Raw genomic sequence first — 128,378 nt, 5'->3', positions numbered from 1 at the left:
GCCGCTCCAGCCGCGGCAGCCGCTCCAGCCGCTCCAACCGCGGCAGCCGCTCCAGCCGCTACCGAGTGGAGCGGCTGCCACGGCTGGAGGGCTACCGCGGCTGGAGCGGCTGCCGCGGCTGGAGCAGTGCAGTGAGTCCAGGGAGTGCAAAGGCACCAGTGGGGATGGAGTGCAGTGAGTCCAAAGACTTCACTGTCACCACTGGGAATGCAGTGCAGTGAGTCCAGGGAGTGCACTTGCACCACTGGGGATGCAGTGCAGTGACTCCAGTGAGTGCACTGACACCACTGGGGATGCACTTCAGTCAGTCCAGTGAGTGTACTGGCACCACTGGGGATGCACTGCAGTGAGTCAAGAGAGTGCACTGGCAGGACTGGGGATGCAGTGCAGTGAGTCCAGAGAGTGCACTGGCACCACTGGGGATGCACTGCAGTGAGTCCAGAGAGTGCACTGGCACCACTGAGAATGCATTTCAGTGAGTCCAGAGAGTGCCGTTCCAGCCTCGGCATCCGCTCCAGCCGAGTCAACCCCGCGGTAGCCCCTCCAGCCGCGGCAGACGCTCCAGCCGCGGCAGCCGCTCCAGCCGCTCCAGCCGCGGCAGCCGCTCCAGCCCCTCCAGCCGCGCCAGCCTCTCCAGCCGCGGCAGCCGCTCCAGCCGCGGTAGCCCTCCAGCCGTGGCAGCCGCTCCACTCGGTAGCGGCTGGAGCGGCTGCCGCGGCTGGAGCGGCTGGAGCGGCTGCCGCGACTGGAGCGGCTGCCGCGGTTGGAGCGGCTGCCGCGGCTGGAGCGGCTGGAGCGGATGCCGCGGCTGGAGCGGCTGGAGCGGCTGCCGCGGCTGGAGCGGCTGGCGCGGCTGGAGGAGCTACCGCGGCTGGAGCGGTTAACGCGGCTGGAGCGGATGCCGAGGCTGGAGCGGATGCCGCGGCTGGTGCGCCTGGAGAGGCTGCAGCGGCTGGAGCAGTGCAGTGAGTCCAGAGAGTGCACTGGCACCATTGGGGATGCAGTGCAGTGAGTCCAGAGAGTGCACTGGCAGGACGGGGGATGCAGTGCAGTGAGTCCAGAGAGTGCACTGGCACCACTGAGGATGCAATGCAGTGAGTCCAGAGAGTGCACTGGCACCACTGGGCATGCAGTGCTGTGAGTCCAGAGAGTGCACTGGCACCACTGGGGATGCACTTCAGTCAGTCCAGTGAGTGTACTGGCACCACTGGGGATGCACTGCAGTGAGTCAAGAGAGTGCACTGGCAGGACTGGGGATGCAGTGCAGTGAGTCCAGAGAGTGCACTGGCACCACTGGGGATGCCCTGCAGTGAGTCCTGAGAGCGCACTGGCACCACTGGGGATGCAGTGCAGTGAGTCCAGAGAGCGCACTGGCACCAGTGGGAATGCGGTGCAGTGAGTCCAGAGAGTGCAATGGCACCACTGGGGATGCACTGCAGTGAGTCCAGAGAGTGCACTAGCACCACTGGGGATGCAGAGCAGTGAGTCCAGAGAGTGCACTGGCACCACTGAGAATGCATTTCAGTGAGTCCAGAGAGTGCCGTTCCAGCCTCGGCATCCGCTCCAGCCGAGTCAACCCCGCGGTAGCCCCTCCAGCCGCGGCAGACGCTCCAGCCGCGGCAGCCGCTCCAGCCGCTCCAGCCGCGGCAGCCGCTCCAGCCGCTACCGAGTGGAGCGGCTGCCACGGCTGGAGGGCTACCGCGGCTGGAGCGGCTGCCGCGGCTGGAGCAGTGCAGTGAGTCCAGGGAGTGCAAAGGCACCAGTGGGGATGGAGTGCAGTGAGTCCAAAGACTTCAATGTCACCACTGGGAATGCACTTCAGTCAGTCCAGTGAGTGTACTGGCACCACTGGGGATGCACAGCAGTGAGTCCAGAGAGTGCATTGGCACCACTGGGGATGCAGTGCAGTGAGTCCAGAGAGTGCACTGGCACCATTGGAGATGCAGTGCAGTGAGTCCAGAGAGTGCACTGGCACCACTGGGGATGCAGTGCAGTGAGTCCAGAGAGTGCACTGGCACCAGTGGGGATGCAGTGCAGAGTGTCCAGAGAGTGCACTGGCACCACAGGTGATGCACTGCAGTGAGTCCAGAGAGTGCTCTGGCACCACTGGAGATGCACTTCAGTGAGTGCAGAGACTGCACTGGCACCACTGGGGATGCAGTGCAGTGAGTCCAGTGAGTGTACTGGCACCACTGGGGATGCACTGCAGTGAGTCCAGAGAGTGCATTGGCACCACTTGGGATGCACTGCAGTGAGTCCAGAGAGTGCACTGGCACCACTGGGGATGCAGTGCAGTGAGTCCAGAGAGTGCACTGGCTCCACTGAGAATGCACTTCAGTGAGTCCAGAGAGTGCACTGGCACCACTGTGGATGCAGTGCCGTGAGTCCAGCGAATGCACTGGCACCACTGGGGATACGGTGCCGGGAGTCCAGAGAGTGCACTGACACCACTGGGGATGCAGTGCAGTGAGTCCACAGAGTGCACTGACACCAGTGGGAATGCGGTGCAGTGAGTCCAGAGAGTGCACTGGCACCACTGGGGATGCACTGCAGTGAGTCCAGAGTGCACTAGCACCACTGGGGATGCAGAGCAGTGAGTCCAGAGAGTGCACTGGCACCACTGAGAATGCATTTCAGTGAGTCCAGAGAGTGCCGTTCCAGCCTCGGTATCCGCTCCAGCCGAGTCAACCCCGCGGTAGGCCCTCCAGCCGCGGCAGACGCTCCAGCCGCGGCAGCCGCTCCAGCCGCTCCAGCCGCGGCAGCCGCTCCAGCCCCTCCAGCCTCGCCAGCCGCTCCAACCGCGGCAGCCGCTCCAGCCGCTACCGAGTGGAGCGGCTGCCACGGCTGGAGGGCTACCGCGGCTGGAGCGGCTGCCGCGGCTGGAGCAGTGCAGTGAGTCCAGGGAGTGCAAAGGCACCAGTGGGGATGGAGTGCAGTGAGTCCAAAGACTTCACTGTCACCACTGGGAATGCAGTGCAGTGAGTCCAGGGAGTGCACTTGCACCACTGGGGATGCAGTGCAGTGACTCCAGTGAGTGCACTGACACCACTGGGGATGCACTTCAGTCAGTCCAGTGAGTGTACTGGCACCACTGGGGATGCACTGCAGTGAGTCAAGAGAGTGCACTGGCAGGACTGGGGATGCAGTGCAGTGAGTCCAGAGAGTGCACTGGCACCACTGGGGATGCCCTGCAGTGAGTCCTGAGAGTGCACTGGCACCACTGAGAATGCATTTCAGTGAGTCCAGAGAGTGCCGTTCCAGCCTCGGCATCCGCTCCAGCCGAGTCAACCCCGCGGTAGCCCCTCCAGCCGCGGCAGACGCTCCAGCCGCGGCAGCCGCTCCAGCCGCTCCAGCCGCGGCAGCCGCTCCAGCCCCTCCAGCCGCGCCAGCCTCTCCAGCCGCGGCAGCCGCTCCAGCCGCGGTAGCCCTCCAGCCGTGGCAGCCGCTCCACTCGGTAGCGGCTGGAGCGGCTGCCGCGGCTGGAGCGGCTGGAGCGGCTGCCGCGACTGGAGCGGCTGCCGCGGTTGGAGCGGCTGCCGCGGCTGGAGCGGCTGGAGCGGATGCCGCGGCTGGAGCGGCTGGAGCGGCTGCCGCGGCTGGAGCGGCTGGCGCGGCTGGAGGAGCTACCGCGGCTGGAGCGGTTAACGCGGCTGGAGCGGATGCCGAGGCTGGAGCGGATGCCGCGGCTGGTGCGCCTGGAGAGGCTGCCGCGGCTGGAGCAGTGCAGTGAGTCCAGAGAGTGCACTGGCACCATTGGGGATGCAGTGCAGTGAGTCCAGAGAGTGCACTGGCAGGACTGGGGATGCAGTGCAGTGAGTCCAGAGAGTGCACTGGCACCACTGAGGATGCAATGCAGTGAGTCCAGAGAGTGCACTGGCACCACTGGGCATGCAGTGCTGTGAGTCCAGAGAGTGCACTGGCACCACTGGGGATGCACTTCAGTCAGTCCAGTGAGTGTACTGGCACCACTGGGGATGCACTGCAGTGAGTCAAGAGAGTGCACTGGCAGGACTGGGGATGCAGTGCAGTGAGTCCAGAGAGTGCACTGGCACCACTGGGGATGCCCTGCAGTGAGTCCTGAGAGCGCACTGGCACCACTGGGGATGCAGTGCAGTGAGTCCAGAGAGCGCACTGGCACCAGTGGGAATGCGGTGCAGTGAGTCCAGAGAGTGCAATGGCACCACTGGGGATGCAGAGCAGTGAGTCCAGAGAGTGCACTGGCACCACTGAGAATGCATTTCAGTGAGTCCAGAGAGTGCCGTTCCAGCCTCGGCATCCGCTCCAGCCGAGTCAACCCCGCGGTAGCCCCTCCAGCCGCGGCAGACGCTCCAGCCGCGGCAGCCGCTCCAGCCGCTCCAGCCGCGGCAGCCGCTCCAGCCCCTCCAGCCGCGCCAGCCTCTCCATCCGCGGCAGCCGCTCCAGCCGCGGCAGCCGCTCCAGCCGCGGCAGCCGCTCCAGCCGCTACCGAGTGGAGCGGCTGCCACGGCTGGAGGGCTACCGCGGCTGGAGCGGCTGCCGCGGCTGGAGCAGTGCAGTGAGTCCAGGGAGTGCAAAGGCACCAGTGGGGATGGAGTGCAGTGAGTCCAAAGACTTCAATGTCACCACTGGGAATGCACTTCAGTCAGTCCAGTGAGTGTACTGGCACCACTGGGGATGCACAGCAGTGAGTCCAGAGAGTGCATTGGCACCACTGGGGATGCAGTGCAGTGAGTCCAGAGAGTGCACTGGCACCATTGGAGATGCAGTGCAGTGAGTCCAGAGAGTGCACTGGCACCACTGGGGATGCAGTGCAGTGAGTCCAGAGAGTGCACTGGCACCAGTGGGGATGCAGTGCAGAGTGTCCAGAGAGTGCACTGGCACCACAGGTGATGCACTGCAGTGAGTCCAGAGAGTGCTCTGGCACCACTGGAGATGCACTTCAGTGAGTGCAGAGACTGCACTGGCACCACTGGGGATGCAGTGCAGTGAGTCCAGTGAGTGTACTGGCACCACTGGGGATGCACTGCAGTGAGTCCAGAGAGTGCATTGGCACCACTTGGGATGCACTGCAGTGAGTCCAGAGAGTGCACTGGCACCACTGGGGATGCAGTGCAGTGAGTCCAGAGAGTGCACTGGCTCCACTGAGAATGCACTTCAGTGAGTCCAGAGAGTGCACTGGCACCACTGTGGATGCAGTGCCGTGAGTCCAGCGAATGCACTGGCACCACTGGGGATACGGTGCCGGGAGTCCAGAGAGTGCACTGACACCACTGGGGATGCAGTGCAGTGAGTCCACAGAGTGCACTGACACCAGTGGGAATGCGGTGCAGTGAGTCCAGAGAGTGCACTGGCACCACTGGGGATGCACTGCAGTGAGTCCAGAGTGCACTAGCACCACTGGGGATGCAGAGCAGTGAGTCCAGAGAGTGCACTGGCACCACTGAGAATGCATTTCAGTGAGTCCAGAGAGTGCCGTTCCAGCCTCGGTATCCGCTCCAGCCGAGTCAACCCCGCGGTAGGCCCTCCAGCCGCGGCAGACGCTCCAGCCGCGGCAGCCGCTCCAGCCGCTCCAGCCGCGGCAGCCGCTCCAGCCCCTCCAGCCTCGCCAGCCTCTCCATCCGCGGCAGCCGCTCCAGCCGCGGCAGCCGCTCCAGCCGCTCCAACCGCGGCAGCCGCTCCAGCCGCTACCGAGTGGAGCGGCTGCCACGGCTGGAGGGCTACCGCGGCTGGAGCGGCTGCCGCGGCTGGAGCAGTGCAGTGAGTCCAGGGAGTGCAAAGGCACCAGTGGGGATGGAGTGCAGTGAGTCCAAAGACTTCACTGTCACCACTGGGAATGCAGTGCAGTGAGTCCAGGGAGTGCACTTGCACCACTGGGGATGCAGTGCAGTGACTCCAGTGAGTGCACTGACACCACTGGGGATGCACTTCAGTCAGTCCAGTGAGTGTACTGGCACCACTGGGGATGCACTGCAGTGAGTCAAGAGAGTGCACTGGCAGGACTGGGGATGCAGTGCAGTGAGTCCAGAGAGTGCACTGGCACCACTGGGGATGCCCTGCAGTGAGTCCTGAGAGTGCACTGGCACCACTGAGAATGCATTTCAGTGAGTCCAGAGAGTGCCGTTCCAGCCTCGGCATCCGCTCCAGCCGAGTCAACCCCGCGGTAGCCCCTCCAGCCGCGGCAGACGCTCCAGCCGCGGCAGCCGCTCCAGCCGCTCCAGCCGCGGCAGCCGCTCCAGCCCCTCCAGCCGCGCCAGCCTCTCCAGCCGCGGCAGCCGCTCCAGCCGCGGTAGCCCTCCAGCCGTGGCAGCCGCTCCACTCGGTAGCGGCTGGAGCGGCTGCCGCGGCTGGAGCGGCTGGAGCGGCTGCCGCGACTGGAGCGGCTGCCGCGGTTGGAGCGGCTGCCGCGGCTGGAGCGGCTGGAGCGGATGCCGCGGCTGGAGCGGCTGGAGCGGCTGCCGCGGCTGGAGCGGCTGGCGCGGCTGGAGGAGCTACCGCGGCTGGAGCGGTTAACGCGGCTGGAGCGGATGCCGAGGCTGGAGCGGATGCCGCGGCTGGTGCGCCTGGAGAGGCTGCCGCGGCTGGAGCAGTGCAGTGAGTCCAGAGAGTGCACTGGCACCATTGGGGATGCAGTGCAGTGAGTCCAGAGAGTGCACTGGCAGGACTGGGGATGCAGTGCAGTGAGTCCAGAGAGTGCACTGGCACCACTGAGGATGCAATGCAGTGAGTCCAGAGAGTGCACTGGCACCACTGGGCATGCAGTGCTGTGAGTCCAGAGAGTGCACTGGCACCACTGGGGATGCACTTCAGTGAGTCAAGAGAGTGCACTGGCAGGACTGGGGATGCAGTGCAGTGAGTCCAGAGAGTGCACTGGCACCAGTGGGAATGCGGTGCAGTGAGTCCAGAGAGTGCAATGGCACCACTGGGGATGCACTGCAGTGAGTCCAGAGAGTGCACTAGCACCACTGGGGATGCAGAGCAGTGAGTCCAGAGAGTGCACTGGCACCACTGAGAATGCATTTCAGTGAGTCCAGAGAGTGCCGTTCCAGCCTCGGCATCCGCTCCAGCCGAGTCAACCCCGCGGTAGCCCCTCCAGCCGCGGCAGACGCTCCAGCCGCGGCAGCCGCTCCAGCCGCTCCAGCCGCGGCAGCCGCTCCAGCCCCTCCAGCCGCGCCAGCCTCTCCATCCGCGGCAGCCGCTCCAGCCGCGGCAGCCGCTCCAGCCGCGGCAGCCGCTCCAGCCGCTACCGAGTGGAGCGGCTGCCACGGCTGGAGGGCTACCGCGGCTGGAGCGGCTGCCGCGGCTGGAGCAGTGCAGTGAGTCCAGGGAGTGCAAAGGCACCAGTGGGGATGGAGTGCAGTGAGTCCAAAGACTTCAATGTCACCACTGGGAATGCACTTCAGTCAGTCCAGTGAGTGTACTGGCACCACTGGGGATGCACAGCAGTGAGTCCAGAGAGTGCATTGGCACCACTGGGGATGCAGTGCAGTGAGTCCAGAGAGTGCACTGGCACCATTGGAGATGCAGTGCAGTGAGTCCAGAGAGTGCACTGGCACCACTGGGGATGCAGTGCAGTGAGTCCAGAGAGTGCACTGGCACCAGTGGGGATGCAGTGCAGAGTGTCCAGAGAGTGCACTGGCACCACAGGTGATGCACTGCAGTGAGTCCAGAGAGTGCTCTGGCACCACTGGAGATGCACTTCAGTGAGTGCAGAGACTGCACTGGCACCACTGGGGATGCAGTGCAGTGAGTCCAGTGAGTGTACTGGCACCACTGGGGATGCACTGCAGTGAGTCCAGAGAGTGCATTGGCACCACTTGGGATGCACTGCAGTGAGTCCAGAGAGTGCACTGGCACCACTGGGGATGCAGTGCAGTGAGTCCAGAGAGTGCACTGGCTCCACTGAGAATGCACTTCAGTGAGTCCAGAGAGTGCACTGGCACCACTGTGGATGCAGTGCCGTGAGTCCAGCGAATGCACTGGCACCACTGGGGATCCGGTGCCGGGAGTCCAGAGAGTGCACTGACACCACTGGGGATGCAGTGCAGTGAGTCCACAGAGTGCACTGACACCAGTGGGAATGCGGTGCAGTGAGTCCAGAGAGTGCACTGGCACCACTGGGGATGCACTGCAGTGAGTCCAGAGTGCACTAGCACCACTGGGGATGCAGAGCAGTGAGTCCAGAGAGTGCACTGGCACCACTGAGAATGCATTTCAGTGAGTCCAGAGAGTGCCGTTCCAGCCTCGGTATCCGCTCCAGCCGAGTCAACCCCGCGGTAGGCCCTCCAGCCGCGGCAGACGCTCCAGCCGCGGCAGCCGCTCCAGCCGCTCCAGCCGCGGCAGCCGCTCCAGCCCCTCCAGCCTCGCCAGCCTCTCCATCCGCGGCAGCCGCTCCAGCCGCGGCAGCCGCTCCAGCCGCTCCAAACGCGGCAGCCGCTCCAGCCGCTACCGAGTGGAGCGGCTGCCACGGCTGGAGGGCTACCGCGGCTGGAGCGGCTGCCGCGGCTGGAGCAGTGCAGTGAGTCCAGGGAGTGCAAAGGCGCCAGTGGGGATGGAGTGCAGTGAGTCCAAAGACTTCACTGTCACCACTGGGAATGTAGTGCAGTGAGTCCAGGGAGTGCACTTGCACCACTGGGGATGCAGTGCAGTGACTCCAGTGAGTGCACTGACACCACTGGGGATGCACTTCAGTCAGTCCAGTGAGTGTACTGGCACCACTGGGGATGCACTGCAGTGAGTCAAGAGAGTGCACTGGCAGGACTGGGGATGCAGTGCAGTGAGTCCAGAGAGTGCACTGGCACCACTGGGGATGCCCTGCAGTGAGTCCTGAGAGCGCACTGGCACCACTGGGGATGCAGTGCAGTGAGTCCAGAGAGCGCACTGGCACCAGTGGGAATGCGGTGCAGTGAGTCCAGAGAGTGCAATGGCACCACTGGGGATGCACTGCAGTGAGTCCAGAGAGTGCACTAGCACCACTGGGGATGCAGAGCAGTGAGTCCAGAGAGTGCACTGGCACCACTGAGAATGCATTTCAGTGAGTCCAGAGAGTGCCGTTCCAGCCTCGGCATCCGCTCCAGCCGAGTCAACCCCGCGGTAGCCCCTCCAGCCGCGGCAGACGCTCCAGCCGCGGCAGCCGCTCCAGCCGCTCCAGCCGCGGCAGCCGCTCCAGCCCCTCCAGCCGCGCCAGCCTCTCCATCCGCGGCAGCCGCTCCAGCCGCGGCAGCCGCTCCAGCCGCTCCAGCCGCGGCAGCCGCTCCAGCCGCTACCGAGTGGAGCGGCTGCCACGGCTGGAGGGCTACCGCGGCTGGAGCGGCTGCCGCGGCTGGAGCAGTGCAGTGAGTCCAGGGAGTGCAAAGGCACCAGTGGGGATGGAGTGCAGTGAGTCCAAAGACTTCAATGTCACCACTGGGAATGCACTTCAGTCAGTCCAGTGAGTGTACTGGCACCACTGGGGATGCACAGCAGTGAGTCCAGAGAGTGCATTGGCACCACTGGGGATGCAGTGCAGTGAGTCCAGAGAGTGCACTGGCACCATTGGAGATGCAGTGCAGTGAGTCCAGAGAGTGCACTGGCACCACTGGGGATGCAGTGCAGTGAGTCCAGAGAGTGCACTGGCACCAGTGGGGATGCAGTGCAGAGTGTCCAGAGAGTGCACTGGCACCACTGGGATGCACTGCAGTGAGTCCAGAGAGTGCTCTGGCACCACTGGAGATGCACTTCAGTGAGTGCAGAGACTGCACTGGCACCACTGGGGATGCAGTGCAGTGAGTCCAGTGAGTGTACTGGCACCACTGGGGATGCACTGCAGTGAGTCCAGAGAGTGCATTGGCACCACTTGGGATGCACTGCAGTGAGTCCAGAGAGTGCACTGGCACCACTGGGGATGCAGTGCAGTGAGTCCAGAGAGTGCACTGGCTCCACTGAGAATGCACTTCAGTGAGTCCAGAGAGCGAACTGGCACCACTGTGGATGCAGTGCCGTGAGTCCAGCGAATGCACTGGCACCACTGGGGATACGGTGCCGGGAGTCCAGAGAGTGCACTGACACCACTGGGGATGCAGTGCAGTGAGTCCACAGAGTGCACTGACACCAGTGGGAATGCGGTGCAGTGAGTCCAGAGAGTGCACTGGCACCACTGGGGATGCACTGCAGTGAGTCCAGAGTGCACTAGCACCACTGGGGATGCAGAGCAGTGAGTCCAGAGAGTGCACTGGCACCACTGAGAATGCATTTCAGTGAGTCCAGAGAGTGCCGTTCCAGCCTCGGTATCCGCTCCAGCCGAGTCAACCCCGCGGTAGGCCCTCCAGCCGCGGCAGACGCTCCAGCCGCGGCAGCCGCTCCAGCCGCTCCAGCCGCGGCAGCCGCTCCAGCCCCTCCAGCCTCGCCAGCCTCTCCATCCGCGGCAGCCGCTCCAGCCGCGGCAGCCGCTCCAGCCGCTCCAACCGCGGCAGCCGCTCCAGCCGCTACCGAGTGGAGCGGCTGCCACGGCTGGAGGGCTACCGCGGCTGGAGCGGCTGCCGCGGCTGGAGCAGTGCAGTGAGTCCAGGGAGTGCAAAGGCACCAGTGGGGATGGAGTGCAGTGAGTCCAAAGACTTCACTGTCACCACTGGGAATGCAGTGCAGTGAGTCCAGGGAGTGCACTTGCACCACTGGGGATGCAGTGCAGTGACTCCAGTGAGTGCACTGACACCACTGGGGATGCACTTCAGTCAGTCCAGTGAGTGTACTGGCACCACTGGGGATGCACTGCAGTGAGTCAAGAGAGTGCACTGGCAGGACTGGGGATGCAGTGCAGTGAGTCCAGAGAGTGCACTGGCACCACTGGGGATGCCCTGCAGTGAGTCCTGAGAGCGCACTGGCACCACTGGGGATGCAGTGCAGTGAGTCCAGAGAGCGCACTGGCACCAGTGGGAATGCGGTGCAGTGAGTCCAGAGAGTGCAATGGCACCACTGGGGATGCACTGCAGTGAGTCCAGAGAGTGCACTAGCACCACTGGGGATGCAGAGCAGTGAGTCCAGAGAGTGCACTGGCACCACTGAGAATGCATTTCAGTGAGTCCAGAGAGTGCCGTTCCAGCCTCGGCATCCGCTCCAGCCGAGTCAACCCCGCGGTAGCCCCTCCAGCCGCGGCAGACGCTCCAGCCGCGGCAGCCGCTCCAGCCGCTCCAGCCGCGGCAGCCGCTCCAGCCCCTCCAGCCGCGCCAGCCTCTCCATCCGCGGCAGCCGCTCCAGCCGCGGCAGCCGCTCCAGCCGCGGCAGCCGCTCCAGCCGCTACCGAGTGGAGCGGCTGCCACGGCTGGAGGGCTACCGCGGCTGGAGCGGCTGCCGCGGCTGGAGCAGTGCAGTGAGTCCAGGGAGTGCAAAGGCACCAGTGGGGATGGAGTGCAGTGAGTCCAAAGACTTCAATGTCACCACTGGGAATGCACTTCAGTCAGTCCAGTGAGTGTACTGGCACCACTGGGGATGCACAGCAGTGAGTCCAGAGAGTGCATTGGCACCACTGGGGATGCAGTGCAGTGAGTCCAGAGAGTGCACTGGCACCATTGGAGATGCAGTGCAGTGAGTCCAGAGAGTGCACTGGCACCACTGGGGATGCAGTGCAGTGAGTCCAGAGAGTGCACTGGCACCAGTGGGGATGCAGTGCAGAGTGTCCAGAGAGTGCACTGGCACCACAGGTGATGCACTGCAGTGAGTCCAGAGAGTGCTCTGGCACCACTGGAGATGCACTTCAGTGAGTGCAGAGACTGCACTGGCACCACTGGGGATGCAGTGCAGTGAGTCCAGTGAGTGTACTGGCACCACTGGGGATGCACTGCAGTGAGTCCAGAGAGTGCATTGGCACCACTTGGGATGCACTGCAGTGAGTCCAGAGAGTGCACTGGCACCACTGGGGATGCAGTGCAGTGAGTCCAGAGAGTGCACTGGCTCCACTGAGAATGCACTTCAGTGAGTCCAGAGAGTGCACTGGCACCACTGTGGATGCAGTGCCGTGAGTCCAGCGAATGCACTGGCACCACTGGGGATACGGTGCCGGGAGTCCAGAGAGTGCACTGACACCACTGGGGATGCAGTGCAGTGAGTCCACAGAGTGCACTGACACCAGTGGGAATGCGGTGCAGTGAGTCCAGAGAGTGCACTGGCACCACTGGGGATGCACTGCAGTGAGTCCAGAGTGCACTAGCACCACTGGGGATGCAGAGCAGTGAGTCCAGAGAGTGCACTGGCACCACTGAGAATGCATTTCAGTGAGTCCAGAGAGTGCCGTTCCAGCCTCGGTATCCGCTCCAGCCGAGTCAACCCCGCGGTAGGCCCTCCAGCCGCGGCAGACGCTCCAGCCGCGGCAGCCGCTCCAGCCGCTCCAGCCGCGGCAGCCGCTCCAGCCCCTCCAGCCTCGCCAGCCTCTCCATCCGCGGCAGCCGCTCCAGCCGCGGCAGCCGCTCCAGCCGCTCCAACCGCGGCAGCCGCTCCAGCCGCTACCGAGTGGAGCGGCTGCCACGGCTGGAGGGCTACCGCGGCTGGAGCGGCTGCCGCGGCTGGAGCAGTGCAGTGAGTCCAGGGAGTGCAAAGGCACCAGTGGGGATGGAGTGCAGTGAGTCCAAAGACTTCACTGTCACCACTGGGAATGCAGTGCAGTGAGTCCAGGGAGTGCACTTGCACCACTGGGGATGCAGTGCAGTGACTCCAGTGAGTGCACTGACACCACTGGGGATGCACTTCAGTCAGTCCAGTGAGTGTACTGGCACCACTGGGGATGCACTGCAGTGAGTCAAGAGAGTGCACTGGCAGGACTGGGGATGCAGTGCAGTGAGTCCAGAGAGTGCACTGGCACCACTGGGGATGCCCTGCAGTGAGTCCTGAGAGCGCACTGGCACCACTGGGGATGCAGTGCAGTGAGTCCAGAGAGCGCACTGGCACCAGTGGGAATGCGGTGCAGTGAGTCCAGAGAGTGCAATGGCACCACTGGGGATGCACTGCAGTGAGTCCAGAGAGTGCACTAGCACCACTGGGGATGCAGAGCAGTGAGTCCAGAGAGTGCACTGGCACCACTGAGAATGCATTTCAGTGAGTCCAGAGAGTGCCGTTCCAGCCTCGGTATCCGCTCCAGCCGAGTCAACCCCGCGGTAGCCCCTCCAGCCGCGGCAGACGCTCCAGCCGCGGCAGCCGCTCCAGCCGCTCCAGCCGCGGCAGCCGCTCCAGCCCCTCCAGCCGCGCCAGCCTCTCCATCCGCGGCAGCCGCTCCAGCCGCGGCAGCCGCTCCAGCCGCTCCAGCCGCGGCAGCCGCTCCAGCCGCTACCGAGTGGAGCGGCTGCCACGGCTGGAGGGCTACCGCGGCTGGAGCGGCTGCCGCGGCTGGAGCAGTGCAGTGAGTCCAGGGAGTGCAAAGGCACCAGTGGGGATGGAGTGCAGTGAGTCCAAAGACTTCAATGTCACCACTGGGAATGCACTTCAGTCAGTCCAGTGAGTGTACTGGCACCACTGGGGATGCACAGCAGTGAGTCCAGAGAGTGCATTGGCACCACTGGGGATGCAGTGCAGTGAGTCCAGAGAGTGCACTGGCACCATTGGAGATGCAGTGCAGTGAGTCCAGAGAGTGCACTGGCACCACTGGGGATGCAGTGCAGTGAGTCCAGAGAGTGCACTGGCACCAGTGGGGATGCAGTGCAGAGTGTCCAGAGAGTGCACTGGCACCACTGGGATGCACTGCAGTGAGTCCAGAGAGTGCTCTGGCACCACTGGAGATGCACTTCAGTGAGTGCAGAGACTGCACTGGCACCACTGGGGATGCAGTGCAGTGAGTCCAGTGAGTGTACTGGCACCACTGGGGATGCAGTGCAGTGAGTCCAGAGAGTGCACTGGCTCCACTGAGAATGCACTTCAGTGAGTCCAGAGAGTGCACTGGCACCACTGTGGATGCAGTGCCGTGAGTCCAGCGAATGCACTGGCACCACTGGGGATACGGTGCCGGGAGTCCAGAGAGTGCACTGACACCACTGGGGATGCAGTGCAGTGAGTCCACAGAGTGCACTGACACCAGTGGGAATGCGGTGCAGTGAGTCCAGAGAGTGCACTGGCACCACTGGGGATGCACTGCAGTGAGTCCAGAGTGCACTAGCACCACTGGGGATGCAGAGCAGTGAGTCCAGAGAGTGCACTGGCACCACTGAGAATGCATTTCAGTGAGTCCAGAGAGTGCACTGGCAGGACTGGGGATGCAGTGCAGTGAGTCCAGAGAGTGCACTGGCACCACTGAGGATGCAATGCAGTGAGTCCAGAGAGTGCACTGGCACCACTGGGCATGCAGTGCTGTGAGTCCAGAGAGTGCACTGGCACCACTGGGGATGCACTTCAGTCAGTCCAGTGAGTGTACTGGCACCACTGGGGATGCAGTGCAGTGAGTCCAGAGAGTGCACTGGCACCACTGGGGATGCCCTGCAGTGAGTCCTGAGAGCGCACTGGCACCACTGGGGATGCAGTGCAGTGAGTCCAGAGAGCGCACTGGCACCAGTGGGAATGCGGTGCAGTGAGTCCAGAGAGTGCAATGGCACCACTGGGGATGCACTGCAGTGAGTCCAGAGAGTGCACTAGCACCACTGGGGATGCAGAGCAGTGAGTCCAGAGAGTGCACTGGCACCACTGAGAATGCATTTCAGTGAGTCCAGAGAGTGCCGTTCCAGCCTCGGCATCCGCTCCAGCCGAGTCAACCCCGCGGTAGCCCCTCCAGCCGCGGCAGACGCTCCAGCCGCGGCAGCCGCTCCAGCCGCTCCAGCCGCGGCAGCCGCTCCAGCCCCTCCAGCCGCGCCAGCCTCTCCATCCGCGGCAGCCGCTCCAGCCGCGGCAGCCGCTCCAGCCGCGGCAGCCGCTCCAGCCGCTACCGAGTGGAGCGGCTGCCACGGCTGGAGGGCTACCGCGGCTGGAGCGGCTGCCGCGGCTGGAGCAGTGCAGTGAGTCCAGGGAGTGCAAAGGCACCAGTGGGGATGGAGTGCAGTGAGTCCAAAGACTTCAATGTCACCACTGGGAATGCACTTCAGTCAGTCCAGTGAGTGTACTGGCACCACTGGGGATGCACAGCAGTGAGTCCAGAGAGTGCATTGGCACCACTGGGGATGCAGTGCAGTGAGTCCAGAGAGTGCACTGGCACCATTGGAGATGCAGTGCAGTGAGTCCAGAGAGTGCACTGGCACCACTGGGGATGCAGTGCAGTGAGTCCAGAGAGTGCACTGGCACCAGTGGGGATGCAGTGCAGAGTGTCCAGAGAGTGCACTGGCACCACAGGTGATGCACTGCAGTGAGTCCAGAGAGTGCTCTGGCACCACTGGAGATGCACTTCAGTGAGTGCAGAGACTGCACTGGCACCACTGGGGATGCAGTGCAGTGAGTCCAGTGAGTGTACTGGCACCACTGGGGATGCACTGCAGTGAGTCCAGAGAGTGCATTGGCACCACTTGGGATGCACTGCAGTGAGTCCAGAGAGTGCACTGGCACCACTGGGGATGCAGTGCAGTGAGTCCAGAGAGTGCACTGGCTCCACTGAGAATGCACTTCAGTGAGTCCAGAGAGTGCACTGGCACCACTGTGGATGCAGTGCCGTGAGTCCAGCGAATGCACTGGCACCACTGGGGATACGGTGCCGGGAGTCCAGAGAGTGCACTGACACCACTGGGGATGCAGTGCAGTGAGTCCACAGAGTGCACTGACACCAGTGGGAATGCGGTGCAGTGAGTCCAGAGAGTGCACTGGCACCACTGGGGATGCACTGCAGTGAGTCCAGAGTGCACTAGCACCACTGGGGATGCAGAGCAGTGAGTCCAGAGAGTGCACTGGCACCACTGAGAATGCATTTCAGTGAGTCCAGAGAGTGCCGTTCCAGCCTCGGTATCCGCTCCAGCCGAGTCAACCCCGCGGTAGGCCCTCCAGCCGCGGCAGACGCTCCAGCCGCGGCAGCCGCTCCAGCCGCTCCAGCCGCGGCAGCCGCTCCAGCCCCTCCAGCCTCGCCAGCCTCTCCATCCGCGGCAGCCGCTCCAGCCGCGGCAGCCGCTCCAGCCGCTCCAACCGCGGCAGCCGCTCCAGCCGCTACCGAGTGGAGCGGCTGCCACGGCTGGAGGGCTACCGCGGCTGGAGCGGCTGCCGCGGCTGGAGCAGTGCAGTGAGTCCAGGGAGTGCAAAGGCACCAGTGGGGATGGAGTGCAGTGAGTCCAAAGACTTCACTGTCACCACTGGGAATGCAGTGCAGTGAGTCCAGGGAGTGCACTTGCACCACTGGGGATGCAGTGCAGTGACTCCAGTGAGTGCACTGACACCACTGGGGATGCACTTCAGTCAGTCCAGTGAGTGTACTGGCACCACTGGGGATGCACTGCAGTGAGTCAAGAGAGTGCACTGGCAGGACTGGGGATGCAGTGCAGTGAGTCCAGAGAGTGCACTGGCACCACTGGGGATGCCCTGCAGTGAGTCCTGAGAGCGCACTGGCACCACTGGGGATGCAGTGCAGTGAGTCCAGAGAGCGCACTGGCACCAGTGGGAATGCGGTGCAGTGAGTCCAGAGAGTGCAATGGCACCACTGGGGATGCACTGCAGTGAGTCCAGAGAGTGCACTAGCACCACTGGGGATGCAGAGCAGTGAGTCCAGAGAGTGCACTGGCACCACTGAGAATGCATTTCAGTGAGTCCAGAGAGTGCCGTTCCAGCCTCGGCATCCGCTCCAGCCGAGTCAACCCCGCGGTAGCCCCTCCAGCCGCGGCAGACGCTCCAGCCGCGGCAGCCGCTCCAGCCGCTCCAGCCGCGGCAGCCGCTCCAGCCCCTCCAGCCGCGCCAGCCTCTCCATCCGCGGCAGCCGCTCCAGCCGCGGCAGCCGCTCCAGCCGCTCCAGCCGCGGCAGCCGCTCCAGCCGCTACCGAGTGGAGCGGCTGCCACGGCTGGAGGGCTACCGCGGCTGGAGCGGCTGCCGCGGCTGGAGCAGTGCAGTGAGTCCAGGGAGTGCAAAGGCACCAGTGGGGATGGAGTGCAGTGAGTCCAAAGACTTCAATGTCACCACTGGGAATGCACTTCAGTCAGTCCAGTGAGTGTACTGGCACCACTGGGGATGCACAGCAGTGAGTCCAGAGAGTGCATTGGCACCACTGGGGATGCAGTGCAGTGAGTCCAGAGAGTGCACTGGCACCATTGGAGATGCAGTGCAGTGAGTCCAGAGAGTGCACTGGCACCACTGGGGATGCAGTGCAGTGAGTCCAGAGAGTGCACTGGCACCAGTGGGGATGCAGTGCAGAGTGTCCAGAGAGTGCACTGGCACCACTGGGATGCACTGCAGTGAGTCCAGAGAGTGCTCTGGCACCACTGGAGATGCACTTCAGTGAGTGCAGAGACTGCACTGGCACCACTGGGGATGCAGTGCAGTGAGTCCAGTGAGTGTACTGGCACCACTGGGGATGCAGTGCAGTGAGTCCAGAGAGTGCACTGGCTCCACTGAGAATGCACTTCAGTGAGTCCAGAGAGTGCACTGGCACCACTGTGGATGCAGTGCCGTGAGTCCAGCGAATGCACTGGCACCACTGGGGATACGGTGCCGGGAGTCCAGAGAGTGCACTGACACCACTGGGGATGCAGTGCAGTGAGTCCACAGAGTGCACTGACACCAGTGGGAATGCGGTGCAGTGAGTCCAGAGAGTGCACTGGCACCACTGGGGATGCACTGCAGTGAGTCCAGAGTGCACTAGCACCACTGGGGATGCAGAGCAGTGAGTCCAGAGAGTGCACTGGCACCACTGAGAATGCATTTCAGTGAGTCCAGAGAGTGCCGTTCCAGCCTCGGTATCCGCTCCAGCCGAGTCAACCCCGCGGTAGGCCCTCCAGCCGCGGCAGACGCTCCAGCCGCGGCAGCCGCTCCAGCCGCTCCAGCCGCGGCAGCCGCTCCAGCCCCTCCAGCCTCGCCAGCCTCTCCATCCGCGGCAGCCGCTCCAGCCGCGGCAGCCGCTCCAGCCGCTCCAACCGCGGCAGCCGCTCCAGCCGCTACCGAGTGGAGCGGCTGCCACGGCTGGAGGGCTACCGCGGCTGGAGCGGCTGCCGCGGCTGGAGCAGTGCAGTGAGTCCAGGGAGTGCAAAGGCACCAGTGGGGATGGAGTGCAGTGAGTCCAAAGACTTCACTGTCACCACTGGGAATGCAGTGCAGTGAGTCCAGGGAGTGCACTTGCACCACTGGGGATGCAGTGCAGTGACTCCAGTGAGTGCACTGACACCACTGGGGATGCACTTCAGTCAGTCCAGTGAGTGTACTGGCACCACTGGGGATGCACTGCAGTGAGTCAAGAGAGTGCACTGGCAGGACTGGGGATGCAGTGCAGTGAGTCCAGAGAGTGCACTGGCACCACTGGGGATGCCCTGCAGTGAGTCCTGAGAGCGCACTGGCACCACTGGGGATGCAGTGCAGTGAGTCCAGAGAGCGCACTGGCACCAGTGGGAATGCGGTGCAGTGAGTCCAGAGAGTGCAATGGCACCACTGGGGATGCACTGCAGTGAGTCCAGAGAGTGCACTAGCACCACTGGGGATGCAGAGCAGTGAGTCCAGAGAGTGCACTGGCACCACTGAGAATGCATTTCAGTGAGTCCAGAGAGTGCCGTTCCAGCCTCGGCATCCGCTCCAGCCGAGTCAACCCCGCGGTAGCCCCTCCAGCCGCGGCAGACGCTCCAGCCGCGGCAGCCGCTCCAGCCGCTCCAGCCGCGGCAGCCGCTCCAGCCCCTCCAGCCGCGCCAGCCTCTCCATCCGCGGCAGCCGCTCCAGCCGCGGCAGCCGCTCCAGCCGCTCCAGCCGCGGCAGCCGCTCCAGCCGCTACCGAGTGGAGCGGCTGCCACGGCTGGAGGGCTACCGCGGCTGGAGCGGCTGCCGCGGCTGGAGCAGTGCAGTGAGTCCAGGGAGTGCAAAGGCACCAGTGGGGATGGAGTGCAGTGAGTCCAAAGACTTCAATGTCACCACTGGGAATGCACTTCAGTCAGTCCAGTGAGTGTACTGGCACCACTGGGGATGCACAGCAGTGAGTCCAGAGAGTGCATTGGCACCACTGGGGATGCAGTGCAGTGAGTCCAGAGAGTGCACTGGCACCATTGGAGATGCAGTGCAGTGAGTCCAGAGAGTGCACTGGCACCACTGGGGATGCAGTGCAGTGAGTCCAGAGAGTGCACTGGCACCAGTGGGGATGCAGTGCAGAGTGTCCAGAGAGTGCACTGGCACCACTGGGATGCACTGCAGTGAGTCCAGAGAGTGCTCTGGCACCACTGGAGATGCACTTCAGTGAGTGCAGAGACTGCACTGGCACCACTGGGGATGCAGTGCAGTGAGTCCAGTGAGTGTACTGGCACCACTGGGGATGCAGTGCAGTGAGTCCAGAGAGTGCACTGGCTCCACTGAGAATGCACTTCAGTGAGTCCAGAGAGTGCACTGGCACCACTGTGGATGCAGTGCCGTGAGTCCAGCGAATGCACTGGCACCACTGGGGATACGGTGCCGGGAGTCCAGAGAGTGCACTGACACCACTGGGGATGCAGTGCAGTGAGTCCACAGAGTGCACTGACACCAGTGGGAATGCGGTGCAGTGAGTCCAGAGAGTGCACTGGCACCACTGGGGATGCACTGCAGTGAGTCCAGAGTGCACTAGCACCACTGGGGATGCAGAGCAGTGAGTCCAGAGAGTGCACTGGCACCACTGAGAATGCATTTCAGTGAGTCCAGAGAGTGCCGTTCCAGCCTCGGTATCCGCTCCAGCCGAGTCAACCCCGCGGTAGGCCCTCCAGCCGCGGCAGACGCTCCAGCCGCGGCAGCCGCTCCAGCCGCTCCAGCCGCGGCAGCCGCTCCAGCCCCTCCAGCCTCGCCAGCCTCTCCATCCGCGGCAGCCGCTCCAGCCGCGGCAGCCGCTCCAGCCGCTCCAACCGCGGCAGCCGCTCCAGCCGCTACCGAGTGGAGCGGCTGCCACGGCTGGAGGGCTACCGCGGCTGGAGCGGCTGCCGCGGCTGGAGCAGTGCAGTGAGTCCAGGGAGTGCAAAGGCACCAGTGGGGATGGAGTGCAGTGAGTCCAAAGACTTCACTGTCACCACTGGGAATGCAGTGCAGTGAGTCCAGGGAGTGCACTTGCACCACTGGGGATGCAGTGCAGTGACTCCAGTGAGTGCACTGACACCACTGGGGATGCACTTCAGTCAGTCCAGTGAGTGTACTGGCACCACTGGGGATGCACTGCAGTGAGTCAAGAGAGTGCACTGGCAGGACTGGGGATGCAGTGCAGTGAGTCCAGAGAGTGCACTGGCACCACTGGGGATGCCCTGCAGTGAGTCCTGAGAGCGCACTGGCACCACTGGGGATGCAGTGCAGTGAGTCCAGAGAGCGCACTGGCACCAGTGGGAATGCGGTGCAGTGAGTCCAGAGAGTGCAATGGCACCACTGGGGATGCACTGCAGTGAGTCCAGAGAGTGCACTAGCACCACTGGGGATGCAGAGCAGTGAGTCCAGAGAGTGCACTGGCACCACTGAGAATGCATTTCAGTGAGTCCAGAGAGTGCCGTTCCAGCCTCGGCATCCGCTCCAGCCGAGTCAACCCCGCGGTAGGCCCTCCAGCCGCGGCAGACGCTCCAGCCGCGGCAGCCGCTCCAGCCGCTCCAGCCGCGGCAGCCGCTCCAGCCCCTCCAGCCGCGCCAGCCTCTCCATCCGCGGCAGCCGCTCCAGCCGCGGCAGCCGCTCCAGCCGCGGCAGCCGCTCCAGCCGCTACCGAGTGGAGCGGCTGCCACGGCTGGAGGGCTACCGCGGCTGGAGCGGCTGCCGCGGCTGGAGCAGTGCAGTGAGTCCAGGGAGTGCAAAGGCACCAGTGGGGATGGAGTGCAGTGAGTCCAAAGACTTCAATGTCACCACTGGGAATGCACTTCAGTCAGTCCAGTGAGTGTACTGGCACCACTGGGGATGCACAGCAGTGAGTCCAGAGAGTGCATTGGCACCACTGGGGATGCAGTGCAGTGAGTCCAGAGAGTGCACTGGCACCATTGGAGATGCAGTGCAGTGAGTCCAGAGAGTGCACTGGCACCACTGGGGATGCAGTGCAGTGAGTCCAGAGAGTGCACTGGCACCAGTGGGGATGCAGTGCAGAGTGTCCAGAGAGTGCACTGGCACCACAGGTGATGCACTGCAGTGAGTCCAGAGAGTGCTCTGGCACCACTGGAGATGCACTTCAGTGAGTGCAGAGACTGCACTGGCACCACTGGGGATGCAGTGCAGTGAGTCCAGTGAGTGTACTGGCACCACTGGGGATGCACTGCAGTGAGTCCAGAGAGTGCATTGGCACCACTTGGGATGCACTGCAGTGAGTCCAGAGAGTGCACTGGCACCACTGGGGATGCAGTGCAGTGAGTCCAGAGAGTGCACTGGCTCCACTGAGAATGCACTTCAGTGAGTCCAGAGAGTGCACTGGCACCACTGTGGATGCAGTGCCGTGAGTCCAGCGAATGCACTGGCACCACTGGGGATACGGTGCCGGGAGTCCAGAGAGTGCACTGACACCACTGGGGATGCAGTGCAGTGAGTCCACAGAGTGCACTGACACCAGTGGGAATGCGGTGCAGTGAGTCCAGAGAGTGCACTGGCACCACTGGGGATGCACTGCAGTGAGTCCAGAGTGCACTAGCACCACTGGGGATGCAGAGCAGTGAGTCCAGAGAGTGCACTGGCACCACTGAGAATGCATTTCAGTGAGTCCAGAGAGTGCCGTTCCAGCCTCGGTATCCGCTCCAGCCGAGTCAACCCCGCGGTAGGCCCTCCAGCCGCGGCAGACGCTCCAGCCGCGGCAGCCGCTCCAGCCGCTCCAGCCGCGGCAGCCGCTCCAGCCCCTCCAGCCTCGCCAGCCTCTCCATCCGCGGCAGCCGCTCCAGCCGCGGCAGCCGCTCCAGCCGCTCCAACCGCGGCAGCCGCTCCAGCCGCTACCGAGTGGAGCGGCTGCCACGGCTGGAGGGCTACCGCGGCTGGAGCGGCTGCCGCGGCTGGAGCAGTGCAGTGAGTCCAGGGAGTGCAAAGGCACCAGTGGGGATGGAGTGCAGTGAGTCCAAAGACTTCACTGTCACCACTGGGAATGCAGTGCAGTGAGTCCAGGGAGTGCACTTGCACCACTGGGGATGCAGTGCAGTGACTCCAGTGAGTGCACTGACACCACTGGGGATGCACTTCAGTCAGTCCAGTGAGTGTACTGGCACCACTGGGGATGCACTGCAGTGAGTCAAGAGAGTGCACTGGCAGGACTGGGGATGCAGTGCAGTGAGTCCAGAGAGTGCACTGGCACCACTGGGGATGCCCTGCAGTGAGTCCTGAGAGCGCACTGGCACCACTGGGGATGCAGTGCAGTGAGTCCAGAGAGCGCACTGGCACCAGTGGGAATGCGGTGCAGTGAGTCCAGAGAGTGCAATGGCACCACTGGGGATGCACTGCAGTGAGTCCAGAGAGTGCACTAGCACCACTGGGGATGCAGAGCAGTGAGTCCAGAGAGTGCACTGGCACCACTGAGAATGCATTTCAGTGAGTCCAGAGAGTGCCGTTCCAGCCTCGGCATCCGCTCCAGCCGAGTCAACCCCGCGGTAGCCCCTCCAGCCGCGGCAGACGCTCCAGCCGCGGCAGCCGCTCCAGCCGCTCCAGCCGCGGCAGCCGCTCCAGCCCCTCCAGCCGCGCCAGCCTCTCCATCCGCGGCAGCCGCTCCAGCCGCGGCAGCCGCTCCAGCCGCTCCAGCCGCGGCAGCCGCTCCAGCCGCTACCGAGTGGAGCGGCTGCCACGGCTGGAGGGCTACCGCGGCTGGAGCGGCTGCCGCGGCTGGAGCAGTGCAGTGAGTCCAGGGAGTGCAAAGGCACCAGTGGGGATGGAGTGCAGTGAGTCCAAAGACTTCAATGTCACCACTGGGAATGCACTTCAGTCAGTCCAGTGAGTGTACTGGCACCACTGGGGATGCACAGCAGTGAGTCCAGAGAGTGCATTGGCACCACTGGGGATGCAGTGCAGTGAGTCCAGAGAGTGCACTGGCACCATTGGAGATGCAGTGCAGTGAGTCCAGAGAGTGCACTGGCACCACTGGGGATGCAGTGCAGTGAGTCCAGAGAGTGCACTGGCACCAGTGGGGATGCAGTGCAGAGTGTCCAGAGAGTGCACTGGCACCACTGGGATGCACTGCAGTGAGTCCAGAGAGTGCTCTGGCACCACTGGAGATGCACTTCAGTGAGTGCAGAGACTGCACTGGCACCACTGGGGATGCAGTGCAGTGAGTCCAGTGAGTGTACTGGCACCACTGGGGATGCACTGCAGTGAGTCCAGAGAGTGCATTGGCACCACTTGGGATGCACTGCAGTGAGTCCAGAGAGTGCACTGGCACCACTGGGGATGCAGTGCCGTGAGTCCAGCGAATGCACTGGCACCACTGGGGATACGGTGCCGGGAGTCCAGAGAGTGCACTGACACCACTGGGGATGCAGTGCAGTGAGTCCACAGAGTGCACTGACACCAGTGGGAATGCGGTGCAGTGAGTCCAGAGAGTGCACTGGCACCACTGGGGATGCACTGCAGTGAGTCCAGAGTGCACTAGCACCACTGGGGATGCAGAGCAGTGAGTCCAGAGAGTGCACTGGCACCACTGAGAATGCATTTCAGTGAGTCCAGAGAGTGCCGTTCCAGCCTCGGTATCCGCTCCAGCCGAGTCAACCCCGCGGTAGGCCCTCCAGCCGCGGCAGACGCTCCAGCCGCGGCAGCCGCTCCAGCCGCTCCAGCCGCGGCAGCCGCTCCAGCCCCTCCAGCCTCGCCAGCCTCTCCATCCGCGGCAGCCGCTCCAGCCGCGGCAGCCGCTCCAGCCGCTCCAACCGCGGCAGCCGCTCCAGCCGCTACCGAGTGGAGCGGCTGCCACGGCTGGAGGGCTACCGCGGCTGGAGCGGCTGCCGCGGCTGGAGCAGTGCAGTGAGTCCAGGGAGTGCAAAGGCACCAGTGGGGATGGAGTGCAGTGAGTCCAAAGACTTCACTGTCACCACTGGGAATGCAGTGCAGTGAGTCCAGGGAGTGCACTTGCACCACTGGGGATGCAGTGCAGTGACTCCAGTGAGTGCACTGACACCACTGGGGATGCACTTCAGTCAGTCCAGTGAGTGTACTGGCACCACTGGGGATGCACTGCAGTGAGTCAAGAGAGTGCACTGGCAGGACTGGGGATGCAGTGCAGTGAGTCCAGAGAGTGCACTGGCACCACTGGGGATGCCCTGCAGTGAGTCCTGAGAGCGCACTGGCACCACTGGGGATGCAGTGCAGTGAGTCCAGAGAGCGCACTGGCACCAGTGGGAATGCGGTGCAGTGAGTCCAGAGAGTGCAATGGCACCACTGGGGATGCACTGCAGTGAGTCCAGAGAGTGCACTAGCACCACTGGGGATGCAGAGCAGTGAGTCCAGAGAGTGCACTGGCACCACTGAGAATGCATTTCAGTGAGTCCAGAGAGTGCCGTTCCAGCCTCGGCATCCGCTCCAGCCGAGTCAACCCCGCGGTAGCCCCTCCAGCCGCGGCAGACGCTCCAGCCGCGGCAGCCGCTCCAGCCGCTCCAGCCGCGGCAGCCGCTCCAGCCCCTCCAGCCGCGCCAGCCTCTCCATCCGCGGCAGCCGCTCCAGCCGCGGCAGCCGCTCCAGCCGCTCCAGCCGCGGCAGCCGCTCCAGCCGCTACCGAGTGGAGCGGCTGCCACGGCTGGAGGGCTACCGCGGCTGGAGCGGCTGCCGCGGCTGGAGCAGTGCAGTGAGTCCAGGGAGTGCAAAGGCACCAGTGGGGATGGAGTGCAGTGAGTCCAAAGACTTCAATGTCACCACTGGGAATGCACTTCAGTCAGTCCAGTGAGTGTACTGGCACCACTGGGGATGCACAGCAGTGAGTCCAGAGAGTGCATTGGCACCACTGGGGATGCAGTGCAGTGAGTCCAGAGAGTGCACTGGCACCATTGGAGATGCAGTGCAGTGAGTCCAGAGAGTGCACTGGCACCACTGGGGATGCAGTGCAGTGAGTCCAGAGAGTGCACTGGCACCAGTGGGGATGCAGTGCAGAGTGTCCAGAGAGTGCACTGGCACCACTGGGATGCACTGCAGTGAGTCCAGAGAGTGCTCTGGCACCACTGGAGATGCACTTCAGTGAGTGCAGAGACTGCACTGGCACCACTGGGGATGCAGTGCAGTGAGTCCAGTGAGTGTACTGGCACCACTGGGGATGCACTGCAGTGAGTCCAGAGAGTGCATTGGCACCACTTGGGATGCACTGCAGTGAGTCCAGAGAGTGCACTGGCACCACTGGGGATGCAGTGCAGTGAGTCCAGAGAGTGCACTGGCTCCACTGAGAATGCACTTCAGTGAGTCCAGAGAGTGCACTGGCACCACTGTGGATGCAGTGCCGTGAGTCCAGCGAATGCACTGGCACCACTGGGGATACGGTGCCGGGAGTCCAGAGAGTGCACTGACACCACTGGGGATGCAGTGCAGTGAGTCCACAGAGTGCACTGACACCAGTGGGAATGCGGTGCAGTGAGTCCAGAGAGTGCACTGGCACCACTGGGGATGCACTGCAGTGAGTCCAGAGTGCACTAGCACCACTGGGGATGCAGAGCAGTGAGTCCAGAGAGTGCACTGGCACCACTGAGAATGCATTTCAGTGAGTCCAGAGAGTGCCGTTCCAGCCTCGGTATCCGCTCCAGCCGAGTCAACCCCGCGGTAGGCCCTCCAGCCGCGGCAGACGCTCCAGCCGCGGCAGCCGCTCCAGCCGCTCCAGCCGCGGCAGCCGCTCCAGCCCCTCCAGCCTCGCCAGCCTCTCCATCCGCGGCAGCCGCTCCAGCCGCGGCAGCCGCTCCAGCCGCTCCAACCGCGGCAGCCGCTCCAGCCGCTACCGAGTGGAGCGGCTGCCACGGCTGGAGGGCTACCGCGGCTGGAGCGGCTGCCGCGGCTGGAGCAGTGCAGTGAGTCCAGGGAGTGCAAAGGCACCAGTGGGGATGGAGTGCAGTGAGTCCAAAGACTTCACTGTCACCACTGGGAATGCAGTGCAGTGAGTCCAGGGAGTGCACTTGCACCACTGGGGATGCAGTGCAGTGACTCCAGTGAGTGCACTGACACCACTGGGGATGCACTTCAGTCAGTCCAGTGAGTGTACTGGCACCACTGGGGATGCACTGCAGTGAGTCAAGAGAGTGCACTGGCAGGACTGGGGATGCAGTGCAGTGAGTCCAGAGAGTGCACTGGCACCACTGGGGATGCCCTGCAGTGAGTCCTGAGAGCGCACTGGCACCACTGGGGATGCAGTGCAGTGAGTCCAGAGAGCGCACTGGCACCAGTGGGAATGCGGTGCAGTGAGTCCAGAGAGTGCAATGGCACCACTGGGGATGCACTGCAGTGAGTCCAGAGAGTGCACTAGCACCACTGGGGATGCAGAGCAGTGAGTCCAGAGAGTGCACTGGCACCACTGAGAATGCATTTCAGTGAGTCCAGAGAGTGCCGTTCCAGCCTCGGCATCCGCTCCAGCCGAGTCAACCCCGCGGTAGCCCCTCCAGCCGCGGCAGACGCTCCAGCCGCGGCAGCCGCTCCAGCCGCTCCAGCCGCGGCAGCCGCTCCAGCCCCTCCAGCCGCGCCAGCCTCTCCAGCCGCGGCAGCCGCTCCAGCCGCGGTAGCCCTCCAGCCGTGGCAGCCGCTCCACTCGGTAGCGGCTGGAGCGGCTGCCGCGGCTGCCGCGGCTGGAGCGGCTGCCGCGACTGGAGCGGCTGCCGCGGTTGGAGCGGCTGCCGCGGCTGGAGCGGCTGGAGCGGATGCCGCGGCTGGAGCGGCTGGAGCGGCTGCCGCGGCTGGAGCGGCTGGCGCGGCTGGAGGAGCTACCGCGGCTGGAGCGGTTAACGCGGCTGGAGCGGATGCCGAGGCTGGAGCGGATGCCGCGGCTGGTGCGCCTGGAGAGGCTGCCGCGGCTGGAGCAGTGCAGTGAGTCCAGAGAGTGCACTGGCACCATTGGGGATGCAGTGCAGTGAGTCCAGAGAGTGCACTGGCAGGACTGGGGATGCAGTGCAGTGAGTCCAGAGAGTGCACTGGCACCACTGAGGATGCAATGCAGTGAGTCCAGAGAGTGCACTGGCACCACTGGGCATGCAGTGCTGTGAGTCCAGAGAGTGCACTGGCACCACTGGGGATGCACTTCAGTCAGTCCAGTGAGTGTACTGGCACCACTGGGGATGCACTGCAGTGAGTCAAGAGAGTGCACTGGCAGGACTGGGGATGCAGTGCAGTGAGTCCAGAGAGTGCACTGGCACCACTGGGGATGCCCTGCAGTGAGTCCTGAGAGCGCACTGGCACCACTGGGGATGCAGTGCAGTGAGTCCAGAGAGAGCACTGGCACTAGTGGGAATGCGGTGCAGTGAGTCCAGAGAGTGCAATGGCACCACTGGGGATGCACTGCAGTGAGTCCAGAGAGTGCACTAGCACCACTGGGGATGCAGAGCAGTGAGTCCAGAGAGTGCACTGGCACCACTGAGAATGCATTTCAGTGAGTCCAGAGAGTGCCGTTCCAGCCTCGGCATCCGCTCCAGCCGAGTCAACCCCGCGGTAGCCCCTCCAGCCGCGGCAGACGCTCCAGCCGCGGCAGCCGCTCCAGCCGCTCCAGCCGCGGCAGCCGCTCCAGCCCCTCCAGCCGCGCCAGCCTCTCCATCCGCGGCAGCCGCTCCAGCCGCGGCAGCCGCTCCAGCCGCGGCAGCCGCTCCAGCCGCTACCGAGTGGAGCGGCTGCCACGGCTGGAGGGCTACCGCGGCTGGAGCGGCTGCCGCGGCTGGAGCAGTGCAGTGAGTCCAGGGAGTGCAAAGGCACCAGTGGGGATGGAGTGCAGTGAGTCCAAAGACTTCAATGTCACCACTGGGAATGCACTTCAGTCAGTCCAGTGAGTGTACTGGCACCACTGGGGATGCACAGCAGTGAGTCCAGAGAGTGCATTGGCACCACTGGGGATGCAGTGCAGTGAGTCCAGAGAGTGCACTGGCACCATTGGAGATGCAGTGCAGTGAGTCCAGAGAGTGCACTGGCACCACTGGGGATGCAGTGCAGTGAGTCCAGAGAGTGCACTGGCACCAGTGGGGATGCAGTGCAGAGTGTCCAGAGAGTGCACTGGCACCACAGGTGATGCACTGCAGTGAGACCAGAGAGTGCTCTGGCACCACTGGAGATGCACTTCAGTGAGTGCAGAGACTGCACTGGCACCACTGGGGATGCAGTGCAGTGAGTCCAGTGAGTGTACTGGCACCACTGGGGATGCACTGCAGTGAGTCCAGAGAGTGCATTGGCACCACTTGGGATGCACTGCAGTGAGTCCAGAGAGTGCACTGGCACCACTGGGGATGCAGTGCAGTGAGTCCAGAGAGTGCACTGGCTCCACTGAGAATGCACTTCAGTGAGTCCAGAGAGTGCACTGGCACCACTGTGGATGCAGTGCCGTGAGTCCAGCGAATGCACTGGCACCACTGGGGATACGGTGCCGGGAGTCCAGAGAGTGCACTGACACCACTGGGGATGCAGTGCAGTGAGTCCACAGAGTGCACTGACACCAGTGGGAATGCGGTGCAGTGAGTCCAGAGAGTGCACTGGCACCACTGGGGATGCACTGCAGTGAGTCCAGAGTGCACTAGCACCACTGGGGATGCAGAGCAGTGAGTCCAGAGAGTGCACTGGCACCACTGAGAATGCATTTCAGTGAGTCCAGAGAGTGCCGTTCCAGCCTCGGTATCCGCTCCAGCCGAGTCAACCCCGCGGTAGGCCCTCCAGCCGCGGCAGACGCTCCAGCCGCGGCAGCCGCTCCAGCCGCTCCAGCCGCGGCAGCCGCTCCAGCCCCTCCAGCCTCGCCAGCCTCTCCATCCGCGGCAGCCGCTCCAGCCGCGGCAGCCGCTCCAGCCGCTCCAACCGCGGCAGCCGCTCCAGCCGCTACCGAGTGGAGCGGCTGCCACGGCTGGAGGGCTACCGCGGCTGGAGCGGCTGCCGCGGCTGGAGCAGTGCAGTGAGTCCAGGGAGTGCAAAGGCACCAGTGGGGATGGAGTGCAGTGAGTCCAAAGACTTCACTGTCACCACTGGGAATGCAGTGCAGTGAGTCCAGGGAGTGCACTTGCACCACTGGGGATGCAGTGCAGTGACTCCAGTGAGTGCACTGACACCACTGGGGATGCACTTCAGTCAGTCCAGTGAGTGTACTGGCACCACTGGGGATGCACTGCAGTGAGTCAAGAGAGTGCACTGGCAGGACTGGGGATGCAGTGCAGTGAGTCCAGAGAGTGCACTGGCACCACTGGGGATGCCCTGCAGTGAGTCCTGAGAGCGCACTGGCACCACTGGGGATGCAGTGCAGTGAGTCCAGAGAGCGCACTGGCACCAGTGGGAATGCGGTGCAGTGAGTCCAGAGAGTGCAATGGCACCACTGGGGATGCACTGCAGTGAGTCCAGAGAGTGCACTAGCACCACTGGGGATGCAGAGCAGTGAGTCCAGAGAGTGCACTGGCACCACTGAGAATGCATTTCAGTGAGTCCAGAGAGTGCCGTTCCAGCCTCGGCATCCGCTCCAGCCGAGTCAACCCCGCGGTAGCCCCTCCAGCCGCGGCAGACGCTCCAGCCGCGGCAGCCGCTCCAGCCGCTCCAGCCGCGGCAGCCGCTCCAGCCCCTCCAGCCGCGCCAGCCTCTCCATCCGCGGCAGCCGCTCCAGCCGCGGCAGCCGCTCCAGCCGCTCCAGCCGCGGCAGCCGCTCCAGCCGCTACCGAGTGGAGCGGCTGCCACGGCTGGAGGGCTACCGCGGCTGGAGCGGCTGCCGCGGCTGGAGCAGTGCAGTGAGTCCAGGGAGTGCAAAGGCACCAGTGGGGATGGAGTGCAGTGAGTCCAAAGACTTCAATGTCACCACTGGGAATGCACTTCAGTCAGTCCAGTGAGTGTACTGGCACCACTGGGGATGCACAGCAGTGAGTCCAGAGAGTGCATTGGCACCACTGGGGATGCAGTGCAGTGAGTCCAGAGAGTGCACTGGCACCATTGGAGATGCAGTGCAGTGAGTCCAGAGAGTGCACTGGCACCACTGGGGATGCAGTGCAGTGAGTCCAGAGAGTGCACTGGCACCAGTGGGGATGCAGTGCAGAGTGTCCAGAGAGTGCACTGGCACCACTGGGATGCACTGCAGTGAGTCCAGAGAGTGCTCTGGCACCACTGGAGATGCACTTCAGTGAGTGCAGAGACTGCACTGGCACCACTGGGGATGCAGTGCAGTGAGTCCAGTGAGTGTACTGGCACCACTGGGGATGCACTGCAGTGAGTCCAGAGAGTGCATTGGCACCACTTGGGATGCACTGCAGTGAGTCCAGAGAGTGCACTGGCACCACTGGGGATGCAGTGCAGTGAGTCCAGAGAGTGCACTGGCTCCACTGAGAATGCACTTCAGTGAGTCCAGAGAGTGCACTGGCACCACTGTGGATGCAGTGCCGTGAGTCCAGCGAATGCACTGGCACCACTGGGGATACGGTGCCGGGAGTCCAGAGAGTGCACTGACACCACTGGGGATGCAGTGCAGTGAGTCCACAGAGTGCACTGACACCAGTGGGAATGCGGTGCAGTGAGTCCAGAGAGTGCACTGGCACCACTGGGGATGCACTGCAGTGAGTCCAGAGTGCACTAGCACCACTGGGGATGCAGAGCAGTGAGTCCAGAGAGTGCACTGGCACCACTGAGAATGCATTTCAGTGAGTCCAGAGAGTGCCGTTCCAGCCTCGGTATCCGCTCCAGCCGAGTCAACCCCGCGGTAGGCCCTCCAGCCGCGGCAGACGCTCCAGCCGCGGCAGCCGCTCCAGCCGCTCCAGCCGCGGCAGCCGCTCCAGCCCCTCCAGCCTCGCCAGCCTCTCCATCCGCGGCAGCCGCTCCAGCCGCGGCAGCCGCTCCAGCCGCTCCAACCGCGGCAGCCGCTCCAGCCGCTACCGAGTGGAGCGGCTGCCACGGCTGGAGGGCTACCGCGGCTGGAGCGGCTGCCGCGGCTGGAGCAGTGCAGTGAGTCCAGGGAGTGCAAAGGCACCAGTGGGGATGGAGTGCAGTGAGTCCAAAGACTTCACTGTCACCACTGGGAATGCAGTGCAGTGAGTCCAGGGAGTGCACTTGCACCACTGGGGATGCAGTGCAGTGACTCCAGTGAGTGCACTGACACCACTGGGGATGCACTTCAGTCAGTCCAGTGAGTGTACTGGCACCACTGGGGATGCACTGCAGTGAGTCAAGAGAGTGCACTGGCAGGACTGGGGATGCAGTGCAGTGAGTCCAGAGAGTGCACTGGCACCACTGGGGATGCCCTGCAGTGAGTCCTGAGAGCGCACTGGCACCACTGGGGATGCAGTGCAGTGAGTCCAGAGAGCGCACTGGCACCAGTGGGAATGCGGTGCAGTGAGTCCAGAGAGTGCAATGGCACCACTGGGGATGCACTGCAGTGAGTCCAGAGAGTGCACTAGCACCACTGGGGATGCAGAGCAGTGAGTCCAGAGAGTGCACTGGCACCACTGAGAATGCATTTCAGTGAGTCCAGAGAGTGCCGTTCCAGCCTCGGCATCCGCTCCAGCCGAGTCAACCCCGCGGTAGCCCCTCCAGCCGCGGCAGACGCTCCAGCCGCGGCAGCCGCTCCAGCCGCTCCAGCCGCGGCAGCCGCTCCAGCCGCTCCAGCCGCGGCAGCCGCTCCAGCCGCTACCGAGTGGAGCGGCTGCCACGGCTGGAGGGCTACCGCGGCTGGAGCGGCTGCCGCGGCTGGAGCAGTGCAGTGAGTCCAGGGAGTGCAAAGGCACCAGTGGGGATGGAGTGCAGTGAGTCCAAAGACTTCAATGTCACCACTGGGAATGCACTTCAGTCAGTCCAGTGAGTGTACTGGCACCACTGGGGATGCACAGCAGTGAGTCCAGAGAGTGCATTGGCACCACTGGGGATGCAGTGCAGTGAGTCCAGAGAGTGCACTGGCACCATTGGAGATGCAGTGCAGTGAGTCCAGAGAGTGCACTGGCACCACTGGGGATGCAGTGCAGTGAGTCCAGAGAGTGCACTGGCACCAGTGGGGATGCAGTGCAGTGAGTCCAGAGAGTGCACTGGCACCAGTGGGGATTCAGTGCAGTGAGTCCAGAGAGTGCTCTGGCACCACTGGAGATGCACTTCAGTGAGTGCAGAGACTGCACTGGCACCACTGGGGATGCAGTGCAGTGAGTCCAGTGAGTGTACTGGCACCACTGGGGATGCACTGCAGTGAGTCCAGAGAGTGCTTTGGCACCACTTGGGATGCACTGCAGTGAGTCCAGAGAGTGCACTGGCACCAGTGGGGATGCAGTGCAGTGAGTCCAGAGAGTGCACTGGCACCATTGGAGATGCAGTGCAGTGAGTCCAGAGAGTGCACTGGCACCACTGGGGATGCAGTGCAGTGAGTCCAGAGAGTGCACTGGCACCATTGGAGATGCAGTGCAGTGAGTCCAGAGAGTGCACTGGCACCACTGGGGATGCAGTGCAGTGAGTCCAGAGAGTGCACTGGCACCACTGGGGATGCAGTGCAGTGAGTCCAGAGAGTGCACTGACACCAGTGGGAATGCGGTGCAGTGAGTCCAGAGAGTGCACTGGCACCACTGGGGATGCACTGCAGTGAGTCCAGAGAGTGCACTGGCTCCACTGAGAATGCACTTCAGTGAGTCCAGAGAGTGCACTGGCTCCACTGAGAATGCACTTCAGTGAGTCCAGAGAGTGCACTGGCACCACTGTGGATGCAGTGCAGTGAGTCCAGCGAATGCACTGGCACCACTGGGGATACGGTGCCGGGAGTCCAGAGAGTGCACTGACACCACTGGGGATGCAGTGCAGTGAGTCCACAGAGTGCACTGACACCAGTGGGAATGCGGTGCAGTGAGTCCAGAGAGTGCACTGGCACCACTGGGGATGCACTGCAGTGAGTCCAGAGTGCACTAGCACCACTGGGGATGCAGAGCAGTGAGTCCAGAGAGTGCACTGGCACCACTGAGAATGCATTTCAGTGAGTCCAGAGAGTGCCGTTCCAGCCTCGGTATCCGCTCCAGCCGAGTCAACCCCGCGGTAGGCCCTCCAGCCGCGGCAGACGCTCCAGCCGCGGCAGCCGCTCCAGCCGCTCCAGCCGCGGCAGCCGCTCCAGCCCCTCCAGCCGCGCCAGCCTCTCCATCCGCGGCAGCCGCTCCAGCCGCGGCAGCCGCTCCAGCCGCTCCAGCCGCGGCAGCCGCTCCAGCCGCTACCGAGTGGAGCGGCTGCCACGGCTGGAGGGCTACCGCGGCTGGAGCGGCTGCCGCGGCTGGAGCAGTGCAGTGAGTCCAGGGAGTGCAAAGGCACCAGTGGGGATGGAGTGCAGTGAGTCCAAAGACTTCACTGTCACCACTGGGAATGCAGTGCAGTGAGTCCAGGGAGTGCACTTGCACCACTGGGGATGCAGTGCAGTGACTCCAGTGAGTGCACTGACACCACTGGGGATGCACTTCAGTCAGTCCAGTGAGTGTACTGGCACCACTGGGGATGCACTGCAGTGAGTCAAGAGAGTGCACTGGCAGGACTGGGGATGCAGTGCAGTGAGTCCAGAGAGTGCACTGGCACCACTGGGGATGCACTGCAGTGAGTCCAGAGAGTGCACTGGCACCACTGAGAATGCATTTCAGTGAGTCCAGAGAGTGCCGTTCCAGCCTCGGCATCCGCTCCAGCCGAGTCAACCCCGCGGTAGCCCCTCCAGCCGCGGCAGACGCTCCAGCCGCGGCAGCCGCTCCAGCCGCTCCAGCCGCGGCAGCCGCTCCAGCCCCTCCAGCCGCGCCAGCCTCTCCAGCCGCGGCAGCCGCTCCAGCCGCGGTAGCCCTCCAGCCGTGGCAGCCGCTCCACTCGGTAGCGGCTGGAGCGGCTGCCGCGGCTGGAGCGGCTGGAGCGGCTGCCGCGACTGGAGCGGCTGCCGCGGTTGGAGCGGCTGCCGCGGCTGGAGCGGCTGGAGCGGATGCCGCGGCTGGAGCGGCTGGAGCGGCTGCCGCGGCTGGAGCGGCTGGCGCGGCTGGAGGAGCTACCGCGGCTGGAGCGGTTAACGCGGCTGGAGCGGATGCCGAGGCTGGAGCGGATGCCGCGGCTGGTGCGCCTGGAGAGGCTGCAGCGGCTGGAGCAGTGCAGTGAGTCCAGAGAGTGCACTGGCACCATTGGGGATGCAGTGCAGTGAGTCCAGAGAGTGCACTGGCAGGACTGGGGATGCAGTGCAGTGAGTCCAGAGAGTGCACTGGCACCACTGAGGATGCAATGCAGTGAGTCCAGAGAGTGCACTGGCACCACTGGGCATGCAGTGCTGTGAGTCCAGAGAGTGCACTGGCACCACTGGGGATGCACTTCAGTCAGTCCAGTGAGTGTACTGGCACCACTGGGGATGCACTGCAGTGAGTCAAGAGAGTGCACTGGCAGGACTGGGGATGCAGTGCAGTGAGTCCAGAGAGTGCACTGGCACCACTGGGGATGCCCTGCAGTGAGTCCTGAGAGCGCACTGGCACCACTGGGGATGCAGTGCAGTGAGTCCAGAGAGCGCACTGGCACCAGTGGGAATGCGGTGCAGTGAGTCCAGAGAGTGCAATGGCACCACTGGGGATGCACTGCAGTGAGTCCAGAGAGTGCACTAGCACCACTGGGGATGCAGAGCAGTGAGTCCAGAGAGTGCACTGGCACCACTGAGAATGCATTTCAGTGAGTCCAGAGAGTGCCGTTCCAGCCTCGGCATCCGCTCCAGCCGAGTCAACCCCGCGGTAGCCCCTCCAGCCGCGGCAGACGCTCCAGCCGCGGCAGCCGCTCCAGCCGCTCCAGCCGCGGCAGCCGCTCCAGCCGCTACCGAGTGGAGCGGCTGCCACGGCTGGAGGGCTACCGCGGCTGGAGCGGCTGCCGCGGCTGGAGCAGTGCAGTGAGTCCAGGGAGTGCAAAGGCACCAGTGGGGATGGAGTGCAGTGAGTCCAAAGACTTCAATGTCACCACTGGGAATGCACTTCAGTCAGTCCAGTGAGTGTACTGGCACCACTGGGGATGCACAGCAGTGAGTCCAGAGAGTGCATTGGCACCACTGGGGATGCAGTGCAGTGAGTCCAGAGAGTGCACTGGCACCATTGGAGATGCAGTGCAGTGAGTCCAGAGAGTGCACTGGCACCACTGGGGATGCAGTGCAGTGAGTCCAGAGAGTGCACTGGCACCAGTGGGGATGCAGTGCAGAGTGTCCAGAGAGTGCACTGGCACCACAGGTGATGCACTGCAGTGAGTCCAGAGAGTGCTCTGGCACCACTGGAGATGCACTTCAGTGAGTGCAGAGACTGCACTGGCACCACTGGGGATGCAGTGCAGTGAGTCCAGTGAGTGTACTGGCACCACTGGGGATGCACTGCAGTGAGTCCAGAGAGTGCATTGGCACCACTTGGGATGCACTGCAGTGAGTCCAGAGAGTGCACTGGCACCACTGGGGATGCAGTGCAGTGAGTCCAGAGAGTGCACTGGCTCCACTGAGAATGCACTTCAGTGAGTCCAGAGAGTGCACTGGCACCACTGTGGATGCAGTGCCGTGAGTCCAGCGAATGCACTGGCACCACTGGGGATACGCTGCCGGGAGTCCAGAGAGTGCACTGACACCACTGGGGATGCAGTGCAGTGAGTCCACAGAGTGCACTGACACCAGTGGGAATGCGGTGCAGTGAGTCCAGAGAGTGCACTGGCACCACTGGGGATGCACTGCAGTGAGTCCAGAGTGCACTAGCACCACTGGGGATGCAGAGCAGTGAGTCCAGAGAGTGCACTGGCACCACTGAGAATGCATTTCAGTGAGTCCAGAGAGTGCCGTTCCAGCCTCGGTATCCGCTCCAGCCGAGTCAACCCCGCGGTAGGCCCTCCAGCCGCGGCAGACGCTCCAGCCGCGGCAGCCGCTCCAGCCGCTCCAGCCGCGGCAGCCGCTCCAGCCCCTCCAGCCTCGCCAGCCTCTCCATCCGCGGCAGCCGCTCCAGCCGCGGCAGCCGCTCCAGCCGCTCCAACCGCGGCAGCCGCTCCAGCCGCTACCGAGTGGAGCGGCTGCCACGGCTGGAGGGCTACCGCGGCTGGAGCGGCTGCCGCGGCTGGAGCAGTGCAGTGAGTCCAGGGAGTGCAAAGGCACCAGTGGGGATGGAGTGCAGTGAGTCCAAAGACTTCACTGTCACCACTGGGAATGCAGTGCAGTGAGTCCAGGGAGTGCACTTGCACCACTGGGGATGCAGTGCAGTGACTCCAGTGAGTGCACTGACACCACTGGGGATGCACTTCAGTCAGTCCAGTGAGTGTACTGGCACCACTGGGGATGCACTGCAGTGAGTCAAGAGAGTGCACTGGCAGGACTGGGGATGCAGTGCAGTGAGTCCAGAGAGTGCACTGGCACCACTGGGGATGCCCTGCAGTGAGTCCTGAGAGTGCACTGGCACCACTGAGAATGCATTTCAGTGAGTCCAGAGAGTGCCGTTCCAGCCTCGGCATCCGCTCCAGCCGAGTCAACCCCGCGGTAGCCCCTCCAGCCGCGGCAGACGCTCCAGCCGCGGCAGCCGCTCCAGCCGCTCCAGCCGCGGCAGCCGCTCCAGCCCCTCCAGCCGCGCCAGCCTCTCCAGCCGCGGCAGCCGCTCCAGCCGCGGTAGCCCTCCAGCCGTGGCAGCCGCTCCACTCGGTAGCGGCTGGAGCGGCTGCCGCGGCTGGAGCGGCTGGAGCGGCTGCCGCGACTGGAGCGGCTGCCGCGGTTGGAGCGGCTGCCGCGGCTGGAGCGGCTGGAGCGGATGCCGCGGCTGGAGCGGCTGGAGCGGCTGCCGCGGCTGGAGCGGCTGGCGCGGCTGGAGGAGCTACCGCGGCTGGAGCGGTTAACGCGGCTGGAGCGGATGCCGAGGCTGGAGCGGATGCCGCGGCTGGTGCGCCTGGAGAGGCTGCCGCGGCTGGAGCAGTGCAGTGAGTCCAGAGAGTGCACTGGCACCATTGGGGATGCAGTGCAGTGAGTCCAGAGAGTGCACTGGCAGGACTGGGGATGCAGTGCAGTGAGTCCAGAGAGTGCACTGGCACCACTGAGGATGCAATGCAGTGAGTCCAGAGAGTGCACTGGCACCACTGGGCATGCAGTGCTGTGAGTCCAGAGAGTGCACTGGCACCACTGGGGATGCACTTCAGTCAGTCCAGTGAGTGTACTGGCACCACTGGGGATGCACTGCAGTGAGTCAAGAGAGTGCACTGGCAGGACTGGGGATGCAGTGCAGTGAGTCCAGAGAGTGCACTGGCACCACTGGGGATGCCCTGCAGTGAGTCCTGAGAGCGCACTGGCACCACTGGGGATGCAGTGCAGTGAGTCCAGAGAGCGCACTGGCACCAGTGGGAATGCGGTGCAGTGAGTCCAGAGAGTGCAATGGCACCACTGGGGATGCACTGCAGTGAGTCCAGAGAGTGCACTAGCACCACTGGGGATGCAGAGCAGTGAGTCCAGAGAGTGCACTGGCACCACTGAGAATGCATTTCAGTGAGTCCAGAGAGTGCCGTTCCAGCCTCGGCATCCGCTCCAGCCGAGTCAACCCCGCGGTAGCCCCTCCAGCCGCGGCAGACGCTCCAGCCGCGGCAGCCGCTCCAGCCGCTCCATCCGCGGCAGCCGCTCCAGCCCCTCCAGCCGCGCCAGCCTCTCCATCCGCGGCAGCCGCTCCAGCCGCGGCAGCCGCTCCAGCCGCGGCAGCCGCTCCAGCCGCTACCGAGTGGAGCGGCTGCCACGGCTGGAGGGCTACCGCGGCTGGAGCGGCTGCCGCGGCTGGAGCAGTGCAGTGAGTCCAGGGAGTGCAAAGGCACCAGTGGGGATGGAGTGCAGTGAGTCCAAAGACTTCAATGTCACCACTGGGAATGCACTTCAGTCAGTCCAGTGAGTGTACTGGCACCACTGGGGATGCACAGCAGTGAGTCCAGAGAGTGCATTGGCACCACTGGGGATGCAGTGCAGTGAGTCCAGAGAGTGCACTGGCACCATTGGAGATGCAGTGCAGTGAGTCCAGAGAGTGCACTGGCACCACTGGGGATGCAGTGCAGTGAGTCCAGAGAGTGCACTGGCACCAGTGGGGATGCAGTGCAGAGTGTCCAGAGAGTGCACTGGCACCACAGGTGATGCACTGCAGTGAGTCCAGAGAGTGCTCTGGCACCACTGGAGATGCACTTCAGTGAGTGCAGAGACTGCACTGGCACCACTGGGGATGCAGTGCAGTGAGTCCAGTGAGTGTACTGGCACCACTGGGGATGCACTGCAGTGAGTCCAGAGAGTGCATTGGCACCACTTGGGATGCACTGCAGTGAGTCCAGAGAGTGCACTGGCACCACTGGGGATGCAGTGCAGTGAGTCCAGAGAGTGCACTGGCTCCACTGAGAATGCACTTCAGTGAGTCCAGAGAGTGCACTGGCACCACTGTGGATGCAGTGCCGTGAGTCCAGCGAATGCACTGGCACCACTGGGGATACGGTGCCGGGAGTCCAGAGAGTGCACTGACACCACTGGGGATGCAGTGCAGTGAGTCCACAGAGTGCACTGACACCAGTGGGAATGCGGTGCAGTGAGTCCAGAGAGTGCACTGGCACCACTGGGGATGCACTGCAGTGAGTCCAGAGTGCACTAGCACCACTGGGGATGCAGAGCAGTGAGTCCAGAGAGTGCACTGGCACCACTGAGAATGCATTTCAGTGAGTCCAGAGAGTGCCGTTCCAGCCTCGGTATCCGCTCCAGCCGAGTCAACCCCGCGGTAGCCGCTCCAGCCCCTCCAGCCTCGCCAGCCTCTCCATCCGCGGCAGCCGCTCCAGCCGCGGCAGCCGCTCCAGCCGCTCCAACCGCGGCAGCCGCTCCAGCCGCTACCGAGTGGAGCGGCTGCCACGGCTGGAGGGCTACCGCGGCTGGAGCGGCTGCCGCGGCTGGAGCAGTGCAGTGAGTCCAGGGAGTGCAAAGGCACCAGTGGGGATGGAGTGCAGTGAGTCCAAAGACTTCACTGTCACCACTGGGAATGCAGTGCAGTGAGTCCAGGGAGTGCACTTGCACCACTGGGGATGCAGTGCAGTGACTCCAGTGAGTGCACTGACACCACTGGGGATGCACTTCAGTCAGTCCAGTGAGTGTACTGGCACCACTGGGGATGCACTGCAGTGAGTCAAGAGAGTGCACTGGCAGGACTGGGGATGCAGTGCAGTGAGTCCAGAGAGTGCACTGGCACCACTGGGGATGCCCTGCAGTGAGTCCTGAGAGCGCACTGGCACCACTGGGGATGCAGTGCAGTGAGTCCAGAGAGCGCACTGGCACCAGTGGGAATGCGGTGCAGTGAGTCCAGAGAGTGCAATGGCACCACTGGGGATGCACTGCAGTGAGTCCAGAGAGTGCACTAGCACCACTGGGGATGCAGAGCAGTGAGTCCAGAGAGTGCACTGGCACCACTGAGAATGCATTTCAGTGAGTCCAGAGAGTGCCGTTCCAGCCTCGGCATCCGCTCCAGCCGAGTCAACCCCGCGGTAGCCCCTCCAGCCGCGGCAGACGCTCCAGCCGCGGCAGCCGCTCCAGCCGCTCCAGCCGCGGCAGCCGCTCCAGCCCCTCCAGCCGCGCCAGCCTCTCCATCCGCGGCAGCCGCTCCAGCCGCGGCAGCCGCTCCAGCCGCTCCAGCCGCGGCAGCCGCTCCAGCCGCTACCGAGTGGAGCGGCTGCCACGGCTGGAGGGCTACCGCGGCTGGAGCGGCTGCCGCGGCTGGAGCAGTGCAGTGAGTCCAGGGAGTGCAAAGGCACCAGTGGGGATGGAGTGCAGTGAGTCCAAAGACTTCAATGTCACCACTGGGAATGCACTTCAGTCAGTCCAGTGAGTGTACTGGCACCACTGGGGATGCACAGCAGTGAGTCCAGAGAGTGCATTGGCACCACTGGGGATGCAGTGCAGTGAGTCCAGAGAGTGCACTGGCACCATTGGAGATGCAGTGCAGTGAGTCCAGAGAGTGCACTGGCACCACTGGGGATGCAGTGCAGTGAGTCCAGAGAGTGCACTGGCACCAGTGGGGATGCAGTGCAGAGTGTCCAGAGAGTCCAGTGCACTGGGACAACTTGTGTAGCCACATGTCAGCTGTAAAACCAAAACTGGGACTGGGAAACTTAATGCTGAGTTTTCAGCCTGTACTTTTGGACTGTATTCATCATGAGATCTCCATGCACCAGATGGATGTTTTGCTTACAGACCATACACGAGAGCCCATACATTCCTTGGTCCAACGATCTGGTTTCTCACCCTTCTCCAGGACAGACCCAACAGCTACTGCGCTCCTAGGAAATGCTTTTCTAACATATCCTTATACAAAAGTGATGTATGAAAATGTTGTCTTGCAACTTATTTTTTACAAAAAGTCCATTTACATGCTTCGTAAAACCTATAACTCTGCAAACATCACCCAGAACAGTGATGTACAGCCAGGCCTTCAGACATCACCACATCTGCTCAGAGAAGAATTAACAAGACCTCACCAAAGTGAAGATGATTTTCAGTGCATAAGACAGTCTCCCAGGAAATACATCATGTTTATGTGCAAGTTACCGAGACACTTCAGGGGAGCTTATTACAATAGAAAAGGAAGCTCCCACCCCTCCAACTGCACATAGCTCTCTCACTCACACAGTCCTGTACTGGAGTCCATGATCGAAAATAATGGTCTGAGGCAGCTGTATATGGCTGTGAACAGTTACAGCCTACGCCAAGAGAATATTATGCTACAAAATTATTTCCTGTTCTCCCCTTTTTCTAGGAGCAAATTTTCTGTATACCAAGAAATAGAAAATGGAACCAAGTTTGATAATGCAGTAAACATAGAAATACATAAAAGCCATCAATATCTCTCCCCACAATTACTGTGATCCATGTATGCAAAGCAGATCAAAACCCAAGGAACCTACATATGCCATTGCCAAAAGTGATGCGTGTTATCTTGCATACAAGATGCTCTCCCATAAGCCCTTAGGCTGAGGTCATACAACCAGCACCTACCAGAATGAACTCATACAAACAATCTATAAAGTCAAGGTAAAAACAGTTACTACTGAGAGAACAGTTTTTCACAGAATGACTACTTCATCCTTGACCTTTCTGTCCCAGTCTTCAGAAGAGACTGAAACCTTCACAAAGAGAATGTAGGAACTAAAATTTCATAACTCTACTGGTGATTGAAAATCACAGACGCAGTGGAGACACTGCATTTTCAGCTTGTTCCTATTGACCCTTTCCTGTAATACAAATGCCAATGACACTTTTCTGTCTCTGCTCTGCAGAGGCTAATAGCCTGTGACATTTTTCCCAGTGAACCTCTTTCTCCCTCTGGAGGGGTTGCCTACCCTTCTGTCTCAGCACTTTCAAAACTTTTTCCTGCTAAAGACACCTATAGCAGGTGATTATGTTTCCTAAACTCTTCCCATTTCCCACCTGTATCTGAATGCACACCCCCACCTCACCTTCTTGAACTCTGTCCATCCTCCAAGGGTTTCCCACTGCATCCCCTGCAGTGCCCACAGCACTTTGCAGGACCAGACCTATGCAATAGCTCTCTGCAGGTACCTGCATCAGCTTCCCTCCCACCCTTTGTTACAAATTAAGCACTAAATCCCTGCCACAGACTGCTCAATTTTTCTTTCCAGATGTGCACAATCCTGCCCTAGCAGCAATGCTTTCTGTTCATTGCATTACCTGCTTCCCTGGGGAGCAGCTGTTGGTGCTGGGCTTAGTCCATGTGTGCCTCCACTGACACCCATCGTGCTGTTGAAGCCTTTTGAAAAACGGTGTAGTGGGTTTACATGGCAAGGTTTTGGTAGCGGGAGGCCAAAGGGTTGGCTTCTGCAAGAAGAATCCAGAAGCTGCCCCATGTTGGATAAGGGCCTCGCTACTGGCCAGTGCCGAGCCAGTAAGTGATGTTGTTTGTGCCTCTGTGAAAGGAAAAGAAACTGCTGTGCAATAGCAGCTGGGAGAGGGAGGAGTGAGAACCAGCCCTGCAGACACCAAGGTCAGTGCAGCAGGAGGGCAGGAGGTGCTCCAGGCACACAGCAGCAGTTCCCCTGCGGCCTGTGGAGAGGCCCCTGGTGGAGCAGGCTGTCCCCCTGCAGCCCACGGGTCCCACACGGAGCAGATCTCCACGCTGCAGCCCGTGGAGGAGCCCCCGGTGGAGCAGGTGGATGTGGCCTGGAGGAGGCTGCGGCCCACGGAGAGCCCCCGCAGGAGCAGGCCCCGGGCCGGAGCTGCAGCCTGTGGAGAGGAGCCCACGCAGGAGCAGGGGGTCTGGGGGGAGCTGCCGCCCGTGGGGGACCCGTGCTGGAGCAGTTTGCTCCTGGGGGATGGACCCCGTGGTACGGAGCCATGCGGGAGCAGTTCTCGAAGAGCTGCCGCCTGTGGGCAGCCCCCGTAGGATCTGTTCGGGAAGGACGGCATCGCATGGGAGGGACCCCACGTGGAGCAGGGGCAGGGCGTGACCGTGAAGATGTGGCGGAGATGAAGTGCTATAGACTGACCGCAGCCCCCATTCCCCTGTTCTCCTGTGCCATTTGGGGGGGGTATGTAGAAGAGGGTGGGTGGAGGGAAAGTGTTTTTGGTTTCTTTCCTTTGTTTCTCACTACTCTAGCTTGTTAGTAATAGGCAATACATTTTACTAATGTCCCTACTCTGAGTCTGTTTTGCCCGTCATGATAATTGCTGAGTGATCTCCCCATCCTTGTCTCAAACCTTAAGCTCTTTGCATCGTATTTTCTCCCCCTTTCTCTTTGAGGAGGGGGAGTGAGAGAGCAGTTGTGGTGGAGTTCAGCTGCCCACCTGAGTAAAACCACCACAATCAGAAAACCCTTTTAAATGCTTTTTTTTTTTTAATTATTCTTTGCACCCTGTTTTTCTCTGTGACCATGTTACTCCCTCCCTCCTCCTCACTACATTAAAAGCTTTATTCTCAGGAAACACGAAGCCATGTCCTTATACACTTATACCCAAGAACCACTTGGTGAACTTGCAAAAGCATTTATGTTATAAATGACTGAGTCCCAAATAGGATTACAATCAGAGTTTACAATTTATTAAACGAATAGAGGCAAGCAAACAGCGCTGGGTGCGCCGGGAGTCTCTGCTCCACCGGGACGCACACCCGTTACGTAAGGCATCTAATTTTTTATACTCCTAGGCTAATACATATTTATTACTACTTCTAAAAGAGGCAAGGTTATTATAATTGGTTTCCCGAATCCGACGTCCTTCCAGGTGCACCTGCTTATCAGTCTCTGTTACTTTCTCGGGGGCCGCTCGGACAGGGAGACAGGGAGGCTCATATTCTTCCTCCTTATCTAGTGGTCTCTTGGCCGGCTGTCAGAAGTTACTGCACATTCGTGCAAAGTCAGCAGTTTTTCTCCGAAGAAATCCCTTTGTTCTCTTCTCGCCTAAACCCAGGCCTCAATGTTAACCCTTCAAAACCCCTTAGTGGCACGAATTGCTGGACCATTTCTTACAATTCCTCCCTTTTTTTTTTTTTTTAATCATCAATTCGTGTCTCTCCTTCAACCTTTGTCAGTAACAATTGGATTTCATCAGTCAGTTCTCGGGGTGTCCACTTCTTAAGCATCATTATCGACACGTCACCTTTTCTCTCCACTGAAGTCATCACAAATTGGGTGCTATTTATTACTCGCCGTATCAACAACGTAAAGCAAGGTATCATACAAGGTATAAACAATAATGTCACTATACCACATAAAAATAAAAACAGCATCCTTTTAACCCATGGTTCACCAGGCAACCATGAAAAGAAATCCCAATCCATACCCTTCCAAGTTTGTACTGGGACGTGGGCTAGCTTTCTAATTTCCTTTGTTATCTGCTTGACCACTTTTCCATTATCATCAATCTGTAGACAACAATTAGAATCGTTCAGTTTTCCACATACTCCCCCTTCTTCTGCTAGTAAATAGTCTAAGACCATTCTATGTTGGAATATAGCATTTCTCATTTGAGTGGATTGGTCAGCCAAAAGATCCAAGGCTGTCGCTGTTTGATTTGTTACAATTTCGAGGATAGCTTGCAACCTAATTATTCGGTTCAAATTATAAATAGGTTCTCGGGCTCCTGATATCAACTCATTCGGGTTCCAGGTGGCTGGCCCATAATGCTGTATGATTCTTTCAGGAGGCCATTCATCCTTTCCCCATTCTTGGGCACTACCCCCGGTTAAGGAAGTATCTATAGATCGTTTCACTCTGTTCAGGTCATCATATAATCTTATTCCTAAATGATCTCCTTGTGTTTGTGACAATAAAAAGAATAAGGGTCTTATGTACCCCACATAGCATATTCCCGACCAATTTTCAGGTAGCCTCTTGTAAGCATGTTTGCCACACACCCAATAATGTCCCTTTAGGGCCCATGTCCCATTTGGAAAAGGACCATTCCATCCCTTTTTAGCCCTTGGGGCGTGATAATACAGAGTGTCCTTGTTACCGAGTGGTCCTGTTACAATGTCTGCCCCGTTCGTACTCGTATATGCGCACTTCCAAGCTCCCGCATCGGGTTTCCACTTACAGTCACAATTCAGTTCTCCTTGGTGGCCAGTTATATTATAAGCTGACCAGAAATGCTTAAAGAACACTCGCCTCCCATTCTCATTCTGCCATCTCCAGCGATAGACCCGCACCACATGCTGTTCCTTAGTGGTGTTATCGCGCTGACAGCTCAAGATTTGACCATCAAATTGTCCCCCCGCTTGTGCTCTTGCCACAGTTTTACATCCGGATCCAAAAAATTCTCTGTATGAGCATTTCAGCCAAGTCCCATTTCTCAGCTGAACATGTGTGGTGTTCCATTTCCCACTACGTGCTGTACAGTTTATAGGACTACATCCAGGATCGGTACAATCATATCCAGGAGACAGAGTCCAATTGCAAATGCTTTTTCCCACCGCCACTGTTCCTGTTCTGTTCAAGCAGTATACACCCCGAGCTGATGAGTGTAACTGCCATGGGCCTCCTTCCTCTTTCCAAAATTGCGTCCCATTATGAACTTCGCTCAGATTACTGACCCACCACTTGGGTTCAACTGGGCCTGCTACCCAGGGCCAACTTTCAGTTCCCCCCGGTCCTCCACAAATCCAGCAGTTACTAAGGTTAAAGGCCCTAGCCACTTCCTCCCCCAAAGTGAAAAAGTTATTCCTCCATTCTTGCCCATGGCCCAATTGCCCCTGTAAAAACAATACCAGAAAGTATAGCATTTCTTATCCTTTTTCGTCGTCCAATCTTGAGAGTGTGGGAAACGCCTTCAATCATGAGGTTGGGCCCGCTTTCAGAGCTTGTGTTACCATTCAGCCCTTCGGGGTGATCCAGCTCCTGGAAAAACTAATCACAATTTCATTATGGGTTTAAGAGGTTCTCATGTTACTTTTCTCAGGACAACCTGATCTTAGCGCGGGAGAAGTCCGGTCGAGGCCCTCTCACTCGGCAGTCAATACCCATAGGGGTTGCCTCCCTCGGTAGACCATACACACCGCAGTGGAGGGTCCTACCCCGGTCTTGCCTTCTCCCTTTCCTCCCTTCAGCCTTGTCCTCTTTATCCAGTGCCCTTACTTCATGCAGAACCTCATTGCTGGGATATCAGTTCCTCTTTAATCTCAGTTTCAGTTCCCCAGGAGTGGACTCAACCCTCCAGGCTTCGGTAGTTATTGGTCCTTTTATTCTGGATGCGTGGGTCCAACCCCTTTCTGCTGTTCTCACAGCTGTTTCAGTAGTAAGTAAAACAAGGTACGGTCCCTCCCATCGGGGGTTCAATGATTCTTCTCTCCAGGTTTTTATTAAGACCTTGTCTCCTGGTTGTATCTTATGAATAGCAAATCCTAAAGGTGGTGTCTGAGTCATCATCCCAATTTCTCTTAGCTCCTGTAATCTCCTTCCAATGGTAATTATGTATTTCTGGATACTATGATCCTCAATTACATTGTTCCCTAGGGGCATCCCTTGAGAATAAGGCATACCATATAACATTTCATATGATGATAATCCAGTCTCACTGTGTGGTTTAGTTCTTATGTTTAAAAGTGCCAATGGTAAGCATTTCGTCCAGGGCAGCTGTGTCTCGATCATTAACTTAGTCAATTGTTGTTTTATTGTTTGATTCATCCTTTCTACTTTCCCTGAGCTCTGTGGGTGCCAGGGAGTGTGGTATTCCCACTGAATACCTAATGATTGACACAACAATTTTATTATTTTAGAAGTAAAGTGTGTGCCCTGATCAGAATCAATGTACTGGATTATCCCATACCTTGGTATTAAATGTTCCAATAAAATTTTTACCACTGTCTGTGCAGTAGCTCGTGCTACAGGATAAGCTTCTACCCATTGTGTTAAATGATCTACGATTACCAATAGATATTTCATTCTCCCTACCTTGGGCAATTCAGTGAAATCAACTTGTACTTTCTCGAAAGGCCTATAAGCTGTTTTTCTCCCTCCCATAGCTGCTTGTCGAAACACTTTCTTATTTATTTTCTGACAAGTTAAACAACCTTGTGTAATTTGTTTCGCTATTTCAAAAATTCCAATGCAACCAAATTGTTTAAGGAAATGATCGCTTAATGCCTTCATACCCCAATGTGTTTGTGCATGTAAACGTTCCAGTATTTGCCTCGCATAGGCTTTTGGCAATATCTCTCGCCCGTCAGGCAGTGTCCATTCTCCTTGTTCTAACTTAGCCCCTATTTTCTCCAATTTTGCTTGTTCTTCAGGGGTAAATTTCTTTTCTTCTCTTTCTCGCCTTTCTTCCTCTCGTATCACATTGATTTTAACAACCTGAGTCCTCAGGGCTGCTTCCTGGGCCTCCTTATCTGCTAGATTATTTCCTCTGATTCGATAATCCAATCCCTTTTGGTGTCCTCTTACATGTACCACTGCTATCTCCTTTGGTTCTCTTAATGCCCTTAAAATTTTTATTATTAACTCTTGATGTATAAGATTCCTCCCTTGAGTATTAATTAGACCTCTTTCTTCCCAAATTTTTCCAAAAGTATGGACCACCCCATATGCATATTTAGAGTCTGTATATATCGTCCCACTTTTCCCTTTTAATAGTTCCAGGGCCCTACATAGGGCATACAGCTCACAAGCCTGAGCTGACCATGATGGGCTCAAAGGTCCGGATTCCACAGGTTCTAAGTTCTTATTAATTATTGCATATCCTGATTTTCTTTTTCCTTCCACTACTCGGGAGGAGCCATCTACAAACATTGCCTCTCCTTTCTCCAACTCAGCATCCTTTAAATCCGGCCTCACTGTTGTCTGAGTCTCAATTACCTCTAAACAGTTATGTTGTACTCCCTCCTGTGGTTCTCCGAACAAAAATTGTGCTGGGCTCTGAGCAGAGGTTACCCTCAGTTCTAAGTCAGGTGAGTCAATTAGTATTGCTTCATACTTTAGGATCCGACTATCCGTTAACCATTTTTCTGCTTTTTGCTGTAAGACACTTCTAACATTGTGTGGAGTATACACCTTTAAAGGAGCACTAAAGGTAATCTTCCTAACTTCTTCTATTAGTAATGCTGTAGCGACCAGAGCTTGAAGACAAGCAGGCCACCCTCTACTTACTGGATCAAGCAACCTAGAGCAATACCCTACAGGTTTCTTAATCCCTGCCCAATCTTGAGTGAGAACTCCATATGCTGTTTGGTTCGATGTATTTACAAAGAGATAGAAAGGTTTTTCCAGATCTGGAAGGCTCAGTACAGGTGCCTGTATTAAAGCCCTTTTTATTTCCTCAAATTTCTGATCATCCTCTGTGAACCACTTAAGCTGGTTATTAGTTAATTTCTCATATAAGAATTTGACCTTTTCACTGTAGCCTTCAAGCCATGGTCTACAATATCCTAATAATCCCAATACTTGCCGAATTTCCTTTTTAGTTTGTGGGGGTCTTAAAGATAGAATCCCTAATACCCTGTCAGGATCTAATTTCTTTTTCCCCTTACTCAGCCAGTGCCCCAAGTATTTTACTTCCTGTTCCACAAACTGTAATTTCGATCGAGACACCTTTAATCTCCTTTCCCCTAAAAAGTTTAGCAATTTAATAGTAGCTTCTCGGGTTCCCTCTTCAGTTTCTCCTGCTATTAATAGATCATCCACATATTGCAATAATTTGACCCCCCTAGGTAACGTGAAATCTTGTAAAATTTTTTCTAAAGTTTGTCCAAATAGATTTGGTGACTCTGTAAACCCCTGTGGTAGCACAGTCCATCTTAATTGTTGTTTTCGTCCCGTTTCGGGGTCCTCCCACTCGAAGGCAAAATAATCTCTGGATCTCTCATCCAGAGGGCAGGCCCAAAATGCATCTTTCAGATCTATTACACTATACCAGGTATGTTTGGGAGATATGCGACTCAATAAAGTATAAGGATTTGCCACCACAGGGAATTTAGCGAGTGTTCGCTGATTTACAGCTCTCAGGTCTTGCACCATCCTGTATGACCCATCCGATTTTTTTACGGGGAGGATGGGTGTATTATGAGGCGACATGCACGGTTCTAAAGTTCCTTTTTCCAGAAGTCTGTCAACCACAGGTTTTAACCCCTTTCGACCCTCCATTGGTATAGGGTATTGTTTGACTCGGATTGGACGATGGGGATCCATTATTTGAATATTTATGGGGTCCATTTCTATCCTGCCAGTCTCCCCCTCCTTATACCATACTAAAGGGTTAATGACTTCTTCATCTTTTTGTGTCAAAGTGTATAATTTAATCTGCAATTCGTCCCCTTGACTCTGAATGCTCAAATTCAATCTTAAAATCAAATCTCTCCCCAGTAAATTGTACTCCGCTTCAGGGAGCAAAAGAAAATCATTAACATAAGTTTTCTTCCCAGTTTCTACTTTTACATTTTTCAAGACAGGCACTCTAAAAGGCTCTCCTTTTGCCCCTATCACTGACATATAATTGTTCCCTTCCTCTACTCCTTTTCGAAGTTTTTGAATAGTAGATTTTTCAGCTCCTGTGTCCACTAAAAACAAAACTTCCTCTTTATGGGGACCAATTAGTAGTTTTATCAAGGGCTCCGTTGATGTTGACGTCCCCAGAAGATATAGCCCCTGACACCCCTATTCTTCTTTGAATGTTTTCTCATCTTGCTCCCGCTTACGACAGTTCCTCTGAATGTGTCCCTTCTTGTTGCAATAGTAACAAGCGGGAATGGTGGATTTCTCTCGACAAGACTGCCCCCTAGGGGCTTTCTCTATTCCCTTCTCCCTCCTTTCTCCGGACAGAGTCTTATTTCTCTGACTTTCTCTTACTGCTGCTACAAAAATCTTAGCTTTTGCTTTTTGTTTTTCCTCATCTCTCCTAACATATACTTTCTGTGCTTCCCTAAGTAACTCTTCTAATCCCCTCTCTTGCCAATCTTCCAGCTTCTCTAATTTCCTCCTTATGTCCCCCCAGGATTTAGCTACAAATTGCGTTCTAAGGAGTGCAGTTCCAGCCACTGTATTCGGGTCAATTCCAGAATACATTTGTAAACTTCTCCTTAATCTCTCCAACCATTCTGTTGGAGATTCGTCTTTCCCTTGTTGTTCATTAAATGCTTTATTAATGTTTTGCCCTCGGGGAACGGCTTCCCTTATTCCCTGTATGATTAATGTTCTCAAATCCCTCATATTCTGTCTTCCTTGGGGTTGTTGATGATCCCAGTGGGGATCCACGTTTGGCCATTTTTGGTCTCCTGGGGGTCCTGCCTGATTCTGTCTCTCCCACATTCTCATTCCAGCTTGCCTAATCATTCCTTTTTCCTCGACAGTAAATAAGATCCCTAAAATGGACTGTATTTCTTCCCAGGTATAAGTATTGGGACCTAGGAATTGGTCCAGTCTTTCAGCTACTCCGAGGGGGTCATCTAATAAGGCCCCCATTTCTTTCTTGAAATTCCTTACATCTGTGGTATTTAAGGGGACTGCCACAAACCCAATGCCTCCCTGATTGCCTCCCAGGGGTACCTCTCTTAAGGGATATAGAGAAGCTCCCTCATATGTGGCAGTCCTACTTCTCGTACATGCAGCCGGGGGTCGGTCTGATTCCGGTGCTGTCGGCGGTGGAGATACCACAGCTGCCGGAGGTGGGGCCACTGCCAGAGGTGGATTGTTAGAATATAGAGGTGGTAAATTATCTAATGGCTCCCATTTATCCTCTTTTTCTTTTTCCCGTTTTTCTTCTCCTTCTTCAAACTCCTCCTCTGTTTTTAGTGTAAATACTGAGGCTGGAAAAGGACGTGAAGTCCTGATCCATAATCTTGCATAATCACTTTCCTCCTGACTAAAAGGTTCCTTTGAGTTAACATGTAGATTTAAAGCCTGGCAAACCCAGTCTTCAAAAGATCCGAAAATAGGCCAAAAGACATGTGGTCTTAAAGGCTCCTTTGGCCATTCTATCATACAATACTGAATCATTTTTACTTTGCTTTTTCCTTTTCTGGGGCCCCTATCGTTCCAATTTCTAATCATTATCCCTAATGGACTTTCTGGTGGTATGTCTGGTAATTTGCTCCCTTTTCTCTGGTCCCGGGTCTTCGATTTAATCTGACCCATCTAGGAATTTTACTGTGGCAATTCCTACAGCCCTTGGTTGCCTTAGTGAGAGTGTCTTGCAGGGGGTTTAGGACCTATCACCCGCCCACGAATCCTATAGGAATCGCTTCGGTCCTTCACCGGCCAAGTCCCTCGCGGGAGATTGGAACCGCGGTTAGAAGACCTCCACAATCGCTTCGGAACTACGTTCCGTCTCAATCACACTCTCACACACACACAGGCAACCGAATCCCACCCAACCGAACGGTATACACATTAAATACTTACGACTCCGTCGTCTTCGTTCGGATCTTCGCGCGCAGAATTACGGGCAAAATATAGTGCTGCAGCCGGCAAAAGGGAGCTCATAAAAATCTAAATCTTTGCTTGCCCTTATTCAGGTTCGAGATGGCATTAGTCCCGACCTGACTCGAACAGGAGCCACCAAATTGTGGGGGCGCCCCTCCTAGATCAAGTCAGAATTCAGGAACCAAGACCATCCCGGACGAGCCCCCAATTGTTATAAATGACTGAGTCCCAAATAGGATTACAATCAGAGTTTACAATTTATTAAACGAATAGAGGCAAGCAAACAGCGCTGGGTGCGCCGGGAGTCTCTGCTCCACCGGGACGCACACCCGTTACGTAAGGCATCTAATTTTTTATACTCCTAGGCTAATACATATTTATTACTACTTCTAAAAGAGGCAAGGTTATTATAATTGGTTTCCCGAATCCGACGTCCTTCCAGGTGCACCTGCTTATCAGTCTCTGTTACTTTCTCGGGGGCCGCTCGGACAGGGAGACAGGGAGGCTCATATTCTTCCTCCTTATCTAGTGGTCTCTTGGCCGGCTGTCAGAAGTTACTGCACATTCGTGCAAAGTCAGCAGTTTTTCTCCGAAGAAATCCCTTTGTTCTCTTCTCGCCTAAACCCAGGCCTCAATGTTAACCCTTCAAAACCCCTTAGTGGCACGAATTGCTGGACCATTTCTTACAATTTATATTAAAGCTAACGTGGATTTTTTGGGGGAGGGGGGATAGTGGACGGGGCAATGACTGGTTGTGTTTATTTTCTCTGGAAATAATCTATTTCACCAAATGCTTTGTCAGTGTCATTTGTCAGGCCAACCATGAAATTTTTTCCTGAACTGAGAGAAAAGAAGGTTGAATTTCAGCTAGCCACTGTTCAGGGTCCTCAGTGGGCCTCTGGGAACACCAGCTCAATTTTTCACAGTTCCTATCGTAGAGGTAGGATTTTTCGCTGCATTTCTTCCACTCCAGGTACGTGTGCTGCAAACCACTCGCTCAGCCAGTTGCTCTGGTCTGGGTAATGATATTTATTCCAGCTGAGCAATTCCAGGAGGAGAAAATGATGGACTTAAATTGAGGTCATATTTTGCAGATCCCTGTGTCCTAAATTTTCCAGAGTGACAGAAAACCATTTCAGCCAGCACACCATGTTGTTTATCATCATTAACAAAACTTAGTGATAGAAGGGCTAAATTAGTCCAGAGGAAAATGCCCAGAGATAACAGCCAAGATCTCTGTCAAAATCATGTGTGGCAAGGTGTGTGGGAGGTGAGTGACACTGGCAGTGAATAACTGGAGTTAGTGCATTAAAGGTAAAGTCAGACTGGTGTGCAATATAGTGCAAGTGGGATGCTTTGTGCAGTGGGCAGCGTCCCCAGCGCTGTCTGTCCTTGGGTTATACACTATGCTCCTCTTGGCAGAAAAGCAGGGATCAGGCTTGGTAAGAAGGTTTCTGTTTGTCTGGCAGAAGGACAGACTGTCAGGAATGCACAGCTGTGCATGAGGACTCACATCTGGCAGCAATGAGCTTTCTGTAGTTCTGGGGGGACTGAGCAGGATTTGTTACTACTCATGGAGTCACTGAGTTGCCTAAAAATATGGATAGACACAGATAAAATGGGCAAGTCTGGGTAGTATCACACTTCTCCATTAAGCCCTTTTGCTGTCCTAAATATGACAGCACAGCAAGGAGGAGGCATAACTATGTGCTGGAGCAAGGAGGGAGAGGGAGGTGCACTAAGTCTTGCTAAACCATCTTCCTCTCCATGGGCTGTATTTTGAAACAAGTGTATCACCATCCTGGAGGGGTGTATTCTCAGGTGAGTACTGTGTTCTGCATTGGGATGGCTGGTACACTTTGTGTATGAGTCATGTATGTGAGCGCTCATGGGTCATGGGAGGTTGCTCCTTGGCTTGCTACAGGACTATCTGGCAGTTTGATTTAGGTAGCATTTTTACCTACTGACTTTCTAGGGGCTGAAATAGTCATAGCCTCTTTGTCACCTTTTATCCTCCGGTACCTTAGAGATTGTGATACCTGCTCTGGATACCCAGAATGGGAGCCCTGGCCCTCACCTTGAATAACTTCCCAAAGCCCCAGATTGTGTTTTCAGGAAGGCAGCAACCTGAACTGGTGCCCAGCAGAGCATCTCAGCAGCTCAGTCCAGTGGCTCTCGATGTCCTGGACTTTGCAAGCACCCCAGCACGTGCCCAGCAGCTGAGCTGGAGCAGAGGAGTTGTGCTTTTGCTAACAAAGTCTCCTTCCCTCTTGAACAGAGTGGTTGCATGCTGAAAACCTTTTGGGAATGGTCCCTGGACCAGTTCTACTCCCAAACCATGCCCAAACTGGTTTGGGCCAGTGTCATTTGGCCCATATCAAAGCCTGTGAAAGCTCTGTGAGCTCTGTCTCATCTTTTCTAAAGAGGAGAATATGTAAAGGACAAAAGCAGTCACGCACGGGCACGCGTGCGTGCGCACACAGACACACACACACACACACACACACACACAAAAGCCCTAACCCCTAAAAAGCCCTTCACGCCTAACCCCTGGTTTAATTTTCCCAAGTTTCTTCTTGCAGGGGTTTATAATTTACCCTTAATAAGTGGTGCTATTCCTTATGGCTACCAGACACTTTCCAGCATAATAGTCACAAGGTCTTATCTGCTCCAGTGAAGTTCTAGTGCAGCAAGCAGAGATGATGTTCCACTCAAGCCCTTTTTAAATGAGAATTTTCATCCTGAGCTGTCCCTACAGCTGGGTGGGGACAATGTGAAGATATGCATCAAATGAGAGACAACTCCAAGCAGCTTCTCTCTCAAATATGCCCTGGACTTCTGTATTCTTAAATAGAGCAGATTACCAATAGAAAAAAGGATTAATTTGGGCAACGATAGAAATTAACCTCCTTTGGACAAGAAGAGCCAGTTCCATGTCATACTATGACATTAGGTCATGTTCAAATTATCATGATTGCATTTCAAAACATTCAGGCATGACAAGCATTTGCATAAATACAAGATGTTAATATCTAAGTAAATTAGGGTAAGAAACCCAGAGACAGCTTTTCAACCCACTTCAGCACAAAAGTGCAGGCTTAATCTGTGTGCACAGTTTTCCCAATTCCATGTCCAATGTATCTAATTAGCCATTTACAAGGACAATTACTCAATTTGCATGCATGGCCGTGATTATTACGCATGCACTGTGCAGTCATATTTACACATCTGGGGCTAGATTTCTGAAGAGTTTAGACCTCAGCTACCAATTTGTGTTGCCTACATAAGTTGACTGATTTCTTGGAGAAAATGGATCGGTTTTGTAAAACTGGTTCCTCTGGTGTTCTGGATCTTGTCCCTAAATTTTTCCACTCTGCACTGCAGAGAAGAAGCTGTCTCTGGTCTAAGGTTATGGCAGGTGTCACCAGATGGCACTCTTACATCTATTCTTCCTTATTCTTTTTCTGTTTGTTTTGATTTTGTGTATGAGCAAATGTTCAGTGTTGAACAGATATGCCCTGTAGTAGGAATTGTTTTGTAGAGAGAAGGTTTTGTTTAGAGGCAATTAGTATGTGGAGACTATATTGGGTGGTGGAAGAGTTTGCTCTCTGCCCAGGAATTACAATGTGGAAAATTCAGAAGACTGAGTTGTTCTTGAGGAGCTAGCCATGGTTGTTGTGTAATTCCTGGAAGAAGTGGTCAGATCCCATGTTAAAAACAAACAACAAAGACACTGAAAGCTATTTTATATCCTTGTACATGAGAATACTAAAACTGGGACACAAAACAGAAGGCTTTCTCCCCAGCATGTCAATGAATTAAATATTACCCCCAGATTATCATGGTGCTATTTCACCCAAGAAAAGTATGGGTATTTTTTGTCCTTAAAGGGTTAGTTAGACAAAGATGTGATTCAGCTCAGGAATCTTCCAGAAGGACCTCTAAAGCATCAGAAGAAGGTTGTTCTGAAATAAAATATGCCTTAGAGAAGGCGAAACAATAGATCAAAAAATATTACTCATAACATTCAACAGAATGTATCCAACATGCTGCTAGGAGTTAAAAATGAATCCCCACAAGAGAAGGTAAATCCCCCTGTTTGTTTTCTTTTGATTGCTTCTAGGCTCTTATTGCTTGAAGCCAGCAAAATCCATACTCCCCACTCTGGGATATTGATTTAATAAAATATGGGACATCCTTGCCATAGAGAAACATGTAAGATTGAAAGATAACAAAAATAGGTAGTTGTCTCTTACGTAGTCATCATTTGTGATTATAAAATTCTAATATGGCTTCTGTGGGAACAGTAGCCTGGTGGCCTCTCAGGCATACCGTAGGCAAGAAGTTGTCTTGTCATTAAGAACTTAATTTTACACTTTCAGACTTCATGTCACTTTTGCTTATTCCTTACTGTAAGGCTGCCTGCTGGAACCACATCCATCCGAGCATCAAACACTAATATGCGCATATTCATGAAAAAGACAATATTCTCCAATGGACATTCTCATTTTGTTTTACTTTGTTCCTGTTGACATCTGTAAGCTGAAGATACGCAATTATTCCAGTTATGTAGATCATTAGTGTTACTACTATTAACCTAGTATATTCCTGTTGCAACATGAGTGTCACCACAGCTCCAGAGCATCTCCCCTTCCACAAGGGAGAGAAGGGGTCTTATGAGGCACCTCAGTTCCAGCCTTGACCTTCTGAATGTCTGTAAAAAGATGGGGAAGGTTGTAGGAAACAGTGATTTGAAGACTAAAGAAAATGCCTTACACAGAGTGATTTCAGAGCTCAATCTGTTTGGCTCATTAGGAGGAGGACAAGGAGGTGATGTGATTATAGAAGACAGATGACCTTGGGTTGCATTTTTTTTCCATCTAGTAAGGAAAGACATCACCAACAGAGCTAGTTCAAGCATCAACAGTGGGGAGTTTGCTGGCAGAGAATTTAGCATGGGCTATAAAAGCCTAGCATGAGGCATATGCTGTGTTGAAAACTACAAACTCTGGAGTACAGCTGCAGGCACTTTGTGAACATCATTCAGACATGATCACAAGGTCAGTGGTGGTGCAAACATTGGTGAACTGAGGGAATGATTCCAGGTCCGAGAGGTAGGTTCTTTTGCAATGAATAGACCAGGGATCCAGATGGTCATTCCAGGTTGTTCAGTATCCTGGAGCCTCTGGCGGTTTGGATTCAGCTTCTCAGGAACAGAATCCCCCATGCCAATCCCGAACTGGTGAGTTTTTCCAGTTCACAGGTTCAGATGTGTGACATCCCAGTTTCGTAACAGGGTGAGAGCTCTGGAGTACACCATCCCTCCTCCTCTTACCTGCCTGCCTTCAGACAGCAAAAAGTCTGGTGCACTCCAGTGGGGCTCCCAGTTTGGAGGTTCAGACTACCAAAGCATTACACCTGCAGGATGCATTCTGGCTATTCAGTGGTTACGGTCTCAAGATCTGATGTGTAGACCAGATTGTTCTTTTCCTGCTATGTCCACATTTCTCTAAATTTCACTGGATGTCCATTTTCATTCCCTTTTTGTCTGCACAGCATGATTTGCTGCCATTTCGCTACTAATGCATGCACGCACACACCAAACAGTCAGCTATTGTTCTGCTGTCAGGCTGGATGTGTGCGTGGAAGTTAAGCCTTTCAGGCTTGTTATAGATTCAGACATCTCTTCATCTGGATGTTGCCTGCGGTCTTGGAAATAATCATGTCTTTCAGTAAGGACATAATTCTTAGGTGAATAAAAATCATTCAGCACTTTAATGAGACCATTACATTTAGTTTCAACTGTCTTCCCTTCTTCCACAAGGTCTTTCAGTAGGAGAAAGAGCTTTGATCCACCTCCTAATAGAAACATGTTGTGTGCCTTGAGTTATGGATTCATTGTACTGTTATGGATTGAATCCAGTTATGGATTCATCCTACCAAGCTCTGCAGCCTCACTAGTGCTCTGGCCCCTGTTCTCCTGAGCGAGGCTGGTGCCTCCTCATTTCCTGTGCCCATCCCCACTCCCAGGACACCCCTGCTGATGAAGCCTGCGATCCCTGGAGACTGTGGAGGAAGAGGCCCATTGGAACAGCATCCTCTCTCCACTGGAACAGTTATGTTCCTAGGAAAGGGACTAGTTTAAATAGCACTGGCAAAGAGGGAGCCTCTTGAGCATCTCTGCCCAAGGGATGTGCTGTAGGAGGCCTGTAACAACCTGCTGGAAGTGCTCCAGTCCTAAAGCCACTGAAGCAGGAGTATGCCTGGAGGGAAGGTGCTGCAGACTTGTTAGTATCACTTAACCCTTTGCAGATGCAACTTCTTTCTCACAGTTACAAATGATTCTTGATAATCAGATTATTTTTCCATGCATAAATTTAATCCTATTACTTCTAATTATGCCCCAGCGTGCAGTGCTAAACAAATCCCATCTTTTTGTCACGTTCACCCTCCAAGAAACTTATTATGTTCCCTCTCGAGTCATTATGCATAAGCATCTCTTTTAATCATTCCTTGCATCCAGCCCCTCCAGACCTCAATTATTTCTGCTCCCTCTTAATGTGTTGCTATGATTCTGTTACTGCATGGACTACAAATACTTCACTGGGTGTCATAGACCCTAAATGGATAACCAAAGGTCATTAAATGTAAGTAACCATTTTACAGACAATATTTCTATTTTTTTAATGTGGTCAAATTGAAATGCACCTGACAGGTCCCTTTCTCTGCAATGTGGAAGATTTTCATCATAACACATCAAGCCTCAATGTGATAATTATTTGCAAAATTATATTTGTCATCAGCACTTTGTCACTGAAAACAGTCAATTTCCATAACTGCTGATTCTTTATTAGAAAAGTTAAAATTTTCTTCTGATGACTTTGCCAATAGCAGATCATTTTAAGGTCCCTTGCAGAACAAAGATCCTTGGAAGAATAAACAGGCAAGTGAGTGAGTTTCAAGCCATTTTTACCTGTAAAGGATAGTGGAGAAGATTCTGTTGCATAAGGCATTTGTACCCATCCTTTAGCAGATGATTTCAGCTTTGCTCCTACAGTGATGACAAAGTTCTGCTGAGCTAAGATGCATCAAATGCTGCCTGTTCTCAGAGACCTGTGATGCAATTCTCTGCTGCTATTCATCTGCATTTAAAGTGCCAATTATGAAGCGTGAAGGTAATAGCAATGCTCACAAAGATAGGGAGACCCTAAAACTGGAAGGGAGAAGGGGAGAGAGGAGGATAGTAGTAAGGGCTCAAGCAAGCTGTGTGTGCACAGAGCACAAGACAGTTTGGACAACAAACGTCTTTGGTGAGAAATCCCAAACCTTACTGGGTTTCACATTTCATAATAAATCACCTTTTCTCTTACTACAAAGGGTCTCAAGAGCATTCAGAGACTCCATGTCTCTGCCCATGAGCTTGTCTCAGCTCTTAAAGAAACATGCTGCCAAGTGCTGGCATGGCCAGGCATACCTCCCAAAGCTGCCATCTCCTGCATATGCTGTCACCACCACCTATGACACAATGGGATGCCACCAGCGTCGTGTTTGAATCATGGAGCAACCAGAAGCTATTTCTGATGCCATTCCCAGTGACATAACATGCTGTGATTGACACATGCCCAATAAATGAGCAGGTGAGGACCATGGCACAGCCTGGGTGGCCAAGCAAAACTTTTGTGTGTGCTCAGCAGGCAAAGCATACCGTGGAGGAATAGCTGTGGAAGTCTCTGGTCTCCTACCTCAACCTACGTTCTTTACACAGAATTAATTGCAGTGTCAGCAGTTTGCCCCAGCAACAGAAGAAGAGGCATAAAGTAGCTCCTAGTTAGCTTCTGTGTTTGGGAATCTGCATTTTCTGGGGGTATTTGTGTCTGTCAGAGGTGACAGGCTGAGCAGAAGACCAGCTCATGTTCCTTGTCACCTCTGCAGCACTCCAGGATTCTCCTGAGCAAGCTGCTACTCTCTCACTTGTGGGAAGCCTTTGAAATCACATCCACAGCCCAAACAAGTGGGATATTTGTGGTTGGCATTTACAAAGCATTTATCTGCAGAGAGTCGTGGCAGATTGCACCCTGCAGTTACATTTGGTGCTCAGTAAAAGTTCTTGGATGACATAATGTAATTATCCTGGGAAACATTGCTGCTCCATGGCTTACACTGGTGTATAGCTTTAGAAATAGCCTTTCTCTAACCATTTGAGAGCCAAGCTTCCACCTGGACTGGCTTTCTGGTGTTTCTCCAACAATTAGGGCCCACAGGTCTTCATGCATGAAGAATTCTGAGAGTGCCTCCGCATGACATTTCTCCCTTACCTTATGCTGAGCTCTCTCAGCTTGTCTCTGCCAGTGGCTTGTCAGGTGTTGCAGAAGCATGGAAAGGCTTGTTGGGAAAAAACATTGGGGATCTCTAGCCCAGCTTCTCGCTCTAACTGGGAGTATTGCCAAAGATCAGAGGTAATTAGAGATGTTCAAGGACTGAGACTCTTCTGCCCCTTCGAAGCACTCTCCCAGTGCTGCACCACAGTCCTGTTAAAGAAGCTTTTCCTAACGTCCAAACTGAAGCTCCCAGGCTGTGGCTGTTTCACATCTTTTTTTTTTTTTTAAATGATCTGCCACTCCTGGGAATAGGTCTGCTGCATCATATTTGTAACTGTTTTTCAAGTATTTGCAAGCTGCAGTAATAACAATGCAACCCTGGTCTGGATCATGTAAAGCGGAGGTATTTTGAATTTCTCATCAGAATGACCTCTCCCCAGGTTAGCTGAGGACTCAACATATGGCTCACTCAGCTGGAACTGGGAATCAGAGACACAAATTCCTGGTCTATCTCACTTGAAGGCCTTCTTGGAAAAAAAAGGTGATTATTCCTAGATCAAAAGAATGACAGTTGCTTTGGATATTTCCACAACGTCAATCAGCAGAGAGTGAAGCATTAGATTGTCCCATCCCCAGGGCCTTGTCCTCTGAGCACGGTGCAATCTGTTGCCCAAATTATCTCCTCACCTGGGGATTCCTTTGTGTTCAAAGATTCTCTTGATACTATATTTCTTCAGAAAAAAAGGCTTTAAAGTCCCATTTTGATTCCTTTTAATCTAAATTAAATTCATTTCATTTTGAGATGGGCTCAGTGGAAGGGTCTATTAAAACATTAGGAGCAAAAGAAAACATCTGAATTGCAACTGCTGCATGAAAGCGTGAAGGCTCTTGTCAAAACCTTGATATAAAGGACAATGCTGTGCTTCATTGTCAAAGGGAGATAATTGAAACTAGCATTGAGTCATGTCATCACAGAACTCCAGAACTGAGAGAAAGTTCAGAAGGGGTTGATTTTTGTAGCAAATTATTTTCATTGTTGGAAAAGCTGCTTGAACAGAAATTTGATCTTCCTTTAGAAATACTAAAAGCTTTAGAATACCACACAAACCTACTCCACAAATTGATATTTCAGAGGCTTCCTTTCTCTGTAGTCTTTTTTACATTTCTCTCTGAGTAGAACAGACAGAATTTGGTCTTATTAGGAAAAATTCTTGCATTTAGGGAAAAAAAAGCCGCATATATTTTTTGATACTTCTACAGCAACAATGTCGCTGTTGAAATGTTTCCCTTTGAATAAATCTGCCATCATCTTATATGCCGCTTTCTTATTCATCCTCATGAGAAAGAATTACAACAATGCCAGATCATATTTAGTTATAAGACTAACAAAACTTGTGTGTGAGAGTCACTCCTAGATGGTGGAAAAGATCTAAGCATCCCTACCCTGCCAGCTCCCAGAGAGGCAGTGGAGCCTGTGATGGTTAACGGCTGGGAAGCATCTACGAGCACCTCTTGCTCCTTTTTCTTGTAATGCCCCAGGGGATGGGAGAAGATAGGATGTTTTAAGCAGAACATCAGCAGCCTACTAGAAGAGATTTGAGATTTATGCATAAGGAGACATGGTGAAAGCAATCTCCTCCGGCCCACCACTTCACACAGCTGGACATCCACTTCTGAGCTGTCCTCTTGTGCAACCAAAGGAAGGAGCAGGCACATCCAGAGAGCAGCTCAGCTCCTTGGGTCTGCCTGTCAGTCTCAGGTGCCTACAAAGGGAGCCCCAAATGCAGATGCTAAGAGGGGTGAAAGGGTGAGACACCTTGGCCTCCACCTCAGGTTCAGTTGCTTCACCCTGAAATACAGTCCTTGTTGCAGGAGCAGTCTCTTTGCCTATGTACGTGTGAGGAGCCCAGCTGGTAGCTGAGGTAAAACCAGTGTTTTCCATCCTCTTTCCAAGTTACGAGCTCAAATGGTTGTGCTCAGAGAAGCACTGGGAGAAAGGATTCAAGCTCTCTTTCCTCTCCAGCATGAAAAGTTTCCCAGAAAAACACTTAAAAAAAAAACTATATAGTTTCCAGAGAAATAATGAAAGGAATTAAAATTGCACCCTTTCCTGTATGAAAAAAAAAATATATTGCTTTGATAATACAAAGTGGGAGGGAAAAAATATTATTTTCATATCTACAAAATATATTTTTCCTACTTTAAAGTAGCACCACCTTTCCAGTTCAAAATTTTCTCCAGTTCAGAACCAATTATGAGGCAACATCTGTTATGTACTTGTTCTCATTCATCCCCACTTTTTTATAATCTCTAGATGAAAAAAAAACACTAAAAATAATATTTTCTCTCTCTCTCTCTCTTTTTTTTTCTATTTTCCAAAGTATAAGCCCAGTTTCTAGGACCTTGATTTCTGGAAGTAAAGGGAAATCAAGAACCCAACTGAAATCAGAATTTGCTTTTGCTCTTAGTCTTGAGATTCTACTTGAAGAAAATCACAGAAAATGACATATTCTTTGCTATCCACCCTGGTTCTTCCTCCTGACAGCAAGCAGACACCTGGAGTGACTAGTTAACTGTACGCCCTACATTGATCCACTTGGCACTTGAGGGCCTGCTCAAAGCATTGCTCACTCAGGTTTCATATTGATTTCTTTGAGGTGTGTGCAGTCCTCAGCTTGTGATGAATGCAGCAAGGACAACCAACTAGAGCACTCCAGCAACAAAGCCCCTGGAAAACATTTTTAGCAACCTCATTTTTTTTTTTCAGCTGTATTGGCCTACACTATTGACATGTGTTTTACATGGCCACATTAAGCTCTGAATAACTAAATTAGAAATAGGCCTTAGCATGCAACTCATGGCTGGAGTTCCCCAGTTTCTGAGCTTTGACAGATGGATTACATGCTTTGTACGTATGCACAATCTTCTGAGTGAGAATTTGCCAACTCCATACTTCACTCACTCCTGGCCCCTCACAGTCCTGTCCTTACAGCACACCACTTACCAGGAATGGCACTTACTTACTTACTCATCTGAACTCAGAGCATCTGGGAAGAGAAGAGGTTTCTCTCAGAACAGTGCTCATAGAGCAGAACAAGCCTTCCCGAGAACAGAAATGTCCTGTACATGTGGGAGGATCTTGCCATGCACTATCCAAGCTGTCCTTAGATAGCATTTTCCACAAAGCCCCAAGCCCTTTCTGTGCGGTAGAAATTTCCTAATTCAAAGCTCAGGGTACTTCTGAGTCTCCTGACAGTGGCTTGTGCATGGCCCCAAAGACAGCTCTTCACAGAGCTGGGACCCCGTTGTCAACCTGACCCACATTTGAAGTCTCCTCTGGAAAAGCTCTGACTGAGGAACGCACACTCTTTGCAGCGTTGTTTTGGAAATGCTCAGCATAAACACTGAGGGTAAGCGCATCACAGTGGGAGCAGCACAGCCCTGGGTGCCTGATGCCTCCCTTCCAGCCTTCCCTGCTCTGCTCGGCAGACTTGCTTCGTACTGCTCCCAAGACCAGCTGCTAGCAGGGTTGCTCATTTAACTTCTCCCTTTTTCCTAATCAAACTAGAATTTACAGAAAATTGGTCAGCTCTAAAATGATGTTTGTAAGTAGGTTTTTTATATAAGTTTTCTTAGCTTCATTTTAGCAGAAGCATCAGATGTGCATCAGGCACAGAAATACAAATTTCCCTGTCATACATCAGATGCCTGGTGGGAACCTAGGACCCAGCTCACATGCAAATTGTGTTTGTAGTGCCTGTTAGGGCATGCAAAGCCCTTACAGGAGGTGGTAAACTGCTTTTCAATAAAAGTTTAAGAGCATAAACAGTAATAGTAGGCTAAGTAAAGTGAACATTTTTAGAGCAAAACCCTAGCTTGTAGAGAGGCTTGAAATGAACTGACACATGATCACAGGTTTGGTAAAGGCTCATCTATAAAAATACTGTCTTTATAAGTGCCAATCAAAAGTGCTGGAAGTGGATGGTTTCCTCTGCCCTAAATATCAAGGCTTAACTGATAATGAGCAGCTGGCAATGCAGGAGGTTTCCTGGCATGGCGGGAAGTCAGTGACATGTTCCAAGTCCCAGCCTCTTCCACCCTTCTGGCAGACCCAAGATGATTGAAGATGGTTGAAGTTTCTGGGTGTCTGCCTCCACCTCATCTTCTACTGGGGTAATGCTGTTTATATACTTTACAAACCTTGTTCTTCTTTGCTCCTGTGCAGAACAGGCTGTTCCAGGATCCAGTAGTTCAGCAGCATTTAATCCTTTTATCCACAGAAGTTCCCCTACATGGGAACATAGGACATCAGTGATCACAGAAATCCCTTGTTCCGTATAAAAATACAGATTCTTTCAGAAAAAAAAAAAATGAAAAAAATGAAAAAGAAAAAAAGAAAGAAAATAAACAAACCAAAAATACCCCTAAACCCCAGACCCACAACCCTACAAAATAAAATAAATTATTCAGTATCACCAGAAAGACCAAGTGACTCCAGGGAGTTTTGAATCACAGCCCATTGTTAGTGTTGTCACTCAGCACCATACTGTGGAAATGTGGATCAGCCAGACTAAATACAAAGGAAAGCATCAAGAATCATTAAAGGTCTGGGCAACACAGCCTACCAGGGAGGACTGAAGAGCTGGGGCCATCGAATCCTAAAAGGAAACCTGAGACTGGACACTGTGGCGGTCTTCACACACATCAGTGTTAGGAGAGGCAGGAGTCCGTTCCAGGAGTGACTGCTGTGGCTGGACTTTCTAGCAAAAAGGTAAAACTGTTTGCAGAAAGGATGCCCCATAGCTTAATCACTGAACACCACACCAGCCTGATGACCCCAACGGAAGCATATATATTATGTTTGCAGAAGTCTTTACAGCAGTCAGGATTGTAAAGAGGCCTGGAGATGACATATGGTAGTGACTTGGAGGGCTGCCCTACCAGCAGAAATACAGTGAAATGTGGCAGCGTTCTGTAACACAGGCAGATAATGAATGAACTTTTAGTGAGTGATTAGACTAATACTCAATCTGGAAAATTATCATGCATCCTTAAGGCTGACTGTTGGGAAGCACAACTGAATTGTCAAGCAACTCTGAATCATGAACACATTTGTAAAACTCATGGAGCTCTTAGAGAGATGATTTGAAAAGAGCTAGAGGGGCAAATTAATTGAATAAACAACACATGGGTAAGCATTAAACCTGAATCAACCCCCAGTTGGTCTGATCTCTGTTGATCCATATGGATACTGTCTAGGCACAGCACTTATCTGGGAGGACAGGATGTGCTCCAGGAGACTCAGAGCCAGAGGCCTACTTTCAGGAGCAGGGAAGCATTGAGGAGACCCTAGGCCAAGCAAACAATTTTGGGAAGAAGTTTTGTGTTCTACTATAATAATTAAGTAGTTGGTACCCGCTGCTGGTACAGACAGCAGCTCCACTGGAGCAGCCAAAAGAAAAGAAAAGAAAAAAAAAAAAAAGGAACAGGATTTGGAGTGCCAGAGTAGAAGAAAAAGATCTGTGGAATAGGAAACTGCCACGAATTCTTGTGGATCTTTCAAATCAGTAGATTTGCAGCTAAATGCATTGCCCCAAACAGTCTGTGACCTCAGGCGTTTCTACAGCAGATGTTTATCAGAATGCCACACTTTGTCTAAGTTGGTTTTCAGCATGTGATTTCCTTATAATGAGAGCAAAGGAAGAGAGGTAACCCCTAAGGCCTGGAGCATGACTGGAGGAAAGAGGCTACTTTGGCAGGCTTGTATTCATGCAGTCATGACAATAAAGATGATTCTGCTTTTAGTCATTTTAAAACCTACATTTTTTTCTAAGAGGTGCTGCAATACATGCTTTGCCTACCCAGTTCTGATCATGTCCCAGCCCAGGGTGGTGACTCAGTGCTGTCCCCATTTATGCAGAGACAAAGCTCAGTACCCAGCTGTTTCACAGTCCATCCATGTGGCTCACAGAATAATAGAATCACAGATTTTGTGTTTGAGTTGGAAGGGACCTCAAAGCCCACCTAGTTCCAACCCCCCTGCCATGGGCAGAGATGCCACCCACTAGATCAGGTTGCCCAGGGCCTCATCTAGCCTGGTCTTGAACACCTCCAGGGATGGGGCATCCACAGCTTCTCTGGGCAACCTCTTCCAGTACCTCACCACCCTCATCATGAAGAATTTCTTCCAAATATCTAATCTAAATCTACCGTCTTTTAGCTTAAAGCCATTATGCCTTGTTCTATCACTGCACTCCCTCATAGAAGAGTCCCTCTTCTGCTTTCTTGTAGCCCCCTTTAGGTATTGGAAGGCCTCTATCAGGTCTCCCTGGAGCCTCCTCTTCTGCAGGCTGAACATCTCCCCCTCACCCAGGGGATGTCTCCAATCTGCTTCTCTGGCGGCCTGCGGTCAGTGCAGTGGGGACTGAGAAACCTCTCCCACAGGGAAATTTTAAACTTGAAAGAAATGCGTTAACAGGCGTAAATTCTCTGTTCTGCTGGAGGTGTTTACATTGAGGAAAAGACGGTGGTCCTCCCAAATGACAATCTGGTCATGTTGAACGGCAGAGCTACTGTTCTAATATACTTTAGTACAGCCTGCAAGTTATTTTTTGGGGCTCCAGGAGTGTTTTCTATCACAATATCATTCTCCAGAAGACCCTGGGTCCCAGAGTTGAATGCTGATGCGTATCTCTGTAGAGTATGGAAACACACAATGCAACTGTCAGGCCTCTGCTACCTTTGCAAAAATACTGCTTCAGTATGTGAAAACGCTGAGCTCCATGAGGTCCACCTGAGGGGAAGTTCTGCCCCTACCACCACTGCTAGCAAGACCCGCTCAGAAGCTGAGTTTCTGCAAAGACATCATTCTTTACCAGAACTTATCTTTGTACTGAAAGGAGCAGGAAACATGATGTCTACAGGAGGGGTGCCAATTGATTTGAATTTTGGCTCGGTGCAAGAGCTCATCCACACAGCCAGTTGTTTCCGAGGTGCTGTCACTGCAGGAGGTGTAGGTGGACTTTGCACCCAGCAGGGACGTGGCCAGTGCCCTGACTTTGGCCGGAGGCCAGGCACGGCAGCACAGCACTCAAGGGGGATGCAATCCTCCGTGTGCAAGCAGCCCCAGATTTCAGTCTTCAGACAATTTACTAAAAATAATCTATGCTCGATAAGTGACACACTTTGAGGCGTTGTGAGTGTACGCATTCAGGTAGCAGAGAACCGCTGAGCTGGCACAAAGTTTTAATTCAATTCTCCAAGATCCCCTCACAACTAGGGGATATTGGCACTGAGAGCTGTTCCAGCAGTGTGTTGGTGCTTCCAAGGGGCATGGCCAGCTCCTGCGGCAACGTGATGCAAATGCACAAACTTGCATTAATGATACAGTCAGATATGTTCATCTTAGCATGACAATTGAGGTGATCGCATTACCTAACCAGGGGGAGAATATAGCTTTAAAATCTAATCCAAAGAAAATTGATATTACAGCCTTTATATACACTTTTATTCACTGAAGCCTTATGTAGGTATTGCATTTCCCAGACACATATTTCTGTAACTAACTGTCTCACCAATGACACTAACATCACACAGAGATGCTATCCTTCATGCTTTATGAACGTGTCTTTGCAGTGGAATAGCTCCTTGCACCAAGCATAGCAGTTTACTCATTTATCACTTTACCCTGCTTTGCACCGTTCCTAAATGTTGATTATAGCTACTGTTCCAACACTGTCCCATGGAATTATTATTCCTATGGGGTCTTCCTGAAGGGGACTTTCCACTAAATTAACTAATCACCGTATGCAGAAGCCAAGCTTTCAGCACGCTGGTGCTCTCACAGCTGTATTATTAGGCACGGGAATTACAAAACCTGGATCAACCTAGTCCGAATTCAGTGTTCCCCCTGCTTAAAGCACCAGGTTGTGAGACCTCATGAGCTCCCCTCCAACCTGGATGGCTCCTGGTTTTGTGTGACTCTTGCTCCAGACTGCGTGATATGAGCTATCTCAGAGAATAATGCTCTACCTGCAGTGCTCATGCAAAGCACTGAGCCAGGCACAATTCCCACTTTCCATTGGCATTGCTCTAAATCAGATCCGTAATAATGGTGTGACTTAATGCTGGCTGTAACTGCCTTACCATTTTGTGTCTGTGGTTGTGCCCATTTTAGCCTGCAATGTGAGCTGTGAGTAAATGCCTGGCGAGGCGCTGTGTAAACTTTTAGCTCTGTGAGCTGGTCTGAAATTATTTCTCTTGCTGTGCTTCCCAACCTGGGGGTAACCTGGCAGCATCCTTGAGGCAGGACAGTGTTGTTTCCACAAAAGCACCTGCTTTTTCCTCAACATGAGTTAAATTTTGTAGTGTTCAGCTGCTGCCTTCGTTAGAGACACAAACCTTTAAAACCACTGCACTCCCTTAATGGCAGGAACACTGGCTAAGATTTGCCTTTCCAAAGACATGCACAGAGCCTGCAGCTCCAAGGCCTTCCCTGCACATTGAATGCTTTTAAACCTCGAGAAGCCCCTTCTTGGAAATGTTGGTATAAATGTGGGGTATTGCTTTCAAACACTGGGTTGTGAGGACAGATGTTGCTGGTCAGATGCTGATGGACCGCCCCTGGCCAAGCGCAGGGATATTTTTGGCAGAGCGGGGCAGAGGAGCCCATCTGCAGCACTGTCCGTGGTGGGGTGATGGCGATACCTGCACCATGGCTCTGGGGACGGAGGGCATTTCTCTCAGCGTGGTCTGGAAATGCCAGACAACAATCACTGTCTGAAGAGGGATTGTACTCTATCCCAGCAGTAGTTAAAGGTGTTGTTTAACAGCGACTGCCAAATGCAGTTATTTTTAAAATCAGCATTTCCAGATAATTGCATCAAAGGCTTTAACAAGATTGGGCCAAGGAATTTGCTGGAGTTTTCCAGTAAACTGAAAGCAAGGGGGAAGCTCCTGAGAGCTGGGGGAAAGCCTAAATGAATGACACAGCCAACTCCACCCATGGGGAAAACCACAACAAGCAACAGGGGAGCTGAGTAATGCAGAGTTAAGGAGGACTAATCATAACCGATGATGGGCTCTGGTTTATAGAAATTTGGTTGGGATTAATATTTTTTCTTTTGATGGAACAAATAGCACTGTGCTGATACGAGACCCTTCTGGACAGTACTTGACTTGGTGTTTTGTAATACTGTCCTGCAAGAGTAACAGCACCCACCGTTTGCATCCTGGGGTGAGGGACAGCAATTCCACATGCTTGAAGGGGGAGCAAGCAAAGGTGGCCTCTGTCCTCGTCCCACTGATTAAAGCTCATAGACAGGATAATTACCACTGTTTAATAGAAAACAGTGAAATAGTTCAGTAAAGAGGCTGACAGTGAGGTGATGGCACACAGGTTTTCCACTGTCATCCTTGCGGGATGCACAACAGGGTTGGGGATCAGTGCAGAGGAGACTCACACCTGTGGAAGAGAAAAAGCTGATGTAAGCATCACCACAGTACCTTATCAAAGGCTGGTTTGGGCTCACCAGCACTTGAAGAGGAACAAGAACAGATAATACCCTGGAATAACATTTATAGATGATCATGGTGGGCCTCCTGGTCATTTTATCTGTGGGGTTTCTTTTGCTTCATGTGTTATGTGCTAACTTTGACACAGTGAGTGAGGACTGAAGGCAGTCCCTCTAGTAATTATTTGGAAGTTCAATTATGAAGCAGAAATTTGAGAAAACCTAGAGGAAGTCAAAGAGTGAAATCCTAATTTGCAAATGTTATCCTGAGTGGTTGATGGGTACATTGAAAAGCTTTATCTTACAAGTGTTATTTTGTGGCTTGAAAAGAAAGAGAATACTTTTTTTTTTTTTTTTTCGGTGAATGACTTGCCTGAGACAACTGATCAGAGGAATTACACTGAGAATTTCTTCTCAGAAAGAGTGGTCAAGAATTGAAATGGGTTGCCCAGGGAGGTGGTGGAGTCACCGTCCCTGGGGATGTTCAACGAAAGGTTGGATGTGGTGTTTAGGGACATGGCTTAGTGGGTGATATTGGTGGTAGGGGGATGGCTGGACAAGGGGTGCTAGAACATCAGCTTTACCATTTCCTAAGAGTTTCAAGTGGTTGCAAGCATTTTAAAATCAGATTAAGCTTGCCACAACCGCTGGAAAGAGTGTTTTTCTTTGACAGTTTGCTAAGACCTCACTAAAGTATGGGAATAGTCTTACCAATTGTTTTCAGAGAAAATAAGAAGAGCAGCAGCTCAGGCTCAGGGGCCATGGGCATGTTCAAAGCCATCAAGAGCAGACAACGTTGTAGTCACAGGAAAGGCAAGTCTTCTTCGCTGCAGTAAAGTAACTGGGATGATGGGGGCACAGGTGGAGGGATGGTGGGAGTTTCAGAAGGTCTTGTTTGGATACATCTCAAGGATGGGCCTGCAGTATTAAATGGAAAAGCAGTACAGAAATGCCTTCTGTGAGGACAGACGGGACTTAACTGTGCAGCCACGCTCCAACTAGGACACCTAGTACATTGCTCTTGAGCACACCCAGGTGCAGCAATGTATTGGCTTATTAAGTGTGAGATAAATATAATCTACCTTCAGTCCAGCTACCAGATTCTTCATAATCCCAGCAGAATTATGCCATGTATTTTGAATTTCATTATCAAATATTCCTGTTCATTTTTCTTTTATCTTGGCTTGAACTGGGGCTCATTTTAAGGGAAATGGCTCATATCAAGGAGCCCTAAAATCAGAGGACCAGGAGACCACACCACTGCCCAGTTCCCCACCTTAGTGGCCCAGAGGTAGCAAGGTTTTCCTCTGCCCAAGTGGTGCAAGTGCCTCTGAAAGCTGCCATGGCACATGAAGCAATGGGACGGGGGTCCCTATGGCTCCCTGCAGCCCGAGGGGCTTTGCTAACCAGCACATAACGTGCCAGGCAGTGCTGTCTCCTCTAGACCGCTCCTTCAGCCCCTCCTGGGTCACAGGGATGGACACGCTGGAATGGTCTTTGCCGACTGCTTTAAAAATCCTGACAGCTAATGTATTGCGCTTCCAGGCCCAACACAACTTTTTCCAGAGTAATTACTTTCGATTTCCTCACAATAAATACACTGCTATCTTTTCCTTCCCGATAATTGAGTGTATTTATTCTTAACTAAGATTAACTGTCTTTTGGAGCCTAAAATGAATGGGGTTGCCTTGGGAGATCAATATGAATGCTCATAGCCATCATCTATTCGTGAAGCCTGTGCTAGTCCTGAAGACCCTCCAGATGACCTCGGGTGACCAATTCTCTTTTTTTGTTGACCTATACACCGTGGTCCACGAAGCCATGTAGGAAATCCCCATTTAGGGTGGACCTTATTGTCACTGGTGTCACCCCTGGGAAGAAGCAGAGGTTGAAATTCTTCTGTCATTTACTCACTCCATTCTTTCTCCTACTTGTTGTCCTCATCTTTCCTCCCTTCTTCAAAGAGCAGAAAGATTTGCAGCAGTGTGGATTCCCCAGTGCCACCAGAAAGGAAAGGATTTGCCCTGTGGTTCTACATCAGGGAATCTCTTCAGCCTGAGGACAGCATCTGAAAATAGGCAGCGATGGGATGGCAGCAGAGACATGGGCTTCTGCAAAGAGGGTGGAGGACTTGGCTCTGGTGACGTGCCTGAGGCAACAAGCCAGATGGAGGTTTGTCCCAAATCTTTACAGTCTTTGATTTCTCTGGGAGAAAGGAGAGAATGTGGCTAAACCAGGCACATTTCTCAAAGGCATGCACAAGTCAGAAATACCTCCCATTTCTTTGGGCCTAGTTCCCATGGGGACCTCAGCTGTGACCATCTGGTAGGACTTCATCGTGTTAGGCTGCAGGGGAGTTACTTGGCAATCTAGAAAAAAAAACAAAACAAAACAAAAACAAAAAAATCTGCCTGATACAGATGCTGGGCACTTCCGCAGCGGTCAGACTGGCCATCTCCTCACCTACCTGGAAGGAATGCTAAAACATGGAGGTGAAAATCCTGGGGAAAACCAGCACTGGCACAGGTCTGAAGTGTTAGAGTGAACCTGAACAAAATCAATGGGAAAAGGGCTGCACTGTGAGTGCTGCTGGACTCTCTGCTGTTAAAGAGACAGGCAAAAATGACTCTGCTGTAGCCTCTCCCAGGGCTCAGGGAAAGCTTTAGTGACACACTTACGTTGATAAGACAGGAAAGGCTAATGAAGGTAGCATGACTGTGAGACATTGCCTTACAAGAAAAATTATAGCTCTATAACAGCAACAGGGCCTCATTTTTCTTTCAAGGTGGGTAAATGTGCTCTTTTCTTCTTGCTACAAGGCAGCTGGAGACCCTCTGCAGTGTGTCTGGCCTTTCAGCAGCAACTGTTGAAGCCTTGAAGTTCATGGCACAGTGGCTGCTTTCCGTCTCCTTCTGCACAGGGTGGAGATCCAACCCAAGACCATGAAGGATTGAACTGGGCCAGCTGGATGCAGCCTTTTCCTCTCCACCTGCCACACATAGAGAATATCCAGAGTGGAAAGGAAAACTCATGTTTTACAACACCGATGGTACAAATACCATGTTTTTAATGTTATTTGAACTGTGCCATGTGTATTTTCTAACATGGGCAAATGAGGTAAAGAAAAAGCCCTTGCATGCTAAGACTGACTGCAGCAAGAGGATGACACGGACACCTGAGCTGTCTGTTAGAAATACTGTCCCTAAGGGGATATCTGCAGTTTTTTAGAAAACAAATAATAGCTTCTTGGGCTTTCCTCTCACAGCCTTTTGGAGGCTCTGTAATCTAGCTTTCATGGGGCTTGCACCATGATGCTGCATCACTGTGCCCATTCAGGTATTTTTAGAAATGTTATTAAATATTAAGTTTAAAATGATCATATGAGGAGTCCTTTCATTTTAGGCACGCTTAACTACCCAGCTTTGAGCCTTAAAAAGTTGCCTGGCTTCTAGGTCTTCAGCAGAAGTCCACTTAAAGAGACAGTCTAATTTTCACCAGATGCCTCAGGTTCAGTGGTTTATAGCAGTATAGGAAGGGCGAGAAAATGGCAGTGAAATGTTGATTTAAAGCCAGTTAGTACTGCCTTGTTCCTCATGAAGAACCATTCCAGGTGAGCCGTGGTTCTGCTGCCTTCGCCCAGAGGAGATGTCCAAGGGGGACCCTGATGGGAGCAGGAGGCAAAGTGCACGAGCCTCTGAAAAGCTTCTGTGGTTCCTCTGCCTTTGGGGCAATCTGTTTGTAACTCTTTGCTAAAGAAATAAGACTAGTGCATTTCTTGTTTCCTTAAAATCTCCAGAAAAATCCACCCCATGCCAAACACCCCAAACTGAGTGGTCTTGCCATCTGGATGAATTTCAAACATGCCTATAGCACTGCCTGAAAGATTTCCTCTGCATTTCACTAGCCCGCTTCCAAAGCCAGCTGAGTCCTCCTGTGAAACAGAACTAAATAAAAGCAATTTGCAAAAGCCCCGAAGATATGGAGTGCACTGAGAGAGCATCTTCCTAATGGCCAAGTAGCAAGGTCTTTACTCCCTTGTGTCTCAGATATCTCGTCCCTCGATGCGCACTCCCCACTGCTGTCTGCAGCACCAAGGTCAGGAGCGGTTTGGAGCAAAGAACACCCATCTGGAGTCAGTTCCATGGTTTCCAAAAACTTTGTCAGTTGTATCACTTTCCCATCTCCCAGAGGGAAAGCTCAATGATTGTATTCCACCTATTAGCAGGCATTTAATAAGTATTAGTAATAACTGGATAGTATAAATTTTAATAATAAATATTATAATTCTTAGCGCAGCCATTAATCAATTTGTTATCATTGAGGTAATAATTACTTAAAGATTTATAACTCCAGTTAATGCTTTTTAATTAATTTAATTTGGTGAGGTGAGGAATTGAAATAAAAACACACAGCATTGTTGGCATTTCTCAGTTTAGGAATCTTCAACTTTTGTCTTAAGGTTAAGGTTGCGTTAATCACTCAATTCCTGTGTTTGTCCCTGCATTGCTGACACCTCCCAGACTTGTGAATGTTTGCAGCCCCATAGCCCTCTGGCATGGCAGGGCACTGCTGCGGTCCCTAGTTTGGTCTGGGATGCAGCAGCACCAGCCGTACACTTGTAAGAGGACATGCTTAAATCTGCAATGTTATATACAGCTTAGTATCAGTTTTTAGCTCAAGGGTGAGGAATTGGTACCCTGGTGCTGCAAGGGAGACTGGTATCTCTAACTGGGGGTGGGAGAGAGGGTGTCCTGGGTAGGAACAGCCCATCCCAGGGAAACCCTGGGATGAGGGTTTGTCCTGAACATCCCCCATGGTTTAGGTACAATGCTCAGATCAGCAAGAGGAGTGGGATTCGTGGACTGAAATCCTCGTTGCACCAACCAAGGAGCTTCCATCAAGCAGTGAAGTGGGATCATGTCTTTCTGATAAAGTGGTATTAATGTCTGAGGAGCACTGCTGAGAATGGGAAGAGTATTTAATCCCAGGATGGGAAAGATTTCAGTTCTGTTTCCTGCTCTGCCATGGGAGATTCTTTCCCAGTGACAAAAAGGGATACTCCAAAATCCTGGCTGTTTCGGTTGGGATGTTCCTTTCAGCGGAAACTGAGCTGCATTTCATGAAGGAAAATGAGACCCAGGAAGAGGGAAAACACAGGGCTGAAACTGCTGGGCATCCATCCAAGTGGCAGCAGGCGGACACCCGCAGCAGGTAGCTGGTGAGAGCAGCCAGGACAGAAGTCACTGATAGCATTCAGGTATTTAAACATTTGGATGTGACCCCTGCAATCCTGTCAATGTTAAAGGAGACATCCCTTACATCCCCCGTGCTGTATTCACCCAGCCACAAACAGCTCAAAGCCTTCTGCCCAAGTCTGACGCATGCCTTCGGGAGCCACGTTGCCCAACTCCCAGCATCCAAGTTAGGACAGACAAATTGCACACATAATACCATCCGTCTCCAGGAAGGAGAATAAAGCACCAGAAACGTTGTCTTGAGGGTGAAGGGTGAAGAGGAGCAGTGCTCAGGGAATGCATTTAGTGCAAGTTGGAAAGAGCCTCTTGACATCAGGGGTAGCAGAGGCGAAGGAGCTGAGGCTCAGCACACCAGGGTTTGTTACAAGGCATCGGTCAAAGGGGCTTTTCCAATGGTGGAGTGGGGACCACAGGGATGTCCAGGAGGATATCTTGCCAAAGGTCTTGGAAATGGCAGGTGTGGTGGGTTGACCCCAGCCAGCAGATAAGGCTCCATTGCTGACCAACCCTCTTCTGTGAAATTTCCCTTACTTAGGCCAAGTAAATTTTCATATGGCATCTATACTCTTCCTCCCAAACACACTTAATCTTTAGAGATTACTTCAAAGAGTCTCTCTATTGTTTCTCTGATGAATGGCGTCTTTCTGAGTAGGCCCCCAGGCTGGGAATCATTTCAATTAATTTTCGTTCTCTCCTTTATGCATAACCCTCCTAGTCCCCTCAAGAAGCATTGCTATTCCCTCCTGCATAAAATGTAATGTGTGTCAGTATTTTATTTTCAAATTGACATTTACCTGGGATTTCAAAATGAGTTAAAATCTGATGTGAGTTTCATTTTGTTAGGGGCATTAGTTTTACTGGATTTGCAAGTTATAAAAGGCAGTCCTCCCTCCGAGAGACATCACCCCTGGCAGGGGGCTTCCAGATGGTTATTTTGAGAAGGAATCCCAACAAATTTCTCGTTTAGCTGTATCAGATGAACTTATTTAATATAATAACAGAGGAGCATAAAATGTCTGCATACAAACCATACAAAAAATGTGCATTTCTGCGATTACAAATTTCAGTGTGTGTGGGCTGTTCTGGAGTTATTGTGTCATTTTCTGTAAAAGGCACTGTTTTTCCATCTGCTTTTGGCTGGGAGTCTGATGACAACAGGTATGGCACAAGAGAAGAGCTTTCTTCTTCCTGTATGGCCTGAAAGATGCTTCCCAGCTTCATCTCACTCCAGTTGATGCTGCCACTAGAAGAACTCATAGAATCATAGAATCATAGAATATCCTGAGTTGGAAGGGACCCTTAAGGATCATCAAGTCCAACTCTTGATACCGCACAGGTCTACCCAAAAGTTCAGACCATGTGACTAAGTGCACAGTCCAATCTCTTCTTAAATTCAGACAGGCTCGGTGCAGTGACCACTTCCCTGGGGAGCCTGTTCCAGTGTGCAACCACCCTCTCTGTGAAGAACCCCCTCCTGATGTCGAGCCTAAATTTCCCCTGCCTCATCTTAACCCCGTTCCCGCGGGTCCTGTCACTGGTGTTAATGGAGAAAAGGTCTCCTGCCTCTCGACACCCCCTTACGAGGAAGTTGTAGACTGTGATGAGGTCTCCCCTCAGCCTCCTCTTCTCCAGGCTGAACAGGCCCAGTGACCTCAGCCGTTCCTCGTACGTCTTCCCCTCCAGGCCTTTCACCATCTTCGTAGCCCTCCTCTGTACACTCTCCAACAGTTTCATGTCCTTTTTATACTGTGGTGCCCAGAACTGCACACAGTACTCGAGGTGAGGCCGCACCAGCGCAGAGTAGAGCGGGACAATCACCTCCCTTGACCTACTAGCGATGCCGTGCTTGATGCACCCCAGGACACGGTTGGCCCTCCTGGCCGCCAGGGCACACTGCTGGCTCATATTCAACTTGCTGTCTACCACGACCCCCAGATCCCTCTCTTCTAGGCTGCTCTCTAGCGTCTCATTGCCCAGTCTGTATGTGCAGCCAGGGTTTCCCCGTCCCAGGTGCAGGACCCGGCACTTGCTCTTATTGAACTTCATGCGGTTGGTGATCGCCCAGCTCTCCAACCTATCCAGATCCCTCTGCAAGGCCTTTCCACCCTCATTCGAGTCCACAACTCCTCCAAGTTTGGTGTCATCAGCAAACTTGCTCAAAATACCTTCTATTCCTACATCCAGATCGTTTATAAAAATATTGAAAAGTACCGGCCCTAATATGGAGCCTTGAGGGACCCCACTGGTGACCGCCCGCCAGCCTGACGCAGCCCCATTTACCATAACCCTTTGGGCCCTGCCCGTTAGCCAATTGCTCACCCATCGTATGATGTTTTTATTTAGCTGTATGGTGGACATTTTGTCCAGTAGGATCCTATGGGAAACCATGTCAAAAGCCTTGCTGAAGTCCAAAAAAATCACATCAGCTGGTTTCCCTTGGTCCATCATACGGGTGATCTTATCATAAAAGGAAATCAGGTTAGTTAGGCAGGACCTGCCCTTCACAAACCCATGCTGGCTGGGACCAATGACTGCTTTGTCCCCCAGGTGAGCCTCAATAAGTTCGAGAACCATCTTCTCCATGATTTTACCAGGCACTGACGTGAGACTGACAGGCCTGTAATTGCTAGGGTCTTCTTTCTGACCCTTCTTGTAAATCGGCACAACATTTGCCAGCTTCCAGTCTACCGGGACCTCTCCAAATTCCCAGGATCGTTGAAAAATAATTGAGAGAGGTTCCGCGATGACGTCCGCCAGCTCTTTCAGCACCCGGGGATGAATCCCATCCGGACCCATGGACTTGTAGGGATCCAGGTGGAGTAGCAAATCCCGCACACGTTCAGGGTCGGTTGGGAGTTTGTCATCCCCACCATCCCGGTCCTCTAGCTCAGGGCACCCTGGGTCCCGAAGCCCATCATCGGCATTGAAGACAGAGGCAAAGAAGGCGTTAAGCGTCTCTGCTTTGCCTATGTCATTGTCTGTGAGGAGACCTTCCCTATCAAGGAGCGGCCCTATGTATTCTTTAGTTCTCCTTTTTCCATTCACATATCTGAAAAAGCCCTTTTTATTTTCTCTCACAGACACAGCCAGCTTCAACTCTAGGTGTGCTTTGGCCACACGAATTTTCTGCCTACAAACACGAACGGCATCCCTGTATTCTTTCCATGACACCTGGCCCTCCTTCCAGTAGCGAAACACTCTCTGTTTCCGCCTAATCTCCATTAGAATGTTCCTGGTCAGCCACGCCGGCCTCCTGCCCCGCCTGCCTGACTTGCGATATTTAGGAATTGCTTGATCTTGTGCTTCTAGGAGGCATCGTTTAAAGAATGACCAGCACTGGTGGACATCGAGGCCTTCAAGAGCAGTTTCCCAGGGGACCTTGCTGACTAGTTCCCTGAGCAGCCTGAAGTCCGCTTTCCCCATATCTAGGGATGAGGTTTTGGTGGCACTTTTCCTTCTGTCACCGTAAATTTTGAACTCAACCACTTCATGGTCGCTTTGACCAAGGCGGCCACCAATCACCACATCTCCCACCAGACCCTCTCTGTTTTCTAGCAACAGGTCTAGGAGGGCACCTTTCCTAGTTGGCTCCGTTAGCACCTGCACCAAGAAGTTATCATCTAGGTGCTTCATGAACCTCCTGGACTTGCTCGTGTCAGCCGTGTGGCACTCCCAGTTAACGTCTGGCAAGTTGAAGTCCCCCATAAGGACAAGGGGAGTTAATCTCGAGGCCTCTCTTAGTTCTGTAAAGAATAATTTATCGGCGCTATCGTCCTGGCCAGGCGGTCTGTAATAGACTCCCACAACGACATCCCCTTTATTCGTTCGTCCCTTGATCCTTACCCAGAGGCTCTCAACTTTGCCATCGCCGACCTGAAGTTCCACACAGTCCAGCCCCTGCTTCACATATATCGCCACCCCACCACCTCGCCTACCCTGCCTGTCCCTCCTGAAGAGCCTGTAACCATCTATCGCAACACCCCAGTCACAGGACTCATCCCACCAGGTTTCGCTTATGCCGATGATATCGTAGTTGCAGGACTGGGCCAGGACTTCTAGCTCATCCATTTTATTCCTCATACTGCGTGCGTTCGTGTAGAAGCACTTCAGGTGCGTCTCCTTACACTCAGCACCTTGTGGATCTGCCCGAAGGACCTCACTGGCACCCAGCCCCTCTGATTCTAGCGTACCTTCCCTTAGGTCTTCACCGGCGTGCCTGGTTTTAGCCCCTTCCCCCTTCGACTCTAGTTTAAAGCCCTATCTATCAGCCCTGCCAACTCCTGCCAACTCACGTAAACAAAAATCAGGGATGTCCTTGTGTATTCCTTATTGCATCTGAGAAAATACTCCTAAGTTACAAGCTGCAACGTGAGGAACAAATCTCCAGTGAAGATGCTGGGACTCCTCAAGAATGGAGCCAGCGAATAGATGGGTTGTACCAGTATGTTAACCATGGTGCAGAGTTGCATCTTCTCTCGGGACTCCTAGGACAGTCTGAAGAAGCTCTCTTTCTTGGTGAACAGGTGTAGGAGAAGGACAAAACCACCAGTAATTGAGCCCCAGGGCATCCGAAACATGGCATGCACATTGCTGTTAGGAACAGAGAGGCCAGTTCTCTACTCTTTGGAATTTTTATTACCCTTTTGTACTTGTCTCACTTGTCTCACGCGAGACAGTGAGCAGAGGATGACGCTTAGACTCTTTTGCAAGGATTTACCTTCGTGTTAGATTTGTATCCCAATATAACATGCATACATATAAAGGGTTAATCCTCTCTCCAGGAACCTCAGGGCTTTGTTGAAATACCTTCTGTAGCTATCAGGGAGCATTTTTTGTCATAGATATGTGGGGCAGGCACACATCTTTCTTTGTAGCATAGGGAGACTACTTCCAGCCTGGCCAGTATGCATTTACTGTGCTCTGCACCACTTCATGGCTTCTTGTTGTCTTTTCTACTTCCTCTGACTGCAAAGCTCATGATTGTTTCCAGCGACATTTACCAGGCTGTAGTGCCACTTCAGGAAGCTGCTCTGCCGCTCTAGGCCTGTCCCACTTGAGTTGTAGTCTGACATCTTAGATCTTCTTTTGTCTTTGTAATTTTGGGTCATGTAACCCTTCTGGGACTCTCAAGATATTTAAATAGGCTCTGTGCTGAGGAGAACAACCATTATTTCCTTGCTTTTTTGAACTAACTTCCTCATTTAGTGTTTGCATGGTGCAGTTCTGGGGCTGGGTTTCAAAGAGAAAAATCTTTTGAGCGTTTTGCTGCTCACTTCAGTTGTGCTTACCCTATTCCATCACAATTGCACAGAGACTGACTTTTAATTAGCTTCAGAGCTGTGTGATATCTTTAGGAGCAGTCAATACAGCCATTGGGCTTCCTTTATTTGTGAAAAAGACATGAAAAATATGCAGAATAAACTGTATAGTTCTCCATAAGGGAGGAGGGAAAAAAAAGTCCAATTTTATGTGGTAGCCAGTTTTCTGCAACTTTGTTTTTGCAAGAAAAAGGAAGAAGAAAGGAAACAAAAAACAAAGACTAGGAAAAAAGAAGCATTTATTACACTATAATGAGGTAAAACCAAGCTCACATACCAATAGGGGAGCTGACAATAATATATGGCTTTAATTAGCAATCAGGATTTGAGGAACAGCTTATTATGCTAATAGTTTCAAAGCTTCCCAGTAAAAAAGTGCCTATGGAGAGATTTGCTAATGACAAGGAAATCTCCATTTTGTAATATAATCATGTAATTCTCTAGACAATAATTACACATTTCTTTGCATGTTTGTTATGAAACTCTGGACTTCAGATTCTGTGCTGTGTACTCCCAGTGGACTGAAAAAAAAATATAATGACCCAAAACTTCTGTTCCAAAAGTGAGTTATTTCAGCAGAATTCTGCTCTTCTGTAGGAAATCTGCCACACCATGGATTTGGACAGAAAAAGCACCGAAGTTTGATCCTGAGCTCAATGAACTGGAAAGGAAGCAGGACCTGACAGCTGAAGGCAGTGGGATCTGTCTCATCAAAACTGCAATAGGTTCATGGTCAGACCTGCAGTTGTGGGGTTGAGCAGGGCTTGGTGGGGAGGACATCCCTAATTAACCTCACAGCGGCAGGGTTGGGGTCCCAGTGACAGTCACTGTGTGCTCTGTGAAAGGCATTTGGTGATTATGAATGAATTCTAGGGGCACCGTGCCTTGTCCTGGGGTTGGGTGTGCCCTGTGGTGACAGGAGCACAGGAGGCACGAGCCATCTGGGGACACGTGCCCTTGCCGGCAGAGGTGCTGGGGTTGGTGGGCAGTGTTTGGAGGCAGAAACAGTTACAAAGCTCAGTCTTGTCCCCATCGCCAGCTCAGTGAGTTTTTTTTTTTTTTTCTTTTTCTGTCACTGAGGCTGTGTGACCTTTGTGGCCATCAGGTCTGGCTGCACCAGGAGGTCCCATCCAGGCACCCCTCGGCTCACTCTGCGTTTTCTGTTTGAAACACGCAGGCTATTTGCAAAGGCACACAATTGCAGGTTTGTGTATTTAAAGCCTGCCACTTCCCTAACTGAGGCATTCCTGTGTTCTGTATCAGGATTGTCACAAAAGGGACCTGGGAAAAAAAAAAAAAAAAAGGAAATTGCTAAAAAGCCCTTGACTCCTGCATAAGTTCGCCTGGGGCAGCAACCTGAAAGCAGGTTCTGTGGCCTCACAGTGACACTGGCTAACAGAAGTACTGTAAGCTCATCAACTGCCCTGCAATTTCTCTTAAGACCTGGAGACCCCAGGCAGTAACAGTGAGCTCAATTATGGCAACTTCCTTTAAAATGGCTTGGGAGTTCTCAACAGAGCTGCTTCCCCAGGACCGTCTGAAGGAGCAGTGCAAAGGGTTGGGATGGATGCGTGCAGTGTGGGAGACCTTGGCTGGGCCCTGTGCCTTGCTCTCCCCAGCCACCGCTGTTGCAACTTCCCTTGGGCTGCCAACATACAGGATCACGGTGCATTTGAATGGGGACATTTTGCAGGACTGGGTCTTTCTGGTGCTTTTTTGTGCATTAACTTGTTCTCTCCAGGTTCTCTCTCATCCCTGCAGCTGATTTGAGCTGGCACATGGAGAGATCTTTGGGCTTTTGGCCTTTCCACCCTGGTCTGTTGTGTTGTTCTAATGCAACCTCTTGGCCTCAAACTACTGAGACCCAGCTCTGCTCTCTGTAAAATGAAAATAACTTGATGTGCAAGTTACACCTTACTGTGCCAGGTCACTCAGAATCACCGTACTTGTGCCTGCGGCTCCCACTTCAGCTCAGCCACAGGTGGGCTCTGGGCAGCTCCCACCACCCAGCCGATGTGTACTGATCTTCACAGGGTAGCCAGAAAGTGGAGTCTCCTGGGCATGCTCATTTGAGGCCATGCTGTCTGCTTTCACCTTTCCCTCCTAAAGAGGGAAAAACTGTTTCCTGGCTTCCAGCTAGTTAAGGGAACCTTCCAGGAACAGCAGAAATAATAGTTGAATGAACTGTTTCAAATGCAGGTAGAGACACACATGAAACAGGGAGGAAAACCACTATCAAACCTTCCTCCCAGAGCAACAAAAACATGAGGCTGGAGGCAGAATTCCCACTTTTCAGGATTAGTATGTGCAGAGAAACAAAATAAAATGGAGGCTGGCAAAAAAGACTCCTAAACCCCAAAACCAAGTCCCCCCCCAAGTCTATTCCCCTGGTACAACAGGACTCACAGAGGAATACTCCGCGTCTCAAAACACATCCAGCCCCCCAGCTGCTGAATTGGTGAACCAGTCTCTGGCACCCACAAATGCTTTCACAAGAGTAAAAGAAATAATTTGGGGCTTGAACCAGAGATGGTGCAGATCAGCAGTTCCCTGTCTTACATCTAGTTGGGTTTGTGCTGTTGCCCCTGAATTTATTCTTTACCAATTCCTACTTGAATCCTTCCCTAGATGAAACCTGACACATACATTTATTTGTGCTTTTTTTTTTTTTTCTTTTCGTGAAAGATGATTTTTTTCCATCTTGCTTAGTTAAGGTACCAGCAAATGGTGAAGTCTGGAATGTTTTCAGGTTTTATCAATAAGGGTGGTTTAATTTTCCTCTACTCCCAGATAAACTGGAGAAAGTACCCGCAAATTACAAAATATACATTTTATTATATTTATTTAAATTATAAATATCATTATATTTATTATTATATGCAACTTGGTAGACCCCAGGAGCGCACTGTTTCAGAATATAAAAACAAACCTCTCAAACCAAAGATAATGTCCCTACAACCAAAGACCACTACAGACAAAGAGGACAAGAAGTGGGAGAGTACAAAGGTGACAAGAATGATCTTTCAAGAATGCAGCACAAAAATATGAAATGAAAGCCAAAAGTTGAAGCAAAATAACTTTTCACTCAGAAAATTAGACATTAAAATTCTTTACAGTTTTCTTGTCTGCGCATTTCTTGCCATCAAACATCTGCAGGGTATTTTGTGTCTATGGGATGGAGTAAGAAAATGTATTAAACACTCAATGCATTTTACTTTGAAGCAAAGCCTCCTAGGTGGACTACAGATAGAGCATAGCTGGTAGGTGAGAGCTGAGGTGACAAGGACCCTCCAGAGCACATGTGCTCACTGAACACAGCTTTGCTGTGCCCTGGAAATATTCAGGATGACACACTGCAGCAAACATTCAGGCTTGCCCACGTGGTTCATTCAGCAACCTACCAATTTTTTCAGTATTGCTGAGAAAGTCACAATGCTGAAATATTGCTGCTGAAAACTGGTCTGGCAGTTACTTGCGGTAGAATCATATTTTGTTCTTGAGATGAAAGAAGCATCCCTCCCAGCATCTCAAGCGCTGTTTATATGGACCCCAAATCCTGGTCAAAGGGGTTATACGAGTGTGAGCTTTGAAGTTCTGGCTCATTTCTCATTAATGAAATCACTTAATCAGTGGAGCGTACAAAGGAGAGTGACAAGTCCTTTAAAAGGCAACTGAGAAAGGGGGGCTGGTGCCTGAGTCCTTCTGAGTGGGAAAGAGGCTGAGTGCTCTGAAATTCCTTAGGTACCAGGCAGATAGTGAAGATAAAGTCTTAGATGAGGTAGTTTGCATGGCTTACAGCCAATACTAGGATAGGATGGGATAGGATAGGATAGGATAGGATGGAATGGAATGGAATGGAATGGAATGGAATGGAATGGAATGGAATGGAATGGAATGGAATGGAATGGAATGGAATAGAATAGAATAGAATAGAATAGAATAGAATAGAATAGAATAGAATAGAATAGAATAGAATAGAATAGAATAGAATAGAATAGAATAGAATAGAATAGAATAGAATAGAATAGAATAGAATAGAATAGAATAGAATAGAATAGAATAGAATAGAATAGAATAGAATAGAATAGAATAGAATAGAATAGAATAGAATAGAATAGAATAGAATAGAATAGAATAGAATAGAATAGAATAGAATAGAATAGAATAGAATAGGTGAAAGTGTTTTTACTGGGACCTTTAGCTCAACAAATTTAACACAAGGGATTTTCAGTCCTACATTTCCCTTAAAAGCATCTTTCAGATCAGTCACATTTGATAACTCATAACCGATCAATATGCATACTAACTTGAGAAGTATCACATGATTTGATAAAGTAAGTTAGAGTTACATATGTTACTGATGTATTTTAGCTGAGCAAGGAGCCATTCAGCTTTCTGTAGTAAAAAGTATAAAATAAGATACAAATAGTGAAGTGTGTCTTTTCGTTCACCTTCACTGATTGCATTCTAGTGGGGAAGAGGCTGACCCTAGGGACTCCTCCAAACTGAAGGTGGCTGTGTGAGTTCAGGTTCCCCACGCCCTGGGCCTGTACCTGCTGGAGAAGAGCTCCCTTTCCTGTCTTGGCCTTACAGATTTCTCCACGCTCTTTCCATAGCACCCTTCTCTCAGCACCCAGGAGATGGCAGCAGCACATAACAACCTTCTCTGATCTTTTTTTTATCGGAGCTTTTTTATGTTTTCTCCATGTTTGGGGTTGCATTGCTGTATTAATCTATCCTATTCATTAGTTAAGCAATTCATTTTAATATTCCGGGTTATTTTACAGCACATTTAAGTATGCTCAGTGTTCTTTTCCTCATTATGTTAGGAAACTCCTTTCATTCCTGAATGTTACAAAAATTTAGAGAAAACAGTAAAATCCTATAGTTTATCTAAATGGAGTAGATCTCATACATACATTCTTTTTTATATCTAACATTTGTCTGCTAACATTCTTAAAGTTGTACAACAGAACAAAAGTCACAGCAATTAAAGAACATGAAAGAACCCACATATACAAAAATAAATATCTAAATCATAAGATGGATAAATACAGTTTTTGGTGGTTGGAGTCTTGAAGTTAATTAGGAAATCCTTTGTGTTCTGCAGAGCTATTTATTTCTTGGTTTATTTTGCCTAAGATGAGTAATTTCCTTCAACCACATCTTTGGTCCTTAGTTCAGTTGCAAGGTGTAATCCAATCTGCTCAGCCAAAAGGGATGTTATTCTGTTTGTCAGTCTCTGACATTTCCGACTCAGCAGGGAGAAATGACAGCTGATTGCAAGGAGCTGCAGAAGAATCTCATGATTCTTAGTGACTAAGGCAGAGAATGTCAGATGAAATGCAATGTCAATAATTGCAAAGTGAGGCACAATCATTGACAAAGGTGTACTCTGAGCTGGCTACTACTGCTCAGGAAAGAGATTCTGGAGCAGCTCTGGAGAGTCTTCTGCAAATGCTAGCTCGGTGTTCATTGACATCTCAGAGACTTAGATGTCATTACGATGAAGTTACAATGAGGACACAAACCGAGCTTGTGCAGCTCTGTAATACACTGCTTGCCCACACATGTGCAGATCTGATCTCAACGCTAGAAAGGCAGGCACAGACTTGAAATGATTCAGAGGAAGGCAACAGAATGGCCCAGACCTGCAATGTTAGGCAAAGTAGACTGTACCCGTTCAACCTGGGAAAGAGATACACAAGCATCTATTAAGGATATAGAATTGCACAAATGGTGGGGGAAGAGGAACTGCAATGACTGTGTACTCTCTCTCACAAGCTGAAAATGAGCAGCTAGCAAACAGAATCACGTGGCAGTGAATATAAGGCAGACTAAATATTGTTTTTTTTTCTTTTTTTTTTTCATATTTCATTCACACTATGACTACAATACATAACTCTATGCCACAATGACTTTGGTGTATGGAAGTATTAGGTAAGTCCTAAGCGGTCATAGGTGGGACGTAGACTAGGTAAAGGAATGCACTTATTTTTTCCTTCGTTAGGCTCTGTTCTCAAGTGATTTTACTGGACATATTCAGAGACAGGTAGCTGGACCTTTGGGATGATGCAGAATGTCAATTCTGTACTTAAGCCCCATGTCATGACACTGAGAGTGGTGTAAGTTAGCTGGGATCCTAGGTGGAGGAGATGACTTGGGTGTGTTGGCTCTGGCTGGGGTGTGCCACCACCTGCTTTTTGGTGGGCTCTTCCACTGCTTCATTAGAGCAGAACATTTCAGTTGGCCAGAGCTCCCTCCACCATGCCATGCCTGTCCCCAGTCCTCACACAGCTTCTGCCTGCTGGAGATACTGAGAAAGTCTCTGAGACATCCCTGTGCTGCTTCTTGCTCTCACAGGCCTCCAGTCCTTCAGGGCAGCATTGTATCCGATTCCTGCAGGATACTGCAATGGAAAGTTTTCACTTTTCATTTTGCAACTGCTGTCTTTTAGACTGCAAAGAACATAACACAGTTTATAATACAATATGTTGTAATTGATTATACAATTTAAGAAACAAAATCACACTGCATTGTGCCAAAATTAAATGCTCTCATTGGCTGCTTGTAATTTTCCCCTCTAGAATTATCTATGAAGGAAATACAAATGTTTGGCTTCTCATTCCTATCGGGACTATATTTCAAAATCTCTGAAAATCTTGTTGGAAAAAACATTTCCTCTCTTCTACGCTGTGTTAAACCCACACAGAGCAGAGCTTTGTCCTTGGGAGGGAAAAGGATCAGATATTGCCTGAAGCTCACCAGGGATTTAATTCTTGTTATTAATTTTATACAGAAGCTGTCTGGATACTACAAAGAAAGGGCAGGAACATGAACTCCTCAAATAGATCATCAGCAAAAATTTATTAGCAGTAACATATGTTGGGTCTGATTTGTCTGGCTTTTGATTCCACCTGGCATTTCTTTTAGTCTTTGACACAGTAAAAGAAGAGACAGCTAACTGAGATGTGGATCATCCATGCCTTGCTGCATGCTGTGACATTAACAAGGCATTATCATGATTTTAAAAGTATGAGTTTCTCCCTCTCTTTCTCTCTCTCTTTTATTTTTTTTTATTATTTATTTATTTTTTTTTTTTGGCAACAGCCAGGTTTGTAGCCTGCAAGAGTGAGACATGCCAGCTTCAGCGACTGTGGTCATGTGTGATTCATTTGCTGGGGCTTCTCACCCACTGGGGACCTTGATGCCCAAGAGAGTGCATACAAGCAGCAGACATCCTGAATTAAAAGCAAGTAAGCCAAATGCCTGTGGGACCAAACCTTGCTCTGAAAGCAATCTTCCTTTGTATTTTTTGTGCAGATTTATCTCTGGAAAAGTTTGGCAACATCTGGGGCACTCAGGGATATTTTTGCATTGAAGATGTAATGTACGGTGGAAGATTTTCCCATGGAGAAGCAGTGGTCAGGCCTTGGAAAGCTGTACTGTAACAAGATGTCTGTGCAGAGCACTTTGTGCTCAGATCCTACGCTGAGCACAAAGACTCGGCATGAGCATCTATAGCCTCTGAACACTGCCTTCATGGCCAGTGCCAGTGCAAAGGCACCTGGCGCTTTAGCCCAAAGGTGCCAATACACAGGTATCAGAGGCTGAGCCTGCTGTTGGGAGGAAACAAGTTGCAGATGAACACGATTTTCCATGAGCAACAGCTGTGTCCCTCGTGGCCAAATCTCCCTCCCTGTCCATCTGCACTCCTGGGCCCCTCATGTTGGTGTCCATCGGATGGCGTAAGCAGGTTGCAGTAGCAACAGCTAATAGTAAGTTTACCCAAATCATTCTTGGTTTTCAATGTAATTAAACTATACATGGAATCTTACAGGAGTATTGTGAAACAAATTAAACCATGATTAAACCATGATTGCTTCTCTGATTCACACCTAACGATTCATTAGTTATTATTAGAACAAATGCAGTGACTATGGGGTTGCACTCCTAAAGCATATGGATTCTGAAGGTTTTAATTTGGTGGTGATGTTTTGTTTTGTTTTGTTTTGTTTTGTTTTGTTTTGTTTTTGCATACACATAGAAGTTGCTCAACAGAGGGAATTGCAAGTAGGTGTTGTGGTGATGTGCCCATGGGTGCCCCAAATCTTGTACCTTTTCTGGTACCTGTGCAAAGTGGATGAAAAATGATACTGACCTTGGGTGGTTTTGCATCATACAGAAATGACATAGTTTTGTGGGAAAAGAGAGATTTGAGTCTGTGGATCCACACTGCAAGATGAATTGTTCAAATATATAGGGACTGGAATAAGCATGTACTTTGGGAATGAGAGCTTTTTGCCAGGCCTGGATTTACAGAGAAGACTGTTTTGCTGCGTGCTCGAGGGGATAGGGTGATGGTAGCTGGATGCATGCAGATCAGGGTTGTGTCCAGAACTGCTTTGCTCCTTTCATTGAGACATTTCTTGCTCTGACAGCTTCTTAGTGAGCTCATCAGTGGTGGTGAAGGACTCGCCGTCCAAGCCTTGAGCGGCTCCAAGTTTCCATGACAGATGGCCTTCAGAGACCATCTGTCGTGGAAACACAAACATTTCTGACAGCCTTCCCTCTCCCAAGGGTTGACTCTTCCCGTATTTAAAAGCAGAAGCCTTTTCCCAATACCACCCTTGGCTTTAGCTCCATGACTCGAAGTCCAACATCAGCTGTCCTGTGCCATGGTCCAGCTGCCTGCACTGTACACTACAGTGCCTGCATGCACATGTAATGATGCAACAGCAAGAGCTGCAAAAATTCCATGTGTGTATACACATGGCCTTTTTTTTTCATTTGGTTAGGAAGCAGCTGCAGTTGCATGGAGGCTGTTCCTTAAAAGTGAAGAATTTGAACACAATTAATAATCCCTTGCCAGGGTGATGCCCTTGGACAAACAAAAACTAATCCAGACTGTGTTTCTGCCTTCTTGCAACTTTTAATCTTCCATGTAAGCTAGTGGGAACGTTTCTATGGTTACCTCCTAGAATATCAGTCTGCCAACATCAGGTCATTTCCATCGTGGAACTTAAATTCAAGCTGGTCTTTTAGCTGTGCTGAGCTTTAGTACTGATTTTAGACTCCTGAAGAGCTGGAGGTGTACAACTTAGAGGTGAGTTCACCACTGGTTTTGTAGTGTCTGTCACAATGTTGATAGTGATACATGATGGAAAATCAGCAAGGGAAAGGCAAAATACCAAGAGTTTCATGTCCAGAAATTGTGAAGTCATGGGGCATAATGGCTATGGCAAAAAAGACTAATGATCATTTCATTAGGTTATCTCTTGTTTCAGGCTCTGGAAATCTCTGGAATTGCTGTCAGGAAGGTAAGCACAAAGACAACTTTTTTAGCATTGAATGCATTAATGTCATTCAGCAAAGTAGGTAAGATTTGTTATTCTCATCAAGGAACTGCGCGTGTTCATACAAGGGGTAAGCCATTTGCAAATGTGACAATGGATCAGATATATCCCTTCTCATAATAAGGAGAAGTGGGAATTTCGATGCTGTCTGGGCTACTGTATTTCTGCACTCAGCAGCTAATCACAATAACACATTCTCTAAGCCAAAATTCTTCCTGACCTGAGTTTGAATGCATGTGCTGCAGTGAAATATATCCCTCTAAGTGCAGTTTCTATTATCAAGTTGGATTAGAAATACGCTGTGAATATGAGAAAGAATTTTGAACCTTGTTGTCAGCTCTAAGCAGAACAATCACTTCTTTTTCTTTTCAAACCAGGGAGGTCATGTTGCTGATAGTCACAAAAATAAGCTTTTTCAAGTCAGCAGCTTTGCCTGATCTGTCGAAAATGTCACTACTTGCTGGTAAATATTCCAAAAGCCAGAAGTCTTTGTTTCAAAACCCAATTATGGTGGCTGACTGACAACAATGCACTTACTTATCACAGCATCCAAAACACCTGGCCACTTAAAAGCAACAATGCAAATAGTTAGGGCATCATAATTCTTGCAGTGCCCGAATAGCGAACAAAATTATTCCTATTAAGCATGAATTTTATGATAGTACAAGGACCTTAATTCTGACCCAAATGGAATGCTATTGTTCCACTGGTAAATTCAAAATGCAAACACAACACAAAGACTTTTTACAACAAGGGTATAAAAATTATATATATGTAGTTTCATGACATATCTTGCATAGCAGTGACATTATTCCTGGTTTCAGTGCCAAACAAAGTCAAAAACAAATCTGAGGCACAGAACAGATCTCTGAATATGGTTAGAGAAAATTCTTTAAGCCATGGCAACTAACTCAGAAACTCAGAGGCTTGTAAAATACCTTCAGTAAAAGGTAAATAGAGTATAAAGATTTAATGCATGCCTAGAGGTCTGTCTGGGTGTCAGGCCAACTAATCATGCTGCTGAAGGCATGAATTCTTGCTTTATGTAGGGATTTACAAGTGACCTGGGACTCCATTAGGAAACCCAAAGGATTAAAAAGGGGGAGCTGTAGGGAAGATCCCAGACGGTTTGCTTGGAAATTGTACCTGTACTTAGCAAACACTGCAGGGCTACGTCTATAACACGGGATCCAGAAGGCAGGAATCAACATCCTGAAGAAGGGGTTAGCAGGTCTGGTGGCTACGTCTAAAACATGGGATCCAGAAGGCAGGAATCAACATCCTGAAGAAGGGGTTAGCAGGTCTGGAGTCATAAAAAAAAGATGTCAAGCAATGGGCTGAAGTTTTTAATGCATTGAAGAGGAGAGGTGGTTGGTGGAAGCATCTCCCCCTCTCCAGGCTTGCTAAAAGCTCTGCATGCAGGTGTACTGCCTACTGTTTTCTTGCTGCAGTTGTGGCGTGAACTGAGGATGGGGCTGAAGGAAGCATCTGAAAGACCTTTGGCTGCTGGCAAAAGGGAGAAAAGCCAAAAAATTAGCCTGCTGGTAAGGTGTTTGATTGGAGGGCAGAGAGTCAAAATCAGTGAGCGGTTTGGGTGCTTTGCTCTGGAAAGGAGGAGTGCGACCCTTCAGGATGGTGGAGTTGGGAGCAGAGAAAGAGGAGGTCCTTCCTCCCTCCTCACCTGCCAAGGAGGAGGGAGGGCAGTGGGCATCCCCGGGGGGCTGGTGCAGGGACGTGAGCTCTGTCTGTGGATGTCTGTGGCTGGCTGTGAGTGGCATGGGGAAGTGGTGAATGCCCCAAGGGCCTTGCGGGAGGGACACAGCACGTGGGAAACCTGACTGTGCTGAGCTGCAGGTAGCGGGGCTGGATCTGGGGATTCACCCTCCATGGGGACACCACCCAGGTCCTGTGGGGTTGCTCCTGGGGAGGGAGTCCCACGTAAAAGGCTCCTGGCCAGCCCCTGCTCTTGATGCCCATGCAGAGGCTCTGTGTGGCTCAGTCTCTGCTTCTTTTCTCTCCTTGGAGAGCACAAACAATGTCAACAGCTCCAGCATCATCAGGCACAGAAGGACAGACCCAGAGGAACCGCTCAGAGCTGCCATGCCCCACACATCACACACATCCATCTGTTCTCCTCGTGCCCCAGAGCAAATCACTCAGCATGGCAGGTAAAGCCTCTCTGCAACCTGCACCTGGAGTTTGCGCCTGTGCCATGGGAGCCTCTGCGCATGAACCAGGATTCCTCCTTCCCTTCATTAACTACACAGGTATTTACGGGAAACTTGCTCTGATGGAAGTACCAATGCAGCTGCTCTGTCCAGTCTCCCACCCTGGAGCAAAACAAGGCTTTGCTGCTGCCCTTGGACTAGATGCCAAGGGATGCTCCACGTTTCCCTGGTCCAGACCCCTCTTTCTTCATGAGCCCTCTGCACCTTGCTGTAATGCATTAAACCACAGTGCTCCTCACAGCGATGGCCTGCTTGGAAGAAGAAAACTGGGGTCTTCGTAGGCTACTGAGTCTCCACCACGGACTTGCTGTCTCCATGCTCTCATTCCCACAAGAATGTTTTTTTTTTTTTTTTTTTTCCTAAGGTGAAGACTTCCCATTCAACCTTACTTACAACCAACAATCCAAACTTCTTCCCAGCCATGTTTGTGCAGCTATGCGCCTCTGTCACGTGGACCAGCTTCATGAACATGTTTCCTAATTAAACCTGAATGGTACATAAGAAAATGTCTTCTATAACTAATTATTTCATGCACAATCTGAAAACTAGTTAAGATCGTGTTTATGGTGTTATTAGATGTGTGTTCCTTTTCCAGCGTAGCTGAGAAAGGAAGCATTTGTCTGAACTAAAGTCAGATAGGGCTGTCCGCAGCCATCAGACACACTGTGGCTTTGTCTCTGGCGTCAAAGGAGATTTAAGGCAATTCTCTGTCTTTGACGCTGCCTGGCAACATTGGGAAGGCTTTTTTTCCTAATCTGTGAAACAGTAAGAAAGCCATTAAATGGTGCAGAGAAGGAAGGAGGGCACAGACATGACGTCCGTCTGTGCTGGCAGGGAGACTCTGCCTTGACGCTGGGAGGGAGACCACCAAGATGCATCCTTGTCACAGGGGAGGCACAGCCAAAGGTTCAACCCACATGTTTGTACCGAGCAGTGCTTTTGACATTTGCTTCCCACAAGATTTTCCTTCTCATTAGTGCTTGGTTCATCATTTTGTGTTACTATCATACATCTTCAATGTGAAACTAAAAAAAAAAATAAAAATCTTCTGCAGATCTATTTAATGAGACACGAGCACAAATGGCATTACAAGATAATTCTTAAATATGTGAGCATTAAATCTGATGGAGAATTTATGCAATCGAATCACTTATTTATTTAGATGTTCAAAGCACCTATCCATAACAGTGAGTAAATTAAAAACATGCAAGCAGGGATAATCCCACAGGATAAAGCCAGTACTAATCTCTCAGTCTTTTGCCGGAGACAGGCTGTCTAATAGATTTTTCCATTCTCAAGTATTCGGGCTCAGTTTGATCCCCTTTTTGCGTGAGGGAAATGCTCTGCATTTCTAAGTCCCTGTCATTAAATCCCAATCAGGCTGCTGTGAAACGCAGCCCTAGGAACCGCACAATGAGGTCGGGTGCCTCCCCTGGCATGGTGTGTCAGGGATGTCTCTGGACAATTAAATGTGATTTTTTGTACTTTTCTGTTATTCCTGCACTGATGACGTTTTATTATCTCAGCTAGGCAGGGCTGCAGCCCATTCCAGAGAATGAGAAATGGAAAGACCCAAAGAAGAGGTTTGAAAAGCTACCAGTAGGCAAACTGAAAAATTCCCCTCGAAGTGCTAATTTTTTCTTTATTGCACTAACGACAGCATACATTGCTGTTCTTGGCCAATACTGGTATGTTTGTTTAAAAAACAAACATATGAAACCCCCAAAGTGCTTCTGGTAAAAAATAAAATAAAAATAAAATAAAAAAATATTAGTTCTGAAACAAAATATTTCCTTGGTGTTGCAGAGCCTGTAACCCAGGTGTTGCTACTTGCTGCTGCAGGGCTCACTGCTCCTGTGCACTCTGCAGTGGACGGCTCTTAATGCAGAACTCCTTTGAGAAGGAATGAAGTCTGGAGCGACTTGCTGCTAGCTGGGAGTCGCTGAGTACCACCCGCCAGATACTTCATGTGTTCTCAGAATCAACAGGCAGCTGCCATGGCTGGAAGAGTCAAGGTCATACTCAGGAATAATGAGATAGCCAAACTCAGGTTGGTGGGGACATCAGGAGGTCTCTACACCAACCTTCTGCTCAGAGCAGGATCAGCTTGAGGTCAGATCAGGTTGCTCAGGGTTTTATTCAGTCTGGTCTTGCAAACTTCAAGGAGGGAGACTGCACAACCTCAGATACAGACATCTGCCCCACATGGGGACACGGAAGTGTTGATGTCTTAATGCTGAGCTGAAACCTGCTTTAAGAGACAGCTGGGGCTTCTCCCTCTGTCTCTACCTGGCATGGTACAGTGGAGAAATGACAGTTCTTACACTAACTCTGCTTCCCAAAACATCATCCCTATGGTTGTTATCACACCCGGGAGCTGCTGCAGTGGAGTATGGCTCTGCTGGGCCAGGCACTGTGCAAAGAGCATGAAAAGAGACCTGCTGCCCTAAGGAGCTGGATAGATATCCCTGGGTATGGTCAGGTCCTGCCTGAAAGCACTGAAGCTTTGCTCTCCTAAAGGCTGCACAGAGTCCCGAAATAACTGGGCTCTGTATAAATGGCTCTTTTAATTCAATTACTTAGTAAAATTGATATGATTAAGAGCACAGCCTAGATGGGATTATTGCAGGGCTGCAGAGAGGGCTTGCTATGCTCTTAGAAGTAAGAGGAAGGACTCACACCACTGAAAATTCAGACATCAGCAGCATCAGCACTGCCTTTTGAGCATTTTCCCCTGCTCATAGTGTCGTTGAGGAGGCTGCAGGGTGAAGACGTGGCACAGTGGGCCTTGCTGTGGTCTCCTGCTGCTGTGGGCACTGCAGACTGACTTTGGAGCACCCAGCAGTGCCAGCACAATGGTGTGCATGGTTTGGAGCCCGTGAGGCTGCCTCATGGGGTGCCCTCCACAGGGGTGGGTGCAATTATCAGGGTAGATGTGCAGATGATGCTAGCACAGGTTTTTGTGGAGACAGTGTTACTTGGCTCTTGGTTGTCTGAAGGGATGCCTCAGAGGCACATTAGGTGCTGGAGGTCTCAATGAGCTTTGTGGGCAGCATCTCTTGGTCAGGAGAGCGGTGCCTGAGGTGTAGCTGCACAGGACGTGCAGCTGACAGTCATCCAGTGCCTTCCACAAGCTTCTGGTACCGTCATGGAGCACGACTCACCCTGTGCCTGTGGCAACATTTGTGGCAACATTGCAGCTTTGGCCACAGCATCTTAGAGGAGCCACCGTTTGTGGTAAGCCGGTCCTCCCTCCTGTATGGGGAATAGTTTCCCTTGTGGCCCTCACCATCAGATAATGCTGGCCTGGGACATGAATCCCTTCTCTGCCACCCTCCTTGGTGCCAAGCACATGGAGAGCTCAGGAGCCTTGCCAGGGCTGGGGCTGGCCTCTGGAGTGCCCATGACTGCACGCAGCTTGATGACAGTTTCCGCCTGTGTTTGGGGTGGGAGGGAGCCTGAAAATAGTTCCCACTGTAGGAACAAGCCAGGTCTTCACACGCTACCTTCTTCATTCTCTGGCCTCTGCCACGAACCAAGGCTGACAGGCTGGATCCCTGCAGCCTCAGAGCTGGAGCCCATCTTCTAGCTCTCCTGGCCAGCAGGATGTCTTCCTGCACATGCAGGCATCTTGGCTCCTAATACATTTTCCCCAATGAAAACAAAGTGGCTTAGAGCTCGAGGTATCACAACCTATAAACATTTCAGCCCCTGCCACCCCCAGCCATCTCCTGCAGTCCCCTGGATAGAGCTATTATAAAACCCAGCTCCTGATAACTCATCCTGGCAACACAGGGGAGATTTTGGTTTAATTGCAGTTGTTAATTCATTTTATCACTGCAAACTCTGCAACCTGATGGGAGAAGTGAAATTGCGTTAATGGATGGCTCCAATCTCTCAGCGCTTGGTGGACAGTTTAGCAGTGAGCCCTTCACTCTCCTGTCCTTGGCCAGAACTGCCTGCCACGCTCCCCAGTTCTCCTCCTGAGAGCCCCTCCAGCTGGGCAAGCTCAGGCTGCCAAATGGCCCTCCTTGCTCTAGGTCTCTGTGATGGCAGCAGAAGACAGGCCATTACCAAACCTGTGGGTAAAGGTGTCTGGCAAACAGCTCTGCAGCAGCATCAAGGCTGCAAAGCTCTTGTGAGGACCCCTTTGGAGGGCTTGCTGCAGGGAAAAGAGCTCAAGTTCTGCTGCTCTGTAGGTAATAAGCTGAGCAGCTGCCGCTGCTTGGTGGGAAGCTGCATGCCCAGCATGAGTTTGCAATGGATATCCAAGGGTACCAACCTTCCTAGGAGAGCAGAAGGAAGCCTCGGTTCCTGCATTACCTGGCAGCAGCAAGTCCCCTGCATGCAGATACTGGCATGGGGGACATGGAACCTCTGTGGGAATGGCCAAAACCATCACAGCTGCCTTCTGCCGTGCCAGTGTGAGACCAATGTGTGGTGAAGCCAACTCTCGTGCAGTCATACTGGTTGTCCCCTGCAGTCCTGGTGGCTTCCTGTTCTCTTTGCTAACCAAGGCAACAGGGTCCCACCAGTCCGGTCCTTGCTTTTCCTCCCCGCTGCTGTGGTGCTAGGTTTGACAGCCACACTTCTTTTTCCTCATACCATCTCATTAGCTCTCTTAGTCTCTGCTCTTCCTTCTGGCTCCAATAAACCCCTCCTTGCAACGTTCTCTGTTTCCCATTAATCATTGTTTACTAGATATGTACATATTTATTGCTTTTTATCTTGTTTAATCTATCTGGTCTTACAGTCCCTATTCATTGTTGCTGCTTCCTTCCTAACTCCCACCCATTTATCTTTGTCTGCTGTTGCATCTGCTTGAGTACGATTTGATTATCGCCTGCCAGTTCTCATGCCAGCCCCATGCTCTGTGGTGTGACTTGATTCTGCAGAACAGCAGGTCTCCTAAAATCATCATTACCTGAGTTACAGTGGAGATGGGAAGAGATCCCTCCCCCACCCTCCTCCAGATCTGGTGTCCTCTCTGCCTTGCTTAGGAGGGAAGTGGATTTAACATGCAATGGGTCATCTGTCTTTGGGGGCCTAAAAGATTCCCAGGTATTTCATTCCACAGCTAGATGCACCCAGCAGAAGAGCTCCCTGTTTCAGCCAGAGGTCCATCTAAACCTTGTACCTCCGACAGTAATGTCCAGAAAACTATGAGCTCTTCTTTCCTCATGGTCTCATTCACCACAAAAGGAGCAATCGAGAGCATGGCTTTTCTGGAAAAAAAAAAAAAAAAAAGCATCATGAGGCACCTGGGAGACTCAGGAAAAATCACGGGCTTCTTTCTAAGTCACAAATGGCCATACATGGTAAGATGGCTCAGAAATGTATCTGCTTTGAAACTGTGCCACTCTGATGCCAGCAGCTCAGCTGTGGTCCCTTTTGCATCTCTCTCCATGGCGTGGAGCAAGAACATCATCCAGTGTGGCAGCTGAACATACCTATGTGACCAATGCTATGGCAAATGGCACGCAGTGAGCCAGAAGCCAGTCCCACCTTTCTGCAAGCATTCGCCTTTCCACGTGGTTTGCTCAGGGTCTTTGGTGACTTTCCGAACTCCAGCTAGGCCGGGGTGTAATATTCCAAAAAGACACAAATCAATTCAGTCATTTAATTAGCTGCCTTATTAGATGGAAGCTCTGTGCAAGGCAGATTGATAACGGGCAAGAGCTCTGGGGGCAAAAGCAACGCAAACTAGAACGTCTCCTCAGAGAAGGTACAGCCGCCTACCGACCTCAGGGGTGGGATGGAGAAAAGCTGCTGGCTTTAGGCCAGCATAACAGTATTTGTAACAGCTAACAGCCTTGAAGTTAGAGGTTTCCTAGATACTGGTGGGAACAATAAACTCCCAGTTAAACCGGAGCTAGTGTGGGATATGCTGCTGCACCTGAATGCATAGAGGTCCATGGGGGCTAATGAGAGTCACCCGAGAGCACTCAGGCAGCTGGCTGATGTCTTCAAGGGACCTCTCTCAATTAATTTTCAATGGCATTGGGAATCCAGAGAGGTCCCGGTTGACTGGAAGCTGGCAAATGTGGTCCCAATTTTCAAGAAGGGCAAGAAAGAAGAACCTGGCAATTCCAAGTGTGTCAGCCACAGTTCTGTGCCTGGTATTTTATTTTTTTTATTTTTTGGGTGGTCCTTTGTGGACTCAAGAGTTGGACTCGATGATACTCGTGAGTCCCTTCCAACTCAGATAGTCTGTGATTGTCCAAATGGCCTGCTGCAGCAAGGCCACCCCGAGCAGGGGGCCCAAGTCCAGGCAGCTTTTGAAGATCTCCCAGGAGGGAGCAAGCAGTGCAGGGCTCTGGCACCACTGCAGAGAGCCTGGCTCTGTCCCCTCTGCAGCCTCCCTGCAGGTGCTTACAGACATTGCCAGCCTCCTCCTGAGCCTCCTCTTCTCCAGCTCCCTCAGCCTCTCCTCACAGCAGAGCTGCTCCAGTCCCTCCCGCATCTTGGTGGCCTTCCACTGGACTCACTCCAGTGTACCCAGGTCTGTCTCGGACTGGGGAGCCCAGAATCGGTGCCAGCACTCCAGCTGTGGCCTCCCCAGAGCTGAGCAGAGCAGAGGATCACCTCTCTGGAGCTGCCGGCAACACCGTGCCCAATGCAGCCCAGGACAGCGTTTGCCTGCTGTGCGGCCAGGCCTCGTTGCAGGCTCACGGTCAAGTTGGTGTGCGGCAGGACTCCTGGGTCCTTTCCAGGCGCGTGCCCGCAGCCTGTCCCGGTGCTGGGCTTGTTCCTCCTCAGGTGCAGCACTCTGCTCTGCTCCTCGGTGAACCCCACGAGGTTCCTACCAGCCCATTTCTCCAGCCTGGCCGGGTCCCTCTGGGTGATGTCCCTCTGGTGACTCAGCCACTCCCCTGGTTTTGTGTCATCCCCAGATTTATTGAGGGTGCACTCTCCCCATCATACAGACCGTTAACGAAGCTGTTAAACGGAACTGGAGCCAGCACTGACCCTGGAGCATTCTGCTCGTTGATGGCCTCCTACTGGACTCCATGTCGCTGACCTCCAGCCCCCGAGCCCGGCTGATCAGCCCGGTTCTAACCCTGCACCCTGCCTGCCCATGGGGATGGGATGGGATGGGATGGGATGGGATGGGATGGGATGGGATGGGATGGGATGGGATGGGATGAGATGGGATGGGATGGGATGGGATGGGATGGGATGGGATGGAGGTGGCACCAGGACAGGGAGAGGCACTGGTACCCGCAGTGGGGCAGGGACTGGGATGGGGCAGGACAGGGTTCTTTCCGGGCGCGTGCCCCCAGCCTGTCCTGGTGCTGGGCTTGTTCCTCCCCAGATGCAGCAATTTGCCCTTCCCATTGCTGAGCAACTTGGGGTTTGCGCCTAGGCAGGGCACAGCCCCAGATGCCCACGAGAGCAGCAGCACCAGGCCGTGACTGCGCAGGAGGCATCTGGGTGCCGCCGTGGCCGGGCCACAGCAGCAGTGCAGGCTGGCAGGAGAGCAGAGCCCCAGCTGCGGGGTCAGAGGCTGTGGTGAGGAGGAGGCCAGGCTGGGGTGATGAGACCGGAGCATGGGCTGGGCTGGAGACCCCAGGCTGGAAACACCTTCCTGGGAGCGGCTGCGGAGACGCAGGCTGGAGCAGGGCAGCGGGTGCTGTCAGGGCAGCAACGCAACAGGGCAAAGAGTGGGCACGGCATTGGGAAAGGGAGGAGAAAGCAGCAGGGGGTGGGGATGGCAATGAGCACTCTGCTGTTTGCAACACTGACTCGTTTTCCATGATTTTATTTGTTCTCTGTGTGCTGGAATAGGACCCTGATGACCTTTGGGTCCTTTGGGGCCGGTGTGTCCCCCAGCTGCTCTCCGGCGCTGGTCTCGGAGAGTCTTCTATTGTCGCCGGCAGGGTGGCCTCTTCTTGGGTGGTGCAGAGGCCTGGGAGGAGTTGGTCTTCCTCTTGGGGGCTTGCCGGGGCCCCCTGGGTGGGCAGCCCCTGCCCCGCCTGGCGGTGGAGGGACCTGCTGCAGCCTCCTGTGTCTCCTCTTGAGGTGCTGCCTGCTCCATGGGGACTGCAGCAGGGGGGGAGTGAGGGCGGCTGCCATTCCCTCGAAGGGCATCTCTTGATGTACCGGGCACCTCATCCCTGCTGGAGCTGGCAGGCTGGAGAGAGGGGACTGGGCCAGGTGCAGGAGCCACTCCTTCAGGGCCAGATGGGCCGGGTTCTGGCACGGGGCTGGCCTCCCGATGCTCGGCTGCAGGGGGAACGTTGAGGCCCAGCAGGCGGTGGGCCTCCCTGCCGCACTGTCGCACGGCGACGTCCAGGAGGTGACGCACAAATGTCGCCGCGTTCTCGCTGAGGTCTTCCTCCAGCAGCTGGACCAGCATCTCTTCCCCCAGTCCGAAGAGGCGCAGGGTCTCCCTGATGGCGTTCTCCAAGATGAGCGCCTGCGAACGCCGTGTTTGGAAAATGCGCCCCAGCTCCTGGCGCACCCAGGAGAGCAGGGGCTGGAGCAGAGCAGGGTGCTCCCGGAAGAGTTGTCCCCAGGTGTCCGCGGGGAGGCCGCCCACCAGAGGGCTGGGTGCCAGCCATGCAGCCCATGGCCAAGCTGCCTGGGCGTCAGGGCGGCTGTCGGCATCGATGGATGCTGCTGCCGACGGGCTGATGACCAGCTCCTCAAACTTGTCATCAGACTGCACCGAGTGCTTGATTGATGTCAGCCTCCGCCTGCAGAGTGGGCACTTGGGCTTGCTGTCAGCCCACTGCTGGATGCACGGGAAGCAAAATTGGTGGTGGCATGGCATGGTGAAAGCGGGGCTGCCCCAGGTGTCCAGGCATATGGGGCAGCGGGTGTCCAATGCCGCGTCCATGCTTGCCACCAGCTGCAGTGGGCTGGGGGGAGCAGCAGGTGACGATGCGCTCCCTGGTACAGACGCTGCAGCAGCGGGTGTCGCTCTGGAAGAGGAAGAGAGGGGCCACTGTCATTCTCTGGCCTGGGGAGGGTCCCTCAAGGAGGAACTCTCCGCTGGCAGATAGAGGTGTCCCTGCGCTGCCTACCTCTGCTGCTGCAGGTGCTCCTCCTGGATGTCCCAGCTGCCTGGTCGGAGCAGGGCTGGGAGAAAAGCAGAGGTGGATCTGGGGATGTGAGCCTCTGAGAGCTACACGAAGCAGCTCTGAGACCACGAACCAGCACCAAGGCACAACTAATGCCTCACTCCAGTCCTCACACAACCGCTCGGCTGGAGGGGAGGCACAAGTCGCTGGGCTGAGTTGCCGTGCCCAGATTTAAGCAGTGAGGGCCACGCAGTCACAAATCGTCACCTGGAGACATCCCAGAGCATCAGCGGGATGTCACAGACAGTTGCCAGGCACATCGCCACCCACCAGTAGGGGACATCGCCCCTGGGATGCCACAGCCCATCACTGCGACATCACAATGGGCCATCCTCACCTGCAACACGTTCTCTCCAGCAGTTCTCCAGCCCCAGCACATGTTTCTGGGGTTACCTCAGTTCCACTGCCTACTCCATCCACCACGTCTTGTGGGCTTGGCGTTGGTGTTTCATATCAACCCCTGAGGCCCTGAGGCCTTGGCTGTGTCTTCCCAGGGCCCCTTTGGGCCCTTCTGCCTATGGCACACAGCCACAGGCATGCACAGCAAGAGGGTTTCTTCCAAAAAACCTCATGCTTCCCTCTGAGGCTGCAGGACAAAGTCGCACAGGCTCTCCCCATCTCCGGCACTGCTGGCCAGCCCTCTGGGATGTCCAGGTCCTTCCAAGTGAGGTCAAAAGGAGTCCCTGGCTGGCTCTCGGAGATCTTCTCCTCCTTGTAGGGCAGTAAGAATGATATAAAGGTGTTAGAGAGCATCCAAAGGAGTGCAACAAAGATGCTAAAGGGTCCAGAGGAGAAGACATATGAGGAGTGGCTGAAGTCACTCGGATTGTTCAGCCTGGAAGAGGCTGAGGGGAGACCTCACTGCAGTCTACAGCTTCCTCATGAGGGAGAGCGGAGAGGCAGGCGCTGGTCTCTCTCTTCCCTCTGGTGACTTGTGATTCAGTGATAGGACCTGAGTGAATGGCCTGTAGCTCGCCCGGCACCACTAGCAGGGCTTACATAGGCTACAATTAAAAGAAGAATAAAAGCCGTGACAGTTCCACAGACAATGTCTTGGTCTGACTCAGAAGCGAGTTCACAGCAGTGCCTGTGGGTGCTGCTAGCAACGGCGTTTATGGGGGACTCTCGCCTTGAGTCCTGGGATACTCTGACTCGCCAGGACACTCTCTAACAGTTTGTGACTCTCTAGGACACACTGTGAGACTCTGTGATGATTTCTTTCCATTTACAAATGTTTCAAACACAAATCACAAAATCACTCTTCTGTGCCAATGGTTACATAAGAAGCCCCCAATCCCTTTTTTTGCATCTTCTCAAGACTTAGCAGAACACTGAAGGACGTGCTCATGGGAGAACCTTTCCTTCTGCTGCCTTACTTTCGTGTGCTGCAACAGAAGATCCATGATCCAGTATGCTTCCTGATTTCCAAGCTGATGACCCAAATCAGGTTTCAACGACAACAACGTAACACAGAGTACATCAACTGGGCATTACAAGGACATGACCTTCTCTGAAAAATCCCTGTTGCTCTGTTCCTTGTTACAGACGTTTTAAAAGCCTTGATTCAGCAGGTGGTTTGTTCAAACAACCGCTCAGCATCAAATCATAGAAACATGGCATGGTTTGGGTTGGAAGCGACCTTAAAGATCGTCTAATTCCAACTCCTGCCAGGGGCAGGGACACCTCCCACTAGACCAGGTTGCTTGAAGCCCCATCCAACCTGGCCTTACGCACTTCCAGGGATGGGGCATCCACAGCTTCTCTGGACAACCTGTTCCAGTGCCTCACCACCCTCATCATGAAGAAGTTCTTGCAAATATCTAAATCTACCCTCTTTGCACTTAAAGCCATTATGCCCTGTCCTATCACTGCACTCCCTGATAAAAGAGTCCCTCTTATGCTTTCTTGTAGCCCCCTTTAGCTACTGGAAGGCCTCTATAAGGTCTCCCCGGAGCCACGTCTTCTGCAGGCTGAACAATACCACCGTCCACAGCCTGTCTTCATAGGAGAGCTGCTCCAGCCCTCATGATAATCCTCATGACCTCCTCTGGACTCTCTCCAACAGATCCATGTCCTTCTTTTGCTGGGGGCCCTGAGCTGAACGCAGGGCTCCAGGTGGGGTGTCACAAGAGCAGGGCAGAAGGGGAGAATCATCTCCCTCGCTCTGCTGGCCACGATGCTTTTGGTCCAGCCCAGGATATGGTTGGCTTTGTGGGCTACAAGCGCACATAGCTGGCTCATGTGGAGCTTCTCGTCAACCAACACCCCCAGATCCTTCTCCTCTGGACTGCTCTCAATCCATTCTCTGCCCAGCCTGGATTTGTGCTTGGGATTGCGCCAGCCCAGATGTGGGACCTTGCACTTGGCCTTGCTGAACCTCATGAGGTTGCACGGGCCCACCTCTCAGGCCTGTGCAGGTCCCTCTGGATGGGATCCCTTCCCTGCAGCAAGTTGACCACACCTCACAGCTTGATGTCATTGGCAAACTTGCTGAGGGTGCACTCGATCTCACTGTCCATGTCACCAACAAAGATATTAAAAATCGCCGGTCCCAATCCTGAGCCCTGAGGAACACCACTCGTTGCTGACCTCCACCAGGACATTGAGCTGCTGACCACAACTCTTTGAGTGTGACCATCCAGCCAATTTGTTATCCACCGTGTGGTCCATCCATCACATCCTTGTCTCTTCAATATAGAGACCAGGATAGCATGGGGGACAGCGTCAAATGCTGTGCACAAGTCCAGGCAGATGATGTCAGTTGCTCTTCCCCTATCCATCAATGCTGTCGTAGAAGGCCACCTGATTTGTCAGGCATGATCTGCCCTTAGTGAAGCCATGTTATCTGTCATCAGTCACCTCCTTATTTTCCAAGTGCCTTAGCAGAGTTTCCACGAGGATCAGGTGAGACTGATGGGCCTGTAGTTCCCTGGGGCTTCTTTTTAAAAATAGGGGTTATGTTTCCCTTCTTCCAGTCTGTGGGAACTTCACTGGACTGCCACAACTTCTCAGATGTGACAGATGGTGGATCATGCCACTTTTGGCATGACTTGACCTTTGGAGACTGTGAACTGCAGCCCACAGCAGCTCCTCTCCCTTTCCCAGATCAGAAAGTAGGTCACTGAGTAAGAGCATGAGAGAGCAATGGGTTTTCTTTCATGTTGGTGGCTGTGCACAGAGCCACGGGAAGGAAATCAAATGCCACTGTTCTGTTTCTCATCCAGGACAGATGAAATGTAGCAGGAAAAATACAGCAGGTCAATTATTTGCTCGTATTCAAATGCTTCGTGGTCACCGTGATCTTCACGGTTTAGACAGTCTCCTGGCGGGATGCAGCTTAATGCTGGCAAAGGGAAAAGATGAAAGAAGCAGGCACTGAATGAAGGTTGATGGGCGCAGACTTTGCTGCAGGGGGCTGGCAGACGTGGCTGGCCAGGGCTGGCGGGCAGGCTGTCGCATCCAGTGCATAGCCCCTTGCACCTTGTGTGCCAGGACTGGATAAAGGGTCACTGCTGAGGAGCACGCACCAGCATCTGGTTGAGAAGAAATGTCAGGGAAGACAGAGAAGGAGAGAAACCACTGGGAGTGGGCACAGATACATGGGGCCAGTAATGATTTTTACTTTATTTTGGTTTTCTTTGCTGAAGCACAGGTGGGGGACATGTGAGAATCACCTTTCTGGGGGACACTTGGAAGAGCTGAAGGTAATGGACAAGTCCGTGGGGTGGGCAGGGGTTTCCTAGTCTCTTTCTGACTCTGGGATGTCAGTAAGTAGGAGCACAGGAGCTGTCAGAACAAATGAGAGGAGATTTCAGCAGTTGTTCCCCTTGTGAGGGCAATCAACCTACAGGAGAAATCCCAGAAGAGCCACCGAGTGGGACCTAGAGCCAGGTACCTCTGTTTCTGCTGAGCCCATGGCATGTCAGATTCCACACACCAGCCGAGGAGGAGGATCTTAATGACAAGGAGGATCGTAATGATGATGAGGATCTTCTACAGGCTGGGAGATGAGTGGTTAGAAAGCTGCCTGGCAGAGAAGGACCTGGGAGTATTGGTCGATAGTCGGCTGAATATGAGCCGGCAGTGTGCTCAGGTGGCCAAGAAGGCCAACAGCATCCTGGCTTGTATAAGAAACAGTGAGGCCAGCAGGGCTAGGGAGGTGATTGTCCCCCTGTACTCGGCTCTGGTGAGGCCGCACCTTGAGTACTGTGTTCAGTTTTGGGCCCCTCGCTAAAAGAAGGACGTCGAGGTGCTCGAGAGAGTCCAGAGAAGGCCAGTGAAGCTGGTGAGGGGTCTGGAGAACAAGTCTTACGAGGAGCGGCTGAGGGAGCTGGGATTGTTCAGCCTGGAGAAGAGGAGGGAGGCTCAGGGGCGACCTTATCGCTCTCTACAGGTACCTTAAAGGAGGCTGTAGCGAGGTAGGGGTTGGTCTATTCTCCCATGTGCCTGGTGACAGGACGAGGGGGAATGGGCTAAAGTTGCACCAGGGGAGGTTTAGGTTGGATATTAGGAAGAATTTCTTTACTGAAAGGGTTGTTAGACATTGGAATGGGCTGCCCGGGGAAGTGGTTGAGTTGCCATCCCTGGAGATCTTTAAAAGACATTTAGATGTTGAGCTTAGTGATATGGTTTAGTGGAGGACTTGTTAGTATTAGATAAGAGGTTGGACTGGGTGATCTTGGAGGTCTCTTCCAACCTAGATGATTCTGTGATTCTGTGATCTTAATGACAGGGCAGCAGAATAAGACAGGAGTCTGCCCGCTTGATCCTTGGCATGGGGCAGACCCCCCACCTGACTACATAGGAGTCACAGTGCTTGAAGGAGAAAAGCAAACCAACCAGCCCAACCAAACCAAATCCCCTGAGTTCAGTGCAGGTAAGTTTACTGGGATACAGGGCTGGTCTGAGACCACTTCACTGCAGCACCATAAGTGGCAGGTAGATCTTCCAGCTCAGATGGGAGCTGGGCATCTCCTGGAGGACTCTGGAGGGCCTGGGAGCTAAGCAAAGAACTGTCTGCAGCCAGCAAGGGAATTCCTGGAGCCTCTTGGGAACTGTGAGCACAGGAGGCAGATTTGGCACTGATCACAGAGATGGGTCTGCACTTCCCTGGGTATTCACAGCCAAAGCTGTGCTGTGAGAGAAAGGAGCTGTCATACCTCCCTCTCTAAATGCACGCTGTCCAGAGAGGGCAGGAATCTCTGGCTCAGTTCTCTTTGGTAGTGGTGACTGCAGGTATCACTTTGACAAGGACATTCCTGGCTCCCTCCTGGTGACACCAGAGCAGAAGAATGCTTTGTGCTGGAGGGCTTCCTGGGAGGCTCTCCTGGAAGACTCCGGCTCCGCGGTGGGGTGCTCCTACCTCACCCTGGCAAGGGAGGGCAGCGCACCATGATCCTGCTGGAGCAGTGCTGTGGTACGACATGGGAAGGCACGATTTGTGAGCATAATAAATATGTTAATCTGCAGAAATTAAATCTTCCTAATTAAGAAATATCTTCTGAGGCTTTTGCTTCTCCCTTCCAAAGCTGTTGAGTGTGCACGGAGCATCTCTCATCTACTCTGATGTGTTTAAAAGGGCCAATGGTGCCAATCACGCACTGTCCATCCAAATTCAATGAAGGGGATAATTCCCAGCTCCTTCTCCTTGGCAGGAATGGGTGAGTGTAATCCTGCACCGCTGACTCCTTTCTCCTTGTAACAGTATCAACCACGCTGGAGAAAAGCAGGATTAAGCTAATGAAAGGATTAGAATAATCTCTGTGTAACCCAGGGCTCCAGAGCTGCTCAGACCTGGGGCACGCAGCCATCCTCAGCCTGTGCTACGGGAGCAACCTCCAGCAGCTTCCACCCAGGCCCCTCTTCGTGCTCCACGTCACTGTACAGGAGAGGAGCTGGATGAATTAGTTGGAATGCTTTTTTGGGATGTCCCCAAGGCCTTTCAGTGCTGATCCTGCCCACTTCTCCACCCACCAGTGTTGTGTTCCATCCTTCAGTGTGACGTGAAGGGTGGTACACGAAGGAGCGTACCATGGGATGGTGCACACTCCTGCTTGCTTGGCAGAGACCCCACAATTTTTCTGTTCTGTCAAAGTCACTGTGGAGGTTCCTGAATCAATCTTTTCCACTCATGCTACCATACCCTGAGGGAGAATCAAGAGGCCCTGAGTGTGAAGGCAGGTGGGATCCCCATGACAAGCTAGACTGACCTCTGCACACACCTCAGGCCAGACAGTCCCACCTGGTGTCTCCTGCATGGAGATGCTGCTGGTGGCCATGAATGCACCTTGTAGAAAAAGTGCTGGTATTCAATTTATTCCTAATGACGGACTCCCACTGGCTAATCTCCTGTTAAGTACTGCTTTGTATATCCAGCCCAGATTTGCCTACCTGCAGGTTCTAGCTGCCTGCAAAGGTGCAAAGCCTCTGACAGCAGATGTAAGCTTTTTGTCCCACCTGGCTGGACAGAGAGAAAATTATAACAGCAGTCCAGTGACTCTCCTCTATCTTCAGGAGTCACTAGCTGAGAACCACAAATGGAACATTCTAGTCTTTTGCTAAAAGGCTTATTTTCTGATCCTCAAAAAATTCTGAAAGTCTTTCCTGTTTTTTTCTTTTCTTTTTTTTTTATGCTTTCTGGACTGCAGAACTGGGCTACGTGTCATATTCACTGTCATATGGGAATGGAAGTTGATAAATTAGAGGGTGAGGGAAGAGTGGAAGGGATGTTTATGGCAAGGTAGAAAAAAGAGTCTCTGTTGGATCTGAACAAAAGGGAAGAGTCTGCTCACTGTTGCTGTTTCTTCTTGAACCCTGCACCTGAGAACTGTATAAGAACATCGCACAAACCATCTTGTCATTATTTTAAAACATGTCTTTTTTTAGAGTTTTTCCTTTTTTTCTTCCTCACTCCCAAACATTTTTTTTCTTCTGTTGACCCCCCCCCACATTGCAAAATTAAAAAAAACAGAATTTCAAAATAACATGTTCCGAGATCAAAAAACGTAACTTCACTTTTGTAAAATTTTATCTAATGGCATAACTGACTGAAATGGTACACAACATTTATCTCTGGGGTGCAGAAACCAAGAAGAAAAGATGGGAAACCAAGAAGACAAAATCTGAAATCACAGTCAAAAAAAAAACCACAGACAACTTCTCGTGTGTTTGGAATGTTGTGAATGTAGTCATAATACAGTTAAACAAACAAACAAACAAAAAACTTGCTTTCCAAAGTGGACAAGTCAATGTAAACTAAGAGTTAGAATTATATATAGGGATAAAGAGCAGTCAGGCATTGGAACAGGTTGCCCAGGGAGGTGATGGCGTCACCATCCCTGGGGGTGTTTAAGGAAAGGCTGGATGTGATACTTAGGGACATGGTTTAGTGGGTGATAGTGGTGGTAGGGGGATGGTTGGACCAGATGATCTTGGAGGTCTTTTCCAACCTTAATGATTCTATGATCAGAGCTCAGCATGGCTTGGAGGTGTCTTTCTGTTTAGATTTCATTCCCAGCAGAAATTATTGCCAAATTTTCTGTAAGCTTGTATTTTCAGATCCGTGATTATTTCACATTTGTAAAGTTGGTCTTAAGCTCCATTTTCTAGCAGAAGAAATCACTTCTGACAAAAAATGAAGCAGCCCATTAATTAGTTGTCTCTAATTCTCTTAAGCTTGTTGCTGTAATTAATGTCTAATTTTGTGAAGTATGCTTAAACTGGAATTGTTCCATGTTTAATCAGTAATATGTCCCATTAGATAAAGTTAATGCAACTGTCTTGAAATGGCAAATAGAGGCTGTGAGGCCTTTCTTTAAGGGAGTATAAATAAACTTAATAGAAAACACGCAGTCTGGAATGTGGATAGAATAATATCAATATCATTAGAAATTGCCTTTTAAAGGCTTTTGTGAACATCAGTTGTTGGGCTTAATAGCTAATTACAAAGACATGCATTTGTATACTCCAATGCGCAGCACTGTGGTTTCTGAGCAGAGGCTCACCATCTCCCTTGTCCAGACTTCCCTGGGATGGACACAAGCACTGCAATCACCCCAGATCTGGACAGGGCATACAGAGGGCTCTGAAAGGCCAGGAGGGGGACATTCTGTGGGGACAGATCCTGCTCTGGCAGGGTGCTGGCTGTGAGCGCCACCCCCCAAAGTCAGCCCAAGCCCCCTTCCAGCCAGCGAGCAATTTTCCATTCATCAGAGCAGTGGGGCCTGGAGCTTCAGTTTTGTACGTCATTGTGAACTGTCAGCTGCTGGCCAAGGCATTGACCTGCTTCCTCTGACAATAGCAAGAAGTCAGGAGAAGGGACTTCAGTCTCCAACCTGTACCCAGCTGTGACTGCTGCCAGCATCACCATTGCTCAGCACTAACTTGTGATGGCCAGACAGGAGTGCAGTGGCATACACTGGCCACTTCCAGTCCTTTCTGTCTTAATCTTGGTGCATTGTGGCACCAGCAAGGAACAGGTAAAGAACACCTCATCTCAGATATTCCACAATCACCAGTCTTAATTGTTCTGTTGCTGTTTTCTGAAGCTTTTCCTATTTCCACCAAAATTGTTTTCTTCACCATTTAGCTCATTTTTGATGTGCTGCTTAGTTTCCATCTTCCAGCATGTCATCTTCCAAACTGATGCATCTTTGTATATAAAGATATCAAATGTCTGTGTCATGGTTTCTGTAGGCTAGAAGAACCCACATGCTCTCTCAGTCTGCCACGTCTCACAGGGCAGGGGACGTAACTCAAGGGCATTGACCATTTGTGGATGAAGAGTGTGTGCCTTCAGAAGACATGCAGCCTAGTGCACACACCAAGAGACAAGTAAATTACCATGTGGCCAGAGAGTGTGTTCCCAGGGTTTCTTAGCACTCCTGATGGTGGTATTTCAGTTTTAATCTGGATTAGCCTGGTTTCAGGTTTTTCCTACTGGATCTTAATCTGCCCTTGCTTGCTGACTTCAGAGCTTCACTAACTGAACACTTTCCTGCAGGTAAATCCATGATTAATATCTGTTCTGTCTTTCCCCTTTATATATTGTGTTCCTTTAGCCTGTTTCCACCAGGACTGTTGCACTGCTACATGTCTTACTGCTCTACCACTCCACCTGAGACTTCCCAGGCCTCAAGACTTTATTTTTCTTGGTTTGGTACAGCACCTTTTCCCCAGCTTTGGATTGGGCATTGGGCTGCAACATCTTCTTAGAGTCCACTATTGATATCTGTCTTGGTTTCAGGTAGGATAGAGTTAATTTTCCTCCTAGTAGCTGGTATGGTGCTGTGTTTTGGATTTAGGGTGGGAATAATGTTGATAACACACTGATGTTTTAATTGTTGCAGAGCAGTGCTTACACTAAGCCAAGGACTTTTCAGCTTCCCATTCTGTCCTGCCAGCGGGCAGACTGGGTGTGCAGCAGGAGCTGGGAGGGGACAGACCCAGGACAGCTGACCCAAACTGGCCAAAAGGGTATTCCACACTATAGGACGTCATGCTGAACAATTAATATGGGGTGGCTGGCTGGGGTGGGGGGACCAGATGCTCAGGGATAGGCTGGGCATTGGTCAGTGGGTGGTGAGCAATTACATCGCGCATCAATTACTTTGTATATGTTATTAGTATTACTATTATCATTATTATTATTTCTGTTTCTTTTCTGTCCTATTAAACTGCCTTTATCTCAACTCACAAGCTGTATTTTTTTCTGATTCTCTCCCCTGTTCCACTGCGGGGGGGAGGGGGCAGGGACAGTGAGTGAATGCCTATGTGGTGCTGAGCTGCTGGCCAGGTTATACCACAACAGTCCTTTTGGTTCATGGATGGTAGCAAATGTCCCGTGGGGGTGGTTACAGCAATGGAAGCAGAGCAACCGGCAGTGCAGAGGCAAATCCATCTGGACTGCTGCATTGTGGCAAGATATTGTTGCGCGGGTGGAGAACCTGGTTGTAAAGGTACGCCATGTAGATTCTCACATAGCCAAGAATCGGACCGCTGAAGAACATCAAACTAAACTGCAGGTGGAGCAGGCTGCTAATTGAAGAGGCTCAGGTGGACTTGGACTGGCAACATATGGGTGAATTATTTATAGCTCAATGGGCCCATGACACCTCAGGCCATCAAGGTAGAGATGCAACATACAGATGGGCTCGTGATCGAGGGGTGGACCTGACCGTGGACACTATTGCACAGGCTATTCATGATTGTGAAATGTGCTGCAATCAAGCAAGCCAAGTGGTTAAAGCCTCTTTGGTATGGAGGACAATGGCTGAAATATCAATATGGGGAGGCCTGGCAGATTTATTACATCACACTCCCTCAAACCCACAACGGCAAGTGCCACGTACTTACAACGGTGCAAGCAACCATCGGATAGCTGGAAACATATCCTGTGCCCCATGCCACTGCCTGGAACACTGTCCTGGGCCTTGAAAAGCAAGTCCTATGGAGACATGGCACCCCAGAAAGAATTGAGTCAGACAATGGGACTCATTTCTGAAACAATCTTATAGACTTATAGGTCAAAGAGCATGGTATTGACTGTGTATATAACATCCCCTATCAAGCACCAACCTCCAGGAAAATTGAGTGATATAATGGACTGTCAAAGACTGCACTGAAGGCAATGGGTGCACAGCAATATCCCAAAGATCTGACTATGAATATTAGCAGTTAGGATTTTCAGGAACGTGAAGGCAGAGATCAAAATTCTTCCTGCAGCTAGATTTTCTTTACCAGAAAGATCAAAGCATTATATTAAAAATCAAGATTTTAAAGCAAGAAACAAGAAATGATTGTGTTTTTCTTCCCTTGAGCACGTTCAGTCTCAGATCGTGATCTAGGGAAGCTTGGTGTCTTTCCTAGGAATATATCTCCAATATCTCTGTCATACTGTTCACTCAAACCTGACTCTCTTCAGAGGGTTTGTCTTTGATGACCCTGCCATCAGTGGTGGCTCTGGTGCTGGTCACCTGCCCCTGCAGTGGGCTTCTTGGGGTGGCAGTGGGGGTCTGCCCCCCAAGGTCCCTGGGCCTCATCCCAGCGATCTCCTCTCTAACTCCTAACAGAGCTGCGGGGCCCACATATCACCCACTGACATTACCAAAGAAAGCTTTTTCTTCCATAATTTTCCCCATTTCTTCTCCAGCACTGCAGCTATTGACATTTTGCCATGAAGCTGTTGAGAGATTTCTTCAAGTGATGGAAATAATTATTTTTTTATGTAGAGAGATTTCTTCAAGTGATGGAAATAATTATTTTTTTATGTATAATCTGCCTTTTTATTATTTAATTGCATTGAACATAGTGAAACCCTCCTTTTTGCTGACTCCCAGGTGTATTTTTGATATATTTTTTCAAAATGCCTCCCCCAGTTTTATTAAGCACATAAAGATGAACTGTAAAACCCCTGAAACATGCCTCGGAGCTTTTATGCTGTAAATGTGAATACCGGCAGGTAGCTTGTGGGATTTGCTCGGGCCTAATCACTGGTTTGAGGGTTTACTCTTTTTTTGCAAAGCTTGAAGGCACACAACGTGTGACGAGTCTCACCGGACAGTTTCCCAGGCATGAAGAAACAGGACACTTGGCTGAACGTGAATCAGTGATACTCACGGCACTTACTTTGAATAGCAAGAATGTGCACAGCAAATATGCATGAGTTCAGCTTCTCAACACAGCAAGGAAGGCTGTTAAAGGTTATTGCCAGCAGAAACATCCCAGGATGCATATTTAACATCCCTTCATTATTTTGAAAGCTGTGTTCATGTAGAAGCTAGAAGTTTCATAAAATGTATTTAAATTTTTGATATTCAATTTATTTTAAATCTCCTGTCTGGTGCCTGTAATCTGACTTAGCACAATACATAAGCCAGTTTGGTGCAGCAGGTGTGAACTCTTTCCCATCCTGCCTGCACCCCATACAGTTGAGAAGGCTGAGTATGGGGTTTTTACCTGCATGAATGCAAAGAAGATAGATCGGCAGCAGAGGGAGGAGGTATGAGAGGGATGAGAGTGAGATGGGGTCCCTATTCTCGATGCTGCACAGTTGCTGGTAAAAAAGGTTCCTCCCTCTGTTAAAATTCAAGCCAGAAGTGTTCTTGTTTTTCCATGTGTGTATTGAATAATTCTCCTGCATATGCACAGAAAATCTTGGAAGAGAGGTTGCTGGGTGGGCAGGTACTAGTCCTGCCCTGCTGGTGTGCTGGTGCTGTGGGACAGAGGAGGTGTAAGGACTGGGCTCAGGCTGGTGCCGCGGGGAACAGCGGGATTGTGTGGCCTTGGTCACAGCACCCAGCCATGAGGTTCTGCTGCCACAGCTCGATGCTGAGAGCTTCCCACCAGCCGGCTTTGCTCTTTGCTGGGACCAGTGTGTTGCGATTTCAGGGTGCAGACCTCACTCCACCATTCTCCACAAAGCTTGGAGAGCAGGAAGGTTTATGCTTTTGGTCCTGTGGCCATCTAGCATTCCTGTTGTAGCTAATGCAAGCCTGCAAATCAGAATCATTATTTCAAGCATATCTCTCCAAATGAGAATAATTATTTCAAGTATCTTCTGTGGGGTTTAATTATTAGTTTTAAACTAATACATACCCAATAATCTGTAACAACATAATTACTTAAAGTTTGTTGTGGCTTCGTACGAGATCATTCCCAAGAATCCCTAATCACTTTTGATTGTTTTGAATCTGCTCTGCTGCTTCCAGCACAACAAGCTGATGTAAAACAACCTGGAAAAGCAAAAAGCCGGGAGATGCTGATGATAGTTGAAACCCAGCTGAACACGGTCCTGGGCTACCTACTCTCGCTGACCCTGCTTGAGCAGGGAGGTTGGACTCCATGGTCTCCACAGGTTCCTTCTGGCCTCACATACTCTGTGATGTGAAATGAGCTTCCCTCTTTTTACTGTCTTGAGGTTTTACTTGGTGCCAAAAGATACTGAGAGCTAACAACCTGACAGAAGATGGGTCTTCTCCCTTATCCGGGCATGCTGCTGGTGAAATTAATTATTAAGCCAACAGTATCTTATGTTGAATGTTTCTTAGTAAGGAGGGAAACAGCTCCCACCTCCAGCATGCCAAAGCTGTCCTTATCTCTTACATTAACATGTTTCTTATGTCATACAATAACAATAGCTTTCCCTACTCCTCATTATAATGGATCATTATAGATGCAAAGTGGCTTATCAGTATTTTCATCTCTTTCTTTCCTTTCTGGTTCAAGTCTTTACATATTCATACCACAGTTAGGCCAGGGGAGGAGCATCCCTCCTATGACCCCTGTCAGACTCTGAGCATCCACAAATTTTGCAAAACAACTGCTACCATAGTGAAAAACAAAACAAACAAAAAAAAAACACCTGTTGATCTGGACAGGTAATTGACACCATGGCAAAGGCTTCTCAGTGGGGCAGACAAATATATCTGCAAATGTCAGAGGGGACACCAAACAAGAGCTATAGTGGTTGTTGGGAAGCCCAAATGCCATAACAGCTGGGCCATAACAAAAATAATGGTAGTGGATGCTCTTTAGAGCACAATCAGACAAACATCACCGAGTTCAGTCACCCTGATCTGGCATAGCTAGCACCCCACCCTCGGAACACAGGTCTGTTGAGGACAGGATCCCGCGCATCTCGCAAATGACGTTTGCTTTTCACATCAAAGCAGACATACCACCAGAATCAATGTATTTTTGTTGCTGTTCTCATTTCTAAAAGTCAAACTGGAAAAGATGAAAAACTTGGTGCTGCCACATGAGAGACAAGCAGCAGGGAGTCATGTCTCTGTACTCCGTCTAGGAAGCTTTCCCAGTTGTAGAAGGAATTACACATTAAGACTCTGATCTTAGCTGAAAAAGCATATGACTTTAGCATGTGTGTGAAATTGCCCCATTTTCTAAATAAACTATTGTCAGCAAAGAACTGTTTAACTGTGGTTGATGCAGTGATGGAGAACAGGCCATGCTCATGGACACTAATAATGATGGGGCAGGTGTCTTTCTGTATCACCACCACACTTTGTCTATGGTATTCTTTGTTGGACTGGAAAACTACAAGCATACAAGCGTGTGCAGAAGATCATGCAACATCTCGAAATGATGCACTGTGGTGGATATCCTGTTAAGATGAACAGTTGGCATATGCTGACAGGATTGTGCCATGAGACAGTGCAGGAGTGTGCACCAGCTGGAGCATGTGTACAAACCGAAGTGCGCACTGTCTTTCTAAAAACCACACAGTCATTATGGAAGTGCTGTTACAGTTTGTGATGGTAAAGGAGACCTGCTTGGACTATTCAGTACGGAGGACTGTTTGGTTTGGGACTCCTTGCAAAAAGTTGCTCTGGTTTGTCCTTGTTTGGTTCAATGACTTCGTCAGGAGCAATGCAGGATCCTCCATGCAGCAGGGGCTATGCCAACACTTCACATGCAAAAACTGGCTGGTGAGTCTTCCTAGATGCTGAGAATGGTTGAACACGTAAGATTTAACCATGAACTCTGCTTAATAGCTTTATGGCTTTGAAGGCCTTAGAGGCCATGTTTCTTCTTTGATAATAAGAGTAAGAGCTAGCTGAAAAAAAAAAATCCAGCTGAAATTGTGAAATGGATGTTTGTTTGTTTGAGAAAGTATTTGTTACGGTGATGAAAAGGCAAGAATTGGTAACCTCTACAGCTGCAAAAGTGGTGAACAACCTGCTCAGTACTGAGTCCGCTCATTCAGAGGGAAACCGAGAAATTCAGCCTCCCTTAATGTTGTGCTGGTCATTGATGTTCCTGGTATGGGGTTGATTATTATTTTTTTTTTCCTACCCACTCCAATTCATGTCATTAGCATAAGGAAGATGTGACAATAACCCTACTTATACTTCAGTGATTCCAGGTCTCCTACTTCAGCTCTTCCACATGTCACAGAGGATACTATTGCGGGAAGAACAGGCTCTCTGCTGGTGCACTGGGAATCGGAAGAAAATATTTTTAGGGCCCAAAGAAACAAAGACAGTTGATGGTTGACCTAGAAGTCTAAGACAGCCTACTCTGCTTACCCATTTCTGGAAATCATTTGCAGGAGGACAACTGAGAGGACAGGTGACATCAGTGACATCCAAAACCGGAAGACTTTATAAGATGAGGACTAAACCAAACAATAGGCAGGAATCACTTGAAACAGCACAGCAAGGCTGCAGCAAGCTTTGGGAAGTGGGTGGCAAAAGGAGCACAAAAGCAGTGGGGGAGCACTTAGGAGAAAAAAGGTCTGGCATTCGAGAGAGAAAAAAAACCCATCAAACCAGCATTTACTGAGAATTGTTTTCTCAAATTATTTAGCTTTTCATTAGCTTAATTTTACTGGGTTTTTCTTCATTTTTTGTTGCTTTGAGTAATAAGAACACTCTATTTAATAAAGTTGTCATGTTCTAAAACCCCAAGACCTCTGAAGTTCTGATTTAATTTCTTTAATTAATCCCTAACCCCTCTCCCCACCCCCATCCTTTTGATAGGAGAAGGCATTTTTTCAGCCCCCCATGGTTTCAGATGCAACATTGCAGGCACCAAAAACCTGTTTGGGGTGAGATCAGGGAGGTAGAAGGAGACCACAGAGGGGTGCACAGGAAAGGCTGTGGAGGTCAACACCTTGCTTTTCTGAAAGGCTCCGTGTGCTCTGAGATGAAGGTAAATGACTAGAGCCTGTTTTAGCTCCCAGCCCAGTAACTGCACCTGGGGGCTATATCTGGCTTAAGGCTGGGGTCCGGATCCAGTGATGAGGATGTATTTCTATGGAATCCTCAGCAGATCTTGTCATTACAGGATTTGCTTTTAAAACAGAGCGTTTCACTTCTCCAGTGTGTAGCTTGGATCTCCACATGTTTGCGTGGGCTCCACATGTCAGCATGGCTCAGGGGCAGCGGAACTGCAGAAAGGATTGGGAAGGAGCAACCCAGGCTGGCGTATCTGCCACATCCCCCTTCTTATGGGTTCATTTGAGGAGGAGCAGGGGGAGAACCTGCTATAGGTGCTGACCCCACTGAGTCCCAACAGCTGTTGTGCTCCTCATCTTCAGGGCAATCACTAATGCTCACGAAACACGTCAGGAATGTGTTATGGGTTAGCAGATTCGCATCGGTTTGCTGGTGAAGTGCTGGGTATTTGACAGAGAGGCAGGTGCAGGGACTATTCTGCATACCTTCACGTTGCAAATACCCAGCCACTCAGATGTGTCCCAGACAGCAGTCAGCCAACACAGCCTGAACTGGCTGCTCACAGCTACCAGGGGAACAGCTGAGGACAATGCAGGGCATTGCTGACAGATTCACGTTAGAGATGGAACATGAAGCTGGGGCATTGTATGGATGCATGCCACAGCTGGGCTTGGCAAGGAGCTGTGGCACACTGCAAAGGTGGTGTGAGCAGCCTAAAATGCTTTTAGAAGCAGGGCAACACGTGGCACACTCAACATGCATTTTTATGTGAAAACTTTTTTCCTGTAATGTTTATATCCTAATGTATTGCACACAGGGCTCTGAGAAAGTCAACTGGATATTAATTAACCCAATAATGTCCATTAGAGAAAGCAGACATGCAGGCATCAAGTTATTTTGAGATCTATTGGGAGAATTATAATGAACTGCATGAGGTCTACAGCCCTGGATCTGGCATAGCAGAAGTAACATTAATATTCTCTTTGTAAAAGACAGAAGGGTCGTGAGGCTCAGAAGGAATACACTGCACACCCTGTCAGCACTGAGACACTGGGCTCATCTTTGCTAAGACAGGCAGCTCCCAGCACGATTATAACAAAGAGGTAAGTTGGTACTGTCAACATTTTCATTCGTCTTGCTTTATCTGCTGTTCACCAGGCTTGAGTCCAATTAAAAAAAAAAAAAAAAAAAAAAAATAATAATAATAATAATAATAATAATAATGTTGCCTTTGTTTTCTTTGTCAGAGTGTCTTGGCACTTCGAATTGTATGTAATGTCTTGGAAAATGCATAGGTTTGGTCTGGAGTGGACAGAAGACACTGGAGATTCCCTGCCCCACATCAGCCTTCATGGGGGCTGTGGATCCCAGGGGCAAACAGTGGTTAGAAGGGTCTGGTTCTGCACAGGCTGTGCTTCCTCAAGGATGGGTAAGTGGAAATCCACAGAGGAGTGTGTTGGGCACATCAGTGTGAGCTGGAAGTAACCTCACTGGTACATAGAAAGCATTCTCATCTCTTTGGGCATAGGATCAGACTGGTAACAGCAGAGAGAAACAAAGAGAGCCTGACCTCTGTTTTTTACAGTGTGGACCTGGGTCTGTGTTCAGCCCTGACTCCTGTCCATTGCATTCCCACCTGCTCTTCCATCTCCTTTCCCTCTGCTCCCTCCCAACTACGATATCAAGTGATCTTTTGGGAAAGCCCTCTCCTGGTGGTGAGGAAGCCCATGAATTGCAGAGCAGCATGATAAATGCTCCTGCCAATTACTTGCTATCCTTTGTAATATTTAAATTATTTCTAAAATTATAATGTCCTTGGGGAAGAAAAGAAACTGTGTTCCACTAAGTAATATCTTATTAATCAGATTCTATATGGCATGAAATGAATGACTGAAATCAAGTCCATCAGTTAGAGAGGATCATGAATGTCAGATTAGCTTAGTAATTATTGAAAGGCTCAGTAATATGGTTCTTGAATGGAGACATCGAAAATGACTTTCCTTCCTTTTAATCAGAGGTTTGTGCACTGTGAGGGCTTTTTAGAAAGTGATTCCATGAGAAGGGCTGGTTTTGCCTCCACAGAAGAACACGGTGCCTGCTTTGTATGCAAGTCTGTGCTGGGGGAGCTTTGCAAGCTCCAGTCCAGGCAACTAGCTCGGTGCCCCAAATTGCTCTGAAGGTTCAGGAGATGGCCAGCTGCAGCTTAGCGAGAGACAGGGTAGGTCAGATAGGTCACAAGAGCAGGTCCTGGGGGGGTAGCTGGCAGGAAATGCTCTGAGGCAGAAGCAGAGCAGAGATCTAAGCACCAGGCTTGGTGCCTTCAAAGTGCCCGGCAGGGAGGACTCAGCCATTTGTTCTTCAGGCAGTAGCTCTGATCTGGGGCTCCGGGGTTGGCTTGTCTCTAGACAAGCATCAGAACAGCCAGGTGCAGCTTGATATCAGTGGGCTCGGAACATCAATTTTTATCCCAGTCAGATCTGGAAAAAAGATTGGGCTTTTATTAGTACATCAAATTAAATGTGCTAAAAAAAAATCATTCTGGAAGAACTTGACAATGTTTTTTGGTTTTGGTCTAAAAAGGAAGAACTGACAAAATATCTCACTAAATTTTGTGCATCCATTATTTGAAAAGGCAGAGGCTGACAGGGTATTGTTTTGAAAGGAATAAGTAAACCATTTTGTTGGGAAATGTTCCACTTTTCAAAGTTGATTAAAAACACAGATAAAGAAACCTTCACAGTTTGGTCTGGTTTTGCAAAAGGTATCAGCTGGCAGACAGAAAGATGCAAGCTCCCCACTGCTCGGAGGATTTGCCACTACATCAAGGCGAGTGTATTTCTTCCAGAAATGTGGGCCCAACACCCTCCAAGTGCATTTTTATGGTACCTGGAGTCTCACAACCTTGGGAAGAACAGCAGGGGTAGGAATACAGCTTGTTAATGCTGACTGTACTTTAACATATTAGTTGAGAGATTCATGAAGAAGAAAACTTGAACCCCAGATGGGATTACTGAAAGCGGAGAGACTCCAACCCCATCAGCTTATCTTGGTCCTTGGACCCATCCAGCTGCACAGACCTGCGCAGGGGGGCTTGGAGGGAATCAGGGCCAGCCCTTTGTTCTGCTGTAACAGGGAGAAACAATCAATACTCAGTGCCCTGGTGCCTGCACAGGGAACATGAGCCAGCTGAGTCCTAGGCTGCTAGTAAAATGATCTCCAAGCCAGACAAGAAAACAAGATTCAAGGAAAGGAGTTGAAATGCAGATCAACGAAAGGTCATCTCAATGGATCCTTGCTGAGATGAATGTTCTTTAACTGAAAGAAAAGCATGACACTTCTGCCCAAGGGTGTTTTGCCCTGTGCAAAGGCCACGTCGGCACAATCCAAGCCAAGCCCTTCACTAGCAGTGAAGGCTATGCTGAGAGAGGGAGTTAGGAGAATCTTATCAAGTAGAGATAGAGCGCTGACAGTATTAAATTAGTGGATGCTACTTAGTGTCTTTGCTAACTATTGTGCATTGTGCAAATTAATTAAAGCAAGAAGCCTTGGGCCCCTTACCAAGGTTAGTCTCTTGATAAGAGTGTGAGCCTGTCTTAAGAAACTGGCAGAAACTGGTCCTGCAGATGGACAAGAGCCAAGGAGCAACTGAGTCTGTGCAAAGACATGAGGTCAGCTAGCGGTGACGAGGAAGAGTCATCAACCTTCATCCCCGTGACCCCTGGCGACCACCACCAGGAGACACTGAGCAAGCGCAGATGGGCGGAGTTTATGGAAATGACTTCTTGAACTAATTTTAATATGAAGCAGGGACAAGTTATGCATATGTATAGGCGCATTGTGAAACTTCATGCATATGTAACTCTTTACTGCATATAACCATGGCAAGTTGCTGCGTTGCGCGTGCACGACTTTGGTGAGACTACCCCCCAGTGCTGCCCAGCACTGAATAAACATACCTGCTTTACAATCTTACTGATTGTGGAGTCCATTTTCCGCAAGTCAGTGCCAGTACTCCCAGGGGGTCAGACAGGGACCCTCCTGCAGTGCCTTCCTCAGAACAAGTTTCCTATTCTATTCAGTGACAAAACCTGGCTAGGATTCCATTTCCTCTGCAAGCACTCAGCTCCCCATTCACCTGTTCATCTCACCATAGACGCCCAACTGCGGGGTGCCCAACAGGGCTGGTCGCAGCTGGCTCCCTTCTGTCATCGCGGGGAGGCAGGTGTCTACCTGTTAACGAAGGGATGCATTTCCCTGGATGCCTGTGGCAGGTACTGGACACGTAGACTGCAAAGCTGCACCTCAATGGCAAATCTGTGCTGTGCCGGTTGGGTCTGCGTGGAGGTGAACCAGCAGCCATGGCTGGCTCTGCTCTAAACAGCCATCGCCAAGCAAACAGCAGCAGCGACAGATCATTGGCCCTTTCTCCTCGTGTGGGAGAATGGGGAAGATCAGAAAAGTGAGTGTGAACAGGTCTTTACTCTTCTAATTAATTCTCAGCAAACTGTATTGAAATTGTGCCTCAGTGTGTTTATCGTTAAGACAATTATTTTAGGCTGACCTACTTTTCTCTGTCTCTTTAATAACATGGGCCACGTCATTAGTTCTGTACATGGGCAGCAGAGAAAGAAAGCTAATTGGTAGCAACCTCTTTAAGAAATAAAGCAGCCTAATCATTTGCCTCCTCACGTTCTTCCATTACAGCTGAGGAACTGCAGAAGATGTTCACTGATTAGTCTGCTGAATTATGAATTAGGCTTCTGGTCCCAGTGCAGCTGTTTTCTCCATGTCATTCCTAGCGCTTTATTTCCCCATCTGCTTATAAAACCAGGAGCTTGATCCTGCAATAAACACTTCAAATGCTTTTTTTAGAGGCTAATTAATTGTGTTGCATTTCTTGAACACATATAGCTACCCTGGCTTGCATCAAATTAACAGTGCTAATTTCTCTACTGCTCCGTGCCCAAACAATCCCTCCTACAGATGAACTGGAAAATAAAGAGGACTATATCAAATGATTTTTATGCTTCTGGTTCTTACCATTTTGATAGTTTCCGTGCACAGTGCAGAAGGGGTGTCATCAGAGCAGTTGTGTTCGCAAACCGTGTTTACCACTCCCAAAGCTACTCAGATTGATCTGTCCTCGCAGGAGCCAAAATAGTGAAGCGACGTTTGCAACTGGCTCACACCTAATGTTCCATCCTAGTCTCCAGTTGCTGCCTTGGCAGCTTGTCCATGCATGCTGGAAAGGGTGAAGCTTGGCAGCTGTGAGCTGGATGCACAGCTTCAGGCGACGTGGCACTAACAGGGTACACTGAGGTCTGACTCCATGACGAGTGAAGCTGCATAAAAGTAACAGCTAAATGAGAGACTAGTTTAAATTAATGAGCCCTTTAAAGTATACAAGCCCCTGTCATTCAGTATAATGACATGACAAATTGTATTTTATTGTCCATACTGATCTCACCCTGAACTAGCTCCACGTTTGTGTTTGGGGTGGTATAGGAGGACAATGAATGTGTCACCCCGAGCGAGCCAGACCACTCTGTGCATCTGCGGTTTGGATGCCAACAGTATCTTGCATGTGCAAGGAAATGAGTTTGCTTTCCAAACTCACTTAGAGCTCACAGGAAGCCTCAGCACCCATGGTTAATGCCTTTACTTTTGCATCTTTAAGGAAGTTGCAAGAATGGATGTTGGAAGTTGAGCTTTCTCTCAGACAGCAAGTGTGCAGCTTTGGGTGGGGGGGAAAAAAGCCAGGAGAAACATGTTTGCTGGATGGTGTGAAAGAGGCAGGAAGGACAGGAAATATCAGTCCTAGGCTTAGACATCTTGATGGAGGTGTCTTTTTGTGCATGAGTAGCCTAGGCTCTCCTCAGTCACCAGACAGAGAGAGGTCCAGAGGGCTGTTGATCTAAGCCATAAAAGATGTTTCCTTTATGGTGGAGTGATTAATATCCTAAACATGTCAGTACTCGGGTCGCAAGAAGGGAATTGGGATGACTAGCTTATAGTGGAGATGTCATAAACAGGTGAAAACAGCTCTGCTCCTTCTACTTAACCCATTTCACAAAGGGTTGTTTTATTTTTCCTTAGCCTGTCTACTTTGTCTTTCTACTTCCCTCCATTTTGCTTTTTTTGAAGAGGACTGCTCAGAAACGAAAAGCCCCAAACCGTTTTTTTTGCCCCTGGGAAGCCAGCACTGGAAGCAGTGGCCAAGAGCAGACATGTAGTCTCCATCCTTGCAGTTTTTAAGGCCAGACTGGACAAAGCCCTAAGCAAAGCCCTAAGCCCACATCTCATAGCTGACACTGCTTTGAGCAAGAGATTGGACTAGAAACCTCCTGAGATCCCTCTGAGGATTCTTTCAGCTTCTAGAAAATTGCCTAATGATCTGGAGATGAGCCTTCTTCTATGTCCGTCACACTCCTGGTTGAGCTTGTCACCATCTTGGCCTACCAGTTTTTTGGACATGGTGACCTCCAGTTCACACAAGCAATGGGCACGTGTCCAGCACGAGGAGAAGAGAAGCAGGCTGGTATTTTTGGGTAGTGACTGGAATTGTTTCTATCAGTTTGATGCTATGCTGTTATAGGTTTCTTTTGTATTTTTGTTGCTGAATTTTGGTAGTATTTTTTTCTTTTTTTTTTTTTTCCTGTTGCTAGCACTAAAGTATTCAGGGGTGGTCCTCCCAGAGATTGGGAGTTTTCTTTTAATATATGTTTTTTAATGATCTACATGTAACTCAATCAATCAGTTAAGCTCAAGGATGAAGGCAAAGTCCTGTCTGGCAACAGTCTTAGTTGCATTTCTGCTCTTTCGCTAGGGCTACAAAGCCTCAGATTTATGGTTTTAAATTTGTAAATACTTCTTCTAAACCCAATAAATGAAAGTAGCCCCTGGTGTATCCTTGGCGTTCAAGACTGAACGAGCCCAATTAGCCTGTGAAGAGCTGTTCCCTGCAGAATAATTTCAGTGGTTGGGGCAGTCCATTGTGAAAATCATTTATGGCTGTACCTTATCATTGATGGTTTCTCATTCAATACAAGAAGCTCCAAAGGTGACTTGGTTTCTTGCCAGAACTTCTTTGTTGATTAACTCCTGTTCTCTCTTTCATCATCCTGCTTCTTCAACTGTTTTTTCAGGGGGAGAATAAATGTAGTTTTTGAAGATGAATGCTCATTTTACTCCTTTTTTTTTTTTTTTGTCTGTTTTCTATCTTCTCATGCTTGCTTTGTGTTTATTTAGCATTCTGGATGCATCTGTACATAACCAGCAGTGCATGAATGACAACGACCCTCTGCATTAGCAATGGGTCCTAGTATTAACAACAAATGATGGTATCTGCATGAAATTTATACAATGCGTCCGCTCTCCTGCTGCACTGTGTTACTGTGAACCTCACAAATACATTAGTCCAGCTAAAGTCGAAGCTTCAAAGGGAAGATATTTACTTCTTGTTGGGCTTTGCAGTTTGGAGGGAGGCAGCTGCTCCCTGTCACAGATATCCCCAGAATCCGCAGACAAGGGCTGACAGATGACCAGGTGGTGACACAGCATCCCATGCAGTTTCTTCAGCAGGTGAGAATTGCTTTGTCAACAACTGTGAGAAGTATCCCTTGTCTGAGAGCTCAAACTTGAGAGCAGGCAAGGAAAACGTCATTTTACTACTGGAATGGGCTCAGCTTGCTCATGTGGATGTAGGAATTTAAATTTCAGGCTGCAGGTAAGTGTCAGCACAACTTTTCCTTTGAAGCTACCAATGGAGCTTTGCCAGGAACCAGTCTCCTCTTCAACCACATATAATAACAGAAAAGCTTTGCAGTGCAGATAATGGAGGACAGCACCAAAGCTCTACACAAGAGCTGAGCTGGAGTAATAGTAATCGCACCTGTGGCTACAGGTTGTATTTGTGCTGGGAGGAACGGTCACAGCAGGTGGTGCAGAGGTGGTGGATGTGCCCAGCCTCACGCCGGCTGCAGCATGGCTGTGTTTGTACTGCACGCGTGGAGCGGGACGGGGAGCACCGACACACAGGGCAGAATGACCCAGTTGGGCAGGTCTCTGCCGGACAGTGGCGGGCAGTCCTCTCATGGCCAACAGCAGGATCTCTCCTTGGGAAGCATTCAGGTTTGAATGCAGGATCAAGCCACCATGTTCCAGCATTTCTTTTGGACAGATCTGCTTGGCCCTTGCCACTCTGTCAAGGGCTGCAAAGTCATAAAAAGACTTTGCTTTCCTACCTAAAAAATCCAGCAAATAAATCAACCTAGTAGTGAGAAATACTTCTTTAAATCATGAATCCAAAGCACACATCTGAAGAGTTTAAACAAAGCAAAAAGCAGAAAACCATGAAGCCCTCTGTGGCTTCTCTTGGCATGCCATGGCAGCCACCTTTTTCTGGCTCTGGTTCCCAGCGGTGGTACCGGTGACCAGGCTGAGCATCCTGTGCTACAGCTGCTCTGGGCAGCAGGAGCAGCACCTCTGGCTGCCCAAGGTAACCCTCCAGCATTCATCCTCCAGACAGGCATCCATGACGTGTAAGACCAATGACTTTATCACTGATGAAAACCTGCTCCTGGGTGGCATCACCACCCTGTGTTTTTGTGGCTGCTTTTCCCCAGCCTCGCCCCAAGAGAGGTCTGGGCATCCCTCCTTCTGGACACACCAAACTCAGATATTTCCAAAGGGGATACAAATGCCACACTCTCTCCAGTGTAAACTATCTCCAAGCTGACACACACAGTGGATCTGGGCCACTCTGTGCCTCTCCAAATTATCCCTCCTTGGGACACTTGCCCTCTTCCCTGAGAGGCCTTGGGGAGCTGCGGACTGTGCTTCTCCAGACCCAAACATGGGGAAAACAGCTCTGCACTCTCAACATTGCAGGTTATAGGGCTGCACGATTACTTTAAGGACAATTGAAATCAGGGAAGCCTACCACATGTGACAATTACTTACCTTCCAGTGATGAGGAGAAGGTGGCTACCAGCAGCCTTTTCTTCTCCAGATACATTTTAAAAGGAAAAGTCACAGCTGCATTTTATGAAGAGCCTGAGCCGATAGACGGACTGGGAACCATGAGGAGGAACAGCTAATTCTGGTGTTACCACATGGCTAAGGTCTACAGAAGTGTGCAGTTTGTCATTAGCATCTGTGAAGTGTCCTGGTGGACCTGGGCCTGAGCTGCCCCAGCGAGAAGGCATGTCGGTGGGGTGAATGCTGGAAGCTGAGCCACTTCCAGGGCTAGACAGAAGTTTAAAAAGAAGTTTAAAAAGGATCTTGAAGAACCGTAAGGTTTCAACCACGGGCTTCTAAATCTAACTAGCTCCTATTTTAAGTGCCCCTGTCAGACTTGCCTACAACATTTTTTTCAGACTGGGAGTCTGTAGCGAGAGCATGGATGTGAATACAAATATTGTGATACCTTCCCTGAAATCCGCATGTCTCAGCTGTATGCCCTGTCTTAGAGAAGCACAATTTGGAGGCGAGAATCTGCATTTGCATGACAGCTCTGCCCTTCTCCTATTGAAAATTTGTTTTGCTGCAAGAAGGGTACTTGGTCTGGTTTGAAAACGGGGTGGCTTTGAGCCAAATGAGACACTGTGATATGCTCCAGGCATGGATGGCTTTGTAGAATTAGTAAGGTGAGAATGACAAAAATAGCCTGTGATATTTTGACATCAGAAGCTTTCTGAGAGCTGCCACACCACTCGTCCCTTCTGCTGAGTCAGTCACACATTGCAGCTATGTTGCTCCCTGCAGTGCTCACTGATTCAATCTGTAATAAAACCTGGGGAAGTGATCAGTGGCCGCTGAGTGGAGCACACGTCAGTCGGACCCACCAAATCATGCATCTTTCTGTCTCCTCCGGAAAGTCATGATCTCAGCTGGACAATGCTTATGGACAGCAGACAGGCTTGCTGGTGTCAGGCAGTGTTTGAAGTCTCTTGACCAAAATGCTGAGAAATGGTCAGAGTGTTTAAGAGGCGAGTGGCACGTTCAAGCACTCAGAGGTGTGTGAATCAGAGTGCCCAAAGGCTGATACAACCTGCTGGTTCACTGAAGCCAAGGACGTTGTGTCCTAGTGACATGCAAAGACAAGTATTTATTAGCTCATTATATCACGTCCTCAGTGCTAAAGATTTGCAGGGAGATGTGAGTTTATGCAGACTTTCTGCAAAACCAAAGATTACATTGCATGCTGGAGTTTATGACATGCACCACAGCTACCCTAAAGACCTCAGCCTTTTCTTCACTCCTCCTTTCTTGCTGATCCCCATGATTTCTGTCTCAGGATGTGACCCAGTTCCCTTGAAAGTGGACAAGGACCCTGTGCTTTTGGCATCTTTGCACAGACATCTGCCTTCGCTGCTGGACTGGACACTCAGCATCATGGTAGTGCTCTGCACTGGGGCTCTGAGTGAGACTTTGCCTCAGTTCACTTTCCTTGGATCAAATGTCTTTCAGTGCTGAGTGTCTCCATGGGGGTGGCAGCCTTCCTTGACATTATATCATGCAGTAGACAGCATCGTTGCAGAGCCAGGGCCAGACCCTCAGCCAGGGTCCTTGAGTCTCTTCCCTTTCCCTGTCTTTTAGTGAACAAGGAAAAGTGATCTGATGTGAGCAGTGGTCCAGACACAGGAGAGAAGCTGGTGATGGGATCCCTTAACTGGCTGTCAAAAGAGATTACTTATTTGTGTGGCCAAGGACTGAGGAAAGATCATTTCCAGCTTTTATCATAAGTAGAATCGGTGCCTGTGGTTGGCATTTGACAGCCAAGGTGATGGGCACACATGCTGGAGAAGCTGATGACCCACCCACCTATGCCTGTGTCAGCAGTAAAACAGGAAAGAGATTACTGAGACAGGAGTGGACCATTCACTGCAAATAATGACTGCCTGAGAGCAAAAGCATCCTCTGTTAACCTTGCACAGAGCCTGTAGAAGAGGAAGGAGCTCACTGAATGCTCTAGGAGCAAGGAAACCCGCAGCAGGACAGAGCAAGGTCTCAGGAGTTTCCCTGCAAGCCCATGACCTGCACACCTCCTCCTCACAGCACGTGCCTGGTGCCCTACTGACATGAGAGGTCATCTCCTGGGGGGCCAAGAGCAAGATGTCTGCAAGAGGTCACCAGCTGTCTGGCCGTAGGACAGCAATCTGCTTTTTCAGCGCGGCTTATGTGTGTCCAGAGTGAAACGCCTTCTGAGGGGGTTGGTGGGGCTGCTCTAACATGTTGTTCAAGATAGTTGGTCTTTGATTTTTATTTTATATATATATATATATATATATTTATTTTTTGAAGGGGGTTGGAGGGCATCAAGAATAAATTTTCTTCTGGGCAGCAGCAGGTTCTTGTGTTTACGTGGTGGCTTGCAAGGAAGAGCAGAGTGTGAAGCTACTTAGATGTGTGTGGCCTTCCTTTGGAAAATGTCATATTTGGATCAGAACAGGTTTATGTTCAAATAAATCATGTCTGAAATGGAAGTCACAGGGGTTTTGCCTCTCTGCAAAGAAGAAATAAAGAGGCAGTTCCTGGTCCTATAGATGAATAAGATTTTTTTTTTTTAATTATTATATATATTTTTTTAACCAGGGTTCTGTAACAACTCATGGGAGTTGCAGTTTTACTCCTCTTTATGTTATTTGATTGCCTTCCCACCTCTAGAGAGAGCTGCAGGGAACATAAATTGTACAGTTTCCACTTCACTAAGGGTGCAGTACCATGTCCACAATGAACGGACAGATCCGAGATTGTTTGCTGAAGAGATATTTAAAGGTAAAACAATTACCAACCCATCAACAATAAGAGGTTTCCTCACCACATTCCCATCCCATAATACTCAGCTCAGAGTAGGAAGGGTCACAAAAACCCATCACTCATCGCAATAACCCTAACAAATAATTTTCTAGGAGTAATGGGATGAAAATGAGAGAAGGGATGGTTAAGCTGCCTGCCAGGGAAGCTCTCCCTAGAGATCAATTTTACAGGGGAAGAAGTTCCAGAATGGAGATGATTGAAACTTCAGTAGTTCGGAGATGATCTGGGAAAATAATGGAGTTATCATGTCAGTGACCAAGCCTAAAAATCCACCTAAGTTTGCTTTGGAAGGAATTTTTGTTCTTCTTGTTGAAAGCAGATGACATGGGGAAAAAAAAATAAAATATAATTCATTTTGGGTCAGTCAGGAATGTTTCCATTAAGAGGCAGATAAATACTGCGCTTTATTTTTTAGCCCAGTTCATGTACATTTTGCTCTTTTGATTCTGGCCCCTATTACATTGCAAAGATGCAATTTAATTTAAAAGAAAAAAAAAAGAAAAGACAAAATTAAAGTGTTCCTGCATTTCCATAGCACAGCATTTTTGTTTTAAAAGTGTCTAAATGGAACACTTGTGTATTTTCTATTTCCTCCATTACTTTATGCACAGAGCACTAGTTGAATTTGGTCAAAAATCAAAGAAGTCTCATTCACTCTGAATCTCACTTTATTAATTGCATCTTATTTATTTTTTGGTCTTGCTTTACCTGAGGTGCTTAAAACGAGACAGAAGCTAACAGAAAGTTCCAGACCACCAAAGAAAAAGAAGAAAGGAAGACACAGGAAAGAAAATGAGATGGGATTTTTCTTCCACTCATCATATGACCTGCTGAGCACATGCTGTAAGCTGGTGCAGCATGGAATGAGTCAGATGTCAGCAGTGGGGACAA

General features: G+C 51.5%; 1 protein-coding gene and 1 long non-coding RNA gene across 2 annotated transcripts; one reads left to right on the top strand and one right to left on the bottom strand.

The window, feature by feature from the left end:
- Positions 1 to 44,228: 44,228 nt before the first annotated feature.
- On the bottom strand, positions 44,229 to 53,065 carry LOC308179695 (uncharacterized protein; the record flags this gene model as incomplete). The annotated part of the gene is made up of 2 exons (XM_080560246.1): positions 50,879 to 53,065; positions 44,229 to 45,394 (listed from the first exon to the last, which is right to left on the bottom strand). A coding segment is annotated over exon 2 (1,042 nt), but the record flags the coding sequence as incomplete, so codon positions are not given.
- A 34,309-nt stretch (positions 53,066 to 87,374) lies between these two features.
- Positions 87,375 to 92,691, top strand: LOC308179633. Its single transcript, XR_013940458.1, has 4 exons — positions 87,375 to 88,408; positions 88,590 to 88,622; positions 90,110 to 90,202; positions 90,684 to 92,691. It is a non-coding gene; the product is annotated as an uncharacterized lncRNA (long non-coding RNA).
- The last annotated feature ends 35,687 nt before the right edge of the window (positions 92,692 to 128,378 follow it).

This window comes from Anser brachyrhynchus (genome assembly GCF_964034855.1).
Source record: "Anser brachyrhynchus genome assembly, chromosome: 17".
In the NCBI taxonomy this organism is placed as follows: Eukaryota; Metazoa; Chordata; class Aves; order Anseriformes; family Anatidae; genus Anser; species Anser brachyrhynchus.
This window is presented reverse-complemented; position numbering and strand designations above follow the sequence as displayed.